The sequence below is a fragment of the Ranitomeya imitator genome, chromosome 4, assembly GCF_032444005.1.
Source record: "Ranitomeya imitator isolate aRanImi1 chromosome 4, aRanImi1.pri, whole genome shotgun sequence".
NCBI classification, from domain to species: domain Eukaryota; kingdom Metazoa; phylum Chordata; class Amphibia; order Anura; family Dendrobatidae; genus Ranitomeya; species Ranitomeya imitator.
This window is the reverse complement of record NC_091285.1, coordinates 555,105,735-555,249,913: the sequence shown is the minus strand read 5'-3', so window position 1 is coordinate 555,249,913 and position 144,179 is coordinate 555,105,735. Positions and strand designations below refer to the sequence as shown.

Here is a 144,179-nt window from a genome sequence, read left to right as displayed (position 1 = left end):
GCGGGAAAAAAGTTAAATGTTCATTTTTTTCCACATTCCAAAAATTCCTGTGGAGCTTTTGGGTATCTTCTATCATAAAGACCCATCAAAGTGACTTCAAATGTGAAGTATTTCATAAAAAAGGTGTTGTAAAAATGAGAAATTGCTGGTCAACATTTAACGCTTATAACTTCATAACAAAAAAAAAAATTTTGGTTCCAAATTTGTGCTGATGTAAAGTAGACATGTGGGAAATGTTATTTATTAAGTATTTTGTGTGATATATCTCTGTGATTTAAGGGCATGAAAATTCAAAGCTGGAAAATTGCAATATTTTCAAATTTTTTGCCAAATTATCTGTTTTTTTCACAAATAAACGCAAGTCATTTCAAAGAAATTTTACCACTACCATGAAGTATAATATGTTAGAAAAAAACCTTCTCAGAATCACCAGTATCCATTGAAGCATTCCAGAGTTATCTACTATATAATTGTCTAAGGGTCACTTCCGTCTGTCTGTCTGTCCTTCTGTCACGGTTATTCATTCGCTGATTGGTCTCGGCAGCTGCCTGTCATAGCTGCCGCGACCAATCAGCGACGGCCACAGTCCGGAAAAAAATGGCCGTGGTGTAACGCACTCGGTTAACGCTGCTATTAACCCTGGGTGACCATGCAGCATGAATAGTAAAAAGATCTAATGTTAAAAATAATTAAAAAATAAAAAATAGTTACATACTCATCCTCCGGTGGTCCCCCCCACCCCCCGGATCAGGAACCGGCCTTTTCCGCTCCATACGACGCCCCGGTGACTGCTGCATGCATTGCGGTCTCGCGAGATGATGACGTACGGTCACGCGACACCGCTACGTCATCATCGTGCGAGAATGCAAAGCAATCTTCAGACCGGACCGCGCGCCAAGCATCGGGAACCGGCTGCTTCGATCCGGAGGCTCCCGGAGGTGAGTATGTGACTATTTTTATTTTAGTTCTTTTTTTTTAACAGGGATATGGTGCATACTACGTGACTGGCCAATACACTACGTGACTGTGCTGTATACTACGTGACTGGGCAGTATGCTACGTGGTTCTGTGCTGTATACTACGTGGCTCTGTGCTGTATACTACGTGACTGGGCAGTATGCTACATGACCGTGCTGTATACTACGTGACAGGGCAGTATACTACGTGGCTCTGTGCTGTATACTACGTGGCTCTGTTCTGTATACTACGTGGCTCTGTGCTGTATACTACGTGACTGGCCAATATACTACATGACTGCTGTATACTACGTGACTGGGGCAGTATACTACGTGGCTCTGTGCTGTATACTACGTGGCTCTGTGCTGTATACTACGTGGCTCTGTGCTGTATACTACGTGGCTTTGTGCTGTATACTACGTGGCTCTGTGCTGTATACTACGTGGCTCTGTGCTGTATACTACGTGGCTCTGTGCTGTATACTACGTGACTGGGCAGTATACTACGTGGCTCTGTGCTGTATACTACGTGGCTCTGTGCTGTATACTACATGGCTCTGTGCGTAGCTGGGCAATATACTATGTGACTGGGCAATATACTACGTGAACTACGTGGCTAGGCAATATACTATGTGACTGGGCAATATACTATGTGACTGGGCAATATACTATGTGACTGGGCAATATACTACGTGGCTGGGCAATATACTACGTGGCTGGGCAATATACTAACTGGCTGGGCAATATACTACCTGGCTGGGCAATATACTACATGGCTGGGCAATATACTACGTGGCTGGGCAATATACTACGTGGACATACATATTCTAGAATACCCGATGCGTTCGAATCGGGCCACCATTTAGTTACCTCATAAAGGGACAGTAGTCAAAATTGTAAAAATTGTCCTGGTCATTAACGTGCAAACCACCCTCGGGGGTAAAGGGGTTAAAGACCAGTAAAAGTTGAGGGCCTTGTGGAGTCTTTGCATTGGAATGACCAAGCTACAAGTAACACCAATACAAATCACTATAGGGTCTATGTACAGACTCTGCTAAAACAACCAATTTACTACTCATAAATTAAATCAGTTCACAAAATTAATCATAAAAGGTAGACATTTTAGACACTAAATCAATTCATGTATATGGAGTTTTATAACTGACTCAACCAAAAATGTCACATAAATAATGTAATATGTAATGAGAATTTAGGAGTGAGAAGGTAGAATATTAGATCACATGCTAAATGATTCTGCATCTCCTATGGTAGCATTAAACAACTTTTTTCCAAAATGCTCAAACAAAATCACCATTATGTGGCAAATAAAAGCCTTTTGGCTTCCCATAGAGGATTATGTCCAAGAGTGAACAGAAGAGGCATCAGTCACATGATGGAGGATTTTATCCGAATAAACATGCTAATAGGAGGCTCTCTCTAAATAGAAAGTTTTCTGTATTCATTCATCAACAATTTGTAGAGGAATCTCAGCTTTCTAAAGGAGGAACATTGACTGTCTTTTCTTAAAAAGAGAAGATGAATAGTCAACCCTGACCATGGCTGGTCACATATGCTTCACTACCCAGCCATTGATATTGAAATGATGAGAACACAGGGCAACTAAAGAAAAGCATAAAAGACTGGAAGAAGAGGGGCATGGGCACATACATACAAACTAGTATGTACAGATTTCTACTAGAAATCTATGAAGTTGGACATAAAGTTTCTCTTGCTTCGTTGTGTTATATGATGAATATGCAAAAAAGTGATCCTAGAACGAGACATTTGCTGCTTTAGAGTCATCCCATCTAGAAAGAAATTATGTCTGTACTTATGGGGATTGCCTTTCTCTATCTCTCTATATATATAATTCTAAAGCTTTATTTTTTACAAACAGAGAGGACAGAGGTCAACTCACCATCAGTAAACAGCTACGTAGTAAAATTTGTTAAGGCGGAAATTATACTTGTGTGTTCAAAAATTTCAACCAAAAAAATTGCTCTCGAAAAAGCAAATAGTGCTTCCTTCCCTTCCGAGCCCTTTCATGTGCCAAACAGTAGTTTTTGACTACCTATGGAGGTGTGGTTACATTGAGGAGAAATTGGGCAACAAAATTTGATGTCCATTTTTTCCTATTACCGCTCACAGATTTAGGTTAAAAGATTTAGTGTTAAAGTGTGACGCTGAGTCACTCCTCACAGGCCTGCAGTGAAACAGGGAAGTCAGGAGGTCTGAGGTAAAATACAAGAAGGTCTCGAAGTACAGAGAGGTAAGTCAAAGGCATGGTCAGTAAGTAGTCAGGGGTCAAATGCCAGGATAGTGCGTTAAAACCAGGGAGTACAATAAATGGATAGTCAGAGGCCTAGTGTGGTCAGATACCTGAAGTCAGAAAATGTTAAAAGCGAAAGGGATAATAAACAAGAATTGTAACAACAGATCCAAGGTCATAAACAAGATCAGAAGTAAGACACAGAGCAAGCACACACACCTAACTAAACAAAAGCTACAACTGAGAATCTGCTGGTAACAGAGAGCCAGCTAAATACCTAGCAAATCATTTGAGGACCGGAGGCACATGGGGAAACCCCGCAGAGTAGACCAGATTGAGCAGCAGGGCTGTCAGTCAAAATGCTGACAGCCCAGCACTCCTCAGGGTCAAATTGGACTCACAAAATTAACAGTCCAGCACATTCCAGATTCCATAGGGTGGATGAGCTGTCAGACACAGCCTCCCTATGCCACAGTCCGTTATTACACCATGACATAAAGCATAATTTTAGTGGAAAAAATGTAAAAAAAATTTCCACATTCCAGGATTATAAAATTTTATGAAGCATCAGTGGCTTAAAAATGTTCTGTGTACACAAAAGATTCCTTTAAGGGATGTAGTTTCAAAAACAGGTTTACTTTATGGGGGTCTCTTCTGTTTTGGCATGTCAGGGACTCTCCTAATGTTACATCGCATATGCAATCTGTTCCAGGCAAAATTGCACTCCAAAAGACAAATAGCACTACTTCCCTTCTGAGCCATACTGCGTTCCCAAGCAATAGATTCCAAACACATCTGGAATATTGGTGTAACTCAAGAGAAATTGCACAATATAAAACTGGGTCCACTATTTCCTGGCACCCTTTTGAAAATTGAAAATTTGGGGCTAATGGAATGTTTTTGTGAAAAAAAAACAACAAATTTTAAGTTTTGCATCTCAATATTATAAGCTGTTAATGAAGCACTTGTGGGTCCAAAATGGTCACTACAGCCCTAGATTAATTATTTTAGGGGTGAAAATTTCAAAATGCATTTGTGGATGGTTTCTGCTGTTTTGGCACCATTGGGACTCTACAAATGCAGAAAAAATACATACCATGAGATACGGCCTTCCCAAAGCCCTGTCTGATGACAAATGCACACTTAGCAGGATGCAGCAGGCCTCCACTGATAAAGGCTAGGGGTGGCACAGGTGCAAACTACTTGATAAAAACAGCCACCTGTCATGATCTGGTAATTCAGTACCACAATGGACATAGGAGTCAGAGCACATACAGTGACCTGACAATAACCCAAAAACATAGAACGAGCTCTGAGACGTGGAAACTCTGCTGACCGCAATCCCTAATCCTCTCCAACACAACTAGAGGCAGCCGTGGATTGCGCCTAACGCTCCCTATGCAACTCGGCACAGCCTGAGAAACTAGCTAGCCTGAAGATAGAAAATAAGCCTACCTTGCCTCAGAGAAATACCCCAAAGGGAAAGGCAGCCCCCACATATAATGACTGTGAGTTAAGATGAAAAGACAAACGTAGAGATGAAATAGATTTAGCAAAGTGAGGCCCGACTTTCTGAACAGAGCGAGGATAGGAAAGGTAACTTTGCGGTCAACACAAAACCCTACAAACAACCACGCAAAGGGGGCAAAAAGACCCTCCGTACCGAACTAACGGCACGGAGGTACACCCTCTGCGTCCCAGAGCTTCCAGCAAGCACGAGAAAACAAATAAGCAAGCTGGACAGAAAAAAACAGCAAACAAAAAGCAAAAGTGGAACTTAGCTATGCAGAGCAGCAGGCCACAGGAACGATCCAGGAGGAAACAGGTCCAATACTAGAACATTGACTGGAAGCCAGGATCAAAGCACTAGGTGGAGTTAAATAGAGCAGCACCTAACGACTTCACCACATCACCTGAGGAAGGAAACTCAGAAGCCGCAGTACCACTTTCCTCCACCAACGGAAGCTCACAGAGAGAATCAGCCGAAGTACCACTTGTGACCACAGGAGGGAGCTCTGCCAGAGAATTCACAACAGCCACCCCCACACCAACCAAACATTGCAGGGGTTGGCTGCCTAATAGAAAAAATGCACATTGATATAACTCACATAAGACGCCAGTCACACTGATAAGTGTGGTGCACAGTGTCTGTATGCAACCTATTAATGATGCCCCTTGTATTAACAGGCGGGCTTGCCCAGCACTATAAAATGCAGCACACAGTGACACACGCCCCAGAAAAACCTAACCAACATATGGAGGCCTGGCCACATCCTGCAAAAAAAGGATATGATATTGTTCAAAAAAATGTATGCATATGATAAACACATACACTATATGAGGTATTGGTTTAATATTTTGGCCAAAATAAAGTAAGCCCGCAACCCAACGTCAAGGGTCCTCATAATATTGCGGGTCCTACCACTAATATCAAAAAACAGCTCAGATAGAAAAAACTCCGAAAAAATACATACCATGAGAGACGGCCTTCCCAAAACCCTGTAAATGCAACATGATGTCCCCAATTCATTCCAGCCAAAATTATGCACCAAAAGTTAAATAGACCACCTTCCCTTCCGAGCCCTACCGTGTGGCCAAACATTAGTTTCTGACTACATATGGGGTATCAGCATACACAGGAAAATTGTTCAACAAATTTTGTAGTACCAATTTTTCAGTTCTCAAAAAGTTTTGAGCTAAAGCAACATTTTGTGCGATTGTTATAAACTTTTCTGCAGCATCTGCAAGTGCAAAATGACCAGTAGACCCCTAGATGATTAGTAGTTTCCAAACTAGGGTCACTTGGGGGGATTTCTGCTGGGTTTGCACCTCAGAGGCTCTGCAAATGTGACATGGTGATCACAATCTAATGAAGCCAAAATTGCTCTCCAATTGTCGAATAGCATTCATTCAATTGTAAGGTAGATTTTATCCTGTAACAACCTTGTTAAAATGAAACATTTGGGGGTAAAATTTTTGTGAACAAAATGTAAGCTAATTGTTAATATTTCTATTCCACTTTGAATTAATATCTAGAAAGCACCTGAAGGGTTAAAATAATTTCAAATCATACATTTTAAGTTTGTTAAGTATGTAGTTTTTAAAATAGAATCTAGTTTGGGGGATTTTTTTTAATCATATAGGCCTCTCAAAGTAATTTCAAAAGTGAAGTGGTTACTAACAATTTTTTTTATAAACTTTGTAGTAAAATATAAAATTGCTGCTAAATGTTTAACCCTTTTAATATCTGAAAAAGAGAAAGAAAGATATTTAAAAAAATAATCCTGACATAAAATAGACATATAAAGAAAGTTATTAACTATTTAGTAAGGTATAGTTTAGGGACATGAAAATTCAAAGTTCAGAAAATACGGAACTGTTCTATATTTTCATCAAAAGTCATGTATGTGTAAATCTAGATCTACAGTATAGACCAACAGTTTGGACACACCTTCTCATTTAAAGATTTTTCTGTATTTTTAGGACTATGAAAATTGTACATTTACACTGAGGCATAAAAACTATGAATTAACACATGTGGAATTATATGCTTAACAAAAAAGTGTGAAACAACTGAAATTATGTCTTATATTCTAGGTTCTTCAAAGTAGCAACCTTTTGCTTTGATGACTGCTTTGCACACTCTTGGCATTCTCTTGATGAGCTTCAAGAGGTAGTCATATGGAATAGTCTTCCAACAATCTTGAAGGAATTCCCAGAGATGTTTAGCACTTGTTGGCCCTTTTGCCTTCACTCTGCAGTCCAGCTTACCGCAAACCATTTCGATTGGGTTCAGGTCTGGTGACTGTGGAGGCCAGGTCATCTGGCGTAGCACCCCATCACTCTCCTTCTTGGTCAAATAGCCCTTACACAGCCTGGAGGTGTGTTTGGGGTCATTGTCCTGTTGAAAAATAAATGATGGTCCAACTAAATGCAAACCGGAAGGAATAGCATGCCGCTGCAAGATGCTGTGGTAACCATGCTGGTTCAGTATGCCTTCAATTTTGAATAAATCCCCAACAGTGTCACCAGCAAAGCACCCCCACACCATCACACCTCCTCCTCAATGCTTTATGGTGGGAACCAGGCATGTAGAGTCCATCCGTTCACCTTTTCTGCATCGCTCAAAGACACGGTGGTTGGAACCAAAATCTCAAATTTGGACTCATCAGACCAAAGCACAGATTTCCTCTGGTCTAATGTCTATTGTTTGTGTTCTTTAGCCCAAACAAGTCTCTTCTGCTTGTTGCCTGTCCTTAGCAGTGGTTTCCTAGCACCTATTTTACCATGAAAGCCTGCTGCACAAAGTCTCCTCTTAACAGTTGTTGTAGAGATGTGTCTGCTGCTAGAACTCTGTGTGGCATTGACCTGGTCTCTAATCTGAGCTGCTCTTAACCTGGTGACTCGGTTAAACTTATCCTCAGAAGCAGAGGTGACTCTTGGTCTTCCTTTCCTGGGGCGGTCCTGATGTGAGCTAGTTTCTTTGTGGCGCTTGAAGGTTTTTGCCACTGCACTTGGGGACACTTTCAAAGCTTTCCCAATTTTTCGGACTCACTGACCTTCATTTCTTAAAGTAATGATGGCCACTCGTTTTTCTTTACTTAGCTGCTTATTTCTTGCCATAATACGAATTCTAACAGTCTATCAGCTGTGTATCCACCAGACTTCTGCACAACACAACTGATGGTCCCAACACCATTTATAAGGCAAGAAATCCCACTTATTAAACCTGACACGGCACACTTGTGAATTGAAAACCATTCCCGGTGACTACCTCTTGAAGCTCCACATGTGTTAATTCATAGTTTTGATGCCTTCAGTGGGAATGTACAATTTTCATGGTCAAGAAAAATTTTAAATACAAAAAAATCTGTAAATGAGGTGTGTCCAAACTTTTGGTCTGTACTGTATATCTTTGGTTAGTTACCAAGGTGTTTGGAACAACCTCCCTGAAGAGATCATTTAAAAACTTTGGGCAAGTGTACCTAGAAGAATTGATGGTTTCCTAGAGTTCTGATGGCAAAAGGTTGTCCCAACATAATCATATGATTTAGATTTCTCTTTTGGTCATGTATGAACTCCAAAACACTGAAACTGTAACAACAAGAAGGAAAAGCAATGTAATTATGAAAATCACAGGATTGGTAGACATGCAAAAAATGAAAAATTGGAAACAATTTTCAAAACATCTCAACTTATCTTGTTATTGAGTATGAGACTGATGTTGAGAAATACATGCACTTGCACAACTTGGCTGCTATCAATGTGATTATTATACCCAAATTTATAGACCAATTAATGTATAAGGCGTACCTCCAAAATAACATATACCCAAACGAAAATGGAAGTAACATACCAAAAATGAAATATAAAAGAATTTTTATTCATCAATTTTAAAAGACAAATATACGAACAATACATACAAGAAGGGGATGAAAACACGGCAAAGTGGACCCAAGGCAGTCCATAAAATATGACATTATATATACATATAAATATAGTGGTAATAGACTGGTGTCTTAGTATACATATGCAACAGCAGGCTCTGGATTACATAAAAAAAAATGACCGAAATTGTAGCTGTAACCAGTAGAAAAGAATTTGTCTTTCTCCATGAATCTCAACAAATAATATATATACAGAGAAATCTCATGATAATATATGAGAAACAAGGGAGTGTAAAAAATTCGGGCATAGGCTCCATGTCAGAACACCTATGTGAATGGGTTGACTCATTATTGCAACCTTTGGTGAAAAAAATGCCAGGATATGTGAAAGACTCCAGAGAAATTTTAATAACATTTAAAAATCGTAAATGGGAGGTTAATCACACCTGGCTCAGTTGTGATGTAATCTCGTTATACACAAGCATACCCCATAATGTAGCCATGAAAGCGCTAGAGTTCCATTTAAAAGATTATGGTCAATACTCTCAAAACCTGATAGATTTTCTATTGAGAGTAACGTATTTTCTTATGGAACATAATATTTTTTCATTTGATGGTGAAATATATATTCAGAAGTCGGGAGTCCCAATGGGGGCAAAATACTCACCATCTCTGGCAAATCTGACAATGGCTTATTGGGAACAAGAATTTATTTATGCTGCTGAGAACCCCTTTGTTGACCACATCTCCTGGTATGGCAGATACATAGATGACACCCTCATTATTTGGGGGGGTGATGTGTCTGCCATACCGGGATTTGTGGAATACATTAATTCTAATAATTTTGGTATAAAATTCACTTATGTTCAGGACAACAAATCCATTTCTTTTTTAGATCTGGAGCTAAGTGGTACTGTTGGCGAAGAAATCACTAGTCGAACTCATATAAAACCAATTAGCGGCAATACAATTGTACATGCTAATAGCAGTCACCCATCTCACACTATAAAATCCATACCAGTGGGGGAGTTCACTAGGCTGAAACGAAATTGCAGCAAAAAAGAGGATCAATCAAAAGAGTTCCAGGAACTAAAAACCAAGCTAAAAGCTAGAAACTATCCAAATTGGACACTGAATAGGGCCATTAATATAGTGGAGAAAAAACAAAGGGAGGACCTTCTAGTCCCTTCTAAAATCAAAAAAGGTACTAATGACAATAAAAATAAAAACAGAAAATATGCAAATAATTTACATTTATGTTTACAATTTTCCCCACAGTTTAATTTAATCAGAAATATTATCAATAACAGATTACCTATTCTATATGAAGATGAAGGGCTATCACATTTATTAAAGGATGGTGTAAATATAGTTGCTAGAAGGGCACAAACCATTGGTGATATAATTGCCCCTAATTCACTTCAATCTAAAACTAAATCTAAGTCCACTACTTGGTTAGACTGCAAGGGTTTCTTTAAATGCGGTACCGCAGCGTGCAGCACTTGTATTCATGCGCAGCTGGGAAATAAATTCTGGAACTCTGATAAATCTAAAAGCTATAATATAAATAGCTTTATAAATTGTCATACAAAAAATGTAGTCTATGAAATAGAGTGCACTACATGTCAGAAATCCTATGTGGGCTGCACATCGCGCAAATTAAAAACTCGCATTACAGAGCACCTGAAAGATGTCAATATGTGTAATATGACTAATAGAAATATATCAATGGCTGCAAAACATTTTCGTACGATGCATAATGGTGATACTTCATCCTTTAAAGTGCATGGCATAGAAAAAATCTATCCGCCTAATCGAGGAGGAGACATAAAAAGACGTCTACTCACAAGAGAGGCGTTCTGGATTTTTAATCTCAACACTCGATTTCCACCAGGGTTGAACAAAAGAAACGAATTATTATACTACTATTGCTAATTGTTTAGTGTTATTGTTTTAAATTGTATATCACATATGTGTTTGTAGGACCTTGTAGGACCTTTCACTAGAGATCATGTGATGTGGAGAGGGCGGAACCTTCTGTCTAGGAACACTATATGTGTAACTTTCATTTGCAATGTAACACAGGCATGAGTAAGACCGATTTAGGTCGAAACGCGTAGCCTTTTTTTTTACAAACACCTGTTTGGTCCACCACATGTAAGGATTATCTATTTTAACCATTTGGATTATTAAAGATTTCAAGTTTTTATCGGAGCTGGAGTATCTATTTTCTGTTGGATTAGTGTAAAAAATGCCTACTAAAGGCTACTAATGTATGAGGTGATATATTAGTACCTATAAAGATTACCAGATGGTATTATAAAACTAGAGTAACAGACCAATATATGAAAGTCAGAGAGTGGTACGCGAACCTACCAAAGACTGTGGGTATATAAGGCCATATGTTGGTATATATGAATGGTAGCTAAGTAGTATAAGGCTGTGAGGCAATACCATCAAGTAAAGTGTCAGTGCATAATGCTAATATGGTGAATGCCCAAATGTGCCTATACAAAGGCCATATAGAAAGGTCACTAATAGAGTATTGGCACTGTGCTCATACCTGCTAATGGACGAATCTGCCGTGGGACAGGAAAACCCCGACGCGCGTTTCGCAGCGTAGCTTCTTCCAGGGGGTCGTTGTAGTACAAGGGACGAAATGCGGGTTTATAAGTGCGGCGGTTGTCATGGCGCTGGCGTCCATCCGGTACAGAACAGGAAGCGGTGGGGCCGGCGTCCCACGTCATCAAGTCCCTCCCTGCTCTGACGCGTCAGAGAGGTGGGAATCAAGATGACGCTCCGGGACACGTTGTCACAGCAACCCGAAGTGACCAATGGACGCAAGCGCACTACGTGGCACCTAGAAAGCACCGGCACAGGGATACATGTAAGTATGGGAGGCTGAGGAGTGGGAGGAGCTGAAGTAAAGAAAAGGAGTGCGAAGGGCCAGGAGCTAGGTACCGTGGATGATAAAGATAGAACAAAGATATCCGGTCTAAGATGACTCATGGGTCTGTGGGGATGGGATAAACATGTGGACTAAACAGAATTTTCTGGCTACATGGGCACCAGGTGATAACATGCTAATGTGCATGCATGGAGAGTATGCACAAACAAAAAGACTGTGAGAGTAGAAATGTAGCATGTATATGTTTCTCATATATTATCATGAGATTTCTCTGTATATATATTATTTGTTGAGATTCATGGAGAAAGACAAATTCTTTTCTACTGGTTACAGCTACAATTTCGGTCATTTTTTTTTATGTAATCCAGAGCCTGCTGTTGCATGTATACTAAGACACCAGTCTATTACCACTATATTTATATGTATATATAATGTCATATTTTATGGACTGCCTTGGGTCCACTTTGCCGTGTTTTCATCCCCTTCTTGTATGTATTGTTCGTATATTTGTCTTTTAAAATTGATGAATAAAAATTCTTTTATATTTCATTTTTGGTATGTTACAATGTGATTATTAATAGTTGTCTGAAAAACGTTCTGCCATGCTGAATGCACTTGGGCATATAAATCATCTAGATTCACTGCTGACAGCTCCCTTTCCAATTGCTGACCAATGAAGTCCCAGAAATGCTGGATGAGAGACAAGTTTGGTGATGCTGTGAACCACAGTAACACAACTAGGCTAGTTTCAGATTTGCGGTTGAGTCCGCAGCGTCGAGTCCGCAGCGTCTTGTCTGCAACCACAAACGCATGCAAAAACGCATGCCAACGCATGTTTTTATCTGCATCAGGTTACGCATTACGGCAAAAAAAACGCTGCGTTTGCATGCGTTTTTTGCCTGTGTTTGCATTTTTTATGCTCATGTGTTTGATATTTCCAGGAGGGTGTGTCTCAATGGGCGTGTAAATCAGTTCCTAGACATGCACAGTCTGAAGTAAGCAAGCGCAGCGAACGCATGCTTACGCAAATACATGCGTACGCATGCGTTCCCATAGGCAGTAATGCGTTTTTTTAACACACTCATCCGCATGTGCATACCTGCACATATTTGACGGAAATTTGTCGCCTCAAAAATTGCAACATGGTGTGTTAGCCGCCCCCCGCATATTACGAAAATAAGCATGCGTAAGCAAACGCAGGCGAATGCATGCATACGCATGAACCTGCGTCCACAATGTAAAGAATAGGAAATCAAGACGCATGCTGATGTATGTGTCACAAACACTGCGGACCCAACCGCAAATGTGAAACTGGCCTTAGGCCATGCAGGCTGCTCACAGTTGCATTACAGAGGTGTCCTGGTCTTGTTATCTTGAACATTGAAAGGGGAGCTGGAAGCAGTGAATCCTGATGTTTTGAGTAGGGTTGAGCGAAACGGGTCGTTCATTTTCAAAAGTCGCCGACTTTTGGCAAAGTCGGGTTTCATGAAACCCGATCCGACCCCTGTGCGGGGTCGGCCATGCGGTACGCGACTTTCGCGCCAAAGTCGCGTTTCAATGACGCGAAAAGCGCCATTTCTCAGCCAATGAAGGTAAACGCAGAGTGTGGGCAGCGTGATGACATAGGTCCTGGTCCCCACCATCTTAGAGAAGGGCATTGCAGTGATTGGCTTGCTGTCTGCGGCGTCACAGGGGCTATAAAGGGGCGTTCCCGCCGACCGCCATGTTACTGCTGCTGATCTGAGCTTAGGGAGAGGTTGCTGCCGCTTCGTCAGAAGCAGGGATAGCGTTAGGCAGGGTCCATTAACCACCAAACCGCTTGTGCTGTAGCGATTTCCACTGCCCAACACCACCTTCGGTGTGCAGGGACAGTGGAAGCTACATTTTTTTTTTTTTCCCCTCAGCGCTGTAGCTCATTGGGCTGCCCTAGAAGGCTCCCTGATAGCTGCATTGCTGTGTGTACGCCGCTGTGCAAACCAACTGCTTTTTTCAAAGCACAAATCCTCTTGTTCTTCCTTTCTGCACAGCTATCTTTTTGGTTTGTACACACTTTTTATTTAATTTGTGCATCAGTCCACTCCTTATTGCTGCCTGCCATACCTGGCTGAGATTACTGCAGGGAGATAGTAATTGAAGGACACTCCCTGTTTTTTTTTGTTTTTTTTGTGGAAGATTAAGATTGACATTTCTGCTAGAGTGCCATCCCTGTCTGTGTCATCTCTCACTCAGTGGGCCATAGAAAGCCTATTTATTTTTTTGCTTGATTTTGGTTCTAAAATCTACCTGAAAAAATCAATACATCAATCAGTGGGAGAAAAATATTGGCCTCAGGGCTTGTGTGCCACTCCTGACTCCTGTGTGCATCATCACTCACTCAGTGGGCCATAGAAAACCCATTTTTTTTTTTTTTTTTGCTTTATTTCGGTTCTAAATTCTACCTGAAAATTCAATAAATCAATCAGTGGGAGATTAATATTGGCCTTTGGGCTTGTGTGCCAGTCCTAAGCGTGCCATCTCTCTCACAAATAGTGGGCCATAGAAAGCCTATTTATTTATTTTTTTTTGGTTTTATAAATTCTCCCTTAAAAAAAAAAGGGAGATTAATATTGGCCTTTGGGCTTGTGTGCCAGTCCTAAGCGTGCCATCTCTCTCTGTCTCTCAGATAGTGGGCCATAGAAAGCCTATTTATTATTTTTTTTATTGGGTTTATAAATTTTCCCTGGAACAAAAAAAAAAAAGTGGGAGATAAATATTGGCCACTGGGCTTGTGTGCCACTCCTGACTCCTGTGTGCGTCATCTCTCACTCAGTGGGCCATAGAAAGGCTTTTTTTTGTTTTATTTGTTTTCTAAATTCTCCCTGAAAAAATCATTTTATTTTATTTGGTTTCTAAATTCTTCCTGGAAAAATCATTTTATTCTATTTTTTTTTTTCCTAAAGTCTCCCTGAAAAAAAAAAAAAAAAAAAATCAGTGGGAGATTAATATTGCCCTTTCTGCTTGTGTGCCAGTCTTGACTCCTGGGTGTGCCATCTCTCTCTCTCTCTCCAATTGTGGGCCATAGAAAGCCTATTATTTTTTTAGCTTGATTTGGGTTCCAAAATCTACCTGAAAAAATCACTACATCAATCAGTGGGAGATAAATATTGGCCTCTGGGCTTGTGTGCCACTCCTGACTCCTGTGTGCGTCATCTCTCACTCAGTGGGCCATAGAAAGCCTTTTTTTGATTTATTTGTTTTCTAAATTCTCCCTGAAAAAATCATTTTATTTTATTTGGTTTCTAAATTCTTCCTGAAAAAATCATTTTATTCATTTTTTTTTTTTTCCTAAAGTCTCCCTGAAAAAACAAAACAAAAAAACAAATCAGTGGGAGATGCCCTTTCTGCTTGTGTGCCAGTCTTGACTCCTGGGTGTGCCATCTCTCTCTCTCTCTCCAATTGTGGGCCATAGAAAGCCTATTATTTTTTTAGCTTGATTTGGGTTCCAAAATCTACCTGAAAAAATCACTACATCAATCAGTGGGAGATAAATATTGGCCTCTGGGCTTGTGTGCCACTCCTGACTCCTGTGTGCGTCATCTCTCACTCAGTGGGCCATAGAAAGCCTTTTTTTTGTTTTATTTGTTTTCTAAATTCTCCCTGAAAAAATCATTTTATTTTATTTGGTTTCTAAATTCTTCCTGAAAAAATCATTTTATTCTATTTTTTTTTTTCCTAAAGTCTCCCTGAAAAAAAAAAAAAAAAAAAAAATCAGTGGGAGATTAATATTGCCCTTTCTGCTTGTGTGCCAGTCTTGACTCCTGGGTGTGCCATCTCTCTCTCTCTCTCCAATTGTGGGCCATAGAAAGCCTATTATTTTTTGTAGCTTGATTTGGGTTCCAAAATCTACCTGAAAAAATCACTACATCAATCAGTGGGAGATAAATATTGGCCTCTGGGCTTGTGTGCCACTCCTGACTCCTGTGTGCGTCATCTCTCACTCAGTGGGCCATAGAAAGCCTTTTTTTGTTTTATTTGTTTTCTAAATTCTCCCTGAAAAAATCATTTTATTTTCTTTGGTTTCTAAATTCTTCCTGAAAAAATCATTTTATTCTATTTTTTTTTTCCTAAAGTCTCCCTGAAAAAAAAAAAAAAAAAAAAATCAGTGGGAGATTAATATTGCCCTTTCTGCTTGCGTGCCAGTCTTGACTCCTGGGTGTGCCATCTCTCTCTCTCTCTCTCCAATTGTGGGCCATAGAAAGCCTATTATTTTTTGTAGCTTGATTTGGGTTCCAAAATCTACCTGAAAAAATCACTACATCAATCAGTGGGAGATAAATATTGGCCTCTGGGCTTGTGTGCCACTCCTGACTCCTGTGTGCGTCATCTCTCACTCAGTGGGCCATAGAAAGCCTTTTTTTGTTTTATTCGTTTTCTAAATTCTCCCTGAAAAAATCATTTTATTTTCTTTGGTTTCTAAATTCTTCCTGAAAAAATCATTTTATTCTATTTTTTTTTCCTAAAGTCTCCCTGAAAAAAAAAAAAAAAAAAAAAATCAGTGGGAGATTAATATTGCCCTTTCTGCTTGTGTGCCAGTCTTGACTCCTGGGTGTGCCATCTCTCTCTCTCTCTCTCTCCAATTGTGGGCCATAGAAAGCCTATTATTTTTTGTAGCTTGATTTGGGTTCCAAAATCTACCTGAAAAAATCACTACATCAATCAGTGGGAGATAAATATTGGCCTCTGGGCTTGTGTGCCACTCCTGACTCCTGTGTGCGTCATCTCTCACTCAGTGGGCCATAGAAAGCCTTTTTTTGTTTTATTTGTTTTCTAAATTCTCCCTGAAAAAATCATTTTATTTTCTTTGGTTTCTAAATTCTTCCTGAAAAAATCATTTTATTCTATTTTTTTTTTTTCCTAAAGTCTCCCTGAAAAAAAAAAAAAAAATCAAATCAGTGGGAGATTAATATTTACATTTGTGCTTCAGTGACAGTCCTGCGTGTGTGGCATCTCTCTCATTTGTTGCCACCAACAACAGAGTGTGTAACATTGTGCCTGATTTTCGTTGTGGTCTCACTCACCTGTAAAGGGGTAGCTAAATCATACTGAAGTTATAGCTCACCGTGTAATTTGTGTGACAGCAACAAATACCGTTAGTTTGTTTACGTTTTTAAAACAATGAGGAAGTATGGTGGAAGAGGTCGTGGCCGGGGGCGTTCATTGTCAGCTGGTAATGAGGGTAGTGGTAGTGGTGGAGCATCAGCTGGTCGTGGGAAAAAAAATATTGCACCTAAGTCTGGAGCTGTGGAGCCAGGTTCGTCGTCTGGCTACACAAGGCCTCGAACGCTCCCTTTTCTGGGAGTAGGAAAACCGCTTTTAAAGCCGGAGCAGCAAGAGCAAGTTTTGGCTTATCTTGCTGACTCAGCCTCTAGCTCTTTTGCCTCCTCTCGTGAAACTGGTAAATGTCAAAGCAGCGCGTCGTTAGTGGATGTTCACGCTCAGGGACAAGTCGCTTTCTTGTCCTCTTCAGCAAAAACAACAACAGAGAAGAATGCAGCAGGCGACACAACGGGTTACTCCATGGAGCTCTTTACACATACCGTCCCTGGCTTAGAAAGTGAAGCAGTTAACAGTCCATGCCCATTACAAGTTGAATCTGACATGGAGTGCACTGATGCACAGCCACAGCCAGACTACTATGCTGGTCCTTTGACTCAGACCACAACATTGCCCTCGCAGGGTGCTGATCAAGAATCAGACCCTGATGAGACTATGTTGCCCCATCACGAACGCTATACCACCGACCGACACGGTGACACAGACGAAGTTGCACACGAGCTACAAGAAGAGGTAATAGATGACCCAGTTCTTGACCCCGATTGGCAGCCATTGGGGGAACAGGGTGCAGGCGGCAGCAGTTCTGAAGCGGAGGAGGAGGGGCCGCAGCAGGCATCAACATCGCAACAGGTTCCATCTGCCGGGCCCGTATTTTGCCCAAAACGCGTGGCAAAGCCAAAACCTGTTGGAGGACAGCGTGGCCATCCGGTTAAAGCTCAGTCTGCAATGCCTGAAAAGGTATCCGATGCTAGAAAGAGTGCAGTCTGGCATTTTTTTAAACAACATCCAATTGATCAGCGCAAAGTCATCTGTCAAAAATGTTCAACTACCTTAAGCAGAGGACAGAATCTGAAAAGTCTCAATACAAGTTGCATGCATAGACATTTAACCACCATGCATTTGCAAGCCTGGACTAACTACCAAACGTCCCTTAAGGTTGTAGCACCCTCGGCCAATGAAGCTAGTCAGCAACGCAACATCCCTTCCGGCAGTGTAGGGCCACCATTTTCCGCACCACCTGCAGTATCTGTGCAGGTTTCTTTGCCAGGCCAAAGCCGTCAGGGTCAGGGAATCACCAGTTTCGTAGTAGGAAACACTGCATCTAGGGCACCGGTGGCAACAATACCATCTCCCACCGTCTCTCAGTCTGCCATGTCCACCGGCACCCCCGCTAGTTCCACGATCTCCAGCTCTCCAGTCCAGCTCACCCTACATGAGACTATGGTTAGAAAAAGGAAGTACTTAGCCTCGCATCCGCGTACACAGGGTTTGAACGCACACATAGCTAAACTAATCTCGTCAGAGATGATGCCCTACCGGTTAGTTGAAAGTGAAGCTTTCAAAGCCCTGATGGACTACGCTGTACCACGCTACGAGCTACCCAGTCGACACTTTTTTTCCAGAAAAGCCATCCCAGCCCTCCACCAGCATGTTAAAGAGCGCATCGTCCATGCACTCAGGAAATCTGTGAGCACAAAGGTGCATCTGACAACAGATGCATGGACCAGTAGGCATGGCCAGGGACGTTACGTGTCCATCACGGCACACTGGGTAAATGTGGTGGATTCAGGGTCCACAGGGGACAGCAAGTTTGGGACAGTTCTGCCTAGCCCACGGTCTAGGAAACAATTGGCTGTAGCCGTTCGCACCCCCTCCTCCTCCTCTTCATCCTCCTGCAGAAGCGAGAGCTCGTCCACAGACCGCAGTCGCACAACCACTCCATCCGCAGCTGCCACTGTTGCACACCAGGTCTCCCATTATGGGGCAGCTACTGGCAAACGTCAGCAGGCTGTATTGGCTATGAAGTGTTTGGGCGACAACAGACACACCGCGGAAGTTCTGTCCGAGTTCTTGCAGAAAGAAACGCAGTCGTGGCTGGGCACTGTAGATCTTGAGGCAGGCAAGGTAGTGAGTGATAACGGAAGGAATTTCATGGCTGCCATCTCCCTTTCCCAACTGAAACACATTCCTTGCCTGGCTCACACCTTAAACCTGGTGGTGCAGTGCTTCCTGAAAAGTTATCCGGGGTTATCCGACCTGCTCCTCAAAGTGCGTGGACTTTGCTCACATATCCGCCGTTCGCCCGTACACTCCAGCCGTATGCAGACCTATCAGCGTTCTTTGAACCTTCCCCAGCATCGCCTAATCATAGACGTTGCAACAAGGTGGAACTCAACACTGCACATGCTTCAGAGACTGTGTGAACAGAGGCGGGCTGTTATGTTTTTGTGGGAGGATACACATACACGGGCAGGCAGTAGGATGGCAGACATGGAGTTGTCAGGTGTGCAGTGGTCGAAGATTCAAGACATGTGTCAAGTCCTTCAGTGTTTTGAGGAATGCACACGGCTGGTTAGTGCAGACAACGCCATAATAAGCATGAGCATCCCCCTAATGCGTCTGCTGATGCAAAGTTTGACGCACATAAAGGATCAGGCGTCTGCAGCTGAGGAAGAGGAAAGCCTTGATGACAGTCAGCCATTGTCTGGCCAGGGCAGTGTACAGGACGAGGTAGCGGGCGAAGAGGAGGAGGAGGACGAGGAGGATGATGGGGATGATTATATTTTTAATGAGAAAGCTTTTCGGGGCCACTGGAAATTGGTGGCGCAGCAAGGCCGGGTTCTGGTTTTTTGAGGGACACAAGTGACGTGGATTTGCCTGAAACTGCCCCTCAACCAAGCACAACCGCAGATTTGAGAACTGGAACTTTGGCCCACATGGCGGATTATGCCTTACGTATCCTCAAAAGGGACACACGCATAACTAAAATGATGAATTATGACGATTACTGGTTGGCCTGCCTCCTTGATCCACGCTATAAAGGCAAATTGCAAAATATAATGCCACATGAGAACTTGGAACTAATATTAGCAACCAAACAATCAACTCTTGTTGACCGTTTGCTTCTGGCATTCCCTGCACACAGTGCCCGTGATCGTTCTCACACGAGCTGCAGGGGCCAGCAGACCAGAGGAGTTAGAGGGGCAGAAATCAGAAGTGGCGTTGGCCAGAGGGGTTTTCTGACCAGGTTGTGGAGTGATTTTGCTATGACCGCAGACAGGACAGGTACTGCAGCATCAATTCAAAGTGACAGGAGACAACATTTGTCCAGTATGGTTACAAACTATTTTTCATCCCTTATCGATGTTCTCCCTCAACCGTCATTCCCATTTGATTACTGGGCATCAAAATTAGACACCTGGCCAGAATTGGCAGAATATGCATTGCAGGAGCTTGCTTGCCCGGCAGCTAGTGTCCTATCAGAAAGAGTATTCAGTGCTGCAGGTTCAATACTAACAGAAAAAAGGACTCGTCTGGCTACCCAAAATGTAGATGATCTAACCTTCATTAAAATGAACCACAACTGGATTTCGAAATCTTTTGCCCCACCTTGCCCGGCTGACACCTAGCTTTCCTATGAAAAGGTCTTGCCTGTGTGGACTATTCTGAATGCCTTTTCCAATCTCGTAATTTTCTGCACCTGATTGTCCAGCATACGACATGTTTACACCTCACTAAATGGCCAAACTCCCCACACGGGGCCGTGGTATCGACACTTGGCGACAGCACCCGTGAGAGTGCAGTTTGTCTGAAGAGGTGGGTGAGCCCGCTTTTGGTCGACGGCACTGCCACTGGGTCCCTCCTAGTACAATAAAGTGTCTCTGGCGGTGGTGGTACGCACCCAACGTCAGACACACCGTTGTAATATGAGGGGCCCTGGGCCTGTACCGCCGGCCACAAGACAGTTTCCCCCCACCCCACCTCAAACAGTGCTCTACCACTTGCAAAATTATCTCACAGCTCCACCAATGTTTAGTCTATGCGCTGACATCCTTCAATGCCTGCCACTGACAATACCATTGTATTGACATTTTTGTTATGTTAGGCCTTCGATGCCTGTCTGTGGTCACTCCTTCCACTAGGCCTCCACTGACCAAACCACTGCTGCCCGTGTACCCCTGGAACCAATTTAAAATTGCCTACAGCCATGTGTTATTATTTTAGGCCTTCGATGCCTGTCTGCGGTCCATTCTTTCAACTACTACTACACTGACCAGGGCACTGCTGCCCGTGTACCCCTGGAACCAATTTAAAATTGCCTAGAGCCATGTGTTATTATTTTAGGCCTTCGATGCCTGTCTGTGGTCACTCCTTCCACTAGGCCTCCACTGACCACACCACTGCTGCCCGTGTACCCCTGGAACCAATTTAAAATTGCCTACAGCCATGTGTTATTATTTTAGGCCTTCGATGCCTGTCTGCGGTCACTCCTTCCACTAGGCCTCCACTGACCACACCACTGCTGCCCGTGTACCCCTGGAACCAATTTAAAATTGCCTACAGCCATGTGTTATTATTTTAGGCCTTCGATGCCTGTCTGTGGTCACTCCTTCCACTAGGCCTCCACTGACCACACCACTGCTGCCCGTGTACCCCTGGAACCAATTTAAAATTGCCTACAGCCATGTGTTATTATTTTAGGCCTTCGATGCCTGTCTGTGGTCACTCCTTCCACTAGGCCTCCACTGACCACACCACTGCTGCCCGTGTACCCCTGGAACCAATTTAAAATTGCCTACAGCCATGTGTTATTATTTTAGGCCTTCGATGCCTGTCTGCGGTCACTCCTTCCACTAGGCCTCCACTGACCACACCACTGCTGCCCGTGTACCCCTGGAACCAATTTAAAATTGCCTACAGCCATGTGTTATTATTTTAGGCCTTCGATGCCTGTCTGCGGTCACTCCTTCCACTAGGCCTCCACTGACCACACCACTGCTGCCCGTGTACCCCTGGAACCAATTTAAAATTGCCTACAGCCATGTGTTATTATTTTAGGCCTTCGATGCCTGTCTGCGGTCCATTCTTTCAACTACTACTACACTGACCAGAGCACTGCTGCCCGTGTACCCCTGGAACCAATTTAAAATTGCCTACAGCCAGCACAATTTTTTTATTTTAGGCCTTCGATGCCTGTCTGCGGTCCATTCTTTCAACTACTACTACACTGACCAGGGCACTGCTGCCCGTGTACCCCTGGAACCAATTTAAAATTGCCTACAGCCATGTGTTATTATTTTAGGCCTTCGATGCCTGTCTGTGGTCACTCCTTCCACTAGGCCTCCACTGACCACACCACTGCTGCCCGTGTACCCCTGGAACCAATTTAAAATTGCCTACAGCCATGTGTTATTATTTTAGGCCTTCAATGCCTGTCTGCGGTCACTCCTTCCACTAGGCCTCCACTGACCACACCACTGCTGCCCGTGTACCCCTGGAACCAATTTAAAATTGCCTACAGCCATGTGTTATTATTTTAGGCCTTCGATGCCTGTCTGCGGTCACTCCTTCCACTAGGCCTCCACTGACCACACCACTGCTGCCCGTGTACCCCTGGAACCAATTTAAAATTGCCTACAGCCATGTGTTATTATTTTAGGCCTTCGATGCCTGTCTGCGGTCCATTCTTTCAACTACTACTACACTGACCAGGGCACTGCTGCCCGTGTACCCCTGGAACCAATTTAAAATTGCCTACAGCCATGTGTTATTATTTTAGGCCTTCGATGCCTGTCTGTGGTCACTCCTTTCACTAGGCCTCCACTGACCACACCACTGCTGCCCGTGTACCCCTGTAACCAATTTAAAATTGCCTACAGCCATGTGTTATTATTTTAGGCCTTCGATGCCTGTCTGCGGTCACTCCTTCCACTAGGCCTCCACTGACCACACCACTGCTGCCCGTGTACCCCTGGAACCAACATCAGAAAATATAAAAATAAGTATTTTGCTTATAAAAAAGAAAATACTGGAGAGATATCAAATGCAGACATTTTAACATTAAAAACAAACACATACAACAAAAATCTGGTACAGTACTAAAAATGGCCACCAGCTACAATAACTTTCTCCTGCAAGTAGTTAACTGAAAGGTTTTTTCAATTTTAAACACAGATATGGCATCCACCGAGTGTTGTCCTGTCGCGTCTTCTTTATATTATTGCCAAGAAGATGCAAAACAATGAAAATAATAAAATCATTATTTACCAAAAAAATAGAGTAAGTCAAAACCACATTGCAAATAAACATTCATTACAAATAAAGAAGCAGGGCGCGTCCGAGGGTGAGTATATACCTAATAAGAATATAATCACCCTCGGACGTGCCCTGCTTCTTTCCGACAGCCTTCCTTCCTAAGAATCAGCCCTTCCGTGGTGTAGAGAGAGGGTTTGTTACACTCCAAGGTGTTCCCCAGGTTGCCTTTCCTGAGCTTCGATCTTCCGGCTCTCATTTCGTAGTTGTTGGAAACTACACTGCATTAGGCCTACAAATTGGGTATGGGGTGTAGAGAGATGGTGTGTTCCACTCCAAGGTGTTCCCCAGGTTTCCTCACCAATGCTTCGATCTTCATGCTCTCGTTTAGTAGTTGTTGGAAACTACACTGCATTAGGCCTACAAATTGGGTATGGGGTGTAGAGAGATGGTGTGTTCCACTCCAAGGTGTTCTCCAGGTTGCCTTTCCTGAACTTCTATCTTCAGGCTCTCATTAAATTGTGGTTAAACGGAACAACTGCATTTGGCGTACCAGTTGGTTTGGGGCCTACTATCGGTGTCTGCCACTCCTTGCTGTTCTCCTGGTTTCCTGTCCTGAAATTCCGTTTTCAGGCGCTCGTTAAGTAGTTGTTAATGTTAGACTGCATTTGGCCTACTAGTTGGGTTGGGGCCTACTATCGGTGTCTGCCACTCCTTGCTGTTCTCCTCCACTGAACAAAGCTGTGCCGCCTGTTTACTACGGTTGCCAATTTTGAACTGCATTTCGACTACTTACTGATTTGGGCCTACTCTCTGTGTCAGCCTCTCATTCCAGTTGTCCTCCACTGCAATGCCCCCTGGTTATTCCTGTGTTACCAATTTTGAACTGCATTTAGCCAACTTTATTCTTTGGGCCTATATCTATGTTTCCTCCTCATCCTGCCCATTGCCCAGCCAGTGATAGATGAGTCTGCTGGTACATTGACCCATAACGCAACATTCCCCGTGCACGCTACACAACAACATTGTGATCCTGCTGAAAGTCAGGTTGCTCTTCCCGCATACCATACCACCTTACACGGGGACAAAGAGGAAGGTGCAGATGAAAGTGCAGGTTCCTTCATCAGGTGGGGGGAGGAATACTAGTTGGCGACGTCACTGGCACAGGGCCTCTCATAGTACGCAAAAGTGTTGCTGCCGGTGGGAGGCGCCCCCGCCGTGCAAACACACCGCTGTACTTTGAGGGGCCCTGTGCCAGTGCCAATGCCAACGAGTGGGCCCCCACTGCTTGCTCAGGTTCACAGCACTTGCAAAGTTGAAATACTTACCTCTCCCTGCTCCACTGCCGTGACGTGGTCCAGATTTCCTGGGCCCACTAATTACTTGAACCAGCCCTACCCACCACAACTTTAGCCAAATGACCCCCAATTTCAAATGCCTTCCAATTATTATAAGGTAAATTACGCTTGACAAGCTTCATTAAGAAGAATGGATGGTTTTGACATTAAAATGGGCACTCTAGGTGTTTTCCTGGCCCCCACTCACTGCCGACTATGCTCCCCCATTGACTTGCATTGGGTTTCGTGTTTCGGTCGATCCCGACTTTACGTCATAATCGGCCGATTTCACTCGACCCGACTTTTGAGATAGTCGGGTTTCGCGAAACCCGGCTCGACTCTAAAAAGGTCAAGGTCGCTCAACTCTAGTTTTGAGTGCTTATGTGCATTCAGCGTGGAAGAAGACTCCTCAAACAACCATTAATAACCTCATTAATAGCAGCCAAAGCATGTAAGTACGAGTATTTATTTGTGTGGCGCTTATACTTGATACTGATTAAATCGAGATCAAGTTTTTCATTTTATCTGCATTTGCATATCATGAACATGTCTATCTATCTTGTAATTTCCATAATTCTTTAACTATTCCTTCTTGATGTTGCACTATCAGTTTTGAGAAGTCTATGCATGAATGTATATATATATATATATATATATATATATAAACTCACAGAAAAAAACATGGGTCCCATATAATACTTAATTACGGTCAGATCTGACTAAATGTACATGCCCATATGTTGAAAAGGACTAGTAGGTGTATACTCCCAAAATACATATAAACACAGAGAGAAATGGAGTTCCATACACAGATATGATAAAAAGTAAACTTCATTGAAACAAATGAAAAACATACAATGATATAAATGAAGAAAGGACACAGAAACCTAGTCGGAGAACAAGTAAAGCCTCGGCACAATAATAAATATGCATGTATATTCACACCCAGGTATAAAGTATATGCTACTCAGTGATCATCATATGGCACTCAGTAAATAAAACAGCGTATGTGTCAAAAAAATTACTGAATGTATGCATATAAACACACACCCAGTGAGTAAAAACAGCGCTTTGATAGAAAAACACTGAGTGCCTACATATAGATGTGTGCCCTAATGATTGTCACTACCCTCTTTGTGAACAAGCCTACGCGAAACGCGCGTCAGGGGGGTTGACTCGGTACCTCGGCACCTTACGTTTTTCCACCATGGGTAAGAAAACTTCTTTATATTAAGTTTGACTGCTCAGTTTTTCTATGTGCTGGTCACTATGACAATCATTAGGGCACACGTCTATATGTAGGCACTCAGTGTTTTTCTCACTGGGTGTGTGTTTATATGCATACATTCAGTAATTGATGGGTCTGCAGGACCCGGCAGGTCAGCTCCTCTACCTCCGCGTCCAGGAAGTCTGGGCACATTGCAGGCAGCTGGTATAGTTCATGCGAGTCCCGGCTGGGCGAGTCCTCCTGCTCCACCCCACGCGCCGATGCTCGCTCACCTGCCTCTGCCATGGAGTTGCCCGGGTCTGCTGTTCTGTCCTTGCAGTTTCCCGTGCTCTCCCTGTTCCACGCCCGTCTTTGTGGGCGGTTCCTCTTTCTTGGTGGGCGGTTCCTTCTTTTCCCGCCATTCTGGGCCAGGAGGCGGATCCCCCTGACCGACGGGCCTGCTGCTTTTGCATCTTACTTTTTACATTGTGCAGGCACAGCTTTTGCACTTTTCAGGTACAGTCCAAAATAGGCGCACGGAACCCGATGCAGTGGGTCGGTTCATCCTGTTCGTGATGCCAAGTTGGAGTGCCCCATGGGGCCAAGGGGGGTACTTGGTACTGGGTCCGACACAGCAGTTCTTAAAGGGGAAGGTCACGACCGCAGTAACCCGGGTTCGTGGCCCCAGGCATCCAATTAAAGGGGATGAAGTGTAGTGGAAAATAAAGTCTATGGACAGAAGGGGAAAAGTTTGTCACGCCACCTGTGGTGTTCGGCAATGATGTGGTAGCTGACACTGCAGTTCAGATCCTATGGGGCAGATGGTGGTGCAGCAGAGTTGGTACAGCTCTCCACGGGTAAAGCTAACCCCAGGGCAGATGTAGTTTAGAGGTATAAGATGGTAGCGGTGGCTATGGCAGGAAGGTGTGATTGGAATATTGCAAAGGACACAGCAAGGTGCAGTTTCCAGGCTTTTACTTACAGTTCTTTATGGCACCCAGCCAGGTGTGCTGTGTCCTCTGGATCTGTGGTCCAGCAACCTCCCAGGTAGTTTGGGATGCACCCTTCCAGGATTCCTTTTATATGCCTTCCTCTAGCCGTCTCTCTATGCTGGCTTTCTTCTTCTCCTGCTCAGCACCTTACGCACAGTGTCCCAAGCTAGCAGCCACAAACCTGGTCAGGCGATGTCCCCTGTGTCCCCTGGATTCTAGGCAGTTGCCTTTTTGGCAAAGTATGGGTGGATGTGGCTGTGAATCTTGCAGACGTCATAGCCTCCGGTTTCTTAGCTTGAATTGCAGTTTCTCACTAAGTTGGCGCTGGTCCCCTTACTGCGACTTGGTCCCTCCACGTCTGGATGCGGGCCCCATGGGTGGCTTCTGCACTTACCGTGCCCCTAGGACCCCTTCTGTCACTCTGGGAGCTTCTTTCTGTCTCTATTTCGCTCTTCTTCCATTCTGTCTATCAGGAGCTGCAGACCCTCATGTCTGCTCAGCTCCACTTCCTCCCTCCTTCTCGGCAAACTCTCTCTAGCTCCCTCTGACTGGGAGCTCCTTCTCAGCACATCTCACTGCATCTCTCTCCTCTCACAATCTGACTAACTTTCCCTCCTAATTTGCTCCTCCCCTACTCTACCTACCCCACCCACTCCCAACACCCATTTTTATCCAGTCTCGGATGAAGCCTTCCTCCCTAAGGGTACACCCAGGTGCCCCGACTAAACTGGTGTGTGTTGGATGTGAGTGTTAGAGTCCTGGGTAGTGTTCCCTCCTTACCACATTTCTGGATGAGGTGCAGTATCACTGGGGACAGGACCCCAGGGGCACCACACTAACACAGTACAAAGATACATATTTGAAATTCTAATAAGTTATTTGATAAATTATTTTGAAAATTGGTAAACCTAAATAACTTTAGCAGTAAAACTCAGAAAATTCACAAGTCCATCAATTTGCTAAACATCATATTAGAGAGCTGTTTCTAAGAAAATAAATATATGAACATAATAAATACTGGAGATATATTATTATAACTTACAGTATAATAATTTTCCTAATAAATTAATAGGAAATAAAAAAAAATAACTGTGAAGCTGTTCATCTCTACTTGGGCCCATAATTATAAGGAAAAAACTTACTTTACCAACATTTGATTAGTAGCTGTGATTGGTGTCAAGCAAGATTTTTTCAAGATGATGATTATGTCACCTGGAGAAGCCATCATCTTGTGTAAAGGACATCATCACTCCCTGAAGAAGCCTGTGTGAAACTTGCGTTGGATTGTGGGACGGTGAGAACACACCTCCAGCATGAACTTTAGTCAGTATCTCCCCCTTTCTATGTGCTCAGGTATTATACCTTTTCCTGTCCCTACTTACTTATTTTGTCATATACAGTGCCTACAAGTAGTATTCAACCTCCTGCAGATTTAGCAGGTTTAATAAGATGCAAATAAGTTAGAGCCTTCAAACTTCAAACAAGAGCAGGATTTATTAACAGATGCATAAATCTTACAAACCAAAAAGTTTTGTTGCTCAGTTAAATTTTTATAAATTTTAAACATAAAAGTGTGGGTCAATTATTATTCAGCCCCTAGGTTTAATATTTTGTGGAATAACCTTTGTTTGCAATTACAGCTAATAATCATCTTTTATAAGACCTGATCAGGCCGGCACAGGTCTCTGGAGTTATCTTGGCCCACTCCTCCATGCAGATCTTCTCCAAGTTATCTAGGTTCTTTGGGTGTCTCATGTGGACTTTAATCTTGAGCTCCTTCCACAAGTTTTCAATTGGGTTAAGGTCAGGAGACTGACTAGGCCACTGCAACACCTTGATTTTTTGCCTCTTGAACCAGGCCTTGGTTTTCTTGGCTGTGTGCTTTGGGTCGTTGTCTTGTTGGAAGATGAAATGACGACCCATCTTAAGATCCTTGATGGAGGAGCGGAGGTTCTTGGCCAAAATCTCCAGGTAGGCCGTGCTATCCATCTTCCCATGGATGCGGACCAGATGGCCAGGCCCCTTGGCTGAGAAACAGCCCCACAGCATGATGCTGCCACCACCATGCTTGACTGAAGGGATGGTATTCTTGGGGTCGTATGCAGTGCCATCCAGTCTCCAAACGTCACGTGTGAGGTTGGCACCAAAGATCTCGATCTTGGTCTCATCAGACCAGAGAACATTGAACCAGTCAGTCTCAGAGTCCTCCAAGTGATCATGAGCAAACTGTAGACGAGCCTTGACATGACGCTTTGAAAGTAAAGGTACCTTACGGGCTCGTCTGGAACGGAGACCATTGCGGTGGAGTACGTTACTTATGGTATTGACTGAAACCAATGTCCCCACTGCCATGAGATCTTCCCGGAGCTCCTTTCTTGTTGTCCTTGGGTAAGCCTTGACACTTTGGACAAGCCTGGCCTCGGCACGGGAAGAAACTTTCAAAGGCTGTCCAGGCCGTGGAAGGCTAACAGTAGTTCCATAAGCCTTCCACTTCTGGATGATGCTCCCAACAGTGGAGACAGGTAGGCCCAACTCCTTGGAAAGGGTTTTGTACCCCTTGCCAGCCTTGTGACCCTCCACGATCTTGTCTCTGATGGCCTTGGAATGCTCCTTTGTCTTTCCCATGTTGACCATGTATGAGTGCTGTTCACAAGTTTGAGGAGGGTCTTAAATAGTCAGAAAAGGCTGGAAAAAGAGATAATTAATCCAAACATGTGAAGCTCATTGTTCTTTGTGCCTGAACTACTTCTTAATACTTTAGGGGAACCAAACAGAATTCTGGTGGGTTGAGGGGTTGAATAATAAATGACCCTCTGAAAAGACTTTTCACAATTTAAAAAAAAAAATAAACAAAGAAATAACATTCTTTTTTGCTGCAGGGCATTTCACACTTCCAGGCTGATCTACAGTCCAAATGTCACAATGCCAAGTTAATTCCAAATGTGTAAACCTGCTAAATCTGCAGGGGGTTGAATACTACTTGTAGGCACTGTACTTCTCATGACTATTATTGTATTAGTCGTTTTTTGCGCACTTGCATTTTATATACTTATATCTCTTTTGACTCAGCACTTTACACATACCATTTCATGCTGCTGATGCTTCTTCGCCTCTCCTATTTATTTGCCATTTTTAATCTTGTCTTGCATGCTTGTAATGTTGTATCTTCAATAATAAAATAATATTTATTTATTTTACCATGCTATCTTTACTTTTTATTATCCCAAGTAACTTTTCTTTTTTGCTTTTTTGGTTCTATTGTAAGGAGGTTGCTGTCCCTGCTCCTTACCTGGAACCACTTAGTCAGACAGCTGGGTTGTCGGGGGGAAGATTTTCTGCTCTAGACACTAGGGACCATGTGACGCCTGGGGCAGAGAGGAAGAGACGGAGGTGTGGTCAGAAAAGTGCGGGAGAGCAGAGCGCGCCAGAGAGAGGGGACAGCTGCACAGAGAGAGGGCAGGCTGCAGCATCACGCTCCCCATGACAGAGTGCTCCCCGTGAGGGCACTAAGGCTGGAGTGAGAGTGGGGACTTGGAAGCCTCCATACTCTGAGAAGACTCTTCCCCTGACAGTGATTCTAGTGCAGCCCTGGTCCCGCAGCCCTGGTGACTGCAGTGACAAGCAAAGATCCCTGAGTGTGATAAGTAACTGCCCAGTGTGTGTGTGACATTACTACAGAGAAGCTGCCAGGCTTACAGAGACTCCTGCGGCAGTGACTGACGAGACTGTGCTACTTCCCGGTTTCAGTTTCACTTTGAGAAGAACAGGCTGCAGAGACTTAACCCCAGAGTTTCCAGGAAACAGAGAAGAGACTTATATTCCCTGGTCTCCGCAGTATCAGTACAGAGACTGTGATTCTTAGTGAGAGACCTAACAGTGTGGAGCCCCTGATTCCTGGCTGTGCTGTAAAAGCTAAAGACTGCATCTTGTGAGTACATGAAAGCGGACTCTGCTGGTGACTGTACCCACGCTGGAATTAGGACCCTCCAGTCAGGACCTCCCTGGACTGATAAGTCACAAGAACACTCGTTAACCCTTTTATTCTCGCTTAACTGTTTATTGTTTGATTTACCTCTATTAACCCCCTGTTTACTCCCTGCGAGGAGAATCTTACTCCTGTTAATAAATTCCCCTCAACAGTTGGTCTGTCTGTTCCGTGGTGACATACTCAGTACCTCCTTATTATTACACTTGGCGTAGTCGGCAGGATGTCACATGGTAGCGCGGAAGGGGCAGACCAAGCAGTTGGGGGAGGCCCCAGGTCTAGCATTTCCCTGGGAGCCATGTTAGTTAACTTGCCAAAATTCTCGGGGAGTGATGTCATGTTGTGGAGTTGGACGGAATGCATCCGAGGGATGATGCGGATGCATCCTATGACACCGGCTCTGCAGGCGGAAATAGCAGTGATGGCACTAGAGGGGGATGCATGGGACTCTGTTATGCTCAGACCCCCCCAGGCGAGAGATACCCTGGACAACGTATTACGTGTACTTGAGGAGACACATGGGGACCCCACTGACGTAGGGGAGCTGCGCATGTGACTGTTCCACCGGGTACAAAGAGAGGGGGAGACCGTGACGCAATATATGAATGCGCTGCAGGAGCTTCATACTGCCATTATACGGAAGGACGGCGTAGGTGTGGGGTCAATTGACGTTGTGCTGCAGGACCAACTGGTGACAGGCTTGCGAGATGTGTTGGTGAAACAGGCCCTGCGAGAGCGCATGCGCGTAAAGCTAGATATGACTTTCTCTGAGGTTGGAAGTGAGGCACGCACGTGCGAGCAAGAGCAAGGGGTGGTAGTGCCAGTGGGACAGGTATGGAGCAGGGAGGTAACAGCCCCTAAATGGGTAGAAGACTTCAAGAAGGAGGTTAAGCGAGTCCTTGAGGAAGTAGCTGAATATAAGAAGACCCCTGCTGCAGAGTACAGCCCTCCGGTGCGAGAACGAGAGACCGGCCCCCACAGTGAGACTAGTGCTGCTCGGCGAAGAAGACTGCCTAGATGCTACAACTGCGGAGCACCCAGTCAAAATGAAGAGGAGGCGATGTGGACCCAAGATTCCCAGCTGAAGATAAGAAGAATCTGGGAGGAGATTGAGAGTCTGGGGAAAGCCCTTACTGCCGTTTTGGAGACCAGCGGCATACCCCGAGGTAACATGCGGAAGCCGCCAGAAAGAAATTGAGGAGAGGTGCGCAGCATGAAGAATGCTTCAGTGGTGGCCCCAGAGTGTAACTCCGCATCCTGGGGTAAAGAGCAACCGCAGATTATTATTATTATTATTATTATTTATTATTATAGCGCCATTTATTCCATGGCGCTTTACATGTGAGGAGGGGTATACATAATAAAACAAGTACAATAATCTTGAAAAATACAAGTCGCAACTGGTACAGGAGGAGAGAGGACCCTGCCCGCGAGGGCTCACAATCTACAAGGGATGGGTGAGGATACAGTAGGTGAGGGTAGAGCTGGCCGTGCAGCGGTTTGGTCAATCGGTGGTTACTGCAGGTTGTAGGCTTGTCGGAAGAGGTGGGTCTTCAGGTTCTTTTTGAAGGTTTCGATGGTAGGCGAGAGTCTGATATGTTGTGGTAGAGCATTCCAGAGTAGGGGGGATGCACGAGAGAAATCTTGTATGCGATTGTGGGAAGAGGAGATAATAGGGGAGTAGAGAAGGAGATCTTGTGAGGATCGGAGGTTGCGTGCAGGAAAGTACCGGGAGACGAGGTCACAGATGTATGGAGGAGACAGGTTGTGGATGGCTTTATATGTCATGGTTAGGCTTTTGTACTGGAGTCTCTGGGTGATGGGGAGCCAGTGCAGGGATTGACAGAGGGGAGAGGCCGGGGAATAGCGGGGGGACAGGTGGATTAGTCGGGCAGCAGAGTTTAGAATAGATTGGAGGGGTGCAAGAGTGTTAGAGGGGAGGCCACAGAGCAGGAGGTTACAGTAGTCAAGGCGAGAGATGATGAGGGCATGGACTAGGGTTTTTGCAGATGCTTGGTTTAGGAATGTGCGGATCCGTGAAATATTTTTGAGTTGGAGGCGGCAGGAAGTGGAAAGGGTTTGGATATGTGGTTTAAAGGAGAGATCAGTGTCAAGGATTACCCCAAGACAGCGGGCTTGTGGGACTGGGGAGAGTGGGCAGCCGTTTACTGTAATGGATAGGTTCGTTGGGGAGATCGCGTGAGATGGGGGAAAGATGATGAATTCTGTTTTGTCCATGTTAAGTTTTAGAAATCTAGTGGAGAAGAAGGATGAAATAGCAGACAGACATTGAGGGATTCTGGTTAGTAGGGAGGTGATATCTGGTCCAGAGATGTAGATCTGTGTGTCGTCAGCATAGAGATGATACTGAAAGCCGTGAGATTCTATGAGCTGTCCCAGGCCAAAGGTGTAGATGGAGAAGAGCAGGGGTCCTAGAACTGAACCTTGCGGGACTCCGACAGATAGGGGGCGAGGTGAGGAGGTGGTGTGTGAGTGGGAGACGCTGAATGTACGGTCAGTTAGGTATGATGAGATCCAGGATAGGGCCAATTCTGTGATGCCAAGGGATGAGAGGGTCTGCAGCACAGGGAATGGTCCACTGTGTCAAAGGCAGAGGACAGGTCCAGGAGGAGGAGGACAGAGTAGTGTCGCTTGCTCTTGGCGGTTAATAGGTCATTGGTGACCTTAGTTAGGGCAGTTTCAGTGGAGTGGTGTGACCGGAAGCCTGATTGAAAGCGGTCGAAGAAGGAGCAGGAAGATAGATGGGAGGACAGTTCAATATGGACATGTTGTTCCAGTAGTTTTGAGGCAAAGGGGAGAAGTGATATAGGGCGATAGCTAGATACAGAGGATGGGTCAAGAGAGGGCTTTTTGAGGATAGGTGTGATTGTGGCATGTTTAAAGCTTGAGGGGAAAATGCCAGTTGTTAGTGATAGGTTAAAGAGATGGGTTAGGGTTGGGATGAAGACTGTGGTGAGGTTTGGGATGAAGTGGGATGGGAGTGGGTCAAGTGCACAGGTGGTGAGATGCGATCTTGAGAGTAGAGTGGAGAGTCCGTCTTCTGTAATGGTGGAGAAGTTGGTTTTGGAGGTGGAGGGCTGGGTAGTTGGGAGGAAGGGTTCTGGGGGTTGTTTACTAAAATTGTCTCTGATGTTCTCAATTTTCTGCTTGAAAAATGAGGCGAAGTCTTCAGCTGAGATGAGTGGGGAGGGAGGAGGTGCTGGGGGACGGAGGAGAGAGTTGAAGGTGTTGAATAACTGTTTGGGGTTGTGAGACAGGGAGGATATGAAAGATGAGAAGTAGGTTTGTTTTGCTGTGGCGAGCATGGTTTTGAAAGCAGTGAGGGACTGTTTGAATGCGATGAAGTGCTCGATGGAGTGGGATCTTTTCCATCTGCGCTCAGCAGCTCTGGAAGCTCGCCTCAGTTCTTTTGTCATGCTGGTGTGCCAGGGTTGTCTGTTGATTTTGCGAGCTTTGGTATGTGTGAGAGGGGCAAGAGATTCCAAAGCTGCAGCTATTGTGGTGTTATATAGAGTGGCAGCATCATCCGCATTGTGTAGGGAGCTTATGTCTGTGAGAGGGAGGAGGGATTCAGAGAGTGAGTGAAGATCAAGGTGTTTAAGATTTCTGCGAGGGTGTGAGAGTTTGTGGGGTGGGGGTTGTAGACAAGGAGTGGAAAGGGAAGAGAATGTAAGTAGGTTGTGGTCAGAAAGAGGAAGAGGTGAGTTTGAGAGGTTAGATAGGGAGCAGAGGCGGGTGAGAATGAGGTCCAGTGTGTGACCATCTTTGTGGGTGGCTGTAGAAGACCATTGAGTGAGGCCAAAGGAGGAAGTGAGAGATAGAAGTTTAGTGGCAGCTGAGAGGGAAGTGTCAATGGGGATGTTGAAGTCGCCCATGATGATAGTGGGGATGTCGGCGGCGAGGAAGTGGAGTAGCCAGGTGGTGAAGTGGTCGAAGAAGGTGGTGGCTGGCCCTGGGGGACGGTAGATGACAGCCAGTTGGAGGTTGGAGGGGGAGTAGATGCGCACAGAGTGCACCTCAAAGGAAGGGAGGATAACAGAGGGTGGCAGTGGGATTGGGGTGAAGGAGCAGTTATCTGACAGGAGAAAACCAACTCCTCCACCATGCTTGCTGCTGGGGCGGGGTGTGTGAGAAAGGTGGAAGCCACCGTAAGAGAGTGCTGCAGGGGAGGCTGTGTCAGAAGGGGTGAGCCAGGTTTCAGTGATGCCGAGGAAGGAGAGTTTGTTATTGATAAAGAGGTCATGGATAAATGGAAGTTTATTGCAGACAGAGCGTGCGTTCCATAGTGCTCCAGATAGGGAAATTGGGGGAGTGGGGGCAGGATGAATGGGTATGAGGTTACTGTGGTTGCGAGGACGTGTGGAGGATCGTGGCAGGGGATTAGAAATGAGTGTGGGGATGTGATGAGGAGGGCCAGGATTTGGGGATATGTCGCCAGCAATGAGGAGCAGCAGACAGAGCGTTAGAAGGTGTGAGCTGGATAGGTCATGATGTGGCCGTGTGTGCCTGGCGAGAAAGGATTGTATGTGGAGGAATAGTTCTGTGGAGGAGGTGAGATGACTGGGGAGGATGGAGGGAGAAATGACTAGTTCTTTACTGGGTGGATGGACTACAGGAGATAGGAAGAAATAGAGTAGTATGGGGGTGAATGTGAAAAGAAACCGAAACATTATAGTGGTTTTCTATTCCTTTACCTTCCAGTCAATTCCAGTCCAATTCTAGTCTAATTCATAGCAATTAAAAAACTGCAATTTAAAAATGCAATTTCTAAGATGGTCAGACACGTCTGGTCAGACTCATGGCTATGAATTTATGGGCACCTAAGGGCTCACAGCTGAGAGGGAGGATGTGGGCGTGTGTGTCTAGAGCACATGTTCACAGTTAAGCCAGGTCATAAAGAGGGGGTGGGGTAGATGGCCACTCAGGTATGCAAGCAAGAAGCAAGGGAAGTGAAATATGAATGGATAGAAAACAATGGGTAAGCAAAGCATACCAGGTGGGAATTATATGCAGTTCACATAAACACACATTGCAGGAAAGGCAGAGTAGATGGACAGCAGCATACCAGGTGGGAATTATATGCAGTTCACATAAACACACATTGCAGGAAAGGCAGAGTAGATGGACAGCAGCATACCAGGTGGGAATTATATGCAGTTCACATAAACACACATTGCAGGAAAGGCAGAGTAGATGGACAGCAGCATACCAGGTGGGAATTATATGCAGTTCACATAAACACACATTGCAGGAAAGGCAGAGTAGATGGACAGCAGCATACCTGTGGGTAGACAAAACAGCTTGATTAGAGGATACAGGTGGTGATGAGGATGATGAAAGTACAGCAGTGATGAATGCTCAAATGCCCCATGGAATTCTAGTCTAATTCATAGCAATTAAAAAACTGCAATTTAAAAATGCAATTTCTAAGATGGTCAGACACGTCTGGTCAGACTCATGGCTATGAATTTATGATGCAGATGAGAGATGTCCCCCGCCGAGGTCGACGATCCAGACTGAAGCGCCCTCCAGACAGATGTAGACGTGAGTGCTGGTCGTGCAGAAAGGTGGGACACATGTCCAGAAATTTTCCTACCCAAGAAGAGCGGTGGCAGAGATCCGCTCACCTCTCTGAGGGTCCTGCTAACTGGAGGGAATGTTGGCCCTGGAGAGAATGGTACGGCCGGAAGAGAAGAGTTCCACCTAAGGCAAGGCAGTACCACAATGTCGGACGCCAAGGGGAGGTGGAGAAGGTGTTGAGCATCTTCGGTGGAATGACTGTGCTTTCCCAATTTGTGAAGGCAAGCCTGGTGGATCTCCAGCCTGGGTCTGAAGGTTCTGCTTGTGAAACTCAGCCCGGAAGAAAGGAAGGGACGTTCACTCGAGAAGACCACCGAAGTGCTTTACTACCTGGCCCAGCACGAGTTCCTGAAGAAGGAGAGAAAGTGCCAAGTGTTCCTGCGACACTCGTTTTCAAGGTCCTAGCCGATGAAAAGGAGGAACCACTGATGTCGTCCCCTGAGGTGAAGAATGTGCTGGCTGTCAGCTCACCAGTTCCTGATCGGACAGGGGAAATGGAACAGCTGTGTGAGACAGGGCATGTGGCTGAGAAGCCCTGGGAAGTGATGCCCGCAGAGCCCGGCGCAGATGACAAAGACTCCAGCCTGCATGGTCTTAATTCATCTGACTCAAGTTTCGATGGGAATGCTCATGACAAAGAGAGGGGGAGCTATGGAGAAGAATTGCTTGTACTAAGCCCCCAGACTGAGGAACCTGAGCAAGAAGCCCCTACGCAAACACCTGCTACTGGCATGGCTAAGAAGAAGAAGAAAAAGAAGAAGAGGTCAGCAGTTGTTGATGAAGCAGAGAAAGCATATCTCAACCTGACTGATGAGCAGCTCCTAAACCATTTAGTTTGGGAGTATGTACAAGAAGAAAGGTAGAAGGAGATGCGAGAATCGCAGGTATCTGACTCCCCTCAAAAGAACAAAGAGAAGCACCAAGAGTCCTCGCCCGTGGAATGGCGAGCTTTAAGAGAGGGGGAATGTAAGGAGGTTGCTGTCCCTGCTCCTTACGTGGAACCACTTAGTCAGACAGCTGGGTTGTCGGGGGGAAGATTTTCTGCTCTGGACACTAGGGACCATGTGACGCCTGGGGCAGGGAGGAAGAGACGCAGGTGTGGTCAGAAAAGTGCGGGAGAGCAGAGCGCGCCAGAGAGAGGGGACGGCTGCACAGAGAGAGGGCAGGCTGCAGCATCGCGCTCCCCATGACAGAGTGCTCCCCGTGTACAGAGACTGTGATTCTTAGTGAGAGACCTAACAGTGCGGAGCCCCTGATTCCTGGCTGTGCTGTAAAAGCTAAAGACTGCATCTTGTGAGTACATGAAAGCGGACTCTGCTGGTGACTGTACCCACGCTGGAATTAGGACCCTCCAGTCAGGACCTCCCTGGACTGATAAGTCACAAGAACACTCGCTAACCCTTTTGTTCTCGCTTAACTGTTTATTGTTTGATTTACCTCTATTAACCCCCTGTTTACTCCCTGCGAGGAGAATCTTACTGTTAATAAATTCCCCTCAACAGTTGGTCTGTCTGTTCCGTGGTGACATACTCAGTACCTGCTTATTATTACACTATAATTATTTGTCTATTTGGGTTGTGCTGAATTGAATTTATTACATACTTTATTTTGGGACATATTCCTTCTATTATAGGTTTAATGTGTAAAGGACAGTAGTGAAAGAAAGGGCCTAATCCAGAATTAGGCAAGCAGAACCTGAACAGGACAATTTTGTCACCTGCAAGAGACTGGATGGTCCTGTGAGTTATTACCTGCAGGTCTCAGACCACTTATTACGGGAGACACTACGCTTTATCATGCACATTGGTGTAATGAGCCAAGCAGTGGACTAAACAGAAGAGGAATATGACAAAGATGAATAAAGGCGTTTACTTGTACTACACACTGGATATTTAATGCCGTTAGTTTACTAATCTTCCAACAAGGGCATTTCAAGAACTATGCTATTAAGTCTGCAGAAAAGCAAGAATAAATACAGATCTGTATTATTTAAAAAAAAAAATGTTTTGAAGGGTTCATCCAACTATTTATTCTCACCCCAGTTCTACAATTGTTCAAAGTATTCACTTTTAAAGTGCCGAACCTCTCAAAATTTGGCCCGCTTGGGAAAGGGGGGTCACATTGTACTGGGGTTGCTGTCATATCTTCCAAAGTGATCGCGACTTGTCACTATTCAGCTTGACAGGTTGAAATGCCAGCAATGATGTCCCCTTCATTAGACGGCTGATTTACAGAATCTCCCTTACATTGAGCATGTATGGTATTATTCTCACTGGGTAGTAGAGGAGTATACAGACAACAGGCTCTGTTGCATCATAGAAAGTTAAGTTTTCGCATCATGTTGAAACTCATAAATACCTCTGATCCAGAAATAGCACTGGTTAACCTCAGCACATGGATAGAATGCCGATAAAGGAAAAATATGGCACTATCTTTCATTAGTGTTGGCAATGTAATGGTAGCCCCTTTAATTCCTTTCTATTTTACAATCTAAATCCACCAGCTCTTTTACTCCATTTAAAATCTATATCCACATTTCTAAGCTTTAAAGAAGCACGCCCATTCAAGTTTTATCCCTTTAATACATTGCAATCATTATATTATATGATATATTCTCTTTGTAGAGAGGAAGTCTCTTGTCCCTGCATTTATCGTTCCCCTCTTCAACTCCTGACCCAGCTGCTCCTCCCCTCTGCCAGGGACATTTGCAGTGACGTATGGCTCATAATAGGAAAATTTACCTCCTCCTGTTTCTACATAGATCTTAAAAGGATTCAGCTAGTCAATTTTTAATCACATTATGTCATCTAAATAATAGAAAAGAGAATAAATAACTAAGTAAAAAGGCAAAAGGAGCAATTGTAAACACGGTGTTATATAATATGATGGCTGCAATATGTTAACAATTTTGATGAGAGAGTGCTTCTTTAATTTCATTTTGCTTCAATATAAACTTGCATCAGACGAAATTGAATTTGTGTCTAGTTTTAGGAAATTCACTGGACCTGCTGAATTATGAAATTGTCGATTCAATTCACGTGAATGAAATGCCCATTGCTCTTTTACACAATACAAAAAATTGCATCAAGCACAGAATGCTCACCTGACCTTGGTGCTACTAGGCAAGTTGCCCAATAATGCCTTGCAGCTATCACAAAAAAACAGCCATCACATAGTATAAAACAGCCTATCATAGCTTGTATAAAAGCTGAGGCAGGAAATGCTGCACTGCAAGTATATTGGGGTGAATCGGTTTAGTGAGAAGATGTCACAGTTCACAGCTTACAATAGAAATAGGGAGTAAAAGCCAAAAAAGTGAGTATATGGTAAAGATGGTGTGTGACAAAACAGCAGTGAAGACCAGTCACCATGTTTTTGTTGCCACATGATGTAGTCCTATGACTAAGGCTTCTTTTACACTTACCGTGTTTTTTGCAGCCCGTTATTGAGGGCATTTTTTGCGGGCCGTATTGCCGCAATTTTCATGGTCTGCCGCAATAACGGACCTCAAAAAACTTGCTGATCGCCTTTTTTCTGGTTTCCAATATTATGGCAAAAGTATTGGAAAAAAAAAGGCGTTCTGCAAAACCGGAAGTCACGGTGCACCGCAAAAACAAGCTCCCATTATTTTTGGCGGCCCCATTGATTTTCAATGGGGGCTGTGTCCGTAAGCCGTGAAAAATATCGAGCAGGCTTGATATTTTTTCATAGTGGTAAATACGGCCCTCACGGCCATATGGCGTACGGCACTCCGACAAATTTTTGCAGCCCATTTTTGCGGCCCCATAGAAATCTATTGGGGTCGCAAAAATGAGCCGCAAAACACGGCAAGTGTAAAAGAAGCCAAAGGGTGCTTGGATGCCAGAAACGCATTAGGTTTTTATATCTTTGGACTCCATGTTGTTAATGAATCTTCAATAAGGCATGAATTAATTTTTATATATCGGTGGATGTGCCGCTTATTTTTCTTTCTCCGAATATATGGTTTTAGTATATTAGGGATATTGGTCATAGTTAAACCCCTGACTCCAGTGCTGAAAGACTACAATTCAATGTAACTCCCACATAGAGAATACCACAGTCCTAGTGAAAATGTCATTCAGACTTAGCTATAAGTTGTGTCATAAATAAATAATGTAATTAATGCATGCTCATCTCGTCAGCGAGTTCTGCATATATTATGTCTGCTTTCTTACTAATGGATGATCTGGCTGCAGAGGCACAGCACGCACCCTCTGTTTGGGTATTTGTTTCATTTGGTGTTAAATAGCCTGGTAAAAAGAGCAGATGCTTATTTAATGCAGCGTTTGGATTCGGAATGCACAAGTTGTACATTTTAGCTGTGGGCAAACAACAATACGCACTTTGTTAAAGCAAGCGCTTATTCACAGCTAATTCACAATCTGTTCTAACAGCCTGGGTCTGGGAATGTATGTTTTTGGGATCATGCAGGCAGGGCATGCAGTGGGAATAATAATTCCTGTGTCTGGTACACGATATGAAAATCCTCCAATGAGTTTTCCAGTTTGGGTCAATTTTTCGGGATAACTTACGTCGTCATCAATAACCAACCATTTATTACAATTGTCTAAAAAACCAGGATTTAAAAATCAAAACAATAACGAAAATAATATGTCTATATTTATATAGTGCCAAGATATTCCACACGGTTCAAACCAAGTACAGGTACTTGTGCACCCTTGGCGTGGCCAAACTGTTAAGTCCACCTTCCCTCCTACTTGTTTTACACCTGTCCTTATCCTCCCTCTTCTTTGATTGACAGCTCTACCTTTATAGAGCCAGAGAAATTCGGCGATAGATGGAAAACAAGTAGGTAGGAAGGTCAAATTAAAAGTTTGACACCGAGCATCTGTACTTGGTTTAAATGAAGTACGACACTTCCTGTAGCCACTCGCTTCCGGTCATCAGGGCAGTGTAGGGGCAGAAACAGTCACTGCTCTCTACATAGTCAGCGTGCTTTTATCACACCACGACAGATTAAGTTGCACAGGCTGAGTGATAACAGTGCATTCACAGTATTGTGAGCGGTGATTGTTGCAGCCCCTAACTGGATGTGACTGAAAGTGAGTGGCTGCAGGGAGAATAAAACTTCATTTTCTCCCTGTAATGCTGCTCAAGTAAATCTGACAAACAAGATTTAAATACTATTTACCAGCAGATGAAACCTTTATGTGAAGGTAACGAGCATTTATGGTGGTGACTGCCATATAGTGCCATATATTTAAGACGTTGTGGTTAGTGATGAGCGAGTATACTCGTTGCTCGGGTTTTCCCGAGCACGCTCGGGTGATCTCTGAGTATTTTAGAGTTCGGAGATTTAGTTTTCATAGCCGCAGCTGAATGATTTACAGATACTAGCCAGCCTGAGTACATGTGGGGGTTGCCTGGTTACTAGGGAATCCCCACATGTAATCAAGCTGTCTAGTAGCTGTAAATCATTCAGCTGAGGCGATGAAAACGAAATCTCCAAGCAGTCCTAAATACTCGGAGATCACCCGAGTGTGCTCGGGAAAACCCGAGAAACTAGTACACTCGCTCATCACTAGTTGTGATCATTTGGGCACAGTATTTGTCATTACAATCTGTAATCAAAAATAATTTTAAATTCTAATGGCTTGTTCACACTTCAGTGATTTTTCACAAACACAAAAAAAACAGGTAAATTTTCATCATCATGAGAAGATCATTTTGCCTCAATTTCTTCTTTAAAAGTATAAAAAAAGGTGCAATGCTTTTACTGAATCTCCGGTTCCAGGTGTTAATAGTGAAGCGGATCTTTCATAGATACAGTTTATAGAAATAATTGCTGTTTATTAGCTGCTCGTTAGGTATAGGTTTAATTGCATCCACAGCCGGCGCAACTGTCTGTTCTTCTGCACTCTACAAATGCACGCTGTCCATCATCCTCCGTTGTCAGCACGCCTCGTTATGTTACCACATTCCTTAATAAGGTGTTACTAATTACTAATGACATAATCAGTACTCCATACGGTTTCAGAAATGATGTAATAAAACAATGGTGGCCTTATTATTTACTTGGTTTCATTAAATCCACAGACTTGTAAGAGACATTGGCATCACTTTACACATTTTTACGAGAACTCATGACTTTGTAGCCTTTGGGTTAGTTGTTAATATCATTACAGAAAAAAAATCTGGATATTTATATAACAGAAAAGAGCTGCACTAGCGCAGGAGACAAGAAGCCACTGATTTCTTAAAGGGGTTTTCACTATAAGAAAAGTGAAAACGAATGCTTTTGTATATGTAAAATAACAAACTGAGCAGGTACTCACCCTCCCTGGGTCCAGCACTGCGACTCACCTGTCAGTGTGTTGACTGTTATACACCTGGCCCAGGTATCCTGGGCTCCGCTCCTTTCTCCTGGGTCAGCTGCCCTCTGTTGTGCTCCACGTTGGAGTTTGCAGATTGCCCAACATAGATCTATGACATCTCCTCTTTAGAGCTATTTAAAGAGAATCTGTCAGCAGGTTTTTGCTATGTAATCTAAAGACAGCATAAGGTAAGGGCTGAGACACTGATTTCAGGGATGTGTTACTTGTTAGGCTGTGATCTGTAGTTTCAATACAATGAATTGTCACCAGGAGATTATCACTGCCTGGACTGCTTGACCGACAATGCCGCCTCCTTAATTAGCAGCTTACTGTCATTGTTATACTATGGGGAAGATCAGGATCTGTGATTTTTTTTCTCATACCAATTCGGCATCAGAAAACGATTGCAGCACGCTGCGGGTGCATCCGGTGATCGTATCACATGCATCCATAAAAGTCTGTGGGTGCGTGTTAAATATCAGACTGCATATGGATGTCATCCGAGTGCAGTCTGTTTAACACAGACAATGGAGAAGATGGACAAATTAAGTTCTCCATCTTCTCCACACCTGTGATATGATTCTTTCATGTGAGATAAATGTGGCACCCCTAGGGTTATTTGCCACAAAAATAGTTACTGACACTAAATACAGGTACTAAGATAGCAAAACTGCACTACCACCTCCGGCCAGAAGGGGGAGCTCCAGAGACTCCCCTTGATCCATTCTGGTCTGAGAGAAAAACTGGCAGTTGGGCTAAGGAGCTGAAAGTGAGAGGTCATACAGTTGAATTTCTAACAGCCCTATGACGGTTTCCAGGCCCAAATCACCGGCCTGAGGAGAAAAGGGACAGAGAAAAAGGACATTGTGAGAACTGGGTAGCATTAATCACTACCCAGAACAGGCGCAAAGACGGATACCGGATCCGCGGCTGTATTCATTATATATAATACAGCAACCGGAAAAAGGTGAGGTGATATCAGCTTCACTAGGGCCGGACGCAGCAACAGACACAGAGTTCAGCGGTACTCCCGGAGGGGGTAAGCCGATAAAAGGACTCGGGTTGCCCGTCGAACCAGGGCCCGGAGGGGACAGATTGGGCCGGCAGCCAGTTCACATACAGCAGCAGGGCCACACAGATATTGCGTACAATAAGAGGCGAAGACCCCGGCAGGGTCAAAGTAACTCAGAGTTCCCATACAGACTCCGGTGACAGGACTGGATTGTAAATCCCTTTATGTTGAAGTAAACTGGTTAAACGTTTCAGTGCCTCAGACTTTCATTTGGACAATAGTCATCTATCCAGGATCAGGATCATTACCGCTGGGAGAACCTGCTGCTGATCAAGTAAGTGCCTGTTCCCTCATGATACCCCTTACACTGTGCATTGCCTGAGGCCACAGCACCGGGTCAAGCCACCCGTGACATCCCCCTCAATAGACAGACCCCATTGGTCCGGTGCTGGGTACCCCGGTCTCCTGGGCATCACAATTGGCGTCACGAACAGGATCGAGCCAGCCCGTATACCGGGTATTGTGTGCCGTGATTGGAGCCCAAAACTGTGAAAACTTGGATGAAAAATCTTGAAAATTGACTTTATTAAAGAAAATTCCGTTCCCCATTGAAAACTATTGAAAGTGACTTTTCCCCATTGGTTATAATGGAGTAAAGATGGCCGCCATCCCCTGAGGTAATCACCTCGTAACCGTTAGGCACGAGACTGTTAATTGGGCTACGCCATTACTTGAGCCCCAGTCTGACTGAAAAACTTCAGAATCCGCCATTACGGAGCGCGCGGCGGGCGGGAGAAGCAGGGAGCGTGTCATTGTGGGCGGCATTAAGCTGAGCGCTCTGACGTCAGAGCAAGGGGAAAGGGGCAATCCTGCTGCACAGCGGAACGAATCTACACTATCCCGACGGAAGCGGAGGACCGGAAGGGTCCGGATTAACTAAGGGGGCACAGTATGTCGCAGCACGGAGACGTCGCAGCACCCGGCGACGCTAATGCAGCTGAAAGACAGAGTGTCGATAGAGAGTCCAGCAGCGCAGCGGTGCAAGGAGTGGCGCCCATCATGCCGGTGCTGATGCCATATACCCCGGGTGGCCCGTGGCTTCCAATGTATGAAGGTGAGCCTAATACCCTTGACAATTTCAGAGAAAAGATGCTGGCCCATTTTGACATGTTCCCCGTGGGTGAAGTTCAGCGTGTTAGTCTCCTGATGATGCAGTTAAGTGGCCATGCTAAGCGTGAAGTCACAGCATGGGTAGCTGATCTAAAAGGCACTGTTGAACGCATATTTGCTGGATTAAAAGCTACATTTGAAACCACTGCCGGCAGCAAAGCTAAAGTACGATTCTTTAATTGCAAACAAAAGGCTAATGAGGGCGTGAGAGACTTTGCCTTAAACCTGCAGGAAGCCCTTAAATCACTTACACTGGCTGAACCCATTTTTAACACCGGAGCGGATAAACTGCAAAGAGATCAATTTATTGAGGGACTCTACACCCCTTCTCACCGGGGGCATGTGAGTATGCTTGTTTTTAAGAACCCTGAATTGACATTTTCCCAATTAAAGGAGAGCGCTATACGTCTCCAGCTGGCAGAGGCACCTCGGGATCAGGATCCTGCGCAACCCATGGCAGAGGCACCTCAACAACAGGAAGTGCAAGTGAAATCAGCTATGTTCGGGGCCATTGCTAAGCCCCTGGGGCCGAGTACTAATGAGGCTCTTCAACAAAAGCTTGACTCTTTAACTGATGTTGTTGCTTCAATGGCTAAAACCATGCAGGAGATGAGAGGACCCAAGATGGAGTTGCCAAACCGTAGAGAGGATGTTCCATGGATGAGACCCCGGAAATACCCGACATGGAGAGGACGACCCCGCGACCGCTATCAACCGGATGGACAGCCCATTTGCCGCCGTTGCCAGCAGCCAGGCCACTTTGCACGAGATTGTGATTTAAATGGGAATCCCCTGGGAATGCGGGCCGCTTCACAGGAATGAACTTTCAAGGCCCAACACCCTGGCACGACAGGTACATCAGAGGACGACCCATTATCCCTATCGTGCTGGACGGAATTCCCCTCAACGCTTTGCCGGACACAGGTTCCCAGATTTCATCTATACCGTATATCCTTTATAAGAGGTACTGGGCTGATGCAGATATTGATAAAGGGCCCTCTGATGTTGAACTAGATATATGGGCCAGTAATGGTAAGTTGGTACCGAAACTAGGATTCAGGGAGATGACCATAAAGATTGGCAAAGTAGAATTGAAGAAACAGGGTATAATTGTTGTTGATGTTGACCGGCGGAACTGTGAACCAACTGTATTGATAGGAATGAATGTGTTAGAGAACTGCTTTGCCGAAGTTATTTCTGTCTTACAGCAAATTGCTGAAACTGCCCAATCCTACCAGCAGAGAGTTCTCCGGAGGGAAATAAAAGTATTGATGTTAAGGCAACAGGTAGAAGTTGCAGGTGGAGAAATCGGCAGTGTGAGGGTAAGTGATCCAACGTCTATTGTAATCCCACCAAAAACAGAAATGCTGGTATGGTGTAGAGCAGCCATTGGTACTAAGGGACGAGATTATCAAGCCTTAATAGAACCAGTGTACACCGACAGCAGGCCCACTATACTCACAGCACGAGGGGTAGTCGAGGTACACCGCGGACGAGTTCCGGTACGACTTTTGAACTGTGGAGAGGAAGAGGTCACTTTGCCAAGGTATGCTACAGTGGCAAAGCTATATACTGTTGACAACAATGCCATCACAACCATTGAGCCCTTAGAACCAACCTGTCAGGTGGAAGTCAACGGCTCAGATGGAGAATTGGAGGATTGGTGCCAACAGCTACACGTGGGCATAAATTCAACACCTACCCATCAAAAACAAGGGGTGTATAGGCTAGTGACGGAATATGAACAAGTCTTCAGTAAACACCCATTGGACTTCGGACGGATAGAAGGGGTAGAACACACAATCCCCACCGGTGACCATCCCCCAATAAAAGAAAGATATAGACCCATACCGCCCGCTCACTATCAATGTGCAAAAGATATGCTGAGGGAGATGAAACAGGCCGGGGTAATAAGAGACAGCTGTAGCCCCTGGCGGCCCCTCTAGTGATTGTCAAAAAAAAGGACGGAACCATGAGAATGTGCGTAGCCTACCGGCGGATTAATAACATCACCCATAAAGACGCCTACCCCTTGCCTAGGATAGAAGAGTCCTTGACTGCTTTGAAATCTGCTAATTATTTTTCCACCTTAGACTTAACAAGTGGGTATTGGCAAGTCCCTGTGGCTGAGAGAGATAAGGAAAAGACGGCATTCACTACACCAATGGGTCTATGTGAATTTAATCGCATGCCATTCGGACTCTGCAACGCATCCGGTACCTTCCAGCGGCTGATGGAATGCTGCCTCGGACACAAGAACTTCGAGACCGTCCTCCTGTACCTAGATGATGTGATTGTCTACTCAAAGACTTACGAACAACACTTAAAAGACCTGGCAGAAGTGTTCGAAGCCTTATCCAGGTATGGCATGAAAATCAAGCCATCCAAATGTCACCTTCTCAAGCCAAAGGTACAGTACCTGGGACACATCGTGAGTTCGGAGGGAGTAGCACCGGATCCCGAGAAAATAAGCGCCATAAGGGATTGGCCAAGACCTACCAACGCAAAAGAAGTGAGGCAATTCCTGGGATTGGTGGGTTACTATCGCAGATTTATAAAAGGATTTACCAAGTTGGCAGCACCCTTGCAAGACGCCTTGGTAGGGCAGACGAAGAAACCTTCAAACCGAAACCCTCCTTTTCAGTGGAACGACGAAAGGGAAGACTCCTTTGAGCAACTAAAGAAGGCACTAACCGGAGAAGAGGTTCTGGCATACCCAGATTACCATCAACCTTTCATCCTCTACACCAATGCCAGTAATGTGGGACTAGGAGCGGTGCTGTCACAAAAGCAAGAAGGTCGGGAGAAAGTCATCGCCTTTGCAAGTAGAAAGCTCCGGCCAACTGAAAGAAATTCAGAAAATTACAGCTCCTTCAAATTGGAACTACTGGCAGTAGTTTGGGCTGTGACTGAACGTTTCAAACACTATCTGGCCGCTGCAGAATTTATTGTCTATACTGACAACAATCCGTTGACCCATCTGGACACAGCCAAATTAGGTGCGTTAGAACAGCGATGGATAGCCCGGTTATCTAATTACAACTTCATAATCAAGTATCGAGCAGGTCGCAAGAATGGAAATGCCGATGCCCTATCCCGGATGCCACACTTGAGAGATGTAGAAGAAGAAACGGGGGAGCTTGAAGAAATTGAACTACCAGCCTTCCATCATCCCAAGGCAAAACATCATCAGTCAAGTACCTATCAGAAACAACAAGAGGTGAATTTTAATCCGTTAGCACACCATAGATGGGCTGACACCCAAGACAGCAATCCGGCTGTGAAGTTGGTGAAGGAACTGCTGACTGAGCAAAGTGCATATCCCGATGAGGTTGCCCCAGAAGAGACGCATCAACTCTGGAAAGAGAGAGGCAAAATGTTCCTGTATCAAGGGAAGCTCTGTAGAAGGTACACCAATCCGAAAACACATGAATTGGTTTGGCAAATTATCGTGCCTAAACAAGATGTCAAGATGGTCCTCGAAGCTTACCATAATGGTGCAGGTCACTTCGGTTGGAAAAAGTTAGAAGTACTTCTAAGAGAAAGATTTTATTGGGTCGGGATGAGAAAATCAATCGAACAGTGGTGCAGAAACTGTGGCCCGTGCAACCTCAGAAGAAACGATCAAAAGAACCAAAGAGCACCACTGCAGCCCATAATTACCAAACAACCACTTGAACTTGTAGCCATAGACCACGTGAAGTTGACACCAAGCCGGTCCGGCTATGTCTATGCCTTGACCATCGTGGACCATTATTCACGCTTCTTGGTAGTAGTACCCGTAAAAGATCTGACAGCAAAAACAGCGGCCAAAGCGTTCCAAACGTACTTTTGTAGACCCCATGGATATCCGGAACAGGTTCTCACCGACCAAGGTACAGCCTTTGAATCAGAGATCTTCAGAGAATTCTGTAATATGTATGGTTGCAAAAAGATCCGGACGACGGCCTATCATCCACAAACAAACGGCTTATGCGAGAAGATGAACCATATTGTAATAGACCTACTAAAGACTTTACCTGAGACAGAAAGGAATCAATGGCCAGAGAAATTGCCTGACTTGGTGGATCTGTATAATCATGTCCCGGCGAGCTCCACCAACTGCACCCCAGCTTACCTTATGCGTGCAAGACCCGGCCAATTACCAATCGATCTAGAAATGGGAATTCTGAAACCAGATGCAGAAGTTCAAGACTCCAATTGGGATATCATACGGCAAAAGTAGTATCGCCAAGTGCAAGAGAGTGTGGAAAAAAGCCTTCAGCAAACTAGAGAAAGACAAGAGCGAACTTTCAACCAGAATGCTCTAGCGACCCCATTAAGACCGGGTGACCAAGTGCTCAAGAGAAATCGTCAAACCAATAAACTAGACAATCAGTGGGAAGCCGTACCCTACACAGTTTTACCAACAAGAATGGATAATCCTAAAATGTGTCTCATTAGCAAAAACGGAGGCTTAACATCTGTATTAGTGTCAAGAGACAATCTTAAATTATGTCCGGAAGCACTGAAAGAGCCAGAAGTTGTCCAGCCAGAACCAGAAGTTATTCAACCCATACTGGTTCAACCAGTAAAGGAAAAAGAAGAGGAAATGTATCACACCTGTATAGGAGACTTTCCCAAAACCCTACTAACATACCATGGTGCAGTAGTGGTTCCCATGGTGGCCTTTTACCCAACACCGAACCCAATACCAGAAGTCCCAAGACAGGAAGAGGCTGACTCCGTACTACGGGAGGTTCCAGGCCAGGAAGAACAGATTCCTGATCAGAGTAATCCCATTCACGGAGGACTTGCCAACTCTATAGTCGTGGAATTATCTTTAGCAGAGCGGGCAGATACTACATCCGCAGTAGACAGTAGTACACCACATGAAGAGACACCGCTATTACGTAGATCACAGCGTAGTACCCAGGGTCAATTACCGGCCAGGTATGCGGATTACCAACTATAAAACTATAGTCATTGTTATCATTCTGCAACGTTTAAGCCCAGTACCTACAGAGACTTGTCTGTATGAACTTCTTGCATATTCTTGAACTTTTTATCAGCCCGGAGGCACTAAATCAAAGCTCCGGAAAGACTGCTTTTTGAACTTTGCTTTTTGCTCTTTTTGAACTTTTAGACGTTATATTGATAACTCCGTTGGAAAAATGGAACTGAATTCCTGGACACCAGGTGCAGTGCCTTTCCTAGTACCTTCAAGGGTAGAACTGTATTAATGGACGCTATTTGAAGTGATTTTTTACAGAACTCTATTTTTGTTTCCTTGAGTGGTTTTTGTAACTTTTCATTTTTAAGACTCTGTACATATTAATTATTATTTCAAAATGTTATCGTCCCACAGTCCCGGAGTACTGTTCTTAACTAAGGGGGAATGTGGCACCCCTAGGGGTATTTGCCACAAAAATAGTTACTGACACTAAATACAGGTACTAAAATAGCAAGACTGCACTACCACCTCCGGCCAGAAGGGGGAGCTCCAGAGACTCCCCTTGATCCATTCTGGTCTGAGAGAAGAACTGGCAGTTGGGCTAAGGAGCTGAAAGTGAGAGGTCATACAGCTGAATTTCTAACAGCCCTATGACGGTTTCCAGGCCCAAATCACCGGCCTGAGGAGAAAAGGGACAGAGAAAAAGGACATTGTGAGAACCGGGTAGCATTAATCACTACCCAGAACAGGCGCAAAGACGGATACCGGATCCGCGGCTGTATTCATTATATATAATACAGCAACCGGAAAATGTGAGGTGATATCAGCTTCACTAGGGCCGGACGCAGCAACAGACACAGAGTTCAGCGGTACTCCCAGAGGGGGTAAGCCGATAAAAGGAAAAATTGGATTGCGTAAAGAAATAGCACACCAAGAATTGGCACCAAAAGGAATGTTTTTTTTTTCATGCTTTAAAATTTGTACCCTCAAATCCCCCAAATTTACTACACTGCAGAGTGAAGTATAGCAATGTTTTGGGTATTGTACCCTTCATTAGGCTTGAATAGCATATGTGAGAAATTTCCTTCTTTTACGAAAAAAAAATGTAAAAGATCTACAGTATATGAAGAAATAGAATCACTGGGCTGTCTAGGGATCCAGAGAGAATGTGGAAATTACTGTTGCCCATAGGAGAAGAGACCCAGTGGTACAGTAAGGCCCCTTTCACACATCAGTTTTTTGCCAATAATCGTAATTGTCGAATTTTGAAAAAAATCGCATCCTGCGACTGATGCCGCCGGATCCGTTTTTTTTCTCATAGACTTGTATTAGCAACGGATTGCGACGGATGGCCTCACATTTCATCCGTCGTTCGCTGGATCCATTGAAAATTGTTTGCCCAGCAACTGGAGACAAAGGACAAAGTGTCCGTCGAAAAAATGGACAGCATCGTCCGTCATTTGCTATTATGGAAGCCTATGGCGCTGGATCCGTCAAATGATGGAATCCGGCGACAGATTCTGTTTTTTTAACTGAGCATGCTCCGATCCAATTAGCCAGATCTGCTAGTCGGATCTGTCCAAAAACCGGATCCGTCGCATTAGTTTTTCACAATCTTTGACGGATCCGTTAATCTGTCGAGCCAACGGATTGTGACTGACGGCAAAAAACTGATGTGTGAAAAGGGCCTAATTCATGAAGCGGCACCGCTTAATTATGTCCACTGTACTCAAGTAAGCCCCTTCATTAAGAAAGGTGTGTGCAACACCAGTCTTAATGAATCGTACCAATGTCTTATAGGATGGCTTCACACAAGCATGTAAAAATAGTTCAGAGTTTCATCCAGAAAACGCAGATGATTTTTTTCTCACTTGTCATCCATATACAATCCGTTTTTTTATAGTAGCAGTTATTAATCATTTACAGGACCATTTACAGTTTCCAGAATAGCGTGACCCCGGCCTTAAAGGCACTGAATGTTGTCCGTTTTTTTTTACAAACAGCACTCGGACTGAAAATATGGTCGAGTGAACTAGCCCTTAACAAGATACTATACAGGTCCAATAAAAGATGGGAAAATTTTAATTAAAATCAAGTATATTCAGAATAACAAATATGGGTCATTGTATGTAACCCTTGCGGCACTCTTATTCTAGACATGAAATTGCAGAATTAAGAAATGTTACTATATTGCATTTATATGTGTGATTTATTAGTTTTGTTACTGCATTTCTGTCACCATTGTAAGGGATGGATGTTGAAGCCAAAAAAACGATACCTATCATGTTATCCTGACCTTGTTCTTGACATACTGGCCTTGTCCTTGACAGTGTGTAATTTCTTTTTGGTGCTTTGGTGCAATCCATAACAAGCAAATGTCATGAACCAAATGGCAATGAACAATGTTGTGCACCTGCTGAGATGCAACAACAAACATCTGTTCAATTACATTCAACACAATGATAAATATCTGACTTAACTTGTAAATCCAATGCTAGTTTTTTTTTTACTTTTAATTCCGGCTGTCTGCATTCATAGCACTTTATAATATTATAATTTGTTGCTAAAAGGTTTGTGCTCAATTTTAATTTATTACGTTAAAATAATAAATGTAAAAAGCATCAGAGAAATAGGTGATAATTTACAAACTTGGTGTAAGCCCTTTAAGCTAGAATCACACGTGCAGATTTTACAGTATTTTCAGCCAAACACAATAGTGGATACAAAAGAGAGTAAAGGTACCTTCACACTAGGACGCTGCAGCGATCCAGACAACGATCCGGATCGCTGCAGCGTCGCTGTTTGGTCGCTGGAGAGCTGTCACACAGACAGCTCTCCAGCGACCAACGATGCCGGTAACCAGGGTAAACATCGGGTTACTAAGCACAGGGCCGCGCTTAGTAACCCGATGTTTACCCTGGTTACCATCCTAAAAGAAAAAAAAAACAAACACTACATACTTACCTTCCGCTGTCTGTCCCCGGCGCTGTGCTTCTCTGTACTGGCTGTGAGCACAGCGGCCGGAAAGCAGAGCGGTGACGTCACCGCTCTGCTTTCTGGCCGCTGTGCTCACAGTGAGTGCAGGAAAGCACAGCGCCGGAGGACAGACAGCGGAAGGTAAGTATGTAGTGTTTGTTTTTTTTACTTTTAGGATGGTAACCAGGGTAAACATCGGGTTACTAAGCGCGGCCCTGCGCTTAGTAACCCGATGTTTACCCTGGTTACCAGCGAAGACATCGCTGAATCGGTGTCACACACGCCGATTCAGCGATGTCAGTGGGAGAGCCAGCGACCAAATAAAGTTCTGGCCTTCTAGCCCCGACCAAAGACATCACAGCAGGATTCTGATCGCTGCTGCGTGTCAAACTGAACGATATCGCTAGCCAGGACGCTGCAACGTCACGGATCACTAGCGATATCGTTTAGTGTGAAGGTACCTTAAGCGTGTGTCGCTGTGGATGGAGACAAGATATTAATCTTTGCATTTTTTGAATCTCTGATCATTGTGCTTTTAAATCTTATATGTATGGTCGCCATGAATATCTCTAGTCTGGGGGAATTAAAGATTATATACAATGTTGTCATGGAAATAAATATTTTCACATATGTTAATGGTTAATTGTATGCAGTGATATGATATGCAGTCTGATCCAAGTGTCAGATTTTTTTCCTGTGGGAGTCTCTCCATGTAACATGGATGTGAGTTTTTTGTATATCCAGCATGCTGCACTTGCTTTCATATATCAGCACAGCTTCTATTCTGCATTTATTTCCTCTTCGTGTGTTTTCCTCCTTTTACCTGTAGTCTGTTTTCTCTGTCTGTCCTGAAACAATGGATACTTTCCTTCCTCTCCAATCTTGAAATCTGTGTACTTACATTACTGACTCCAATGGATAATGCACACGGTTTGGAAAGTATGATATTTACATTGAGGAAAAAAGTATTTAGTCAGCCACTAGTTGTGCAAGTTCTCCCACTTAAAAGATGAGAGAGGCCTGTAATTGACATCATAGGTAGACCACAGCTATGACTCAAAATGAGAAAACAAATCCAGAAAATCACCTTGTCTGATTTGGCTAGATTTATTTTGCAAATTATGGTGGAAAATAAGTATTTGGTCACCTAAAAACATGCAAGATTTCTGGCTCTCACAGACCTGTAACTTCTTATTTAAGAGGCTCCTCTGTCCTCCACTCATCACCTGTAGTAATGGCACCTGTTTGAACCAGTATAAAAGACCCCTGTCCAAAACCTCAAACAGTCAGACTCCAAACTCCACTATGGTGGAGACCAAAGAGCTGTCGAAGGACACCAGAAACAAAATTGTAGCCCTGCACCAGGCTGGGAAGACTGAATCTGCAATAGGCAAGCAGCTTGATGTGATGAAATCAACTGTGGGAGCAATAATAAGAAAATGGAAGACATGCAAGACCATTGACAAGCTCACTCGATCTGGGGCTTCATGCAAGATCTGTGGGGTCAAAATGATCACAAGAAGGGTGAGGAAAAATCCCAGAACCAGGGCCGTATCTGCCACTAGGCACTTGAGGGCACGTGCCTAGGGCGGGGACAATGCAGGGGGGCGGCACCTGAGCAAGTTTAAAAAAAATATATATATATATTTTTTTTAAAGTCCGGGGGTCCCCACGCCCACCCACCTCAGTCCCAGCTGCTGCGGGGGGAGGGGGTCTCAAGCGCAAGGCCGCCATCAGGGCATTGCTGCCCTGACTACTGTATGGGGCAGAAATGGGTGCTGTACCTTTAACTAGCAGCAGCCCAAGTGCATCATGGTTCTCCTGACGCCGGTCATGTGACAGGCTGCGCGCTCTTCTTACTGTAAGAGCACTGGAGCAGACTGCAGAGAAGCAGGTAATGTTTGTGGGAGAAGATACTGAAGTCGGCGGTGAGCAGGGAGAGGAGGAGGCGGGTAGTGTGTGAGGACTCAGAGGAGAGGAAGCTGCAGAGAGGAGGTGAGAGAGGAGACGGGAGTCTGCTGATGTGAGTGAGTGAGGAGAGGGGAGGCTGCTAAGGGGAGGGGATGGGAGGCTGGAAAGGAGATGAGAGGCAGGAGAGGAGAGGCTGGAAAGGAGAGGAGAGGCTGGAAAGGAGAGGAGATGAGAGGCTGGTAAGGAGAGGAGAGGCTGGAAAGGAGAGGAGATGAGAGGCTGGTAAGGAGAGGAGAGGAAGCTGCAGAGAGGAGTGAGGTGAGAGAGGAGACGGGAGTCTGCTGATGTGAGTGAGTGAGGAGAGGGGAGGCTGCTAAGGGGAGGGGATGAGAGGCTGGTAAGGAGAGGAGAGGCAGGAGAGGAGAGGCTGGAAAGGAGCTGAGAGGCAGGAGAGGAGAGGCTGGAAAGGAGAGGCTGGTAAGGAGAGGAGAGGCTGGAAAGGAGATGAGAGGCAGGAGAGGAGAGGCTGGTAAGGAGAGGAGAGGCTGGAAAGGAGATGAGAGGCAGGAGAGGAGAGGCTGGTAAGGAGATGAGAGGCTGGAAAGGAGATGAGAGGCAGGAGAGGAGAGGCTGGAAAGGAGATGAGAGGCTGGAAAGGAGCTGAGAGGCAGGAGAGGAGAGGCTGGAAAGGAGAGGCTGGTAAGGAGATGAGAGGCTGGTAAGGAGAGGAGAGGCTGGAAAGGAGAGGCTGGTAAGGAGATGAGAGGCTCGTAAGGAGAGGAGAGGCTGGAAAGGAGATGAGAGGCAGGAGAGGAGAGGCTGGAAAGGAGAGGAGAGGTTGGAAAGGAGATGAGAGGCAGGAGAGGAGAGGCTGGAAAGGAGATGAGAGGCAGGAGAGGAGAGGCTGGAAAGGAGAGGAGAGGCTGGAAAGGAGAGGAGAGGCTGGAAAGGAGAGGAGATGAGAGGCTGGAGAGGAGGCTGGAGAGGAGAGGCTGGAGAGGAGAGGAGAGGCTGGAAAGGAGAGGAGAGGCTGGAAAGGAGAGGAGAGGCTGGTAAGGAGAGGAGAGGAGAGGCTGGAAAGGAGAGGAGAGGCTGGTAAGGAGAGGAGATGAGAGGCTGGAAAGGAGAGGAGAGGCTGGTAAGGAGAGGAGATGAGAGGCTGGAAAGGAGAGGAGATGAGAGGCTGGAAAGGAGAGGAGAGGCTGGAAAGGAGAGGAGATGAGAGGCTGGTAAGGAGAGGAGATGAGAGGCTGGAAAGGAGAGGAGATGAGAGGCTGGAAAGGAGATGAGAGGCTGGAAAGGAGATGAGAGGCTGGAGAGGAGATGAGAGGCTGGAGAGGAGATGAGAGGCTGGAAAGGAGAGGAGATGAGAGGCTGGAAAGGAGAGGAGATGAGAGGCTGGAGAGGAGATGAGAGGCTGGAAAGGAGATGAGAGGCTGGAAAGGAGATGAGAGGCTGGAGAGGAGATGAGAGGCTGGAGAGGAGATGAGAGGCTGGAAAGGAGAGATGAGAGGCTGGAAAGGAGAGGAGATGAGAGGCTGGAGAGATAAGAGGCTGGAAAGGAGATGAGAGGCTGGAGAGGAGATGAGAGGCTGGAAAGGAGATGAGAGGCTGGAAAGGAGAAGAGATGAGAGGCTGGAAAGGAGATGAGAGGCTGGAAAGGAGATGAGAGGCTGGAAAGGAGAGGAGATGAGAGGCTGGAAAGGAGAGGAGAGGCTGGAAAGGAGAGAAGAGGCTGGAAAGGAGAGGAGAGGCTGGAAAGGAGATGAGAGGCTGGAAAGGAGAGGAGATGAGAGGCTGGAAAGGAGAGGAGATGAGAGGCTGTAGCGGAGATGAGAGGCTGTAGAGGAGAGATGAGAGGCTGGAAAGGAGAGGAGATGAGAGGCTGGAGAGGAGATGAGAGGCTGGAAAGGAGATGAGAGGCTGGAAAGGAGAGGCTGGAAAGGAGAGGAGATGAGAGGCTGGAAAGGAGATGAGAGGCTGGAAAGGAGAGGAGAGGCTGGAAAGGAGAGGAGAGGCTGGAAAGGAGAGGAGAGGCTGGAAAGGAGAGGAGAGGCTGGAAAGGAGATGAAAGGCTGGAAAGGAGATGAGAGGCTGGAAAGGAGAGGAGATTAGAGGCTGGAAAGGAGAGGAGATTAGAGGCTGGAAAGGAGAGGAGATGAGAGGCTGGAAAGGAGAGGAGAGGCTGGAAAGGAGAGGCTGGAAAGGAGAGATGAGAGGCTGGTCTCATGCTGTATATGGGGTTGCTGTGTGGGGCTCATGCTGTATTTAAGGGGCTGTGGGGGGTTTAAAGATATATAGGGGGTGTCAGCATACTTAATTCTGCTCAATATTAAGTGATACAATTAATATTAATTAATATTGAGTAGAATTATTTTCATGCTATTGGTTCGACCTCCACAACAGTCATGGTCTTTCATCTGGCCCCTCGGGAAAATAAATTGCCCACCCCTGATCTAGAGACATGGAGTGAGAAGCCCAGACGATAGCAACAGATTAGTCCATTCTCTCACTAAATTACCCATCCAGCTTTTCAAACTATTCTCTCTGAAACGTCCCAGCATTGCAGAGATAAACTTCCCTGTTTGCAGTCTGAGTGATGCTGCCCGTGGTTTTGTTAATATGAATCGACTGACAGGTTCCCCTTAAAAACCTGTCAGCCAAACCTTGCAACCGTGGCAGAATCAACTGACCATGTAATGTGTAAGAGATCCACCAGATTCTCACATGACAACTAATGGAATGGTTTGCTAAGGCTCCTTTCACATCAGCGATTTTCTCCGTTCGCAGCAGATACTGCAGTTTTTCCGCCTCTGCCGTGTAACATATCACTTACAGGCCGGCAACTCTGCGTTCGGCCTCATTCATTCCCTATGGGACTTGCGGACATGTGCAGCACTTGAGGTGAGACAAAAAAAACACTGCTAGCAGCATTTTTTTTCTTGTTGCTGCAAGTACCGCATTTGCCGGATCGCAGCAAAACCGCAAGTGCCGCAAGTCCCATAGGGAATGAATGAGGCCGAACACAGTGTTGCCATAAGTGATCCATTACGGATGCGGAAAAACTGCCAGATCTGCCACAAATGTAAAAAATCGCTGATGTGAAAGTAGCCTAAGTCACTGCCGATAGTGTCTGCATTAGTCATACTCACCAATGGGGGAGGCAGCACGAAAAGTGCCTAGGGCAGCAGAAACTCTAAATACGGCCCTGCCCAGAACCATGAGATTTTGAGTGCAAACCTCCTTCTATCAGCAAGGGCATTGAAGATGAAATGTACAGTAGATGGGTCTTTCAGCATGGGAATGATCTCAAACACCGCCAGGGCAGTGAAGGAGTGGCTTCGTAAGAAGCATATGAAGGTCATGGAGATCTCAACCCCATAGAAAATCTTTGGAGGGAGTTGAAAGTCCGTATTGCCCAGCAACAGGCCCAAAACATCACTGCTCTAGAGGAGAGCTGCATGGAGGAATGGGCCAACATACCACCACCAACAGTGTGTGCCAACTTGTTAAGACTTACAGAAAGCGTTTGACCTCTGTCACTGCCAATAAAGGATATATAAGAAAATATTGAGAGGAACTGTGAGATTGCTAGAGGATCTCCAAAGGTGAACCTGCTGGACCGTGACAGCGAACCTTCCCAGAGCGAGTAGACCCAGAGACCCACCCCCTATACAGGGAGCGTTTGGGGCAGGCCCAAGGGAGACTACTGCCGCAGTAGCTGGTACCTGAAGAATAAGACAGGAAAGGGGTGACTAGACTGGAGTACAGGGAAACGGACAGAGCATGGATATAGGTAAAAAGGGCAGGAACAAAAGGAGAACGGGACACGAGGACGGGAAAGGAATGTTGACGGACGGCTGGAGAGATAAAGACTAGGCAGCATGGAGGACCCGGAGACACAGGGAGAGCGGAACTGTAAAAAAAACAAAGGAGAGAGATCTAGTTAGGGAAACCAGACAAGGAGGCACACGAAGGGTAGTAAGTAGTAGTACACAAATGATCAACAGGCACTGCTGGGAGAAAGATGCAGGCAGATAAGGAAGGCGGTTACATACCTTCCGGTTCAGAGTCCTCCAGGAGCACAGAGCGGAGAAGCAAGAGCGGCCAGGATCAGCAAGGAACTAGGGTTAGGGCTAGGGTTAGGGTTGGGGCTAGGGTTAGGGTTAAGGCTACAGTTAGGGTTAAGGCTACAGTTAGGGTTGGGGCTAAAGTAAGGGTTAGGGTTTGGATTACATTTGCGGTTGGGAATAGGGTTGGGATTAGGGTTAGGGGTGTGTCTGGGTTAGAGGTGTGGTTAGGGTTACCGTTGGAATTAGGGTTAGGGGTGTGTTTGGATTAGGGTTTCAGTTATAATTGGGGGGTTTCCACTGTTTAGACACATCAGGGGCTCTCCAAACGCGACATGGCGTCCGATCTCAATTCCAGCCAATTCTGCGTTGAAAAAGTAAAACAGTGCTCATTCCCTTCCGAGCTCTCCCGTGTGCCGAAACAGGAGTTTACCCCAACATATGGGGTATCAACGTACTCAGGACAAATTGGACAACAACGATTGGGGTACAATTTCTCCTGTTACCCTTGGGAAAATACAAAACTGGGGGCTAAAAAATAATTTTTGTGGGAAAAAAAAAGATTTTTTATTTTCACGGCTCTGCGTTATAAACTGTAGTGAAATACTTGGGGGCTCAAAGTTCTCACAACACATCTAGATAAGTTCCTTGGGGGGTCTAGTTTCCAATATGGGGTCACTTGTGGGGGGTTTCTACTGTTTAGGTACATTAGGGGCTCTGCAAACACAATGTGACGCCTGCAGACCATTCCATCTAAGTCTGTATTCCAAATGGCGCTCCTTCCCTTCCGAGTCCTCCCATGCGCCCAAACGCTGGTTCCCCCCCACATATAGGGTATCAGCGCACTCAGGACATATTGCACAACAACTTTTTGGGGTCCAATTTCTCCTGTTACCCTCAGGAAAATACAAAACAGGGGGCTAAAAAATAATTTTTGTGGGAAAAATCTTTGTTTTATTTTTACGGTTCTGCATTATAAACTTCTGTAAAGCACTTGGTGGGTCAAAGTGCTCACCACACATCTAGATAAGTTCCTTAGGGGGTCTACTTTTCAAAATGGTGTCACTTGTGGGGGTTTCAATGTTTAGGCACATCAGTGGCTCTCCAAACACAACATGGCGTCCCATCTCAATTCTTGTCAATTTTGCATTGAAAGGTCAAACGGCGCTCCTTCCCTTCTGAGCTCTCCCATGCGCCCAAACAGTGGTTTACCCCCACATATGGGGTATCAGAGTACTCAGGACAAATTGTGCAACAACATTTGTGGTCCAATTTCTTCTCTTACCATTGGGAAAATAAAAAATTGGGGGCGAAAAGATAATTTTTGTGAAAAAAAATGATTTTTTATTTTTACGGTTCTGCATTATAAACTTCTGTGAAGCACTTGGTGAGTCAAAGTGCTCACCACACCTCTAGATAAGTTCCTTAGGGGGTCTACTTTCCAAAATGGTGTCACTTGTGGGGGGTTTCAATGTTTAGGCACATCAGTGGCTCTCCAAACGCAACATGGCGTCCCATCTCAATTCCAGTCAATTTTGCATTGAAAAGTCAAATGGCGCTCCTTCCCTTCCGAGCTCTGCCATGCGCCCAAACTGTGGTTAGCCCCCACATTTGGGGTATCGGCGTACTCAGGACAAATTGTACAACATGGTTTGGGGTCCATTTTCTCCTGTAACCCTTGGTAAAATAAAACAAATTGGAGCTGAAGTAAATTTTTTGTGAAAAAAAGTTAAATGTTCATTTTTATTTAAACATTCCAAAAATTCCTGTGAAACACCTGAAGGGTTAATAAACTTCTTGAATGTGGTTTTGAGAACCTTGAGTGGTGCAGATTTTAGAATGGTGTCACACTTGGGTATTTTCTATCATATAGACCCTTCAAAATGACTTCAAATGAGATGTGGTCCCTAAAATAAAATGGTGTTGTAAAAATGAGAAATTGCTGGTCAACTTTTAACCCTTATAACTCCCTAACAAAAAAAATTTTGGTTCCAAAATTGTGCTGATGTAAAGTAGACATGTGGGAAATGTTACTTATTAAGTATTTTGTGTGACATATCTCTGTGATTTAATTGCATAAAAATTCAAAGTTGGAAAATTGCAAAATTTTCAAAATTTTCGCCAAATTTCTGTTTTTTTCACAAATAAACGCAGGTAATATCAAAGAAATTTTACCACTATCATGAAGTCCAATATGTCACGAGAAAACAATGTCAGAATCACCGGGATCCGTTGAAGCGTTCCAGAGTTATAACCTCATAAAGGGACAGTGGTCAGAATTGTAAAAATTGGCCTGGTCCATAACGTGCAAACCACCCTTGGGGGTAAAGGGGTTAAAACAACGCGTTACGGTCTATGGGAACGCACTGATACGCAAGGACATGGGTACGCAAGCATTCGATACGCATGTGTACTTCACATTAATCATGTCCAGGAAATGATGCCACCACCTGCAAAATCACTGATGTATAAAAGTGGGTCAGGAGACAGGTAGTCTATAACTCTCAAGACTCTGGATGCAAGACAAGACTCTGGACAAGACTGTGGATGTTTTCTGTTCCTTCTAGACTGTGTTTTTCCTGTCATGGACTGCTTGCCTGGCTCACTCCTTACTGTCCTTTATTACCTGTTGTGAATTGCTCCTGTGGCCCTGTGTAAGTATGAGTGTGTGTACTGTTGCTCTGCCGAGTCTCACACTGTGCCCAGTTTCACATCCTTCATCAAATTTTTGTCTTATGTTTTCCTTTTTTTTCCCTTGTAGATTGTGCGGTTTTCCTGTCCCCTATTCCTTGCCTGGATATCTCATTCCTGTTGTTGATAGCTCCTGTGGCCCTGTGTAAGTATGAGTGTGTGCACTTTTACTATGTTTCTCTGCCCAGTCTCACACTCTGCCCAGTGTCACACCCTTCGTCACTTTGAGTCTTAGGTCTTCCTTTTTTTCCCTTGTAGACTGTGCGGTGCTGCTGTCCCCGTTTTGTGCTGCTTTTCCAGTGCAGTGCTGCCTGCTGTGCTGTTGGACTGCTGTCTGTAATGTAAGTATTGGCCTTCAATTTTTTTTTTTGCACTTTTAACAAGTTCAATTTTTCTTACCTGTTCTTTTCCGTAGTGTTTCAATTGACTGCGGCCTGCTTTTCAAACATGTCCTCCAGGATGGACATGACACTGATTACGTAGTCACAGTTGATATACTTATTGGTATGTATTGACTGGCAATACTACACATGTGGTAAATAATGTATTTTCTTTACTGGAACCTTCCAGTGCGGAACAGCATGAGCAGTCAAGTGGAAATGAATCTTCCCAGGGTCGTCGGGTTCAAATTCCTGAGGAGGAAAGATGGGGTGTAAGTATTCTTTTCATTATCAGACTTATAATTGTTTTTTTTTCAGTTTTGTATATTTAAAACTGTAGTATTTAATTTCTTTTTTATTATTTGATTTGATCTATAGGTTCGACAATCTATGGAAGGTCAACCTGTCATTGACCTCCTCATTACACTGGTGCAAGAGCATGTAGCATTGTGGGACCCCAGTAATTGTAATCATTCCAACTCAATATGGTTTCGACAACTCTGGGAAGAAGTGGCCAGATCGCTGTTGGATGATTGGGACCATGCAAGGCCAAAAGTCCGAACGGATTTTCGTAAGTATTGCAATGTGGTCTCTGATTTGCTGTAAATGTTGTGTTTTTTTTTTCAATTATTTTTTTTCTTCCCCTTTCACAGTGAAGAGAGTAAAAGTTCATTGGCATTCGATGACGGATCGCTTCAATAAGGATATCAGATATCACGTGCTGCTACAGAGGCCAAAACTAAAAAACTCAGGACTCCAACTATTGACTTGGCGCTGCACCGTAAGACCAGGAACAAGAAATCTCAGCCAAAAATGCCACTACCACCTCCACCCTCACTTCCCAATGTGTCTCTTTTCCCTAATATGTCACTATTTTCCCTTGGTTGCCAGCCTTCCAATTTGTCTATCCCTTCTCACAGTTCAACTCCTAATGTGTCGTCTACTCCCAATGTGTCCAGTCCCATCCAGGAGCCAATCCTTCAATTTATTACCCCTTCCACTGTAACCATTTCATCATCAAATGTTACCCAATCATCACAGCTCAACACCCTCAAGGTCCACAATATATTACCATCATACAGACCCCCAAAATAAAACCAATTGTTTGTTTGTTGTTAAATAAAATTTTTATTTTGTTTGTACAATCCATGTTTTTCTTTGTCTCTTTATAAGAAAACACAAGTGTGTATTGTGTTGTTGAGTCAGGGTGTTTAACTGGAGGTGGTTTATTAGTAGTAAAGTCATCAAACATATAACATTAAAGTCATCACACATATAACATTAAATTCAGCAAACATATAACATTAAAGTTATCAAACATATATCATTAAAGTCATCAAACATGTAACATTAAAGTCATCAAACATATAACATTTACTTAAAGTGTATTAAACCATATCGTCTTGCCATGCAAGACATCCAATATCAGAAACAAAGTAATCGGCAAACTTATCCCTCATCTGGGCAACTTCCACTGCAGTCCTCAGAGAGTGATCACGGTAATCCTGCAAAGTGGTATCAACAGGTTCGTCAAGTTCTAATTGTTGTCGCTCTTTTGCCAGGATGTAAATGTGCATAACATCACACACTTTGACCACATCGTCAATTGTCTCAGTTTTTAGATTGATTGGTGTTCCTAAAATTCGCCATTTAGATGCCAGCAAACCAAAGGCACACTCCACAGTTCTTTGTGCCCTTGTTAGGCGGTAGTTGAAAATCCTTTGGTTTGATTCAAGTTCCGACTCCAGTACGGATTTTAGGAGGTTGGCACACATTTGAAACGCCTCATACCCAACCGCCACAAACGGCATTGTTGGTCCTTTAATGTTCGGAAGAGGTTGTGGCGGTGGAAAATTAAAAAATTAAAATCATTACCATACAAATGTTGGCCCATGTCAGAGTTTTTGAAAGTCTGAAAGTAATTTCCTCATCCAAATGAGCCAATGTCAACGGCGACAAATCGACATTCTGCATCTGCAATCGCCATGAGCACAATCGAAAAAGTATTTTTTGTAATTGAAGTACTCAGATCCACTTCCAGCAGGTTTCAGAACCCGAATGTGTTTGCCATCCACAGCCCCCACACAGTTAGAAAAATTACAAATTTAATTGAATTTTGCTGCATTTTTCAGTCAGAGTTCAGTTGTGGTTTGGGGGAGGAATTCTTCAGGCAGAACGTCACATAAAGCATGGCAGGTGTCTCCAACAATCCCAGAAAGGGTGAACACTCCAATCCATAATTGGAAATATAGAGATCTTAAGGTCTCTCAGGTAGCCAGGAATTTGACAATAATACAAATGACGTGTTTATATTTTAAAATTACGTACCTCAGAGTGACCAACAGACGTTCCTCAGCAGGAATTTCTTTACGTAGTTGCGTGTTCTGCCTGGTGATGGATCCTCGCACACGTTGCAGCAATTCATTAAAGCTCTGTTCCGACATCCTCATGTAGTCACAAAACTTCTCGGGGTTTTCAAGTAGCTCAGTGTACAACGAGTGGTAGGCTCCACGGCTCTCTCTGACTTAAACGATGGGGTGTTGCCAGTAGCGACGATGACGTCTTCTCCATCTTGCTCTTCTCTGTTCTTCTTCACAAGCCACAGCAAAAGCAAATTTCAGTTCCAAATCCAGATTACGATAGAAGCTCTCCATGCCAAGATCCATCTTGCAGCTGGATACAGCAGCAAAAGATGAAGATTTCATCTGTGTAGGGTCTATATATACAGATTCCCAATGAGACACGCCCATTGTGTGTGGTTTTTGTCAAGGGAAAATTCAAATGCATGAGCTGAAAAAACACAAACGCATGCAAAAACGTATAGAAACACATGCACAAGCAGCGTTTTTTGGCGTCATGAACCATGCATGGACTGCACAGAGAGAGCACAGTACAGCCAGTGTGCAGTACAAAGTTGCCCTTTTTTCCACTCTGTCTACATGAAAAAAAATCGTAGCATGCACTACTTTGGTTCGTTTTACAAACCGGAATAATACACATAATGAACCGCAAGTATTATTATTATTTATTATAGCGCCATTTATTCCATGGCGCTTTACATGTGAGGAGCGGTATACATAAAAACAGGTACAATAATCTTGAACAATACAAGTCACAACTGGTACAGGAGGAGAGACGACCATGCCCGCGAGGGCTCTCAATCTACAAGGGATGAGTGAAGATACAGTAGGTGAGGATAGAGCTAGCCGTGCAGTGGTTTGGTCGATCGGTGGTTACTGCAGGTTGTAGACTTGACGGAAGAGGTGGGCCTTCAGGTTCTTTTTGAAGGTTTCGATGGTAGGTGAGAGTCTGATATGTTGTGGTAGAGAATTCCAGAGCAGAGGTACTGCACAATTCTGCAATGTGGACTAGCACATGGAGCCAGTCAGGTTCGCAATTTATGGTTGTGACTGACCCACTATGACTGTCTGAACTTGGCCTTAGGCCGGATTCAGATAACAGTACTAAAATTGTGGATGTAACAAGCCAGGCTTTTGTGTGCAGCTCCGCATGTGAACGAGTCCAGGAGCTGCCTGCTATTTACATGCCATAAATCGGACCAGAATAGTGCATGCTGCAATTTTTTTCTATGTAGACAGTTAGTTTGTGAGGAAAATCTGCCAAGCGCCCTGGGAATCTGGCTAGAACGGATGTGCGTCCTGTACGTGTGCAGTTTATGGCGTACATGGAACAATATTCTCTCATCTGAACAAGCCCATTACTTTGGGTACAAGTCACGCTATGTGACTGCAGACTTGTGAATCTTCACAGCGCGTGTGGTGCATGCTGTGTGGGTTTGTATACTTCCAGCCACATTCTGACTAGACTTGTCCAGCCTCAGGCAATACACTTGCACATGACTGCATGTATGTAATTCGCATAGTCTCTATTGAATGGCATGATCCTAAAGTAAATATCCAGCGACTATGAGCAGCGCAGCAGGGTTTAAAAAAGTAAAAACTATAAACTGTCCTAAGCCTTCTCTACTGATAATCCAGTACCAATGTACTAAGCTGTACTAAAAATATTATTCTCAGCTTTGCTCCCACTCTACGCATGAAGCTGAGCACTGCTGCATCACTCCAGCTCTGCTGCATTACAGGCTCACTCCTGCTGCATTACAGACTCACTCCTGCTGCATTACAGACTCACTCCTGCTGCATTACAGACTCACTCCTGCTGCTTCTGAGGCACAAAGCTCTGCTGCTTCTCTCCAGCTCTGCTGCATTACAGACTCACTCCTGCTGCTTCCCTCCAGCTCTGCTGCATTACAGACTCACTCCTGCTGCTTCCCTCCAGCTCTGCTACACTAGACAGGCTCACTCCTGCTGCTTCTGAGCACTAAGCTCTGCTGCTTCTCTCCAGCTCTGCTGCACTTTCCACACTCCCTCCTGCTGCTTCCCTCCAGCTCTGCTGCACTGGGAAGACTCACTCCTGCTGCTTCTGAGGCACGAGGCTCTGCTGCATCTCTCCAGCTCTGCTGCACTAGACAGACTCCCTCCTGCTGCTTCCCTCCAGCTCTGCTACACTAGACAGGCTCCCTCCTGCTGCTTCTGAGGCACTAGGCTCTGCTGCTTCCCTCCAGCTCTGCTGCATTACAGACTCACTCCTGCTGCTTCTGAGGCACTAGGCTCTGCTGCTTCTCTCCAGCTCTGCTGCACTTTCCAGACTCCCTCCTGCTGCTTCCCTCCAGCTCTGCTGCATTACAGACTCACTCCTGCTGCTTCTGAGCACTAAGCTCTGCTGCTTCTCTCCAGCTCTGCTGCATTAGACAGACTCACTCCTGCTGCTTCTGAGGCACTAGGCTCTGCTGCTTCTCTCCAGCTCTGCTGCACTTTCCAGACTCCCTCCTGCTGCTTCTCTCCAGCTCTGCTGCATTACAGACTCACTCCTGCTGCTTCTGAGCACTAAGCTCTGCTGCTTCTCTCCAGCTCTGCTGCATTAGACAGACTCACTCCTGCTGCTTCTGAGGCACTAGGCTCTGCTGCTTCTCTCCAGCTCTGCTGCACTTTCCAGACTCCCTCCTGCTGCTTCCCTCCAGCTCTGCTGCATTACAGACTCACTCCTGCTGCTTCTGAGCACTAAGCTCTGCTGCTTCTCTCCAGCTCTGCTGCATTAGACAGACTCACTCCTGCTGCTTCTGAGCACTAAGCTCTGCTGCTTCTCTCCAGCTCTGCTGCACTGGGCAGACTCACTTTACGCACAGTGTCGTGCTGCCGTTACACGGTGCACTCGGCTCCATGTGACACCGTGCTCCAGCAGGTACACCTAGTGCGCTGCCTGTCTCGGGCTGTGCAGCTGCCGCCGTCCGTCCAGTGGGCGATGTGTCAGCCAGTGCCCAGCTCCAGACGCCTCTGCCAGGAGGAGGAGCCGGGGGAGTGCCCGCAGCGCCGCTCGCTCAGTGTGGGGCAGACGCGTCTGTGTCGGGCTGTGTGCTGCTGCGGCATGTGGGTGAGACGCGCGGTGCCCCCCATATGAGCGCTGGACATATCCTATGGGAGGGAGACCCCCGGCTTGGGCAGGCTCATGAAGCCGACAAGGTGAGCGACACTCCGGACCTCTCCTGCTCCTCTCTGTCACACACCGGCAACTTCTCCGCCATGTGTGCCCGTGCCAGTGTGGGCATAGCAGGAAAGGGACAGTGTTGGCATGCAATTAACCCTTCAGATGCGTGATTTCCTTAAAGCTGCTGATGAATGTACCCACTTTTCCCTGTGATAAGCAATTCTATATAGTCTTAGGTCCAGGGCACCAAAGGGAGAGTTAGCAGACGCGGGATCGCATGCTATGGCTTGATCTGATTAATGGCTCTGCCTGCGGGTCATTGGGGTAATTTGTGGCAATAGTGATCTATAGCTTAACTGTAGTATGAGTATAGTCCTACTGATTAGTCCGTGGTGCTGGGCTGCCCAGATCTGCCCACCTGTCATGGGGATTCTGGGGAGATCTCAGAGTGGCATCACTACCAATATATCGGATTCCTCCCTAGCCCAGCACTGGTTATTACCTGGGATGTCTGGCTGGTACATGTGCACATTGCTGCATTAACAGGGCTGTAGCCGGAGAATATGGGAAATCCTGGGCTGATTGCGGGTGATAACACAGTGTGCCCACCGGGCAATGTGGCACTGTTATTTATGTTATGTACGGATGTCTGTGCCACAGCATTGTCATATCAGGGGACACATTTAGAGACTGTGAGTGACCTATAGACAAGTACAGATAGCTGCCCCACCTGTAACATAGCACACTCATTACATACATATGTCAGGTGTATCTCCATTATTTCATGCATACTGCTCGCTGAATAATTGCAATTATGTTTTTCTCATCCCTACTTCTTAATTATCCATGTCACACCTATCTATCCATCAATCTCACATCTATTTCATATCTATCTCATATCTATCTCATATCTATATACCTAATAAATTATATATATATATATATATATATATATATATCTCATTTCCATCTATCTGTGCCCTTGTCTTATTGCTTTTATTACACTTCTATACATTATCTGATCTGTACATTGCAGTCTGTATTTCATCTATGTGCTTTATAGACCTGGCTGTTGTGTCTCCCCATTCTCTATTTATCTCCCATTTTCTATTTCTGACCAGACATCAGACTGATCACAGTTTTGCGTCTGACGCCATCGGACACGTAAAGAAATTTTACTACAATCAGAACATTCTTTTTCCTTAGGACACTGAATACATTATAGCAAATAAAAGGTGGAATTTTAGCTCCTACATTGTTTTTTCTTCCGCACAAATATCACTATGTCCATTGCCAGTGTCACCATTTTTCTGCATCAACCTCTCTGTTATCCCCTATGTAGGCAGAATATACCTCTAATCACTATTTCTGGGCATGAGTTGTAACATTACCATGGCTGTGCCCACTGTACTGAAGTTCTAATGAACCCCTCGCCTAGGATTTTTGATGGGCACAATGACATGCAGATACCTTTTAGTGACTTTGTGGGTGATCACATATACATGTGTGTGTATCTCTATAGATTAGGGGAGGCTATCGGAGTGACATATTGGTCTCGCAGGATGATGGGAGTTATCTGATGCAATGCATATTAGTCCAAATGATTTTGACCCTTGCAAACTGGCGGAATATTACAATGATTGATTTGTGATATTAAGCAATTTTATCGTTAATCTGTCAGACTAATGGTGATCGCAGCTTTGTATCGCTATAAAGGAGCATTAAATAGATGAATAGCCGCCAGCTCCATTCATCTTCATATTTAATACTCATCATGTCTAATTTAATTACAGCTTAATGATGGCACCTTGGGAACAATTTATTCCGTTTCCGTCCATAGTACCTATTATTTTACACCCAAAAAACCTCCGGAGTCAGAGAACATCTTAGATTATAAAATGGGAAAAATCTTTGCAGTCACTTTTTATTTTCTCTAGGAAACGTACAGCGGCAGGTGGTGTCATTTAATTAATTAGATTATGCGTGCTTAATTAATACGCTGCTTGGAAATATACCAGCTTCACAACATCAACATTATAGTAGACGTATGTACAATGCATGTATAACCCTGAAAATCATAACTCAAGATAGTCAAGAGCAAGATTAGGGCGAAGAGCGCCACCTGCTGGGAACAATCAGTTTGACACTACATGTAGATGGTAGACAGGATTGGTAACAGCTGGGATCTGTTCATCATACAGATATCTAGCATGAAAAAACAAATTTAGAGTCTGTTCTCCCAGCAACCCAAATATCAGCCTAAGGAAGGAACATGTCTGCAGAAAAGGCAGCGATAAGATTATTAAAGTGCGCCCAGCACCAAGTCTAATAAACCTGTCGTCAGTTTCAGAGCTTCTTAGCCAAAGCTCTTTTGGACATAGCTAATCAATACACAAGGTGCCATTGACAGCCTGCAGCAATGTCAGTGCTTCCTCCATATGACTGGTGAGGGAGTATTTCCATGAATATTGATTAACCCATAAAGTGACAGCCTACATGGTGTCCAGGTGTCAGATGCACTTTAAAGATTAACGTTCTAGTAAAATGGATCGCTTAATGTGTATGCATCTTCGCCTAGTTGCAAGAAGAGGGGACAAGCCAATCACTTGTCAGTGGCGGAAGGTCATAAAAAGCCCCGAAGAATCTAATTGCTATTGTGCATGGCAGTTTACATTCAGTATTTAGTGCCACTGATAATAGGAATCACAGGGAACTTGGTCTCAGCTGCTTTTTTTTAATACAAAAAGATTTGGATACAGTAAAAATTAGGAAATACCAGTAAATCCTTGGACGTTCCACTTAAGACTCGAGCACAGTTCACACCAGGCAGGTTTCTGACCAATCAGTCAGATCTTCGAGATGGCGAAACTGAATTGTGCTGACCGTTCACACAGACAGGATTTTTGTGTTGGATCAATTGTCCTATTTCCTGTAATGGAGTTGTCTTTCAGATGCTAGTTACGTGCTTCAATCAATGCGATTGTGCATAAAAAATGCCGTCACTGTTTTCAGACAGATTAGAAACGGATTGTTTGGCCTTGTACATGGGGGTGAGGGTAAGGCCAGACGAGGCATTCACTTTGTGGCCACGATTCCACGCAGTTGAGACATTTTTTGGTTTTAAAATTGCCTATCTAACAATTATTTGATTTTGAAGGGGAAATCGCTGTTTCACCCAAAAAACTGCGGTCACAATATTCTTCGCTGCCATGCAGCCGCATCATGGCCACGACGTGAACACCGCATCTGGCATTATCCTGATCATGGCCAGCGATTATTATACGCATCTGTTATGCAGGTTACATAATTCACATTGATCAGCCGCACATTGACCGAGGTAAAAAGATAATGTGCCTCCGACATGTAAAGTAACAGGAGGGGGGTGGGAGAACCATTGCATAAACAATCATTGGTCGACTCTTCATCCAGATAATTGTGACATGTAATTAAAAGTTTGACATTTTGGAGAATATTGGTACCATAAGGCAAAATGTGCAATTATTCTCCTCTGTAAAAAGACTCAAACCTTGAAGTCCCGCTGTGTCAGTCACACCATCTCCACCTTGTAAGTTCTGTAAACTGGGGCACAGGTGTGAGAAAGACATTTCATGATTAAAGGTGTTTTCTGCTTACCGTAAATAGTTCTTTCTTGTGGCGTGGTATGTGCTGACATAAAGGGGAGCAACAGTGAAGACACCTTGATTTTGACCAAACGCCCCCTTACACATTAAACTAATGTCGGCCAAACCCCTTGATAACGATAGATTTGGCCGAAGGTCTAATGTGTATGGAGATACCAGCTGATTTATGAATGTGAATCGTGTTTGTCCAATTTCAGACTTCCGATCGCTTTGTTCTGGAAATAAGCCTCTGGCCATTCTTATAGAAAACACAGGAGCTCTCGGCTAAATGAGTGTTCCGGTGTATGGGAGAGATGGCTGTCAAACGATCCGCCGAATCATTATGCAGCCTTTAGCTATCTAATGTGTATAGCCAGCTTTACATGGCTTGTATCCTGAGGACCCACACTATGAAATATCTGCAAGCCAAATATACACCTTGGCATGTTCATAGTCCTCTTCCCGCCAGTGTAGTTGCACTAATAGCTATTACATTTTTGCCTTATAGCACCACTTTTGGTCTGTTATTTCAGCACTGGAGTGGTCTCTCGGATGTACGTTCCCTGCCCCTAGTAATTTACTCACCAGATGTGACACTGTCTTCTGTTCTCGGCACCGCTCCGTTCAGTCTCCAGTAATTTGTGACCTGCTGGATTTGTCCAGTATTTGCTGGATGTGCCGAAAGTCACCTCTCAATGGAAGTCTATGAGAGCCAGAAAGAAGCCAGAACGAGGTCTGGACTTTGACTTGGCCATTCTAACACCTGGATACATTTATTTGTGAACCATTCCATTGTAGATTTTGCTTTATGTTTGGGATCATTGTCTTGTTCGAAGACAAATCTCAGTCCCAGTCTCAGGTTTTTTGCAGACTCCAACAGGTTTTCTTCAAGAATGGTCCTGTATTTGGCTTCATCCATCTTCCCATCAATTTTAACCATCTTCCCTGTCCCTGCTGAAGAAAAGGAGGCCCAAACGATGATTCTGCCACCACGTTTGACAGTGGGGATGGTGTGTTCAGGGTGATGAGCTGTGTTGCCTTTACGCCAACCATATAGTTTGGCATTGTTGCCAAAAAGTTCAATTTTGGTTTCATCTGACCAGAGCACCTTCTTCCACATGTTTGATTTGTCTCCCAGGTGGCTTGTTGCAAACTTTAAACAACACTTTTTATGGATATTCTTTGAGAAATGGCTTTCTTCTTGCCACTCTTCCATAAAGGCCAGATTTGTGCAGTGTACGACTGATTGTTGTTCTATGGACAGACTGTCCCACCTCAGTTGGAAATCTCTGCAGTTCATCCAGATTGATCATGGGCCTCTTGGCTGTATCTTTGATCAGTCTTCTTGTTTGAGATGAAAGTTTAGAGGGACGGCCAGGTCTTGGTAGATTTGCAGTGGTATAATACTCCTTCCATTTCAATATGATCACTTTCACAGTGCTCCTGGGGATGTTTAAAGTTTTGGAAATCATTTTGTATCCAAATCCTGCTTTACATAACATAACATAATAACATAGTAACATAGTTAGTAAGGCCGAAAAAAGACATTTGTCCATCCAGTTCAGCCTATATTCCATCATAATAAATCCCCAGATCTACGTCCGTCTACAGAACCTAATAATTGTATGATACAATATTGTTCTGCTCCAGGAAGACATCCAGGCCTCTCTTGAGGCCTGGATGTCTTCCTGGACCAGAACAATATTGTATCCAAATCCTGCTTTAATCTGCTCCACAACAGTATCACGGACCTGCCTGTTGTGTTCCTTGGTCTTCATGATGTTCTCTGAGCTTCAAACAGAACCCTGAGACTATCACAGAGCAGGTGCATTTATACGGAGACTTGATTACACACAGGTGGATTATATTTATCATCATTAGGCATTTAGGACAACATTGGATCATTCAGAGATCCACAATGAACTTCCGGAGTAAGTTTTCTGCACTAAAAGTAAAGGGGCAGAATAATATTGTACGCCCCACTTTTCAGTTTTTGAATTTCCACAAAAATTTAAAATAACCAAGAAATTTCGTTCACAATTGTGTTCCACTTGTTGTTGATTCTTTACCAAAAATTTACCTTTGGTATCTTTATGTTTGAAACATGATATGTTGGAAAAGGTTGAAAAGTTCCAGGGAGCCGAATACTTTCGCAAGGCCAGATTTTTAGATAAATAAAGTTCGGAGAGCTATATTAGGCAAATGAAAAAAAAAAATCAAAAACAGGAAGCCAAATAATGATCTTCTTCCATCATCACTTCTTCATCTCATAAATCTTTTTAAGATTTTTTCGAAATCCAGATTTACAGCTCTTCTTATAGGCTGCACTTTTATATTCCAAGAGTAGTGGTCCTTTTAAGGCTATGTGCACAAGTTCAGGAATTCTTGCAGAAAATTCCTGAGAAAAACCTGAAATTTTCTGCAAGAAATCTGCATGCATTTTTTGCGCGTTTTTGGTGCGTTTTTACCTCGTTTTTGATGCGTTTTTTTCCCAATGCATATTATAGTGGGAAATCCGCAAAAAAAAATGCAAAATTAATGAACATGCTGCTTTTTTTACCGCAATGTGTTTTTTTCGCGGAAAAAAACGCATCATGTGCACAAAAATTGCGGAATTCATTCTAAATGACGGGATGCATATTGTATGCTGTTTTTTTGCGGTTTTATAGCGTTTTTATTGTGAAAAAAAACGTGAAAATCAGCAACGTGTGCACACAGCCTAAGGGGTTAAATGTGGTGCTAACAAGCCATATGAGTTTATATTAAACATGTTGCGATCTCAGGCTGTGCAACAATGGCTCCATCTAGCGTATCGCCCACCCTCGCTGTGAGCCAGGAGCAGCCGCTGCTGTCGTACCTCCATCCCCTGCATTTTGATAGTGTCTGAGATATGTTTCATGCTCATATAAGGGTGTGATCTCCACAGTTCTGGCAGCGCTGACCACTGCGTCGTGCCAAAGCCTGTAGTGTGAACCAAGGTACAGAAGATTTATACAATGCTCTGTATCATGGAAAAATCAACGCTGTCCAGTGATTTGAAGAAGAAGAAGAATGTCTGATAGTCGAAAAAACCCGAGAAACTATCACAGCGGTTTCCACTCCAAGGTTTTAAACTTTTCTTCCCAAACTTTTGAACTATTTGGTTATGTGGTGTATTGGGTGAGCTGGATATAGGGAGGTCCATGGGGATAAAGAAAGGGGCAACTACATTCTGAGGACTGTGCAATATGATGGCACTGTACAATTAGTAGGTATAACAGCAATATCTGGAGTATGTCAGAGTTTCTAGATGTTACCACCTACATATGTTGTCTGTAATATGAAACATAGAACCTGAGAGGTTATAATGGACCTGAATCACTATAAGGGCCTGTGCGCAGGTTTCAGGTTTGTCGCGTCTTTTTTTTCTGCGCAGTTTTTTTCTGACTGAATTGGAAAACTGCAGCTTGTCACTTCTTTCAGCATTTTTGCTGTTTTTTTCACCCATAGAAAGCAATGAGTAAGTGCAAAAACGCAGTTTTACCTGTGGATTTTCCACGGATTTAACCTGCGTTTTTACACCTGCGGATTCCTTTTAAGGAATAGGTGTAAAACGCTGCGGAATCCGCACAAAGAATTGACATGCTGCGGAAAATAAACCGCAGCGTTTCTGCGTGGAATTTTCCACAGCCTAGGCACTGCGGATTTGGTTTCCATAGGTTTACATGGTACTGTACCACGCATGTAAAACTGCTGCGGATCCGCAGCGTCAAATCCGCTGCGGATCCGCAGCCAAATGCGCAATGTGTGCACATAGCCTAAGGGTTTCCTAATGCCAGCAACGTGAATGAGAATCCTGAAGTGTCATGCACATGTTGCTTATTTTTGACTTGCAGATTTAAATCTGTAGCATTTCAATTCTTCCAGGCTTTTTGCTGCAGACTTCACTAATACTAATGAGTAAGGAAAAAATGCTTATGCTCGAGTCTTGGTCGGCGGGTGAGGGGGAGCGACGACGGTCACATACTCACCTGCTCCTGGCGCTCCTGACACGGTCCCTGCATGTCCCATGGTCTCCAGTGCCGGAAGCTTCTTCCCCTGTTTAGCGGTCACGTGGTACCGCTGATTAAAGTAATGAATATGGCCTCCACTCCCATAGGGGAGCCGCATATTCATTCCTGTAATGAGCGGTACCAGTGACAGCTGACAGAGGAAGAAGCTGCCGCGCCCGGAGACCATCTGTCTGGGAGAAGCTGCCAGGGACCGCGCCGGGAGTAGGTGAGTATTTCATATTCACCTTTCCTCGTTCCACCGCCACCTCGTTTTCCGCGTCCTATGTTGTGACTGTTCAAGTCAGAGGGAGCGATAACGTATTAGTGTGCGCACCACCCTCTGCCTGAACTTTCAGTGCGGAAAGACGGAACGCTGAGAAGCAGCGGGCAGCGACGTGAGGTGAGTATGTCATTTTTTTTTATTGCAGCAGCAGCATTACATGTGGCACATTGTTATATGGAGCATCTATGGGGCCACAATGAACTGTATGGAGCATTACATGTGGCACATTGCAATATGGAGCATCTTATGGGGCCATAATGAACTGCATGAAGCATTACATGTGGCACATTGTTTTATGGAGCATCTTATGGGGCCATAATCAGCATTTGTGCAGCATTATATGGGCCAAATATCCGTATGGAGCATCTTATGGGGCCATAATCAGCATTTGTGCAGGATTATATGGGGCATATTTTAATATGGAGCATCTTATGGGGCCCATCATAAATTTTATGGAGCATTATATGGGGCGTATTTTTTATGGAGCATCTTATGGGGCCCATCATGAACTGTATGGAGCATTACATGGGGCTCCTGATTCAATATGGATATTCAAAAACACTTAACCTACTGATGTCTCAATTAATTTTACTTTTATTGGTATCTATTTTTATTTTTGACATTTAACGGTAGCTGCTGCATTTCCCACCCTAGGCTTATACTCGAGTCAATAAGTTTTCCCAGTTTTTTTGTTGCAAAATTGGGGGGTCTGCATATACTCGGGTCGGCTTATACTCGAGTATATACGGTATTATGTTCTGCACAGTTGAAAGTCCACCTTATCTTTAGTATCACTGATTTGTAACTAGATCACACACACTCTCGGGTCCATAAAACTATATGACCCTGTTTCTGAACTGCTCAGCAAAGAGTAGAACAAACCTGTATAGGAAACTGAAGTGCCAAGTGTCAAAATGTGACACACTCTACCTGCTCTGCATTTATGGGGCAATTACCTCCACTGTAGACTGCAATTATTTTATACATACCTTTTATTTAGTAGGTCTGAGAGACTTGGCACATTAATTGTATTTTTAGCTGCGGTTTCAAAGATCAAACTAGCAGCTCAAAAGACAATCGCTCATTTGTAAAAACTAAGGCCATGTTCCCACGTGTGAAAAAGCTGCTTTTTTCCTACTGTGGTTTTGCAGGTGTCAGAAAGCAAACATGCAGTAGCATGTTGCTCTGATTATTGAGTTTTTGCTGCCTTTTTTTGCATTTTTGGATGTTTTTGATACAATTTAGATTTAGCATTTTTATATACTTTTTTAGTGCAGAACTGCGGGAATTCCGTACATAAAATGCAATTGTATTTTGTGATTGCGTTTTTCAGGCTTCCCATAGAAATCTATAGGGAGAAAGATGCGCCAAAAATGCAAAGTTGAATAGTAACGTTAAGTGAACAATGGTTATGAGTTTTTGATGAATCACATTCTTTTGCTTGAACTGCTGAATGCAGAAGATTTTCTAAAAAAAATGCAGCAAAAATAAAGGCAGCGTGGGAACTTGGGCCAAGAAGATAGACAACCTAAACATTGTATTATACTGGCTGGTCTATTGGAAAGAGCATTATTGGAGCTAGAACTTCCTTTCTGCCAGCTCCCAGCATGCAATTGTCCAATGGCTTGCCTTCTCCCAGACAGAAAGTTTGTCTTTCAGATATGCCTGTATGAAGTTTGACAGACAAGAGAATCAGGATCAAAGAAACAAAGCTTTGCATTCCCTTTTTTTTAATTCTCTGCATCTTTGCTGCTATAGATGGATCATACTTGACAACAGGCAGTGGAGAGCAACTAAGAAACACTACCTATTTATCGGGAGTTGGTCCAGATTCTGTCAGAATTGCAGTCTGCACTGGTGGAAACTGATGGCAAACAAATATGATGGAACTTTTCAGTTGAAATGATATCACTATTGCATATGGAGGGTGGTAGAACCAAGTAATGAGGGTTATTTGCCTTTTTTTCATCTAGAGCTGTAGTTAATAATAATAATAATAATAATTGTATTTATATAGCACCAACATATTCCGTAACACTTTACAATTAAGTGTGGACGTGTAGTTACAATAAAGACATTGCTGAGTAACACATAGTTCAACGGTTACAGGAGGAGTGAGGGTCCTGCTCACAAGCTATAAGGAAATAGGGGGACATAATTGGTATAAAGTGCTTTTGCCATGTAATTGTCAATCTGCAGTCACCACAAGACTTGGAAAAAATATAGATTTTTTTAAATATAAGGATAAAATAAGATAATGACTATTTGAATAGCAGAAGTGTATTTTTTACATGACACATAATAAAGCTAATACAATGAAACCTTTGTGATGGAAGCCTCTTGACCAAGAAGTGTTCTTGTTTTGTTTGCTCGATTGACACACGAAAGCATCCAGTTTCTTGTCCATTTCTCCAGAAGCAGCTCCAACTAATCAGACAATCATACCCCTCTGTGGAAATAGAACACGGCTTAGAGATTTAATAGTATGGGCACAAATCATGGGTGGTTAATGGCCACAGCCGTTAGTGAGAAACACCCCTTTAAATCCATTTCATTACATGCGGTCCTTGTAGAATTAACAAAATTACACATGGAAAGGCTTCTGACCATCTCTCAATAAGGTTATCCGGCCACTCATTAAGTCATAGTCATAAAGTCAAGCTCCTTGATATAAAGCACCCACTTCATATATTTCTTGTTAAATACAATTTATAGTTCACCTTTATTAAACACATTTCTTATATCCTTGTGATCACAAAATCTTGGAATGCCCCCAGAAGACAGACTCGTGTATAGTATTGCATTGCATAAAAGAAAGCAGTAACATAAACCACAGAAATGATATTTATTAGTGTGTGGGAGCTCTAATCTACACGCTTAAGTCTTACAATTCGTAATTTGTAAATCGGGCAGCTAAATGGAGGCTTGTAAAACCAGGCAATCAAAAGTCATTTGTAAGACTTTCTTTGCAGCTCCTGCCTTTTACTCTAGAAATGGAGATAATTTTTTTTTCCTCCTGCTAATACACCTAGAATTCAATGCGTTTTTACAAGCCTCATAAACCTCACCTAGGTTTTATGGGTAGATAGATCCTGTCAAACTTCCAGGTGGCTCATCTCACTTATTTTCTGCTTTATGTTTTTACAAGAGGTTGAGCGTAAGGACTAAAGGGTATGCGCATACACACTCATTTGTCTTGTTAGAGATTTGTTTAATTTTACACAGAACAGGACTTGCCTACACCTTCCTCCAACGCGGTGTCTACAGTGGGGGAAGTGATAAAGTCCTGAAGAATACCAGACAAGGATACTGTACAGAACACTTTAAGTTTTGTTTCATATGTGTGAGATTTTAGGAATGTTAAAATAATTTTGGATGAAGACAACAGTGCCCTAGGAAAGGCCTAAAAGTCTCATCCCTAGAGATTTTTGAGGAACCTCTAGAACGTAGTAATCATAAAGAAATAATTTTTTCTTGACTTTATCAGTACTTAAAGGGGTTCACTACTCCGACAACCCCTCCTCAATCCCTATGTTTCCCCCTTGTAAAATAATGACACTTATACTCACCTCCGGTGCCAGCGACGTTCAAGCAATTCCAGTTGCCAATCCGTGCTTGCTTCACTCTCCCCACCTAAGAATTCATCACATACACCCAGAGAAAGTGAGAGAGCAGCCCTGACTCTTCTTGATGTATGTGATTTGTTGCGTGGAGTGCAACCAGTGCTTATTGGCTGCAGGAATCCCCAAGAGAGCCAGTTCCGACACTGCTGGAAATGCGCCAGCACTGGACCATAGAAACATTTGAATATGAAATAGAAATTATATTGGAATTGGAATATTTCAAATGTTTCTATGGTTAAGCGTCAAGTAGGCGGTCCTATTGACTGACCGCTCCAAACCGTGGAATGAGACTGACTTCTAAGTCCAGAATGAGCAGGAGCTTAAGATATATATATATACATATATACACAGTCATGGCCAAATGTATTGACACCCCTGCAATTCTGTTAGATAATACTCATTTTCTTCCTGAAAATAATTGCAAACACAAATTCTTTGGTATTATTATCTTCCTTTAATTTGTCTTAAATGAAAAAACACAAAAAGAATTGTCCTAAAGCCTAATTGGATATTGTTCCACACCAAACATAAAAAAGGGGGTGGACAAAAGTATTGGCACTGTTCGAAAAATCATGTGATGCTTCTCTAATTTGTGTAATTATCATCACAATCTCAAGACTACAAGTCCATCTCCAAAGACCTGAATGTTCCTGTGTCTACCTTGCGCAGTGTCATGAAGAAGTTTAAAGCCCATGGCACTGTGGCTAACCTCCCTAGATGTGGACGGAAAATAAAAATTGACAAGAGATTTCAACGCAAGATTGTTTGGATGTTGGATAAAGAACCTCGACTAACATCCAAACAAGTTCAAGCCGCTCTGCAGTCCGGGGATACAACAGTGTCAACCCGTACTATCCGTCGGCGTCTGAATGAAAAGGGACTGTATGGTAGGAGACCCAGAAAGACCCCACTTCTTACCCCGAGACATAAAAAAGCCAGGCTGGAGTTTGCCAAAACTTACCTGAAAAAGCCTAAAACATTTTGGAAGAATGTTCTCTGGTCAGATGAGACAAAAGTAGAGCTTTTTGGGCAAAGACATCAACATAGAGTTTACAGGAGAAAAAAAGAGGCATTCAAAGAAAAGAACACGGTCCCTACAGTCAAACATGGTGGAGGTTCCCTGATATTTTGGGGTTGCTTTGCTGCCTCTGGCACTGGACTGCTTGACAGTGTGCATGGCATTATGAAGTCTGAAGACTACCAACAAATTTTGCAGCATAATGTAGGGCCCAGTGTGAGAAAGCTGGGTCTCCCTCAGAGGTCATGGGTCTTCCAGCAGGACAATGACCCAAAACACACTTCAAAAAGCTCTAGAAAATGGTTTGAGAGAAAGCACTGGAGACTTCTAAGGTGGCCAGCAATGAGTCCAGACCTGAATCCCATAGAACACCTGTGGAGAGATCTAAAAATGGCAGTTTGGAGGAGGCACCCTTCAAATATCAGGGACCTGGAGCAGTTTGCCAAAGAAGAATGGTCTAAAATTCGAGCAGAGCATTATAAGAAACTCATTGATGGTTACCGGAAGTGGTTGGTCGCAGTTATTTTGGCTAAAGTTTGTACAACCAAGTATTAGGCTGAGGGTGACAATACTTTTGTCTGGCCCATTTTTGGAGTTTTATGTGAAATGATCAATGTTTTGCTTTTTGCTTCATTCTCTTTTGTGTTTTTCATTTAAGACAAATTTAATGAAGATAATAATACCAAAGAATGTGTTTGCAATCATTTTCAGGAAGAAAATGAGTATTATCTGACAGAATTGCTGGGGTGTCAATACTTTTGGCCATGACTGTATATATATATATATATATATATATACATATATATACATACATATATATATATATATATATGTATATATATATATATATATATATATATATATATATACTAGCTGAAGAGCCCGGCGTTGCCTGGGCATAGTAAATATCTGTGGTTAGTTAGAGCACCTCAATTCTCTTATTTTCCCATCACGCCTCTCATTTTCCCAATCACATCTTTCATTTTCCCCCTCACATCTCTCATTTTCTCCCTCACACCTCTCATTTTCTCCCTCACTCCTCTCATTCCCGCCTAACACTTGTCATTTTGACCTCACATCTGTCATTTTCCGATCACTACACTATTTTCCCTCACTCCTCTCATTTTGCACTCACACCTTTTCATTTTCACCTCACACCTCTCATTTTCACCTCAGTATATACATGTTTGTCATCTCCCTTATATATAGTATACACCTGTATGTCATCTCCTGTATATAGTATATACCTATATGTCATCTCCCCTGTATATAGTATATACCTGCTGTGTGTCATCTCCCCTGTATATAGTATATACCTGTATGTCATCTTCTCCTATATATAGTATATACCTGTATGTCATCTCCTCCTATATATAGTATATACCTGTATGTCATCTCCTCCTATATATAGTATATAACTGTATGTCATCTCCTATATATAGTATATACCTGTATGTCATCTCCTCCTGTATATAGTATATACCTGTGTGTCATCTCCCCTGTATATAGTATATATCTGTGTGTCATCTCCTCCTGTATATAGTATATACCTGTATGTCATCTATATATAGCATATGCCTGTATGTCATCTCCTCCTGTATATAGTATATACCTGTAGGTAATCTCCTCCTCCATATAGTATATACCTGTGTGTCATCTCCTCCTGTATATAGTATATACCTGTATGTCATCTCCTCCTGTATATAGTATGTACCTGTATGTCATCTCCTCCTCCATATAGTATATACCTGTGTGTCATCTCTCCTGTATATAGTATATATCTGTGTGTCATCTTCCCTGTATATAGTATATACCTGTGTGATCTCCTGTATTAGACCTCGTTAACACGTTATTTGCTCAGTATTTTTACCTCAGTATTTGTAAGATAAATTGGCAGCCTGATAAATCCCCAGCCAACAGGAAGCCCTCCCCCTGGCAGTATATATTAGCTCCCACATACACATAATAGACAGGTCATGTGACTGACAGCTGCTGTATTTCCTATATGGTACATTTGTTGCTCCTGTAGTTTGTCTGCTTATTAATCAGATTTTTATTTTTGAAGGCTAATACCAGACTTGTGTGTGTTTTAGGGCGAGTTTCGTTTGTCAAGTTGTGTGTGTTGAGTTGTGTGTGGCGACATGCATGTAGCGACTTTTGTGAGATGAGTTTTGTGTGGCAACATGCGTGTAGCAACTTTTTGTGTGTCGAGTTGCATGTGACAGGTTAGTGTAGCAAGTTGTGTGCAGCAAGTTTTGCGCATGGCGAGTTTTGCGCATGGTGAGTTTTATGTCTGGTGCCTTTTGAGTATGTGCAAGTTTTGTGTGAGGCAACTTTTGCATGTGTTGCAAATTTTGTGCATGTGGCAATTTTTCCGCGTGTGCAAGTTTTGCGTGTGGCGAGTTTTCCATGAGGTGAGTTTTGCACTTGTGGCGAGTTTTGCGTGAGCCTAGTTTTTGCATGTGGCGAGTTTTGCGCGTGGTGAGTTTTGAGCGGCGACTTTTGTGTTTCGACTTTTATGTGGCGAGGTTGGTGTATGTGTGGTGAAATGTGTGCTGAGGGTGGTATATGTGTTCAAGCACGTGGTAGTGTGTGGCGCATTTTATGTGTGTGTTCATATCCCCGTGTGTGGTGAGTATCTCATGTCGGGGCCCCACCTTAGCAACTGATCAGTATATACTCTTTGGCGCCATCGCTCTCATTCTTTAAGTCCCCCTTGTTCACATCTGGCAGCTGTCAATTTGCCTCCAACACTTTTCCTTTCACTTTTCCCCATTATGTAGATAGGGGAAAAATAGTTTGGTGAATTGGAAAGCGCGGAGTTAAAATTTCACCTCACAACATAGCCTATGACGCTCTCAGGGTCCAGACATGTGACTGTGCAAAATTTTGTGGCTGTAGCTGCGACGCCTCCAACACTTTTCATTTCACTTTTTCCCCATTATGTAGATAGGGGCAAAATTGTTTGGTGAATTGGAAAGCGCGGGGTTAAAATTTCACCTCACAACGTAGCCTATGACGCTCTCAGGGTCCAGACGTGTGTGACTGTGCAAAATTTTGTTTCTGTAGCTGCGACGCCTCCAACACTTTTCCTTTCACTTTTTTCCCCATTATGTAGATAGGGGCAAAATTGTTTGGTGAATTGGAAAGCGCGGGGTTAAAATTTCACCTCATAACGTAGCCTATGACGCTCTCGGGGTCCAGACGTGTGACTGTGCAAAATTTTGTTGCTGTAACTGCGACGCTTCCAACACTTTTCCTTTCACTTTTTTCCCCATTATGTAGATAGGGGCAAAATTGTTTGGTGAATTGGAACGCGCGTGAATTGGAACATACATACACACACACATACACGCATTCAGCTTTATATATATCTATATACGATGACCTCAGGTTAGCATCCTCAATAATCAGAACCTCCCACTCCCGTCTCCAAGACTTTACACGTGCTGCGCCGATTCTTTCGAATGCACTACCTAGGTTAATACGATTAATCCCCAATCCCCACAGTTTTAAGCGTACCCTAAATACTCACTTGTTCAGACTGGCCTACCGCCTCAATGCATTAACCTAACGATCCCTATGTGGCCTATTTATATATATATAAAAAAAAAAAAAAAACAGGTTCCTCGCATCATGTTCTCATTCACTTTATGCAGTTAATAGCCCTCTGTGTCTGTACTGCTACATACTTAGGCAGTAACTGGTTCATGCAGCTTTACATGAACACCCGAGCCTTACACTATGGCCGGTCCGAATAACTAAAGCAATTGTTACCATCCACCTCTCGTGTCTCCCCTTTTCCTCATAGTCTGTAAGCTTGCGAGCAGGGCCCTCATTCCTCCTGGTATCTGTTTTGAACTGTATTTCTGTTATGCTGTAATGTCTATTGTCTGTACAAGTCCCCTCTATAATTTGTAAAGCGCTGCGGAATATGTTGGCGCTATATTAATAAAGATTATTATTATATTATTATTATATACGTATATATATATATATATATGTATGTGTGTGTATATATATATATATATATACTAGATTGTGGCCCGATTCTAACGCATCGGGTATTCTAGAATATGCATGTCCCCGTAGTATATGGACAATGATGATTCCAGAATTCGCGGCAGACTGTGCCCGTCGCTGATTGGTCGAGGCAACCTTTATGACATCATCGTCGCCATGGCAACCATTATGACATCTATGTCGATACTGTGCCCGTCGCTGAATCAGAAACGTGAGATGTCTACGTCCTTTATGACATCATCGTCGCTGTGCCCGTTGCTGATTGGTCGAGGCCTGGCGGCCTCGACCAATCAGACGCGGGATTTCTACGTCCTTTATGACATCATCGTCGCTGTGCCCGTTGCTGATTGGTCGAGGCCTGGCGGCCTCGACCAATCAGAGAGCCGGGATTTCCAGGACAGACAGACAGACAGACAGACAGAAAGACAGACAGACAGACAGACGGAAAAACCCTTAGACAATTATATATATAGACATTCAAGCAAAAAACAGGCAGCATTCCATTGTATCTTGATCAACTGTGCAGAGTTTAATCAGACCCACATGTCTTTACTACGACGTTTCGGCTCTAAATGAGCCTTTCTCAAGCCTTGAGAAAGGCTCATTTAGAGCCGAAACGTCGTAGTAAAGACATGTGGGTCTGATTAAACTCTGCACAGTTGATCAAGATACAATGGAGTGCTGCCTGTTTTTTGCTTGAATTTATGGACTGTTGATAGCCGGTGGACGGGCTTCCTGGAGGCTTTGCACCCAGAGATAAGTGAAAATGTTGTGCTGTTCCTTTTTTCTACTATTATATATATATACAGTTATATGAAAAATTTTGACAGGTGCATAAGTATGGGCACCCCACCAGAAAAGTGACATTAATATTTAGTAGATCCTCCTTTTGCAAAAATAACAGCCTCTAGTCGCTTCCTGTAGCTTTTAATGAGTTCCTGGATCCTGGATGAAGGTATTTTTGACCTTTCCTCTTTACAAAACAATTCCAGTTCAGTTAAGTTTGATGGACGCCGAGCATGGATAGCCCTCTTCAAATGATCCCACAGATGTTCAATGATATTCAGGTCTGGGGACTGGGATGGCCATTTCAGAACAGTGTAATTGTTCCTCTGCATGAATGCCTGAGTAGATTTGGAGCGGTGTTTTGGATCATTGTCTTGCTGAAAGATCCATCCCCTGCGTAACTTCAACTTTGTCACTGATTCATGAACATTATTGTCAAGAATCTGCTGATACTGAGAGGAATCCATGCGTACCTCAACTTTAACAAGATTACCGGTGCCGGCATTGGCCACACAGCCCCAAAGCATGATGGAACCTCCACCAAATTTTACTGTGGGCAGCAAGTGTTTTTCTTGGAATGCTGTGTTTTTTGGCCGCCATGCATAACGCCTTTTTGTATGACCAACAACTCAATCTTGGTTTCATCAGTCCACAGGACCTTCTTCCAAAAAGAAATTGGCTTCTCCAAATGTGCTTTTGCATACCTCAGCCGACTCTGTGGCGTGCTTGCAGAAACGGCTTCTTTCGCATCACTCTCCCATACAGCTTCTACTTGTGCAAAGTGTGTTGTATAGTTGACCGATGCACAGTGACACCATCTGCAGCAAGTTGATGCTGCAGCTCTCTGGAGGTGGTCTGAGGATTGTCCTTGACTGATCTCACCATTCTTCTTCTCTGCCTTTCTGATGTTTTTCTTGGCCTGCCACTTCTGGCCTTAACAAGAACTGTACCTGTGTTCTTCCATTTCCTTACTATGTTCCTCACAGTGGAAATTGACAGGTTAAATCTCTGAGACAGCATTTTGTATCCTTCCCCTCAACAACAATGTTGAATAATCTTTGTTTTCAGATCATTAGACAGTTGTTTTGAGGAGCCCATGATGCCACTCTTCAGAGGAGATTCAAACAGGAGAACAACTTGCAAGTGGCCACTTTAAGTAGCTTTTCTCATGATTGCATACACCTGGCTATGAAGTTCAAAGCTCAATGAGGTTAGAAAACCAAAAAAAGTGCTTTAGTAAGTCAGTAAAAAGTAGGTAGGAGTATTTAAAACAAGAAAATGATAAGGGTTGCCCATTCTTATGCACCGGTCAAATTTTGTTTGAATGCAGATTGCACATTTTCTGTTAGTACAATAAACCTTATTTCAAGGCAGAAACATTACTGTGTCCAACAGTTATTAGATATATGAAACTGAAATAGCTGTTGCAAAAAAAAAACAATTTTTATAAAACATTAAGCTCAAGATTAATAGGGGTGCCGAAACTTTTTCATATAACTGTGTATATATATATATATATATATATATATATATATATATATATATATATACACAGTGGGGCAAAAAAGTATTTAGTCAGTCAGCAATAGTGCAAGTTCCACCACTTAAAAAGATGAGAGGCGTCTGTAATTTACATCATAGGTAGACCTCAACTATGGGAGACAAACTGAGAAAAAAAAATCCAGAAAATCACATTGTCTGTTTTTTTTATCATTTTTTTTGCATTTTATGGTGGAAAATAAGTATTTGGTCAGAAACAAACAATCAAGATTTCTGTCTCTCACAGACCTGTAACTTCTTCTTTAAGAGTCTCCTCTTTCCTCCACTCATTACCTGTAGTAATGGCACCTGTTTAAACTTGTTATCAGTATAAAAAGACACCTGTGCACACCCTCAAACAGTCTGACTCCAAACTCCACTATGGTGAAGACCAAAGAGCTGTCAAAGGACACCAGAAACAAAATTGTAGCCCTGCACCAGGCTGGGAAGACTGAATCTGCAATAGCCAACCAGCTTGGAGTGAAGAAATCAACAGTGGGAGCAATAATTAGAAAATGGAAGACATACAAGACCACTGATAATCTCCCTCGATCTGGGGCTCCACGCAAAATCCCACCCCGTGGGGTCAGAATGATCACAAGAACGGTGAGCAAAAATCCCAGAACCACGCGGGGGGACCTAGTGAATGAACTGCAGAGAGCTGGGACCAATGTAACAAGGCCTACCATAAGTAACACACTATGCCACCATGGACTCAGATCCTGCAGTGCCAGACGTGTCCCACTGCTTAAGCCAGTACATGTCTGGGCCCGTCTGAAGTTTGCTAGAGAGCATTTGGATGATCCAGAGGAGTTTTGGGAGAATGTCCTATGGTCTGATGAAACCAAACTGGAACTGTTTGGTAGAAACACAACTTGTCGTGTTTGGAGGAAAAAGAATACTGAGTTGCATCCATCAAACACCATACCTACTGTAAAGCATGGTGGTGGAAACAACATGCTTTGGGGCTGTTTCTCTGCAAAGGGGCCAGGACGACTGATCCGGGTACATGAAAGAATGAATGGGGCCATGTATCGTGAGATTTTGAGTGCAAACCTCCTTCCATCAGCAAGGGCATTGAAGATGAAACGTGGCTGGGTCTTTCAACATGACAATGATCCAAAGCACACCGCCAGGGCAACGAAGGAGTGGCTTCGTAAGAAGCATTTCAAGGTCCTGGAGTGGCCTAGCCAGTCTCCAGATCTCAACCCTATAGAAAACCTTTGGAGGGAGTTGAAACTCCGTGTTGCCAAGCGAAAAGCCAAAAACATCACTGCTCTAGAGGAGATCTGCATGGAGGAATGGGCCAACATACCAACAACAGTGTGTGGCAACCTTGTGAAGACTTACAGAAAACGATTGACCTCTGTCATTGCCAACAAAGGATATATTACAAAGTATTGAGATGAAATTTTGTTTCTGACCAAATATTTATTTTCCACCATAATATGCAAATAAAATGTTAAAAAAACAGACAACATGATTTTCTGGATTTTTTTTTCTCAGTTTGTCTCCCATAGTTGAGGTCTACCTATGATGTAAACTACAGACGCCTCTCATCTTTTTAAGTGGTGGAACTTGCACTATTGCTGACTGACTAAATACTTTTTTGCCCCACTGTATATATATACACACACTGCTCAAAAAAACACTAAAATCCCACATCCTAGATGTCACTGAATGAAATAATCCAATTGTAAATCTTTATTCATTACATAGTGGAATGTGTTGAGAACAATAAAACCTAAAAATTATAAACGTAGATCACAATTAATATCCCATGGAGTTCTGGAGATGGAATGATGCTCAAAATCAAAGTGGAAAATGAAGTTACAGGCTTATCCAACTTCAGTGGAAATGCCTCAAGACAAGGAAATGATGCTCAGTAGTGTGTGTGGCCTCCACGTGCCTGTATTACCTCCCTACAATGCCTGGGCATGCTCCTGATGAGGCGGTGGATGGTCTACTGAGGGCTCTCCTCCCAGACCTGGACTAAAGCATCCGCCAACTCCTGGACAGTCTGTGGTGCAACGTGGCGTTGGTGGATGGTGCAAGACATGATGTCCCAGATGTGTTCAATTGGATTCAGGTCTGAGGGACAGGCGGGCCAGTCCATAGCTTCATTGCCTTCATCTTGCAGGAACTGCTGACATGCTCCAGCCACATGAGGTCTGGCATTGTCCTGAATTGGGAGGAACCCAGGGCCAACCACACCAGCATATGGTCTCACAAGGGGTCTGAGGATCTCATCTCGGTACCTAATGTCAGTCAGGCTACCTCTGGCGAGCACATGGAGGGCTGTGCGGCCCTCCAAAGAAATGCCACCCCACACCATTACTGACCCACTGCCAAACCTGTCATGTTGAAGTATGTTGCAGGCAGCAGATCGCTCTTCGGGCATCTCCAGACTCTGTCACATCTGTCACATGTGCTCAGTGTGAACCTGCTTTCATCTGTGAAGAGCACAGGGTGCCAGTGGCACATTTGCCAATCCTGGTGTTCTGTGGCAAATGCCAAGCGTCCTGCACGGTGTTGGGCTGTGAGCACAACCCCCTCTGTGGACGTCGGGCATTCAGACCATCCTCATGGAGTCGGATGCTAACCGCTTGTGCAGACACATGCACATTTGTGGCCTGCTGGAGGTCATTTTGCAGGGCTCTGGCAGTGCTCCTCCTGTTCCTCCTAGCACAAAGGCTGAGGTAGCAGTCCTGCTGCTGGGTTGCTGCCCTCCTACGGCCCCCTCCACGTCTCCTGGTGTACTGGCCTGTCTCCTGGTAGCGCCTTCAGCCTCTGGACACTACGCTGACAGACACAGCAAACCTTGCCACAGCTCGCATTGATGTGCCATCCTGGATGAGCTGCACTACCTGAGCCACTTGTGTGGGTTGTAGAGTCCGTATCATGCTTCCATGAGTGTGAAAGCACAACCAACATTCAAAAGTGACCAAAACATCAGCCAGAAAGCATTGGTAATGAGATGTGGTCTGTTGTCCCCACCTGCAGAACCACTCCTTTATTGAGTGTGTCTTGATAATTGCCAATAATTTCCATCTTTTGTCTATTCCATTAGCACAACAGCATGTGAAATTGATTGTCAAATAGTGTTGCTTCCTAAGTGGACAGTTTGATTTCAGAGAAGTTTGATTTACTCGAGTTATATTCACTCTGTGGGGTCCATACTGTGCTGGCGTGTCGCGCTTACGCAGTCTATAAAGGCTTCGGACAGAGTGACGCTCCCAGCATTATATTATAGATATACAGTGCCTTGCGTAAGTATTCGGCCCCCTGGATCTTTTCAACCTTTTCCCATAAATCATGCTTCAAACACAAAGATACCAAATATACATTTTTGGTGAAGAATCAACAACAAGTGGAACACAATTGTGAAGTTGAACGATATTTATTGGTTATTTAAAATTTTTGTGGAAATTCAAAAACTGAAAAGTGGGGCGTGCAATATTATTCGGCCCCTTTACTTTCAGTGCAGCAAACTCACTCCAGAAGTTCATTGTGGATCTCTGAATGATCCAATGTTGTCCTAAATGCCCAATGATGATAAATATAATCCACCTATGTGTAATCAAGTCTCCGTATAAATGCAATTGCTCTGTGATAGTCTCAGGGTTCTGTTTGAAGCACAGAGAGCATCATGAAAACCAAGGAACACAACAGGCAGGTCCATGATACTGTTGTGGGTGGAGAAGTTTAAAGATGGATTTGGATACAAAATGATTTCCAAAACTTTAAACATCCCAAGTAGCACTGTGCAAGGGATCATATTGAAATGGAAGGAGTATCATACCACTGCAAATCTACCAAGACCCGGCTGTCCCTCTAAACTTTCATCTCAAACAAGGAGAAGACTGATTAGAGATGCAGCCAAGAGGCCCATGATCACTCTGGATGAACTGCATAGATCTACAGCTGAGGTGGGACAGTCTGTCCAAAGGACAACAATCAGTCGTACACTGCACAAATCTGGCCTTTATGGAAGAGTGGCAAGAGGAAAGCCATTTCTCAAAGATATCCATAAAAAGTGTTGTTTAAAGTTTTCAACAAGCCACCTGGGAGACACACCAAACATGTGGAAGAAGATGCTCTGGTCAGATGAAACCAAAATCTAACTTTTTGGCAACAATGCCAAATGATATGTTTGGCGTAAAGGCAACACAGCTCATCACCCTGAACACACCATCCCCACTGTCAAACATGGTGGTGGCAGCATCATGGTTTGGACCTGCTTTTCTTTAGCAGGGACAGGGAAGATGGTTAAAATTGATGGGAAGATGGATGGAGCCAAATACAGGACCATTCTTGAAGAAAACCTGTTGGAGTCTGCAAAAGACCTGAGACTGGGACGGAGATTTGTTATCCAACAAGACAATGATCCCAAACATAAAGCAAAATCTACAATGGAATGGTTCACAAATGAAAGTATCCAGGTGTTTGAATGGCCAAGTCAAAGTCCAGACCTCAATCCAATCGAGAATCTGTGGAAAGAGCTGCAAACTGCTGTTCACAAACGATCTCCATCAAACCTCACTGAGCTCGAGCTGTTTGCCAACGAAGAATGGGCAAGAATTTCAGTCTCTCGATGTACAAAACTGATAGAGACATACCCCAAGCGACTTGTAGCTGTAATCACAGGAAAAGGTGGCGCAACAAAGTATTAAGTTAAAGGGGTTGAATAATATTGCACACCCCACTTTTCAGCTTTTGAATTTCCACAAAAATTTAAAATAACCAATAAATCTCGTTCAACTTCACAATTGTGTTCCACTTGTTGTTGATTCTTTACCAAAAATTTACATTTGGTATCTTTATGTTGGAAGCATGATATGTGGGAAAAGGTTGAAAAGTTACAGGGGGCCGAATACTTTTGCAAGGCACTATATATATACATATATATATATATATATATATATATATATATATATATATACTGTGTATATATATATATATATATATATATATATATATAATCTATATATTTCTCTCTCTCTGTATATACATACATACACAGTACAGACCAAAAGTTTGGACACACCTCATTTAAAGATTTTTCTGTATTTTCATGACTATGAAAATTGTACATTCACACTGAAGGCTTCAGAACTATGAATTAACATATGGAATTATATACTTAACAAAAAAGTGTGAAACAACTGAAATGGTGTCTTATATTCTAGGTTCTTTAAAGTAGCCACCTTTTGCTTTGATACTGAATCTATATACTCAATATATATACTCAGCTCCTCCTCCTTTGTAGCATGATACCTGGATCAGACTGCAGCATGTTCAGTGTGACAGTCCTCCTTTTAAGATTAGAGTATCAGTTTAAGTTTTGGCTTAAAATGTTAGAGGATCACAATAGTTAGACCCTGTTTTGATTAGGAAGTCCAAGAGGAGTGAAAGCATTGGTGGGCACTAAGAGGTCATTTTATGGTCTTTCAGGCATCAGACCTCAGATGCGACTCATACTTTGACTCTTTCTAACTCAGCCCCTGTGGCTCTACATGTGGCCTAATCTAATATCAGTGCTCTTGTAAATAGCGTCATATGCTACCTTCTACCAGCTGTATATGTGCTCCTCACAAGTAAGATGATACTTCCAACACACCAACAGGCAAGTAAAAGGTGTAGTTTCCTGATGCCTGGCATTACCCGTAGCCCTCACCGAACAGTCAAATATTGTAGAAGGATTTGATCCTAGAACACATTCCGCTTGCAGCCAAGTGAAAGCTCTTGTATCTGATTAATCATTCACATACTTGTTAATGGAAGAGGATGACATGGTGCTTATCTTTCCTCACCATGGACTTGCTTTTATCAGCTGTCTGTATAACATATTTATAAATGTTTATGCTAAAAGCCTGGCAAAAATTATTCATCTTACCTTGATTTGACACTTCTCCTTAACCCTTACACTTCCAAGGGGCCATCTGAGAAGACAGTAGGGCTTAGAAACCTATTGATTATCAAGAAATGTTAGAAGGGAAGTGACTTGAAGAAATGCAGTCATCTTGCGGGTGGCCTTATGGGGGTGTTGCCTGTGCACTCAGGTTTCAATCATCTAAAAGTCAATTAGAAGACATTTATGAATTTGGAAACATTGTAATTAGAGATAAAATGATCTCACCAGATCCCTGGAAATGTTTCTGCTTAACACAGATCATACCATCTGACTTTTCAAATATTTTGGTGATCTCTACAAATGGAACCTTTTTCTGTTTGATTATTGGCCATATGATAGAACCCTAACGAGAGTGTTTTGCCAGCTAGAATTTCTGAAAGTATTACCGTCTAGACTCTTGGAATACGCTTCATTTAAAGGGAATTTGTCACCTCAAATTGGCAGGCTATGTAAATGCCCTGTGTCCGGTCCGATGGGCAGTGTTTCGTCTTCTTTTCTCCACCCCATCCTTCCCCGCTGTCCACAATATTTTCGTGAATTTAAGTAGGTGTCCTCCATAGTTCGTAGGTCCGCAATGCAATCTTGCCTCGTACACGCGCAGTATGCTTTGCCCAACTGCGGGCAAAGCCGAAAAGCATTACTGTGCATGCGCCGCTGCACTATGTCCCGGAACACAGCGAAATACTTCCAGGACATAGCGCTGCGGATGGCAGCCTTCTTCCTCTGTTAAGCCCCGCCCACTGCTGCACCTCTTCATTCGGCTCCACCTACATCTGCATGCGTCCTGCGTACCCTATCTTTAACATTGGGTATACAGGCCATGCGGATGTATGAGGATGCCTCCGCATGCGTCGTTTTGATGCTGCACCAGCCTCAACAAAATGCAACATGTTGCATTCGACGCAGTTCAGTGCAGCGTCAAAACGACGCACGCGGAGGCATCCTCATACATCCGCATGGCCTGCATACCCAATGTTAAAGATAGGGTACGCAGGACGCATGCAGACGTAGGCGGAGCTGAAGCAAGAGGTGCGGCACTGGGTAGAGCTTAACGGAAGAAGAAGAAGGCTGCCATCCGCAGCCCTGCCGAATGCTAGTGTGAAACTAGCCTAAGACTGAAGGTCCCATTCTTGAAGGAAGCAGCAGTGAGCATGTGCGACCACTGTCTTTTCTGTAATGGTCACACATGCTCACTACCACTCTTTACAGGGGACTTTGTGCCTTTTCTTCCTGAGCTTGGTGGGGATCTCATAGTCAGAATTCTAGCGATAATGTCTTTATCATCTATCCTCCTATGGATGGATGATAAATGTTGTTTATAGGAATATCCCTTTAGTAATGGTTCTGAGCTTAACCATATGTGAACGTGAACCTGCCCATGACCTGACCAAAGCTATAGATATAAATTTTAACACCTGCACAGATCAGTAAATATATACTCACTTTTTTAAAACTGCATGTAAACCATTATGTATATTACTAAGTTTATGTAATTCCTTTGTTGTGGATGTATGTCACCATACATTTTCCCAGTGGGGTGCCTTGAAAAAGGAGCTGTGTTATGCAGACAATCCCTGTCCATATGGACACCACACAGGGTGGTCCTCTACATAGGATCCCCTTAATGAACATCTGTCAGATCCTCATACTGTCCAAGACCACTAATATAGCTGTATACTATTATCTGCCACATCCTGTATTCTATTAAATTGTATTATGCGGCACAAAAATGTTTTTTTTTCCAATGTGCTGCATGACATATATCAATGAGGCTGGAGTAATTTGGCAGGGCGTTGCAGCCTCCAGACTAGTCCTGCCTCACATCTTCTAATCACGCCTTACCTTAACGTTATGCACATCCTTGATACAATGTCCATCTCGGTAGCACTGCTGGAAATCTCGTGCAGTTGTTCAACATGCTGGAAGGCCTACCAAGACAAAGGCCAAAATGTGTATATCTTTTCCTGTATCTGGTCGTATACCTCTGCATACCATTTATTTTACCATTTAGTAATGTGTAGAAGTATATGTTAAGGGCAATGCAGTATAGTAATTACACTTATTATTTACCAATAAAGATGAGCAGATCTGACAACATTCAAATTCGCCAAATGACGTAGATTGTACCTACAAATTAGATTCTCCAAAATTTATTCTATGAAAATTTAATATCTCTTATTACGCCCTGGAGTTTTGAAATAATAAACATAAGATGTATAAAAAATTTAAAAAAAAGGGAATACCTTACCGCTCATTTCTGGTGTTGACTGTCCCTCTTATAGTTCTCAGTGCCATAGAGAGTCGTCAAAAGGTTAAAAAACAAACAAAAAGAAATCCAATACCTTACCGTTCACTTTTCTGATCACCTCTGCCGCTCCCTCTGCATGCAGGGATGTGTCCGGCAGAGTCGCTGCTAGAAGTCTCGGCCCAACGTAAAGATGCCTGGGATGTTCAGCACGGTGACGGTGAGAAGAGGTGCCATGAACTGTGCAGGTCAGGCTACTTTCACACTAGCGTCGTACGACGCACGTCGCAATGAGTCGTTTTGCAGAAAAAACGCATCCTGCAAAGTTGTCTGCAGGATGCATTTTTTTCTCCATCTGCTTGTATTAGCGACGCATTGCGTCGTGTTGTGGCGGACCGTCGGCACCAAAAAATGTTGCATGTAAGGCTACTTTCACACTAGCGTCGTACGACGCACGACGCAATGCGTCGTGGCGACGTACCATCGCATGCTGTGAAAGCGCAGCACAACGGGGGCAGCGGATGCAGTTTTACAACGCATCCGCTGCCCCATTGTGAGCTCCGGGAAGGAGGGGGCGGAGTTCCGGCCGCGCATGCACGGTCGGAAATGGTGGACACAACGGACCAAAAAAAGTTACATGCAACGTTTTTTGGTGCCGACGGTCCGCCACAACATGACGCAACCGTCGCACGACGGTTGCGACGTGTGGAAATGCGTCGCATTGCGTCGCTAATACAAGCCTATGGAGAAAAAACGCATCCTGCAGACAACTTTGCAGGATGCGTTTTTTCTGCAAAACGACGCATTGCGACGTGCGTCGTACGACGTTAGTGTGAAAGTAGCCTAACGTTTTTTGGTGTGTTGTGTCCGCCATTTCCGACTGCGCATGCGCGTCCGGAACTCTGCTCCCTCCTCCCCGGAGCTCACAATGGGGCCACGGATGCGTTGTAAAACTGCATCCGCTGCCCCCGTTGTGCTGCGCTTTCACAGCATGCGTCGGTAGGTCGCCACGACGCATTGCATCGTGCGTCGTACAACGCTAGTGTGAAAGTAGCCGAAGAGTGTGAAAAGCGTGTATGATTTTTTTAGGGGATACTCAGAGCCCAGTATGCGTGTTGCAAGGTTGTGGCACACATAGTGACGCAACAACGTCACAGAGACTTTAGAACATGCATGTGCAGAGACTTCAAATGCCAAACACTCTGTGTAACGAATTATGTGGATTGATTGCGAATTAATACGCCATACAGATATTGGCTACTCCTGAAAACAATCTGACATATTCCTTTTCTGAGCCCAACTTGTTACAAGTGTTACATGCTATGAGCTCAGGTTTGCAAATAGTTAAAATAGGAAAGCTATAGCTTGAAGTCATTTGTCTGTCCAGACCACAAGCTGAAACATCTCACTTCTAAAACTTGCACAGCATGTTCTTTATATTTGACAGGTTCTAAGAGGCAAATATGTCTTTGTGTACGTGCGGGATATGACGTTCTGAGGATGGGATATTTGTGTCTACTTCCCTGATACATTATATCATTAGGGTATTGCAGGATGTTGGTAGAGACACCTGGGTAGTCAGCAATAATGTGAGCAAAAAATTACAATCTACAGATTTATGTTCACTAGTGGAAATATAAGTGTGAGCATGAGTAGCACCTCATAGTGTGTGTCACTGGTCGTATAGCTTAGTGCATAGTTAATATACAGCCAGTGAAATAAATATTGAACACGTCACTAATTTTCGACAAAATCACACCTGAACAATGCATGCTGCTAGTTTCTCCATACAGGAGGAGATTTGAAGCTGTTATCAACAACAACAGGATTTTGTATGAAGTATTAAATTGCAATAAGCGTTCAATACTTTTTTCCTGTGTCATTTCTCATTATTACACACAACTTAATTTATGGACATCTCTGGTTTGATTTATTTGGCTGTGTGGATTGGATAGGTTCTTACCGACATCTGGTGAGAATTTCATGTTAATAGCACATTTAGAAAAATGTTTACCTTTTATACTTGAGTATGAGCCGAGTTTTTCAGCACATTTTTTGTGCTGAAAAAGCACCGCTCGGTTTATACTCGAGTGAGGCTCTCAGAAGATGAAGCCGCAGCGGCGGAGAAGCGGGTCACGGGAGGCAGGAGCCAGCTGCTGCGGCTAAAGCCTGTGCCCGCTGCTAATGAGAAATGAATATTCACTGCGCTCATCTATGGGTGAGAAGTGCAGTAAATATTCATTCACTTAAGTAGATGCACACGTGATCGCCCGGCTGCTTGCAGGAAGCCGGTGGCTGTGACTACTGTGCCCGATATTGAAGAGAAATAAATATTCACCACGAGCGCAGTGAATGTTCATTTCTCTTTAGCAGCGAGCACACGAGATCGCCCCGCCGCTGCTGGCATCGGAACAAGACGTTGCGAGGGAGTGCAGGGACGGTAAGTAGGAAGGGGCCATGCATACCAGGATGGAGATGAGGGGGCCATGCATACCAGGATGGGGATGAAGGAGCCATGCATACCAGGATGGGGATGAGAGGGGCCATGCATACCAGGATGGGGATGAGGGAGCCATGCATACCAGGATGGGGATGAGAGGGACCATGCATACCAGGATGGGGATGAGGGAGCCATGCATACCAGGATGGGGATGAGAGGGGCCATGCATACAAGGATGGGGATGAGAGGGGCCATGCATACAAGGATGGAGATGAGGGGGCCATGCATACCAGGATGGGGATGAGGGGACAATGCATACCGGGATGGGGATGAGAGGGGCCATGCATACCGGGATGGGGATGAGGGAGCCATGCATACCAGGATGGGGATGAGAGGGGCCATGCATACAAGGATGGAGATGAGGGGGCCATGCATACCAGGATGGGGATGAGAGGGGCCATGCATACAAGGATGGAGATGAGGGGGCCATGCATACCAGGATGGGGATGAGGGGACAATGCATACCAGGATGGGGATAAGGGGACCATGCATACCAGCATGGGGATGAGGGGACAATGCATACCAAGATGGGGATAAGGGAGCCATGCATACCAGGATGGGGATGAGAGGGGCCATGCATACCAGGATGGGGATGAGAAGCCTATGCATACCAAGATGGGGATGAGAGGGCCATGCATACCGGGATGGGGATGGGGGAGCCATGCATACCAGGATGGGGATGAGAGGGGCCATGCATACCAGGATGGGGATCAGGGGACAATGCATACCAGGATGGGGATGAGGGGACAATGCATACCAGGATGGGGATGAGAGGGGCCATGCATACCAGGATGGAGATGAGGGAGCCATACATACGAGGATGGGGATGAGGAGCTCATGCATACCAGGATGGGGATGAGGAGCCCATGCATACCAGGATGGGGATGAGGGGACAATGTACCAGGATGGGGATGAGGGGGCCAAGCATTCCAGGATAGGGATGAGGGGACAATGCATACCAGGATGGGGATGAGGGAGCCATGCATACCAGGATGGGGATGAGAGGGGCCATGCATACCAGGATGGGGATATGGAGCCCATGCATACCAGGATGGGGATGAGGGGACAATGCATACCAGGATGGGGATGAGGGGACAATGCATACCAGGATGGGGATGAGGGAGCCATGCATACCAGGATGGGGATGAGAGAGCCATGCATAAAAGGATGGAGATGAGGAGGCCATGCATACCAGGATGGGGATGAGGAGCCCATGCATACCATGATGGGGATGAGAGGACAATGCATACCAGGATGGGGATGAGGGAGCCATGCATACCAGGATGGGGATGAGAGGGGCCATGCATACCAGGATGGAGATGAGGGAGCCATACATACGAGGATGGGGATGAGGAGCCCATGCATATCAAGATGGCGATGAGGAGCCCATGCATACCAGGATGGGGATGAGGGGACAGTGTACCAGGATGGGGATGAGGAGCCCATGCATACCAGGATGGGGATGAGGAGCCCATGCATACCAGGATGGGGATGAGGGGACAATGCATACCAGGATAGGGATGAGGGAGCCATGCATACCAGGATGGGGATGATGTGACAATGCATACCAGGATGGGGATGAGGGAGCCATGCATACCAGGATGAAGATGAGGGGGCCATGCATACCAGGATAGGGATGAGGGGACAATGCATACCAGGATGAGGGAGCCATGCATACCAGGATGGGGATGAGGGGGCCATGCATACAAGAACTGGGATGAGGGTGGCCGTGCATACAATGATTGAGATGAGGGTGGCAATGCATACAATGTAGGGGATTAGGATGCCGTGCATACCACGGGCGTTTGTTTCTTGAACGTCTTTTTCATTGTTTTTGTCCATCTGTGGTTTTTGGAGCTATTCCTTTTAATTGTAAAGTATAGATCATCTTCAGAGCAGGAAACGCCTAAAGAATGCTCAGCTCACTTGTTTTAACCGCTTGGTATCTTTGGAAATGTGAAGCAGTTAAAAGATGCTCAAACAAATGAATATACAGTCATAGCCAAAAGTGTTGGCACCTTTGAAATTGTTCCAGAAAATTAAGTATTTCTCCCAGAAAATTATTGCAATTACACATTTTGTTATACACAGCTTTATTTCGCAACAACACAAAAAAAGAGCAAAAGAGGCAAATTGGACATCATTTCACAGAAAACCCCCAAAATGGCCCTGACAAAATTGTTGGCACCCTCAACTTAATAATTGATTGCACGCCCTTTGGAATAAATAATTGCAATCAATTGCTTTCTATAACCATCAACAAGCCTCTTATACCTCTCAACTGGTATTTTGGACCACTCTTCTTTTGCAAACAGCTCCTGGTCTTTCATATCTGAAGGGCACCTTCTCCCAACAGCAATTTTAAGATCTCTCCACAGGTGTTCAATGTGATTTAAATCTGGATTCATTGCTGGCCACTTCAGAATTCTCCAGCGCTTTGTTTCCATCCATTTCTGGGTTCTTCTTGAAGTATGTTTGGGCTTATTATACTGCTTGAAGACCATTATGGAAACAGGAACACATGGGCTACTTGCACAGTGAACAAGTCTGTATGATCATGTTCACACACCACCAAGAAACCTGAAGACACAAAAGAGAATAGTAAAACCAAAAACACTCAGTTTGAAAAAATGTTGCAGTAATCCGCAAGTGCTAGTAAAAGATGTAAAAAACAGGGTATTTGGTTGATACGTTTTTTGCAAAAAATGTATACTAAGCTGCTCTACCAATCTTCACGGTATACCCTTATCAGAGCAGTCCTAACTAATGTATGCAATCCCTATCTGATGTATTTAAAAACCTGATCATCTGTATATAACCTGTGTGAACAGGGTTCAGAGAGGAAAAATCCATGTGTGCATACAGGGTAGAACAGCTTTTGTGCAGATAGCCCAAGAGGAGTGGTGGAACTCCCCAGTCTTGTAGACACAAGAGAACAATTATGGAAACAGGAACACATGGGCTACTTGCACAGTGAACAAGTCTGTATGATCATGTTCACACACCACCAAGAAACCTGAAGACACAAAAGAGAATAGTAAAACCAAAAACACTCAGTTTGAAAAAATGTTGCAGTAATCCGCAAGTGCTAGTAAAAGATGTAAAAAACAGGGTATTTGGTTGATACGTTTTTTGCAAAAAATGTATACTAAGCTGCTCTACCAATCTTCACGGTATACCCTTATCAGAGCAGTCCTAACTAATGTATGCAATCCCTATCTGATGTATTTAAAAACCTGATCATCTGTATATAACCTGTGTGAACAGGGTTCAGAGAGGAAAAATCCATGTGTGCATACAGGGTAGAACAGCTTTTGTGCAGATAGCCCAAGAGGAGTGGTGGAACTCCCCAGTCTTGTAGACACAAGAGAACAATTATGGAAACAGGAACACATGGGCTACTTGCACAGTGAACAAGTCTGTATGATCATGTTCACACACCACCAAGAAACCTGAAGACACAAAAGAGAATAGTAAAACCAAAAACACTCAGTTTGAAAAAATGTTGCAGTAATCCGCAAGTGCTAGTAAAAGATGTAAAAAACAGGGTATTTGGTTGATACGTTTTTTGCAACAAATGTATACTAAGCTGCTCTACCAATCTTCACGGTATACCCTTATCAGAGCAGTCCTAACTAATGTATGCAATCCCTATCTGATGTATTTAAAAACCTGATCATCTGTATATAACCTGTGTGAACAGGGTTCAGAGAGGAAAAATCCATGTGTGCATACAGGGTAGAACAGCTTTTGTGCAGATAGCCCAAGAGGAGTGGTGGAACTCTCCAGTCTTGTAGACACAAGAGAACAATTATGGAAACAGGAACACATGGGCTACTTGCACAGTGAACAAGTCTGTATGATCATGTTCACACACCACCAAGAAACCTGAAGACACAAAAGAGAATAGTAAAACCAAAAACACTCAGTTTGAAAAAATGTTGCAGTAATCCGCAAGTGCTAGTAAAAGATGTAAAAAACAGGGTATTTGGTTGATACGTTTTTTGCAAAAAATGTATACTAAGCTGCTCTACCAATCTTCACGGTATACCCTTATCAGAGCAGTCCTAACTAATGTATGCAATCCCTATCTGATGTATTTAAAAACCTGATCATCTGTATATAACCTGTGTGAACAGGGTTCAGAGAGGAAAAATCCATGTGTGCATACAGGGTAGAACAGCTTTTGTGCAGATAGCCCAAGAGGAGTGGTGGAACTCCCCAGTCTTGTAGACACAAGAGAACAATTATGGAAACAGGAACACATGGGCTACTTGCACAGTGAACAAGTCTGTATGATCATGTTCACACACCACCAAGAAACCTGAAGACACAAAAGAGAATAGTAAAACCAAAAACACTCAGTTTGAAAAAATGTTGCAGTAGTAAAAGATGTAAAAAACAGGGTATTTGGTTGATACGTTTTTTGCAAAAAATGTATACTAAGCTGCTCTACCAATCTTCACGGTATACCCTTATCAGAGCAGTCCTAACTAATGTATGCAATCCCTATCTGATGTATTTAAAAACCTGATCATCTGTATATAACCTGTGTGAACAGGGTTCAGAGAGGAAAAATCCATGTGTGCATACAGGGTAGAACAGCTTTTGTGCAGATAGCCCAAGAGGAGTGGTGGAACTCCCCAGTCTTGTAGACACAAGAGAACAATTATGGAAACAGGAACACATGGGCTACTTGCACAGTGAACAAGTCTGTATGATCATGTTCACACACCACCAAGAAACCTGAAGACACAAAAGAGAATAGTAAAACCAAAAACACTCAGTTTGAAAAAATGTTGCAGTAATCCGCAAGTGCTAGTAAAAGATGTAAAAAACAGGGTATTTGGTTGATACGTTTTTTGCAAAAAATGTATACTAAGCTGCTCTACCAATCTTCACGGTATACCCTTATCAGAGCAGTCCTAACTAATGTATGCAATCCCTATCTGATGTATTTAAAAACCTGATCATCTGTATATAACCTGTGTGAACAGGGTTCAGAGAGGAAAAATCCATGTGTGCATACAGGGTAGAACAGCTTTTGTGCAGATAGCCCAAGAGGAGTGGTGGAACTCCCCAGTCTTGTAGACACAAGAGAACAATTATGGAAACAGGAACACATGGGCTACTTGCACAGTGAACAAGTCTGTATGATCATGTTCACACACCACCAAGAAACCTGAAGACACAAAAGAGAATAGTAAAACCAAAAACACTCAGTTTGAAAAAATGTTGCAGTAATCCGCAAGTGCTAGTAAAAGATGTAAAAAACAGGGTATTTGGTTGATACGTTTTTTGCAAAAAATGTATACTAAGCTGCTCTACCAATCTTCACGGTATACCCTTATCAGAGCAGTCCTAACTAATGTATGCAATCCCTATCTGATGTATTTAAAAACCTGATCATCTGTATATAACCTGTGTGAACAGGGTTCAGAGAGGAAAAATCCATGTGTGCATACAGGGTAGAACAGCTTTTGTGCAGATAGCCCAAGAGGAGTGGTGGAACTCCCCAGTCTTGTAGACACAAGAGAACAATTATGGAAACAGGAACACATGGGCTACTTGCACAGTGAACAAGTCTGTATGATCATGTTCACACACCACCAAGAAACCTGAAGACACAAAAGAGAATAGTAAAACCAAAAACACTCAGTTTGAAAAAATGTTGCAGTAATCCGCAAGTGCTAGTAAAAGATGTAAAAAACAGGGTATTTGGTTGATACGTTTTTTGCAAAAAATGTATACTAAGCTGCTCTACCAATCTTCACGGTATACCCTTATCAGAGCAGTCCTAACTAATGTATGCAATCCCTATCTGATGTATTTAAAAACCTGATCATCTGTATATAACCTGTGTGAACAGGGTTCAGAGAGGAAAAATCCATGTGTGCATACAGGGTAGAACAGCTTTTGTGCAGATAGCCCAAGAGGAGTGGTGGAACTCCCCAGTCTTGTAGACACAAGAGAACAATTATGGAAACAGGAACACATGGGCTACTTGCACAGTGAACAAGTCTGTATGATCATGTTCACACACCACCAAGAAACCTGAAGACACAAAAGAGAATAGTAAAACCAAAAACACTCAGTTTGAAAAAATGTTGCAGTAATCCGCAAGTGCTAGTAAAAGATGTAAAAAACAGGGTATTTGGTTGATACGTTTTTTGCAACAAATGTATACTAAGCTGCTCTACCAATCTTCACGGTATACCCTTATCAGAGCAGTCCTAACTAATGTATGCAATCCCTATCTGATGTATTTAAAAACCTGATCATCTGTATATAACCTGTGTGAACAGGGCTCAGAGAGGAAAAATCCATGTGTGCATACAGGGTAGAACAGCTTTTGTGCAGATAGCCCAAGAGGAGTGGTGGAACTCCCCAGTCTTGTAGACACAAGAGAACAATTATGGAAACAGGAACACATGGGCTACTTGCACAGTGAACAAGTCTGTATCATCATGTTCACACACCACCAAGAAACCTGAAGACACAAAAGAGAATAGTAAAACCAAAAACACTCAGTTTGAAAAAATGTTGCAGTAATCCGCAAGTGCTAGTAAAAGATGTAAAAAACAGGGTATTTGGTTGATACGTTTTTTGCAAAAAATGTATACTAAGCTGCTCTACCAATCTTCACGGTATACCCTTATCAGAGCAGTCCTAACTAATGTATGCAATCCCTATCTGATGTATTTAAAAACCTGATCATCTGTATATAACCTGTGTGAACAGGGTTCAGAGAGGAAAAATCCATGTGTGCATACAGGGTAGAACAGCTTTTGTGCAGATAGCCCAAGAGGAGTGGTGGAACTCCCCAGTCTTGTAGACACAAGAGAACAATTATGGAAACAGGAACACATGGGCTACTTGCACAGTGAACAAGTCTGTATGATCATGTTCACACACCACCAAGAAACCTGAAGACACAAAAGAGAATAGTAAAACCAAAAACACTCAGTTTGAAAAAATGTTGCAGTAATCCGCAAGTGCTAGTAAAAGATGTAAAAAACAGGGTATTTGGTTGATACGTTTTTTGCAAAAAATGTATACTAAGCTGCTCTACCAATCTTCACGGTATACCCTTATCAGAGCATGTGATTTAAATCTGGATTCATTGCTGGCCACTTCAGAATTCTCCAGCGCTTTGTTTCCATCCATTTCTGGGTTCTTCTTGAAGTATGTTTGGGCTTATTATACTGCTTGAAGACCATGACTCAGGACGCAAACCCAGCTTTCTTACACTGGACACTACATTACGACCCAAAATCCTTTGGTAGTCTTCAGATTTCATGATGACTTGCACACAGTCAAGGTACCCAGTGCCAGAGGCAGTAAAACAACCCCAAAACATATTTGAACCTCCATCATATTTGACTGTAGATATTATGTCCTTTCCTTTTAGGCTTCATTCCGTTTTCGGTAAACTCTAGAATGATGTGCTTTACCAAAAAAACTATCTTGGTCCCATCTGTCCACAAGACGCTTTCCCAGAAGGATTTTGGCTTACTTAGGTAAATTTTGGAAAACTGCAGTCTAGCTTTTTTATGTCTCTGTCAGCAGTGGGGTCCTCCTGGGTCTCCTGCCATAGCGTTTCCTTTCATTTCATTCAAATGCTGACAGATGATTCTCGCTGACACTGATGCACCGTGAGCCTGCAGGACAGCATGAATTTCTTTGAAACTTGATTGGGGTTGTTTATCGGTCATCAGAACTATCCTGTATTGCAACATTTCATAACTTTTTCTCTCATCCAGGGAGATTCACAACAATGTCTTTGTTCGTAAACTTTTTGATTATGTTGAACAACATGGACAAAGGAACATCAAGATCTCTGGAGATGGACTTGTAACCTTGAGTTTGTTGAGATTGTTCAACAATTTTGGGCCTCCAATCCTCAGACAGTTCTCTTTTCCTCTTTCTGTTCTCCATGCTTAATGTGGCACGCACAGACACATAATGCAAAGATTGAGACAACTTCTCTCCTTTTTATCTGGTATTAAGGGAGATTTTCATATTTCCCAGACCTGTTAGTTGCCACAGGTGACTTTGAATGAGCATCACATACTTGAAACAAAGTTCTTTACCCACATTTTTGGAAAGATGCCAACAATTTTGTCCAACCCATTTTTGGGGTTTAGTGTAAAATTATGTGCAATTTGCCTTTCTTTCCTCTGCTTTTGTGTTGTTCTAATACACACAAAGGAAATAAACATGTCTATAACAAAACCTGTAATTGCAATAATTTTCTGGGACAAATATTTGATTTTCTAGAACAATTTCAAGGGTGTCACTTTTGGCAATGACTGTATGTACAGCAAGTCATTATTGCATAGAAATGCAAATGTTAATTGTTTTGAGCATTTTTTGAGTGCTTTTTCAGGCGGGTTTTGAAGCACATCCACCCGAAAAAGATGTTGACCTAAATTAATCAAGATCTGCCATTTGGGCTTTCTGGAGTCAGACTCTCCTGATCCATGGGCTATGCCATATATCTTACTCCTGTTAGGGACTGGAATGAGATTTCTGGCCTATGAAACACTACAGCTCTTTATAAATTAGATGAGCTGTTGTACCAGGCACCCCCATCCTGCCCCAGCTCCGCCAAAATGGGAGGAGCTGCGAAAAAACTGAAGTGAATACCCCAAAAGTGGCAACATTTTGGAGCAACTCCAAGGTGCAAGAACATTTTGCGACTTTTCAATGATTTCACGTGTTTTTTTTTTGGCATAAAAATGTTGATGAATTGGCATCCTAGTCTGCACATACCCTTAGTGTTTCAGCCTCAGCCCTTGGGCCTATACCGTATTTGTCACCATTGATGTACACACCGTAGATACATTTTTCTTACATGGTTAGATACCAGTTTGGTAATCAGCAAATAATTTGTTGAATGCAGAGTAAATTCTATACATAATCAGAACAAATACTCATTAATACGGTCTAGTGGTGCAACATTTTCGACGGATGTGAAAAATCACACTGAATTTCGTTAACCTTCCAATCTTTAACTGTGAAGATCGGTTTCACACCGTTACTGTGCGTGCTGAGCTATCAGCTCAGAAGGAGGTCTGTGACTGCAGATGTCATCATAGGTATCGTGCAGGGGGTATAAGGACAGTTGTGTTACCCTTGTAAGAGTATGTTTCCTTGTTCCGTATGTGCAGTGCTTTGGACGCAGCTCTGCCCACATGCGGAATCACTGCATCCTATACACAGACTGTGTAATATATCTAGTGGAGACTCAGTCTCCGCAAGATTAATAGACATGCTGCGGTCTATAAAGACGCGCCGCATGTGCGTATACGCAGGTCTGCTACCTGCGTCTTACATAAAATCCCCTCCACTATGCTGTAACATCTGGCTGCTGTGGATTGGACGCTGCGGCTGTATGCAGTGTTCAATCAGGAGCGTTTCCTGACTGTGGAAACATACCCTAAGAGTAGTTGAATTATGCAGGGGGGGGTGTAATATACTCTCTGCTGTAATTTGGTCCCTGATAGCAGATCTATGGTACAATTATGGTATATACACAGACTGTGCGTACATAGATCCATGTGGATACATACATGATACAAGTGATACATAAATGACATAATATCACTAAATATCAAATATCTACCGCCAGGAAGAAACATTCTGCATCAGGGTTATCATCTGGAATCACTTCCATGGTCATATCTTTATTGTATTTCTGGTGAAAGTAATTTTTCAGTCTTATCCCTCGCTCCGGAGTGGGAGATCTCCAGGATATTAATGGAGAAACCAGACATATGACATCAGTTGGCAGCAATAACTGCAAATGGAAAAAGGGGGACGATTATGTCATGAAATAATGTGAGGTAAAACAAACACATCGAGGAGGAAACATGGTGTTATTCATTGAGAAATCCAGACTTAGCAAAGCTGAGTTTGTCTTTATAAGTAGTGTACTGCGTACTCTAGTAAAATCATGAGTCCTTTCCCATATTCATCCCAGCACTAAAGCTGTGGTTTTCAAAAGATACGTGTTTTTGTGTAAGCCAAACTGGTGCATAAAAGATCGACTTTTCATCTCTTCTACGAACTTTGGAACGTCTTTAAAAAAAGAAAAAGAAAAGGTGGTGGTTTTAGGGGGAAGAATGAACTGGAAAGAAGTGGATTTACTATAATTTATGCCAGAAACTTGAACAATGTATAATGGAAAACTTCACCAGCTCATATCTCTCCTTAGCTACCCAATCAGTGCTAAATTTGACACATTTTAGTCAAGCTCAGTTTTTAATAAAGAAAAAAAAACTACTTCAAATACTTTAATGGAAAACACACAAAATAAAAGTGAATAAACACAATACCATGTGCACAATAAGGATATTTGCACATGGCGTCTTTTTCAGGTGTATTCCGCCTGGAATCCACTTGGAAAAAGTGCAGTAAAAGTGTTCCATAAAATGAATATATATCACAGCAATGTCAAAACAGCTGCTGTGCACATGTTCAGTCTTATGTCACTTCTTTTAACCATTTAAATGTTCAGAAATGCCTGAAGCGGTTAAATAAGTGACATGTTCATTTTCCAAGAGGCTTCCGTGAGGAAGCTGCCCACTCTTTATTCTTGAAAGTGCAGAATAAGAGATGCCAAGTGCCGCAAAACATCTCTAAGGGTATGTTTCCACGATCGGGAAACCTTCAGTAGTCGATGCGGATTGGACGCTGCGGATGCAGTGTCCAATCCGCAACGTCCAGATGTTACAGCATAGTGGAGGGGATTTTATGAATCTATCTACTGGCTAATACGGTACAAAGATATATATCTTTCCTGTACCTCAGTATATGTAAGGCTACTTTCACACTAGCGTCGGTACGGGCCCGTCGCAGTGCGTCGGGCCGACGTACCGACGCATGCTGTGAAGTAAAAGCACAACGGGGGCACAACGGTACAAAGATATATATCTTTCCTGTACCTCAGTATATGTAAGGCTACTTTCACACTAGCATCGGTACGGGCCCGTCGCAGTGCGTCGGGCTGACGTACCGACGCATGCTGTGAAGTAAAAGCACAACGGGGGCAGCGGATGCAGTTTTACAACGCATCCGCTGCCCCATTGTAAGGTCCGGGGAGGAGGGGGCGGAGTTCCGGCCGTGCATGCGCGGTCGGAAAAAGCGGACCCGACGGACAAAAAAACGTTGCAAGCAACGTTTTTTTGTCCCGACGGACTGCAAAAACACGTTGCATCTGTCGCACGACGGATGCAACGTGTGGCAACCCGTCGCAATGCGTCGCTAATGAAAGTCTATGGAGAAAAAAACGCATCCTGCAGGCAACTTTGCAGGATGCGTTTTTTCACCAAAACGACGCATTGTGACGTGCGTCGAACGACGCTAGTGTGAAAGTAGCCTAAGCCAAAACCAGGAGTGGGTGATAAATACAGAAGTGATGACGTGCTTCTGCTGTACTTTTCCTCAGATTGTTCTGGCTTACAAATACTGAGGTAAAAAAACTGAATGTGTGAACGTGGCCCTGTTCCAGGAAAGTGGATGGGATTTATAGAAATATCAGGCTATGTGCACACGTTGCGGATTCATGTGTGGATTTTTCCGCACTGTTTTTGCAAAATCCACAGGTAAAATGCACTGCGGATTACCTGAGGATTTTCTGCAATTTTTGTGAGGATTCCACCTGCGGTTTTGCAACTACGGATTCTTATTGAGGAGCAGGTGTAAACCGCTGCGGAATCCGCACAAAGAATTGACATGCTGTGGAAGATACAACTCAGCGTTTCCGCAGCATATGCACTGCGGATTTCATTTTCCATACGTTTACATGGTACTGTACAACGCACTGCGTTTTACCTGCGGATTACCCGCGGATTTCGTATGTCTTTTGTGCTGATTTCACCTGCGGTTTTACACCTGCGGATTCCTATTGAGGAGCAGGTGTAAAACGCTGTGGAATTCGCACAAAGAATTGACATGCTGCGGAAAATACAACTTAGCGTTTCCGCTCGGTATTTTCTGCACCATGGGCACAGCGGATTTGGTTTTCCATAGGTTTACATGGTACTGTAAACCTGATGGAAAACTGCGGCCAATCCGCTGCGGATCCGCAGGCAAATCTGTAACGTGTGCGCATACCCTTACACTGGAAACTGGAAATAGTCCTGTTTAGGCCATGTTCACACACTCAGTATTTGGGCAGTATATTAGGAGTGGGTGAAAAATGCAGAAGAGGTGACGTGTTTCTGTTAGGCTGGTGTATAACACTTGCAACTGCAATGCGTGAAACTCTCACGAGTCTCTCGCCTCAATACCCGGCACTGTCGCCGGCGGTTCAGACCGGAGCGTTCAGCTGCATAGAAATACATGCGGCCGCACACTCCGTTCTCGAGCGCCGGCGGCAGTGCTGGGTGTTGAGGCGAGTTTCTCGCATTGCAGTTGGAAGTGTGACACCGGCCTTCTACTTTTCCTCTGATTGTTTCACTTCTGATTTTGGTTTACAAATACTGAGGTAAAATACTGAGTGGCCTAAATGATTAATACCTGCTGTGAAAAATGTATTGTATATGGCTACGTGAGAAAAAAAAATCGTCCCACTTTTCTGGATGAAATTCTGTTTGTTTTTTTATAGTCGTGTGAACCGACAATAACAGTGCAGTCCTATGTAAAATCCCCACATGTCCTGTCCCTTGTATAGGAGGAATGTGGGCCAAATGCAGCAAACCAATTCAGGGCTAATTGTTCCATCAGTTTGGCACACAAGTGTGACATGTGGTGAGGAGGGGCGTCCATAGGTTCTGCGCCTGTTTATTTTCCCTACTATGCAGGGAAGTGTTTTCCCAGTTGCTGGATGTGTGAGGAGGAATCTGTGCTGGGGACTCCTCCTTGTAGGCCTGTGTAACTGGAGAAGAGCAGTGGGTGGGTCAGTGTGTAGGCTGGGAGAGAAGGCCATTGGAAGGTAAGAGCTGTGAGTGATGGCTGCAGTGTTGTGGACGCTAAGGAGGGAGGGTGTAATGCCTCATTGCAGAGCTGCTGCTGCCTCACAAGTTGATCTTTGCTGGAGTGTGATCTATTCTCTCTCTTTTCTTTTTTTGACTGTTCGTGCAGGGCGAGGGTGGTGGTTAAAGCCCGAGCTGGATGGATGGGTATGGGGAGAGGGGCAGGACCCACAGCCCTGGGACTCTTCAGAATCCTCACCGTCTTCTTGTGCACACTCCACACAGGTAAGGAAATCCCTGGAAAGTCTCTGAGAAGGATCTCCTCACCCTGAGAGGGGCCCCTGAATAGGAACCACATGTGCCAGCATTGTGCCTTCCTATTATTAATTTGCTAAGTTTTTAATATGTTTGCATTAGAAAAAGTTGCTAGAAACAAAGTATTAGAAAAGTTTTGCATTGCTGCAGTTTATTATGTATATATAATGTTTGTGTCCAGTAAGTGGTAACTATATAGTGGTATATTAATCGCTTTATTGATATTTTACCACCACAGATCACTAACTTAATTTCCTTTATGTCCCCGGTGAGAACGCTGCTGGGATCAGGGACATAATACTTATTTGTGGTGTCTCCCTGTTTATTATTTTTTTGAGGTAGGGCCACAGGACCTATAGATTGAGACTGGGGTAGGCATCTGTTTCCAATGAATCCCAGTGTTTTCCTGGCTTGATCCTTGCTTGCAAATTCCTGCCAACCTTGTTTTTGTTGGGGGAGGAGGGCAGACTCTACACTGGGGGTTTTGTTCCTTGCAAAGGCTCGAGTTTCTGCAGACTTAAGGTTTTTATTCACCTGGAAATGTAGCCCTGATTAAATCATTATTTAGAAGTATCAATTATATATTGTCTCCTTATTGCATCCAGAATGTGCAAATGTTTCTAGTTACCTGGCCGATAATCGCTCTGTTCTTCTGTATTAAAGTTGTGTTCTGGCCCTTTAAGAAAAGTGTCTTTTCTCGTTCAGACTGTGACACTTTTTATTGGTATGGGAAATAATTATACGCTATAAATGAACAATTATTTTAAGTTTATAATGAAATCGGTATACGTGAGTGGCCACAGATTAGTGTAATTTATTTTATAGCGTTAGGTACGTCTTATAATTCATGGACACGTTTTATTCTTTTACGGCTATGTAAAGTCCTACTTATCTGATTTTGAGAAAGCTGGGTGACAGCTAGTTGTATCTTTTGTAGTCTGTACCTATGTACAGTTCTGTGTACCAGGACAGAAAAGTTTTAATCCAGGACTGCAGAAAAGTTTTACTAGAAAACTACTAAAAAGCCCCTTAATATCTAGTGTGCCGGGTTTTTTTCCTGTGGAAGATGAATATTTGCAGTCTTGAGTCTTTGACCCTGACGGGCCGAGTAGCTGAAGATGATACATAATTGATTGAAGTGCTTTGGCGCACACCTCAGGCCTGGAGTTATTAGCTTTAGGTGACGGTCTTGCATTTCTGAAGATTTGTCCTCTTGTTTGATGAATCCCCTTTGTCCCGCAGTGAGGTTCCCATTGATTGAATATTTGGGGGGCTAAGGGTTAACTACCCCCTCCTCCTGGAATAGCAGTGTGTCTTGTATCCACAGATGAAGCACAGATGTGAAAATATTTTCTTTGCAGGCCATGTGTCTCCATTCTGCTTTTTTTTTTGGTATTTGTTACTTTGTATTATTTTGTTAAACACATGTCACTGTTTCTTTCCCATCTTTTATGTATAGATTGCAAGCTCTTGGGACCAGCCTGTGTAGTGCTCATAAGTGTGGATAGTGTGAAATGTTGATGTTATCCATAAATCCTGCTCTGTCAGATCCTTATCTGCTCCTCCTGAGGAGAAAAAGAAGTTGAAAGAAAAGGCTTGATTTTTTTTTTTTTTTTTTTTTTTGTGTGAGTGGTTGTAAGGTGGCAGTAAAATGTTGCCAACACCTGATTCTTTGTGTCCTGTATTTTACACATTGAAATTTCCATTAGGGCTTGCATATTCCATTACTGGGTTAATCCTCTGGGGTTGTCACTCCCCTGTAGGTGTAAATGAAAGGTATATTGTGACCTTCCAGCACTCTGCTATCTGTTGTTAAATCGCTGTTAGGCCAAGTTTCAGAATTGGAGATTAGGGCGTTAAGTAAATTTACATAGCAAGGACAGATCAATCAGGTCTGGGTTATCTGTCAGTATTACTAGTTCAGGTATTGCTAGAGGTCACTCACAATACATGCAGCCAGCCTGTGCCGCATACACTCCCTATGGGCATGTCCACATGTGGCAGCTTATTAGCAGGAAAAGCCAGAGGGATGGCAGGAAAATGCACAAGTTTTTTTTTTTATGCATCATTTTATTCACCCTCATTTGTTAGAAGGGTGAAGAAATGCTGCAGAGTTTAAAAAAAAAATCTAGGGTGAAAAACAATGGTGTGCATGAGATTTTTGAAGTTTGCTAGTACTGTAAAACACTGTCACAAAAAAACCTGCAAAAAATGTCACGTGAACATAAGTTCATAACCTATTGATGTCATGTCACATTTTGCTGCATTTTTTTTTTTCTTGAAGACACAAAAGAGCATAGTAGAACCAAAAACACTCAGTTTCAAAAATCACAGTAATCCGCAAGTGCTAGAAAAAGATGTAAAAACAGGGTATTTGGTTGATACCTTTTTTGCAAAAAATGTATGCTAAGCTTTTTTTTTTTACACTTTTTTGAAGTCCTACAGACTTGTTCACTGTGCAAGTAGCCCATGTGTTCCCGTTTCCATTTTTTTTTCCTTCCATATTTGTCGTGTTTGCCCCAATTTTTTAATGTCACAGATGACCACAGAGTGTTTTTACTTACGGTACATCTGTCCTTTAGAAAGTTAGGTGACCTCTTACGGTCCATATTCTGTGGAACCGAAGAAAGTTAAGGATACCCTCAAGGTGCTTGTATTTTGGTGGTCACCAAGCTGCTCCATAAATCTCTCTAGTTCTGGTCTCAACCCTATGACTTTTTGCAAAACTAGATCTCCAAGCATGAATGTTTTTCAGGAGCAGCCGACAATCACAAGTTTGGAAACTACTACTCTGTGAAGATGGCCTCACATCTGTAGTGAGGGTCCTGTTTACATTTGTCTTAAGAATCTGGAAAAACCGAATGGACATTATGGAGGGGACTCAGAACCAACTCTAGTCAATGGAGTCTATCATGCACTATTGTTCTCATTCATGTGACGGATCCGTCTTGGCATTGGCACAGTTTTTCAGGGCCAGTGACGGAACAGTAAAATAAGTGAACTTAGCCTAACCAAGGAACATCTGAAAAAAACATGGTGCCTGAGGAAGAGCCCCAAGTAGTCTCGAAAACTTGCAATTTGTTACCATCTAGTTAGCCGTTAAAAAGGTATCAACCACTGAGGACTCAATTCCAAATATTATTTTGTAAGGAAGGGAAGCCATGCACCAATATGATACCATCCAGGCTGATGGTTACCAAGAGTTTAGTTTGGAGAGGGGGGGGGTATATTACGGTCAGACCCTTCTTTCAACAAACTGCTGCATTTAGCACGATAGTTAATTGGTGGCGGCTTCACGAGTTCCAGCACCTGTGTACACGCCGCGCTGAACCAAACTAGCGCTGAACCAAACTAGATTGGCTTCCTGTGCTAACATACAGGCTGTGTATACACCTGGTCAAATAATTGGTCCTATTAACAGGCAATTATTTCAGTGAATTGTAACTGCTCTGTTGCCCCCAGCCGTACAGATGGTGCGGATCATTACACCCCTGCAGTTGCTGGGGAGGGTGACCTCATACGGTGTATATGTTAGAGATCATAATAATAAGCCTCAGAGATCAGACTATACATGGTCGCTTGTACGTGTGCATATAGTAAGAACAGGGTTCTGTTTGGCTATGTTCACACATTGCGTTTTTTATGCAAATTTTAAACTGTGTTTTACAGTACCAGCAAAAGCTGTGATTTCAGAAATCTCATGCACACATTTTTTTTATTTTGTTGCTTGTTTTTTTTTTACTGACTGATGTGTTTTTGCAAAGTACAGCATGTCACTTCTTTCTGCATTTTTTTTTTTCACCCATAGAAAGTAATGAGTAAGTGCAAAAAGTGCCTGCTGAAAAAAACCCCAACAAAACGCAGCAATTGAACATAACCTATAAGGCTATGGGTAGACTTCATCGCTTCTGTTTAGATTATGATGTCCCATGAGGATGACCTCTTATATAATATTATTATTATTTATTATTATTATTTTTAATTGTCGCAGCATACTGAAGTCCCTTTACCCCCCCTCCGCATCCCTTCAGGCTGTTATTCCTCCCATCAGAAGCTCTTTGTCTCACCTTTTGCAGGGGACACTGTTGGACATCATTGTTTTGAGCTGAAGCAAATTTCTGCAAAGAATGCCAACCTCCTCATCCACAGAAAGTGTTGGTCAGGTTTCCAAGTTTGAGGTTTTTATGCAATTTTTAAATCTAAGGCCGGGATCACACACAGCGAAATATGGCCGAGTCTCGCAGGTTAAAACCAAGTTCTGGCACCGGCACTCCGGAGCGGACCGTGCGGCTCCATGTATTGCTATGCGGCCGCACGCTCCACTCTGGAGTGCCGGTGCCAGAGCTTGGTTTTAACCTGCGAGACTCGGCCGTATCCCGCTGTAGTGTGACTCCAGCCTAAGGCTACTTTCCCACGATGCGCTTTTGATTTTGATGCTACTTATTTTTAATATACTAATATTATATGTTTTATAAGTGAATTTGGTTTATAGAAATCTCATTCCGACTTCCCACTCTGCTTTTTTTCTTTTATTTTCAACTCAACATAAAATGACCCTGCGGTGCGGGTTTGAAACCCGCAGCTTGTCAATTCTCTTGTGGGATACACTGAGTGTTATGTGCAGAATTTCCCTATAGAGTTGCATTGGCTGTGGAAATTCCACAGATAAAAAACTTGGATGCGTTTTTAGTGCATTTCCACAGCAGAAACGCATCAAACATGCATGTGGAGCGCTCCCAGACGCAAGGCCGCGGGTTACTCGGTACCGGTCCTCTGCTGGCTCAGTTCTGGGGATGTCACGGTGGCTGGACCCGGTCCGTGACCCTGCTAAGGGGCGTCCAATGAAAGGTGATACGAGTCTGTCAAGGTTTTGTGACGCCACCTGTGGTATTCGGTCAGGGTGACCGACGCTGCTTAGGGTCCACTGGGGTGATGTGATGGCAGCTAGATGGTATACCTTCCCACAGGAGAAGTATATCCCCAGGGCTTCCCAGTAGTGTAGGTGACGATGGTGTGAGGTGCAGTCAATAACGAGGACACAGGGTTGCAGTCTCTTTACCTCTTTACTGGTGACTTCAGGATCCTCAATCCAGAGCACTGTTAACAGGGCTGTCTGAGACCGGCCGGACCGAAGACACATCCAGAGTTCCCTTTGCAGGTGGAAATCGTTGCCTACCACTAGCGCCTGTGTGTTGTAGTGCTTCCCTGCGAGCATTTGGGATAGTCCTCACAACTTCTATTCTCGTTCGTTCCAGTTCTTTCTATTCTCCGTCCCCCAGGTTTGTTATGGCTAGGATGCACCCGTTTGACGGGTACGCTCGGAGCTCTTCCAGGACCCTAGAGACGCCCCTCTCCACGTGTTGCCCCCTATGTCTGCTTAGGTGATGTAAGGTAGACAGCCAACCTATAATTAACTGTCCTGCGGTATTTGAAGTAAGGCATAAAGTCAGTTACTTCCTCGGTGTTCCGGCTACGTGCCTCAGTAGGATGTTGCCGTTCTCCGGGCACGACTCCTACTGGCTCTCCTTAGTGCTTGATTTCGTTTCTCACTGTCCACAATATCCTTCGCTTTGTGTCCTTTCTAAGGTAGTGCAGACGCGGTTCCATTTCGTTCTGTTCTTGTCGCTAGGTACCTGCCAGGTTCCCACGTCTGACAGGGACCCCCTTGAATCTTCCCCCGCAACACCCCCTGCCACGGGATGTTGCCTGGACAAAACCCAGTCAGCTTCTCTCTAACTTCCTATCCAACCCCTAGTTTTACCAGTGTGAGGAGTGGCCTAATAAATAGAACCTTTTGCTCCCCCTAGTAGCCGGAGTGTGAAGTGTAATGTGTGCTGGTGATACCTGGTCAGATGAACTCCTTTAGTGCCATCAGACGTACCATCACTCCCCTTAGTGGCAGAGCGACACTACTGCAACGACCAGGTCTCTGGGGCGCTGCACATGTAATCCGCACCCATTAAAGTTTTTCCCAAAGTCAAATACCAGGAAGTATTATTTTATGCATAACACGGCAAACAGAGACAAAAACCCCAGCACTAAACAACGCATGTTAAAAAAACACACCCAAACGCAATAAAAAAAAGCAAATTAAGTAGTGCAGAAAGTCCGCAACATTAAAAAAACATACCAAAAGCTCATCGTGGGAACGTAGCTTTAAGGTGCTTTCACACTGCATTCTGTCATCCGTTTGTTGGCCCCATTGGGGCTTACATCTGAACCCTACCACAAAACAGAATTCTGGCTAATGCGCCAACGGGGTCATAGACTATAAGGCTATGTTTCCACGGGGCGTAATGTTTGCGCTTTGGACGCAGCGGATACCCCACTCCGCCCCCTGTTGTACGCTCGGTGATTCTGGATGTGTTCATTGAACACATGCGGAATCACTGCATCGTATTCATAGACTGTTATTTATCTTGTGGAGACTGAGCGTCTCTGCAAGATAAATATACATGCTGTGGTCTGGAAAGACGCGCCACATGTCCGGTTACGCAGAACCACTGGATGTGGCCCTGCACGCATAGTGGAGACGGGATTTCATAAAATCCCCCTCCACTATGCTGTAACATTTGGATGTCCAATCCGATTTGGATTGTCCAGTCCGCAGCAAATCCTGAACTAGTCCTTAACGTGGAAATTCACCCGTGTCAACAGAGCGAATGTGCTGTCGTGCATCTTTTTCGGACATATACGCCTAATGGAGGCAGACGCTCAGATGCAGTCTCCTCCTACAGTAGGCGTACACACCTGAAAATGATGCACGACAGAGCCCACCTTCGCTCTGTCCGCACTATTGTACTCTATGGCCACGATGGGGCTAACAAACGGGTGCCAGAACGCAGTGTGAAAGCACCCTTACAGCGGATTTGCAAAAACTAGAAATCTCAGTCTTTTATTTGCAGGTATCTTCAGTTTGTGATTCATTCCTGGCTTTGGGTTCAGAAACCGCATTCTAAAAGAACTTGGGCTTGATCACACACACACACATCTTTTTTTAATGCGGCTCTTTACAGTAGCAGCAAAATAAACAATTCCTAAAATCTCACATAGTGCGTTTTATTTGTTTTGTGTTTTTTGTTTTTTATTTTGTAGACAGTATATCTGTGAAAGAAAAAATATTAAAGTAACCTATCAAACTTGCCGATTTCAAATTAATGGGTCTGTGAAAAATTACCAGAATCTGGGTGTATTCCGAATGCTGTCTGTGTATTACTGTTTAATGGGTAAGAGAAGCTTGGTAATGTTGTCTGCATACAAGTAAGAAATAGCGCTCTGAAACGGGTACATGGACCAAAATGGACGAAAAATAGTATTTATTTCCCTGATTGGGAGGTGGGGATTTTTTTTTTTTTTTCTCTCTCTATGCATTTAGCCTATAAATTTGGCCCCATATACAGCCTATATGTGCAGTATATACCGACCACTCCTGATAGTGGTGGTGGTGTCTACTGTCTTAATGTCCAGATGTTTTTTTTCATATCCAATTAATTGCATCCACACACGTGTATAGAAATTGTCCGACCAGTATGTCTTGTGCTGGATGGAGTTTACCAATACACGTGGTGGAGGTTGTGGGCCTAGCTGAGTGTGAAGCCCTATTATCTTTTGGCTTTTAGGAACATGGTGACAGCTTTGGGAAGCAGGTTTCTTTATCTGTAGATAAGTGTGTCAGGCAGGATTTGTACAAGCATTATTCAAGGCCTGCATGATGATTTACTAGGTGAGAATAACAAGCTGTTAAAAGGCCGCTTTCTCTCCTACAACTCTTCAGATTCCATGTTTGCTGTAGTTTGAGCCCTTTAATAGGATGCCATCTCATGGGATAAAGTTGGCAATGAATGTAACTGGTGTAGTTTGTTTGACATACCTCCGTTCTTTGCAGTCCAGCTCTCTGCGATGATGATAATGCTTAGTTGGTGTTTTGATTTTTCCTTTGCAGAGATTCTGGGACAGGATACCGGTAAGATGATATTGCTCACAATAGAGCTGTTAGGCTCGCAGAAGCTCGGGCTCCGGTTACTTGGATTGAGCGCTGTTTTACAAGAGATTATTTTATTTTTTTAAAGCTATTGTCGCACAAGATATTTTACAGCGATGTCAGCCTGATCCATTCCATGTGGCCACTTTTCAGCATCTCATCTTATTTTCTGCAGTTATTTTGTGATCACAGAAATAAAACATTTTATATCCATTATAAAAGTACATCTCCAATAAGGCCTCATGCAGACATCCGTTTTTCACGTGTGCAATGATTTTCATGGATAGAACACGTACCCATTATAGTCTATGGGGCAGGTCACGGGTCTTAAGTGTTGTGTTTTTTTTTTTTTTGTTTTTTTTTTTGTGGACAAAGTGAGCCACTAAAAAATCACGACAACATCAGTGTTCTTCTTGTGTGTTGTCCATGATTAATATTACAGTGGGTAGGAGAAGCTTTCTTTCTTTTTAATTAATTTTTTTTTTATATCAGTGACACTGCTGAAACTCAGATCCAAAACTCACTGGAACAACTACCGGTATTTGTATTTTTCCATACAAGAAAAATCACAAAGGTCTGAATGAGGCCTTAAACTAAGAAATCTTTAAAGGAGCACCTAGTTATTTCCTGCCAACCCCTTTTAATGGCAATTACTTGTATGTGTCGGGAGTGCAGGAATCTACTCGCTAGTCGTCGTCTTCTACAGTTGTCAGTGGCGCTCCAGACTGCTCTGTCTTCACGTGACCGACTTGTGACCTGTAAAATCACATATTGTCGGCTGTATGGAGCAGGAGTATCTCTTTAAATTGTTGTAATGCCACTCTGAGATTCAGAACAAGGCTGGTAAAGCTCTGGTCCGAGTCTCATAGACTAGCGTTGAGAAAGTACACATCGCTCCACACACAGCAGAGACTGTGTGACCCGACAGGTTATAAATGCTGCCATGTAAAGCCCGAGCGGACTGAAAATGGCAGCAGAAAGCTACAGGCGTGTGTAAGGATTGCAGTAATATGTTCCTCATTTGTGCACAAAACAAAAATCACGAGCAGTCCATTAAATACAAGTCCCATGGTTCTGATACTCCCCTTTTCGTGGACTGTCAGCTCAAAATGGCTGTTGAAACAAAGTACAGGCATTTGGTGCATCATGGCATGGCCAAACATTTAAGTGCACCATCCCACCTACTTGTTTTCCCTCTATCTCCACCACCTCTTCTCTGGGTTCATAAAGATGAAGATAGATGGAAAGCAATCGAGAAGGAGCACTTAAATGTTTGGCCCGCCATGATGCACCGAGCGCCTATACTTGGTTTCAACAGTCATTTTGTGCTGACAGTCCCTTTCACCAAAAGCTTTACCTTCTGACTCCATTCACATGCATGCTCAGGTAGGCCAAGTGTGCATGTGTTCTCAGTAGATAGAGGGGAATAAGCTACTGCCTGTTACTCGATGGCATCTTATCTACCATGACACCAAAGAGTTGGGCATGTTGGGATTCTGAGTGCCTGGTATTTTTTTCTTCTCGAATTATACTGAGCGAATGTTAGCTGAAAATCTTATATACAGATGGTTGGTCCTGACAAAATTGCATGTTTAGCCAAATTTTGTGTGGCTCCCTTTTTTAGTGGTGATGTAAACCTACAGGAGAAAGAGATACTAGAGATTGGCGAGAGATGTAGATCGGAGTATGGCAAATGATTTGGTGTAATGTACAGGTCTACTATATGTGATACTTCGGATTTATATTGGGCACTGCGGTACAAACACGTGAATAAAATAATAAGACTGCGTGGTCGAGGTGATTGCGGGTGTTTATATTTTTGGGATTTTTCTTTTCACTCGTTGGCTCCGAAGTTTATATGTAACTGACATAAATCAGATGAACATAGTCATAGCTCTACTTATATGAGTTTTATATAGTTTTTATGAGGAGCAAACTATTTTCCTTGGCAGTTTACTCTTTTTGAAAGTAGATGTGATCATCCAGATGTTTAATGCCCAGCTACATGAATAGAGGCATAGAACAAATCCTGCTATTTACCATATGTATTAATTGGGCTTCAACCTACAGGTCTCAGAAGATTTCCTGTTGTGAAGGCTTTGCATAAAAGAGGCTCTTTCTCTTTAAGAGTGCACAGCTTTTTTTTCCCTCCTGCCTCTGCCCATCCCCCGCCTGTGTAACTGAAACCTGATCTAATCCCTTTGCACATGGGGTAATTTATTGGCCTGTTGGGCTTTTCTTGATGGCAAATTGCATTGTCTTTCTTCTTCAGTTGGAGCTTTAGTGAAGCTGCCACATTCCACAGGCTCTATTCTCAGCTGATCTTTCACACCCCTCTGAGTACAGGCAAATACGTTTTATTGGGCGGCTTTGTTATGCAAACAAGACAATAATAATCAGGCCATTATTCTGCAAGATTGCTTGACTAGCAGTTCAAAGGAGGTCACTGGAAGGACCCCGAGCTCACAAACAAGTTCTCCCAACTCTTGCCTGTCTACAAGTTCTTGACTTCATTATACTGTGCAGTAATATAGTCCTCCCTACAGTAAGAAATCTCATAATATTTCACACTAGCACAAAAATAGCTATATGCCCATAGAGGCATTCCTGGTCTTCGCTCCCTTTCTGGGCAACCAATAAACAATTGTGTTCAGAAGTGATTTTCAGGACATAGAAATGCAAATCCTTTTATTGAGATGGTGATTATTGAGGCTATTGATCAGCTTAGCACCTTACTTGTGGGGGAGGAAAAGCTTTGGTAACTAAATTTCAACTAGTTGTGAATTTGGTTTTGGCTGAAACTCCATTGGACATTTACAATCAGTGTCAGACTGGGGTGCCCAGGGCCCATCAGATACATTGACTCTGGTGACCCACTGTGCAACGCCATCCAAATATTACCTTACCCTCATCCTCAAATGTAACAGTGCTTCTATATAATAATATTATTATTATTATTATTATTAAACTTGGCAGTTAGTTACATAAATGAAGAGATGCTGTCTGGATTTAGCGAATCAAGTGTAAGGTGCCAACTGCTGCTCATATAGAGAGATGGGGGGCCACAGCTTTCTATAGGGACCCCCGAGAGATTCCCTCATTCTCTAGTGAACCAGTCCGAACCTGATTGCAATGCAATACAAGTGGATTGCATGAGATAAGTACAATGTGATTTTGTGACATCACATTGCAGAAAAAAAAAATAAATAAAAAATTGTATAAAAAATTAAGTAGAGGGGGGGAACTTAAAATTACATTAAATCACAACTCTGTGTATCTTTGACACCCCCTTATAGATTGAAATCGCATCCATTTTCTAATATTCACAAATATATATATATATATATATATATATATATATATATATATATATATATATATATATATATATATATATATTTTTTTTTTTTTGGGGGGGGGGGGGGGGTTTCTTTATACACAAGTCCTCAATCAGTGTCCCATGCAAACGAACATATTGGGTTAGATTTACACTAAGCAAATTGTTTGCGTTGGACATCCAATCCCAAAAAGGGGCTCTGATTGCGAGTAGCGGCATATTGGTTCGTGCATAGAGAACAGTTTCCAGTACTACTGAGCACAGGCACCATTACATAGGCCACCTGTCCCATGACACTTTCCATCATTGTTCTACATGTGTGATGTGAACAATCCAATTAAAGCAGCTGATTTCTTACCGGACTCGGCAGATGAGTGATTGCCTGGACTTCTAAGATATTACAACCTTCCACTTTTAGAGCCAGCAATTCTCATGTAAACTAACAGATATCTAATTTTATTATCTCTGCGCAGCCTCCAATTGATCAGGTCGTTAAATTATTAAAACATGCATGCATCTTTTATAATGGCCTAGAAATATACTGGTCTGTGTCAGCGCTGGCAGCCAGTCGGCATGGAGTGAAGTAATACTCATGAACAATTTTCCACACTACTGTACCATTACTAGTAAACATTTATATAGCGCCATTTATTCCATGGCGTTTTACATGTGAATAGGGGGCAAATATAGACAAGTACATTAAACATGAGCAAAAAAACAAGGCACACAGGTACATAAGGAGGGAGGACCCTGCCCGTGACGGCTCAGTCTGCAGGGGATGGGTGAAGGTAGACTATGAAAGGTTTTTTTTTTTTTTTTTTTTTGTAAGGGAACTAACGGAATTAGGCTTTACTATTTTAGAGCATGACTGAAAGTTGTTTCTGTTGAAAATTGTGTATATGAACCTTCTACCTTTTTTTTTTTTTTTTTTTAATTATTTTAATCAATAAGGAAATGCACAGTAGACGAGGAAAAAAAAGCAAAGAAAATCCCAAATGCAACTTAAAAAAAAAAATAATGCAGTGTGTTAAAGTTTCTTCCCATGTTTCCTCCTACATTATGTTAAAAAAAAATAAACTAGGATCTCAATAAATTGAGGATTAATGGGCTGAATCATATATTGGATGCAAGAGTCAACAGAAGGAAAAAACAGAATATTCTGAACACAAGCTATTCGTTCTTTCCCTGATCATGTATATTTAGTAGACTTTCTGAGATCTTTGCAGCCGGGGACATTAAAGAAGGTCACAAGTGAAGAATGATGCTATTGTCAATTAGTTTACTGAAAAGAACCCCATTTCTGAGGCCACTAGACATGGTTGCACTTTCTTTTTGCCCCTTTTCTTGGAGAAGAATCTTTTTAGTGTTGTTCATTTCGATCAGCTAATTTTTCAATCTTCTGGTTGGTCTGTTGAAAGATCTGGCAGCTGAAGGCCAAGATATGTTGGCACGTTGTCGTTATTTTTTTTTTCCCCCTCTGTGTCAAAACCAAGTAAATAAAGTTCTATGGGTGCGGATGCCAACAATACCAACATCCCCTGCCAGGCATGAGTCACACAGAAAGGTTTTGTGATCTCTCCAGGTTTTAAACAACTGTGCCATTGAGCGAATGTCTCGTACTGAAATCTGCATCTCGTATGAGGCGGCTCACTGGGTTTCGGAGTTCGTTCTAAGGTATACACAGCCTAATTTTAGGGAACGCAAGTTCTATTGCACTCCTTCAACTTTTTATGGCGTCTGATGAAGGCACAACACAGACGATAAAACTGGTGAAGGTTTATAATAATGTTGATCCCTAGGTACAAATCCATGACTTAATGGTAAAAAAAAATAATCAGTCAAAGTATTTCTGTAATTCTTAGCATAAATTGTGCAAATATTCTCATAAAATATGTATTGAAGAATATCAAAGGCGGTTGCTAATGTTCTATAAGCCCATGTGAACATGGTGAGAATATATCCTCCATGTAGACCTTGTTTTTGACTCCATCATTGAGAGAACCTGTCATCAGATGTGAAGAGTGGCCAGTTTTTTCTTTATTTTACTTCGTATGCTCCAGATTATTCTGTTTTGTTTTTTTTTTTTTACCAAGGTGGGGGTATTCACTGGGTAATACAGAGCAGCAGAAATACACCTCCCTTTTGTTAAAAACCATAAAGATTGGCACTAAATAAAAAGGTTTATATATCTGGTACCTTATGGCTAATACTCGGGGGTTGGGGAGCAGTAGGGATAAAACAGTCTACTTTTGACCTGGTGATGAGTCCTCTTTAATGGGAGTCTTCAGGCAAAAACAAATGTATAGAAATCTGCTTTAGATAGTAAGTTCTACAACTTGTTGGTGAACTATTTATTTTATTAGCTAAGCCAACCCCCTTCCCAGTCTCTGGGTTATAGAAGGGGTCTGTTATGGCTTTTTACATGTCCATGTATCTGGTACCTTGGCACATCCAGTCGCTTCATTTCTGAAGTCAACAGTTTATTAAATGTGTCCCAACTTATAATAAATTGATCAGTATCTGTCCTACAGAGATGACCTGTTGTCTGTTTTCATTCTATTTTTCTCTTTTTATCCATTTTACTTTTGTTAGTTATGGCTGATGTTTAAGATTTAGCTTTGTTGAGGAAGTGACTGAGTTATTATTGATGGCCAGAATAGGAATTAAGAAGACACTGGATAGTTATATATGGCTGACGCCGCCTTTACAGCTACATGAGTTCAGCCCTGAGTTATTGCTTCGTTTCTATACACTGTATTGACTGTATGACTTTTGTGTTTGCTCCTTGGGTGAGGTGGAGAGATGCCAGGGACTTGTATGGCTGTGAAGAGAGGCAAGTGCTTATCCAGGACTGGACACAAGTGCCTGCTAGGAGTTGTAGGTCATTATCTCTTCTTTATTGTACCGTATCATGTGAGCTCCCTCCGTCAGTCATCAGGCTTGATCTGCTGAATATTCTATCAGTTCACAGTGTGTTAGTTGGGTTTATTTTTTGGCAAGAACATAGCCATTCATTCACTAGCTGCAAGACAGATAGACACGTCACTGCTGCGTTCAGACGTATGCTATTACTGCCTGCATCCAGTATGTGCTCTTGAATACTGGGGATGTTTGGGAAGGGAGGTGGGAGGAAATGAGACTCTAACAGCCTCACCTGGGAACACAGCTGTCCTGCATCGCCTCAGGGTTGTATTTCACAGCTCAGCCCAAGCACAAGTTAATACACTGTACACATAGCATTTTCCACAAAACTTTCTTATTGATTTCCACCCCCCTATACTTAGCAGGGAATTGAATTGGCTACAGATCAATAAGAGTTTGCGTCTTGAGACCGCTACCGATCATGCGCTATACCCTCAAGAAGCGCGCACTCGGCTCTGCCGGGGCCGGAGGGGGCGCACTCGCCTCTGCCGGGGCCGGAGGGGGCGCACTCGTCTCTGCCGGGGCCGGAGGGGGCGCACTCGCCTCTGCCGGGGCCGGAGGGGGCGCACTCGCCTCTGCCGGGGCCGGAGGGGGCGCACTCGCCTCTGCCGGGGCCGGAGGGGGCGCACTCGCCTCTGCCGGGGCCGGAGCGTGCACACAGCCTACATTTCTATTGAATACGTAATCCAAGGTGTGAGTTCCTGTCAGCAGAGGTACCCACTTCTGGAGTGGTATGGGGGCGTCTAGTACATGATTAATGGGGGTCTTAGGACCCGAGACCCCATCCATCTAAAGTCAGTTCAATTGCCTGCTAAATATGAAAGATCCACAAAAAAACTTTAGTTACCAATTAGTATTCTCTGTTGATTTAGAAATTCTATTTCCAGCCAATGTAGCAATTAACCAATTAGCTTTTGTTGATGAAGTGAAAAATTCTAGCTATCGCATTAATACAGCACTAGAAGAGCAATTCGTTTTGTTCCATAGATTATGGCATTCCCTTGAACACCTACAACTTTTAGCATTTTACTTTTAGTTACTTGTTTATGCTCTCGCTTATTTTGCTATGATAGCACCAGTTCTCTCCTCTTCATCGATTTATGGTTGTTCTAAAACAGGCTCTTTCTATTCTCTACAGTAATGTGGTCTTTCCCATTATGTGTATGTATGTATATAATTCGCATACACCAAATAAGATTGATATTGGTCTGATTGGACCAAAAAATTAGAATGTGAGAGCTTCATCTATATGCGCAATTTAAGATTAGTGCACACAAATAAGTTGATGGGCGCTTGTCTACGGTCCCATTCACACATGATGACAAAACTGCATAGAGACAGAACAAGCGTTAATACAGCGCTGTCTGCATCACATCCCTTGTTATAGGATTGTATAGGGCAATGTGTTGCCATATTGGCTGTCAAACCAGTGCTGATCACCAACATGTTTAAACTGTCCTATGATTGACAGTGAGTGTTTGGATGAATGCTCATTTGCTGATTATCGGTCTGTGAAAATGGGCCTTTAGTAAAGCAACAATTTTATCAAGGTCGTAAAACTGTAGTGACAAGTATTAATGATTTTACACAAGTCACACTAAAGTGCGGTTCTCACAGTGTGATTTTTGAATGCACCATCTTTATGAAGAAATGTGACTGTCCGTAATCCAGTCAGGAATGGAACAGTTCTTTTCTTTTATACTTTTCATCTGGTTGGGCTCTCAAGTTTTAGGTATTTTAAAAAAAAAAAAAAAAAACAGACCTGCACAAAATTGATTTTTCAGCTTCATCTCTTGCTCTTGAGACGTCTCGCAGGCTTTTCATTGAGTAATATATTGCAGAACTCCAGAGAGCCCCAGCTCCGCTCCCCCATCCCCCTCCTTTTCACAAGTATGTATCTCATAAACATCTGTATCTCATAAACATCAAATAAATTGTGGTTGCTGTGTGGGTGTGGGGACTGGTGTCAGGATTAGTGAAGCACTTCCAGCTTGGACTGTGTTTTACCGCCTGCTATGTGATAGCCGCTCACTTTCATGCTCCACTTGTACTTTGTTTCAGTCCAGTGTAAACCACATTTTTTTGTTTTTCTGTAGCCAGCACATTAAGCTGTTCAATATTACTACAGGACTGCAAATATGGTGCATTTACTTAGAAGTTACTAGGAAAAAAAACCTACTGAAGAACACTTGTAAATATTAACATTGAGTGGCCGTTCATAAACAGTGGAGGTAGATTGTTCCCAATAGTCAGGAGATTGTCCAAACAGCTAGGAGCTAGTGACGTCAAGGAAATATGAGGCACCTTGCACCTCGTATGTGAATTATGGTGCGTCTGTCACGTTCCTGAGCAGTGTCAGTGGTGACACTTTTGTCTGTCGTGTAAATGTGTTTTATAGATGTCAAAGTGCGGTGGTTAGTCCTGGCTTTCGAGAGCCTAAGTTTTTATAAATGGTTAATCGTTTTAAAAATACTCTAGATAAAATGTAGTAAACGCTATAATTGCAATATGAATTCACTTCTTTTTTATTCTTTATTTTCCAGCTTTCAGCTCATCCTGTCGAATTCTGAAGTGCAACTCTGAATTTTGGTCAACCACCTCAAACTCCCACCACGCAGGAGCTGAAGACTCTGTGGAATTTTGCACGGCACTGCGAACCTATGCTCATTGCACCCGTCGTACGGCTCGCTTCTGTCGAGGAGATTTGGCTTACCATTCAGCTGTCCATGGCATTGATGACCTCATGAGTCAACACAACTGCTCCAAAGATGGCCCCACTTCCCAGCCACGTGTGCGTACCCCACCACCATGGGACAGCCAGGAAAGGTCCGACAGCCCAGAGATTTGTCATTATGAGAAGAATTTTCATCGGCACTCTGCAACCCCTAATTACACCCATTGTGGTCTGTTTGGGGATCCCCATCTTAGGACGTTTACTGACACTTTCCAAACCTGCAAAATACAAGGGGCATGGCCTCTCATAGACAATAATTACTTGAATGTACAAGTTACCAACACTCCAGTACATCCAGGATCAACTGCAACGGCTACCAGCAAGGTAAATGGAGGGTTTATATTGATATGATCACTAGATTAGCCTTTAAGGATTAACTGTAAAGGCATGAGCATTTTTTTTTTTATTTAGTTCCAAAGACGTTGTTGCCACTGAGAATTTTGGCAAGCCCCGTATTCTGCCAGCAATAAAGACCGCCATAGTCTTTAGACTAAAGTTGGCCAACAGTCTGTGTATGAGTGCCTCCCTGTTTCCTCTCGCAACAGATGATGTCTAATGAGCAGAGGGCCAGGCCTGTTTAAATTCATTTGCCAATTATTTTGATCTCTGAGAGATAAGCCACTGTTAGGGTACCGTCACACTATACCATTTCGATTGCTACGACAGTACGATTCGTGACGTTCCAGCGATATCGTTACGATATTGCTGTGTCTGACACGCAGCAGCGATCAGAGATCCTGCTGAGAATCGTACGTCGTAGCAGATCGTTTAGAACTTTCTTTCATCGCTGGATCTCCCGCTGTCATCGCTAGATCGGTGTGTGTGTGTGTGACACCGATCTAGCGATGCGATCCAGCGATGCGTTCGCTTGTAACCAGGGTAAACATCGGGTTACTAAGCGCAGGGCCGCGCTTAGTAACCCGATGTTTACCCTGGTTACAATCGTAAAACTAAAAAAAAACAAACAGCACATACTTACATTTTGGTGTCCGTCAGGTCCCTTGCCGTCTGCTTCCCGCACTGTGACTGCCGGCCGTAAAGTGAAAGCAGAGCACAGCGGCTGTGCTTTCACTTTCACTTTACGGACGGCAGTCAGTGAGTGCGGGAAGCAGACGGCAAGGGACCTGACGGACACCAGAATGTAAGTATGTGCTGTTTGTTTTTTTTTAGTTTTACGCTTGTAACCAGGGTAAACATTGGGTTACTAAGCGCGGTCCTGCGCTTAGTTACCCGATGTTTACCCTGGTTACCCAGGGACCTCGGCATCGTTGGTCGCTGGAGAGCTATCTGTGTGACAGCTCCCCAGCGACCACACTACGATTTACCTACGATCACGGCCAGGTCATATCGCTGGTCGTGATCGTAGGTAAATCGTATAGTGTGACGTTACCCTTAGACAGCGGCTCTCATAGAAAACAAAGGAGCATTTTGCTGATCCCAGAATTCCTGTGTATGTGGAGAGTCAGGACAAATGGCTGTGCATCAACCCATTGTTGGGCTGACAGTTATCCAATGTATATGGAAGCCTTTAATTTTCCTAGTACAGTGTCTCCTTTTATGTTACATAGTCCTAGTTATATATTTATTGACTGTCTTTATAATCGTCAGAGGAAAATATTTGTTTTAATTGTGGTTGTTACTGTCTATATATGATCTATTTACATGGAGGATGGGGCAGTTATTATAATAGCGGGCAACAAGAACACGAACACACAACCAAAGCTAGTATTATTGATTGCAACCTCTGTAAGTCAAAATAGTGGGGTAGAAACTAATGTATGGGTGCAAACAAAAGTCCAGTAATCAATCAGTGGGCCCACTAAATATTATGACCCTGCAACAACCCTCAAATAGGGCATGCGTGAGGGCCTGCAGCGTGAGGGCCTGCAGTGACATAACAAGGGGAGAGATGCATTTTTTTTTTGTCAACTTTCATTTAATACTGATGGCAAATTTGCAATTGGTAGCTGCAATTTGAAGTGGTTACCTGCTCCGGACAATTCCATTTTAATTCTACTCCATACATATTAAAGTTTTCCAGTTTAAAAGGACATGTCTGCAGTCAACTTGCACACTGTCACGATTCAGCAATCTGAAGTCACACTGTGCTCCCTGTCATGATTCCCCTGTGTTCCCCTTGTGGATGGTCCCGAATGTTTGCACCCTTGCGGGTCACATTCTGACTAGACTTGATGTCATCGGTTGAAAGTCTAGTCAGCATGTGACTGCCCACCTGCACTGGGAATACAGGGTAATCTTAACATTGCCAAATGCGCACAATCTGGAATCACAGAGTGCAGACTTTTCTTCTTAGTAAGGACAACAACTATAAGTTAGTTATGCCTATCTAACATCTAATGTGTATGAAGACCTTCGATTTCTCCTGTGATGCATTACGTCGGGGAACTGAAGTATGGGGCCATTTGATTTTAAATGCTCCCTTTTCCTCAATGATTACTTTTTAACACAGGGTGTTCTGCTGTCAGGATTACAAGTGTTCAATTGTCCAGACGTGCACATGCAAAATAAAGCATTACACATTGAAAGATCTTCCATAATTCATATGCTATGTATAACAGTTCCTGTAGAATAAGTGTTTCTAAAGCAGGCAGCTCCTTCTAATATTCAGATCCACGTTTTACAGTTTGGAATGGGGAACAGTTTGGAACAATTTTGCAAAAAAAAAAAAAATCTCAAAAAATCAGTAATGAGAAAATGGTAAAATAAGGATGAACACTTTATTTTGAGCAGACATTTTACAATTCCATAAAGATAGCTGTCACTTTTTGTACATTTCTCATATAATTTTGAATCTTGTACTCATTATTCAGGAACTTGTGAAACTCGTTAGATGTTTCTAAGATAGACATCTGTCCCAATAGGTGGAAGCCTGTAGATGCTTGTAGGAAAATGCAGATTGTAATAAATCATTCAGCCTTCATATCTGTCAAGGCAAGATTTTGAATATTCATATCCTAAACTGCTTTAAACCATATTCTTTTCCCAATGATTACTGGTTGGCTGTGTAAAACCCTATAGATGGAAGAATCCTCCAGACATTTTATACTTCAATTACATTTTCATTATCATTCCATACATATCTAAGACGTTGATCTGCTTAAATTGAAGAAGCGCAATATTTCTCCTACATTTTATATTTCTATTCTATTTTGTCTCTTCAGATTACAATAATCTTTAAGAATTTCCAGGAGTGTGTGGACCAGAAGGTTTACCAGGCTGAAATGGATGAGCTTCCAGCTGCTTTTGTAGATGGCTCTAAGAATGGTGGTGACAAGAGTGGAGCAAACAGCTTGAAAATCATAGAAAAAGTGTCTGGGCAACACATAGAAATACAAGCCAAATATATCGGTACCACAATAGTGGTGCGGCAAGTTGGCCGCTACCTGACCTTTGCAGTGCGCATGCCCGAGGAGGTGGTGAATGCAGTGGAGGACAAAGAAAATCAAGGACTGTACCTTTGCCTCCAGGGTTGTCCTCAGAACCAGCAAATTGACTTTCGAACCTTCCATTCTCAAACCCCAGATACTGGCTCTAAGAAACATGGGACTGGATCAAGTGGCTCCTCATTCACCCCTCAAATGGCAGGAGCCAAATGCAAAGAAAAGCTGCCCGTTGAGGACCTCTACTTTCAGTCCTGTGTCTTTGACCTCCTTACGACAGGGGATGTGAATTTCACTCTAGCTGCTTATTATGCCTTTGAGGATGTGAAGTTATTACACTCCAACAAGGACAAACTACATTTGTATGAAAGGACCACAGATTTGTCATCTGGAAGTGCAGCTTCTCCATCCAGCCTGGGGATGGCCATGCTCCTTGTGGCTTTTGTGTGTGTTTCAGTGTGGCTGTAATGTTGTGTTTACTGTGTAAATGAGTTGTAGTGAGGTGGTTGAAGAGGTGCAGGCTCAATTACCCAAGATGCATTTGTTTCTGTGAAAGCACAATGTGTGACACTGCTATATTGACCTCCTGTGTTTGATCAAGTACAACCGTCACAGATCCCGGGCTTTTGGAATCGCCATTTCTTCTATGGGTTTGTTCTAGCCAAGCTATGCCAAAGCCTACAAAGAATGCAAAGGTCACCGAAGAAATGTGTCTCTCAGCAAAGGAGGTATCTCGCATTGCTGTAAGACAGGTGTTCAACCCTTTGGGATATGAGCTGAATTAAGACATATTTAACCTTTTCTTGGGCATCTCTTTGATGCCAGATAATTATGGCGCACAAGTGTTGGCTGTCTATCAAATCTGCCTAGTGGAGCTAATGTGAACCATACCTCATCTATAGAAGTCACAGAGAGAAGACTTTCCTCTAGCTAACCTGGTACTGCAGATATCATGGTGGCTGTGAAGTGTAGTGTTTTGTGAACGTGGCTTTTGTGATTCATCATAGGCTGTAAGTGCATGATCAATTTAATGATGCTCGCTGGTATCAGAGACTGTCCATGACCATTGTGTATGTGGACATGAAGCAATAAGCTTTCCCATATTCACAACGCCTTCATAGTTGTGCTGCGTACAACCAAACTAGGCTTGAAACATGCAGGTACCAAGCAGAATTTTGTGTGGCTAATGCAAAATGAAAAGTCAAGACCTTGAAAACTGGGATCTTAACAGATGTGTTAATACGGTGCATTTTACTATGTCAGATCTCGCTGTTAAGGGAGCACTTTTATGAGTGTGTTGGTCAAGGTACATGTTGCTTCCCTTTTAGCTACAGATGCATCCAGATAAGAGTTGGTAGAAATGACATGGGAGGTAATTCAGAGAGCCTCTGGAATAGGATTCAGAATGCTCATGTTGCTGTGGTGCCACTTCTCGTGGCAGGTTTTATTGGGCTATAAATGCTAGGGGATGTGTAGAAGAGCTTGGTCTTTAGACCGGTGATCATAGTACAGGCTGTTTACTGGTATGACACTGATTACTGGAGCAGATGTATAGTGTACATATAAACCTTTAGGCGTCCGATGTAAAGCAAAATAATGCAACTTGTGTTGGACATAATTTATCTCGTCTGTAAAATGTGGAACTTTTGTAGTTTTGTTGTGTTTTTTTAAATTGTCACTGTAAATAGGATATCTGTAATGTGTTCCAGTGTACTAGATGTGGTAACTACTTTTCATGTCATTAAATAGACTTCTAACTGACCCTAATGTGCCACGGACATCTGAGGCACACATGGGTACATTTTTTAGCTTTGTTTAAATACTTGCACATACTTTTTTTCCCAGCAGAGGTGGCCTTTTTTGGTCCCACCAGTTTTCAGTAATTCTATTCACATAGAAACCAGCACTGGAGATGTTCTTTAGTTGCCCCTCATGTGTGTCTCATAAATTGTTAGTAAGGCTTGTTTCACATGTCTGTCTTTGGGTTGGAATTCCCGGCCCAACCGCAATTTGTTCTTTCCTTAGCTGTCTCGTAGACATGTGACGTTCATCGAATGTGCGTGATTATCTTTGGCATATCCTTGTTCTCCGAAACTGTCACCATTTCTTTAATGAATAGTTACAAATTTGCAAAGGAATCCATAAAATGGTTGCCCCTCCAAAATTACCAATGTTTCCACATCTTTTTTCCTCCATAAATACTAAGTGCAAAATGAGTTAATGGCACCAACTCCCTTTTCTATCGGAATCGATAGTTTGTTTTGTTTTTGTTTTAAGCAACCTTTTTAACTGAATATGAAACCCATCTGGGCCCTCCAATTCAAGTAGTGAACATATAGATATTTATTCACAAATCCACTGTGAAATAGCCATTCAGATGGCCTTCATTGTACAGTGTCTTTATGAACTTGTAACTATGGGCTAGTCCTGGATTGTATGCTTTGCAGGTAACTGTTGGCGCTTAGGAAGGCAACAACTTAGCTTGCATTGATATATCAGCATTGTGAGGATTTATAATGGACTTAAAGGAATGTGCCATCAGAAAATGATATATTGTTAACTTAGTTTTCAAATAAAAATGTGGGATATGTAAAAAAAAAAAAAAAAGAATTATATAAAACAAAATCCAGTCTGTATCAAAAATAAAAAAAAACTACAATTTTATCGCTGGCCTTTTGGGCTTTTTTAGACTTTGACTTCCTTTTGTTTCAGGAAACAACAAATGTACATTTCAACTATGGTCAGGCCTCCAACTCTATCTTTTATACTAAAACCTCTCATGAGCATGTGCAAATGTAATTGTGAAAGGAGCGGGCAGCAGGGTCAACTGTGACATAACACAGATACCATCAATGACAGAAGGTTATCAGCTGTGTATAGAGGTTACGTGTCCTCATAATTCTGCCTCTGCTGATGAGGAACTTTGCTGAAATCTTTCTGAAAGGACTGGAAGTAAGAGTCTAAAAAAGCCTAGTGGCCAGTATAAAAATTGCATTTTTTTAAGATTAAAGATCAATTATGTAGAAAAAAATACTGTAATACAAACTTGATTTCAATATTTGGTCATTTTCTGATAACTTCCCTTTAGAGCATAGGATTGTTAGACATTGGCTGTCCAGATCTTGTAAAGCTAAAACTTGCATTTCTTTCAGTGCAGTTGGTTATGCCATAGCAATACACCTATATTAGACATTTTTGGTTCCCGAAACTTTTTTCCATGTTTCTTTATGAACTCCAGGAATCCCAATGGTTGACTTGCTCCATCATCCTTATTCATACATTGGGTTCAGTCAATGACAACGTCTACCACAATTCTTGTTCATTTGTCCTACCGAGTGCTAGTAGTTAATGTGATGCGACCTGTATCCCAGCAAGCATGTTGCAAGGTGTGTGTGAATGTATGTAGTTTGCTGAATATTACTTACCCATAGGGTTTCCATTGACTTGCCTGCTTTGCAGTTCACACCACTGTCATTATAGGGTTAATAATAGACTGGTAAATCAATGTTCCGAAAAAAGTTACGCACTTTATTCTGATTTGGCTTATCAAGTTTACAGTCTAAAATTTGCCAAGATCGACCTGACAGATGTAGAAATCGCACAATGGCAAAAGGGAAAACGTGATGAAAACATTGTTCTTAGATATTCTCATTGACTCATGTAGATACTGTAAATTATTTATTGAAAATGCAAGTAAAGGTTTTTAACATTACGCCTGGTTTTTCTCTTTCTTTCTTTGAAAATTAAACTTTTTTGTGACCTCTTAAAAGCTTAATCTTCAGCGCTGTCTGATCACAAATAGGATCTATGACATGTGCCATACAGTCGTGTGCTGGCCACCAGCTTTTAGTCACCACTTGGCATCTGTACTTTGTACTGTCTCTGGACTTCCATCTGCTATCATAGTGGAGTTTCCTGCAGTCCATGAAATTGGTAGGCTTTTGTCACGTTCCAGTTATATTCTGTATCCTCTCCACCGCCAAACTGCACTGAGAACTTTAGAACTGTTTAATGTTCAATGTAGATCATATTAAAAAGAGTGATTGGTCCCAAATAATATGGCACATGTAAGAATCACTCTTTATAAAAGGAACCTGGCCGGAGATGCATGGTGTCTAAAGAAGAGGCAGTGCAAATCGCACAATGTCTACCTTATTGCAAGGGAAAACATACATATTTTCAAATGCCGGCTGGACACTGTGTCTCGGATGCCTAGTCCGTCACCACTTCTACCCACACAATTCCTTTAAACTCTCAGGTCTCTTCCTACGCACACACAATAAAAGGACTTGTACAGAAGTGCACAAATTACAAAGTATTTTTTTAATTCAAAATGGAATCTGTTTGCAAGTTTTGGATAAGTTATCAAGAAAAAATGCTCCAGTTGGTAAATTCTCTAATTATAGAGATCTGTCATGCTGTGCTGTCCTGTCTACAAAATAGATGAGGGAAGGTGCACTTCTGTGTTTGCCAATGTTTGGTTTGAACAGTCATTCTTTGCTGGCACATACCTTTTTATAAACTACCATACGCATGGCATAGCTGTCAGCTGAACATGTATAACTGCTCGGCACACATCTATCTGTTCCAACTACCCCATATACATGAGCCTTTATCTTGATTGTTCATGTGTTTACAGTGCAGAGTGAGCAGATAAAGCCAATCGCCTGATCCAATCGGCAGCAGCTTATGTAACTGACATGAAAGGGTCGGCCTTGGAAATTCCAATTACCCAATCCTCTCCCTTTACATTATTTACTTTATTGTCGGGGCAGTGTAAGGCTGGCCTCACACTCAGCGTATAAAAATACGGTCCGTTATTTACGTCCGTAATACGCAGAAAATTCCCCAAAATAATGGTCCGTATGTCATCCGTAGGCAGGGTGTGTCAGCGTATTTTGCGCATGGCATCCTCCGTATGTAATTCGTAAGGCATCCGTACTGCGCGATTTTATCGCAGGCTTGCAAAACCGACATACGGACATACAATGGATCCATGTGCTCAAAAAATCGTAAAAAACGGTAATTCAATTGCCGGCTCTTCATATCTCCTTAAACCCGACATACAGTAAACCATCTCGTATCCCTTTTTTTTTTTTTTTTTTTTTTTTGCATATTCCACACTACTAATGTTAGTAGTGTGTATGTGCAAAATTTGGGCACTCTAGCTATTTAAAGGGTTAAATCGCAGAAAAAATTGATGTGGGCTCCCGCGCAATTTTCTCCGCCAGAACGGTAAAGCCAGTGACTGAGGGCAGATATTAATAGCCTGGAGAGGGTCCATGGTTATTGCCCCCCCCCTGGCTAAAAACATCTGCCCCCAGCCACCCCAGAAAAGGCACATCTGGAAGATGCGCCTCTTCTGGCACTTTGCCACTCTTCCCATTCCCGTGTAGTGGTGGGATATGGGGTTATGAAGGGTTAATGTCACCTTGCTATTGTAAGGTGACATTAAGCCAGATTAATAATGGAGAGGCGTCAATTATGACACCTATCCATTATTAATCCAATAGTATGAAATGGTTAAAAAACACACATTATTACAAAGTATTTTAATGAAATACACAGGTTTTGGTAATATTTTATTATACTGGTAATCCACCTGAAGACCCTCGTTCTGTAAAAAAGGTAAAATAAAAAACAACAATATCCCATACCTTCCATCGTTCTGTTACGTCCAACGATGTAAAACCCCGGGGAATGAATGGAATGTAGGTCAATGACCTGTAGTTACCTTCAGTCGCGGTGATGCGCCCTCTGCTGGATGTCCTCTCGAGCCTGGGAACTTTTCAGAATATTTTCCCACGCTCGAGTTCATATGAGGACATCCAGCAGAGGGCGCATCACCGCGACTGAAGGTATCTACAGGTCATTGACCTACATTCCATTCATTCCCCGGGGTTTTTACAGGCAGGAGCACAGCTGCATTAGCAGAGCTTCTGCTTGTAAAATTAGTTAACCCCTTCAGATGGATTTACATCGTTGGACGTAACAGAACGACGGAAGGTATGGGATATTGTTGTTTTTTATTTTACCTTTTTTACAGAACGAGGGTCTTCAGGTGGATTACCAGTATAATAAAATATTACCAAAACCTGTGTATTTCATTAAAATACTTTGTAATAATGTGTGTGTGTGTGTGTTTTTTAACCATTTCATACTATTGGATTAATAATGGATAGGTGTCATAATTGACGCCTCTTCATTAATAATCTGGCTTAATGTCACCTTACAATAGCAAGGTGACATTAACCCTTCATTACCCCATATCCCACCGCTACACGGGAATGGGAAGAGAGTGGCCAAGTGCCAGAATAGGCGCATCTTCCAGATGTGCATTTTCTGGGGTGGCTGGGGGCAGATGTTTTTAGCCAGGGGGGCCAATAACCATGGACCCTCTCTAGGCTATTAATATCTGCCCTCAGTCACTGGCTTTACCATTCTGGCGGAGAAAATTGTGCGGGAGCCCATGCCAATTTTTTCCGCGATTTAACCCTTTAATAGCTAGAGCGCCCAAATTTTGCACATACACACTACTAACAGTAGTGTGGAATATGCAAAAAAAAGGGATACGAGATGGTTTACTGTATGTAAACCATGTCTCATATTATGTCGGGTTTGAGAAGGAGATAGGAAAAGCCGGCAATTGAATTACCGGCTTTTAAGCTATCTAGCGCTGTATGAAATCTCAATATATATACATATGTGTCTCACTGATTTTATTTATACATATATATATATATATATATATATATATATATATATATATATATATATATATATATATATATATATACCTATACTATGTGTAGACATTTATTTTAGCTATTCTAACCTGTCAGTGTGATTTTACTGTACACCGCACTGAATTGCCGGCTTTTCACTAGAACACCGCTGCGTATTTCTCTCAAGTCACACTGTGCAATCTGTATTTTTCTGGCCCCCATAGACTTTCATTGGCATATTTTTTGCGCAATACGGTGACAAACGCAGCATGCTGCGTTTTTCTACGGCCGTAGAACACAGTATAATACGGATCAGTAAAATACGGCTGATAGGAGCTGGGGCATAGAGAAGCATTGTACCGTATGCAATCCGTATTTTCAGCACCTCTCTTACGTCCGTAAAACACGCTAGTGTGAGGCCGGCCTAAGGGGTTCTTCATACATGTTTGATTTGGCCTTTTTTCGTATAGACTGTTAAGAACATACTTGAAGAAACAAGTCTTTACATTTACACTGCTCCATGGTTAAAGGGAACCGGTCACCCCCAAAATCGCAGGTGAGGTAAGCCCACCGACATCAGGGGCTTATCTACAGCATTCTGTAATGCTGTAGATAAGCCCCTGATGTATCCTAAAAGATGAGAAAAAGACGTTATATTATACTCACCCAGGGGCGGTCCCGCTGATGGTCCGGCGCCTCCCATCTTCATCAGCTTCTTGGCTTCATGCTGCGGCTTCGGCGCAGGCATACTTTGTCTGCAAAGTATTGCAGTGCGTAGGTGCTGGGCCTCTCTGACCTTTCCCGGCGCCTGCGCACTGCAGTACTTTGCTCTGCCCTCAACAGGGCAGACAAAGTACACCTGCGCCGCAGCCGCAGCGTGAAGACCAGAAGAGGACGTCATCTGATGAAGATGGGAGGCGCCGGACCCGGACCAACAGCAGGACAGCCCCAGAGTGAGTATAATCTAACGTCTTTTTCTCATCTTTTAGGATACATCGGGGGCTTATCTACAGCATTCCAGAATGCTGTAGATAAGCCCCTGATGCCGGTGGGCTTACCTCACCTGCAATTTTTAGGGTGACAGGTTCCGTTTAAGAAGGTAGCTAAGGAACTGCTCTATGGTTAATGGAATAGCAGCACTGATTATTGGCCAAGACTTTCCATCTCACCGATATTTACAATGTGATTTTCCTGAGTAGTTTTCCAGATTTTCCATGTATTCACTTGATGACATTGGATTACAATGCCAAGATATATACGGTAATCCTGTACAGGACATTGTTGACTGCAGTTATAAAAAGTCCTATAGTGTGTTTAAGGTTATAATTCTGCCAAGCAGCTACACAAGTATAGAATTGATCTTCTAAGGTTTTATGTTTTCTTTACAAAATATATAGATGTAATGGGAACCTTACCCCTACAGGAGCTTTTATGACATCTCATTCCAAGTCCATGGACCGAGTCATCCCCCACATTGCAGATATAACAGTTTCCACTCTTCTGGGAAGTCTTTGTACAAGGAAGTGCAGTGTGTTTGTAGATGTGTTTTTTTTTTGTTTGTTTGTTTTTTTCGTTCATTCAAGCACATTTGTGAGGTCAGGTACTGATATTGGATAAGAGGGCCTGGCTCGCAATCTCCATTCTAATTCATTCCAAATGTGTTTGGTAATATTGAGGTCTTGGCTCAGTAAGGGACAGTAAAGTTCTGTATCAACCTCACCTAACCAAGCCTGTTTGGACCTTGCGTTGTACACTGGAGCACAGTCGGTAAAAGGGTCTTTCCTTGTACACAGTTGTCCAAAATATCTTCATATATTCAAGCATTAAGAATTCCCTCCTCTGCATGCAAGGGGCCTATGCCCACCCCTGAAAACAACCTCACAGCGATATTCGTCCTCCTAACAAATTTTACAGTTGGCACAATGCAATAGAGAGGTAGCATTCCATATCAAACCCAGATTCATCCATCAGACAGCCATGTAGAGAAGTGTGATTCATCACTGCACAAAACATTCCATGTTTCCACTGCTCCAATGGCAGTGTTCTTTAAGGTACCGTCACACTCAGCGACACTGCAGCGATGTAGACAACGAGCCGACCTAAACTAGATCGCTGGAGCGTCGCTGTTTAGGTTGCTGTAGAGACGTCAAACACAGCAACTCCAGAAAGATGCAGGAGCGATCCAGTGACGTAACGGCGACTCACTTCTCGTTCTCGCTGGTTGTTGGCTCCATGTCAAACAGCCGGAGTGTACCGATCCGACACACATTTAGGGGCCCTATGCTCGTTGCTGGCGTCGTTGCTTTTGATGTCAAACATGACGATACACGCCGACCTGGCGACGAAATAAAGTTCTGGACTTCTAGCTCCGACCAGCGATGGCACAGCGGGATCCAGATCGCTGCTGCATGTCAAACACAGCGAGATCGCTATCCAGGACGCTGCAATGTCACGGATTGTTGTCGTTCTTTTTGCAATGTTACTGAGTGTGACGGTACCTTTACACCACACCATCCAATGCTTGACTTTCTCGGTCATCTAACGCTGCACGTAGAAGTTTGGCCATGGAAATTCAAAGAAACTCCCAAGGAACAGATTTGGAGCTCCGAAAATGTTCAGTCAGCAGTGCACTGGAGTGCAAGCTACTATGTAACTTTGCATAAAATGGAATTGTAGGTGGTTTCCAACTTTGTGACTGACTTGCAGTTGTTCCTTTCACCTTTCAATACTACCACTCAGCTGAATATTGAGGAGTGAAGAAATGTAACAAGCTAACTTCAAAAGCTAACATCTTCTTACAGGACCACACTCTAAGGCCGGCGTCACACACAGCGTATGAAAATACGGTACGTATATTACAGCCGTAATACGCTGAAAAGTCCCGAAAATAGTGGTCCGTAGCTCCTCCGTAGGCAGGGTGTTTCAGCGTTTTTTGCGCATGGCATCCTCCGTATGTAATCCGTATGGCATCCGTACTGCGTGTTTTTATCGCAGGCTTGCAAAACCGACATACGGCTATACAAGGGATCCATGTTTAAAAAAAAAACAAACCTATACACTGTATATATATATATATATATATATATATATAGATAGGAAAAAAATGAGTGCAGCACAACGCTCACCAATGGGTGCCAGGCCTCCTGGAAAAGACCATCCTCATGTCCATCCAAGTAATATACCAAACAAAAAACGGAAGGCAGCACTCCAATGGATAATGAAGGTGAAAAAAGCTGTGAAGTTTATTTCAGACCCACATCTCGCGACGTTTCGGCTCGCACTGAGCCTTTCTCAAGCAGTGGGTGGTAACAAGTTGTGTCCTTATATACATATACCGTACAATCATTTACATAGTAAATAGCCATATATATGTTTACATATATTGTGATAAGTTTTACATTATACTTAATAAACGCTCCATATGTTACTTTGGTGTATAAAAGTGCAATGTGCTAAGGTGCTTAAGACTCTTCTTCCACATTCCCATTGATATTTCTGCTTTTGCGGCATTCTCTCATATATATGTAAAGATTCTTACCCGCTAATATTAATAAAATATAGTGCTTACCCCGCTGGACAGATTGTATCACATGGAGGACTGTATCGCCGCTAAATTCGGCGTTCTCTAGAGTTTACTGCGCATGTCAGAGCCTCTCATATCCACGTGGTGTGGAGCCAGCCAGTGAGATTACAAGCGCTCCTTCCTTCTGCCTGCGCGTGCGCATAGGAGCTATGTCCGCCCCACGCCTCCATCTTAGTTGTGGCAATGCCACCCTCTGTGTTATACAACGGAGCTCTTTCACAATTGTTCCTCCGCACTTTAAAGTTATTTTTATGTATGTAGATACTCATTGGGTAATTCCTATTAATCACTTTCAGCTAGCAGGACGGCACCTTATTCAGGCTGTCTCCCGCTGCTGATGGGCTTCTACCTTGTCCCGTGACCTTCTCAGATCACACTGTCTCCGTAGTAAGACCCATATAAGTGTACTCTTATTATGCCCAGTATCTCTAATAGAAAGAAACTTCCTTCCAATATACACAGAGTTAAATGCTAATTTCATATTTATTGATTCAAATATAAACAATCTCAACTGGCCAGCAAAACCACATCAAATGAGCATGGGAAAAAAAAAAAAAAAATTTTTTAAAAGAATATATATGTAGAAATTAAAGTAAATTGATAACTGTGTCCTCCTCTGTGAACTTCCAATCCGTTTACAGCCGGGCAAGGACCCTTTTCACTGGGAGTGAAGATACATCTAAAAAATACAAACATAACACTTATTAAAATAGGAGCAGTAGAACAGTCTTCATTCTGCATGATCCATATTAACAACCGGAGTGTATATACAACTAATTCAACTGAGCATTTCCCTTTAAGGAAGGACCATTTAAAAATGGATCTTAAACTCTACATTTAAGCCTTTCGGCTTTAATGTGTCTAACTCATAGATCCAACGGAGTTCCAATTTTTTTAAAAGGCTCATTCTGTCTCCCCCTCTTCTTTGGGCTGGAACTCTATCTATTATTCTGAATTTTAAATCTTTTTCCGTATGATTAAAATCTAAAAAGTGTTTCGACACCGGAAGATCTTGTCTTCGCTTCCTAATTGAGTGACGATGATTGTTTATACGGGTTTTAAATTCGCATGTCGTTTCCCCCACATACCACAATTTGCAGGGACATTCCAATAAATATATGACATGGTCCGAGTTACACGTAAGGTATTCACGAATTGTATATTGTTTGTTCGTAACTGGATGTTTAAAGCTAGATCCCTTAAGCATATGTTTACAATTTATGCATGATAGGCATGGGAAACAGCCATGTTGTTTATTTCCTATAATTGTGGGTTGGACAATATTTTTAAAGGAACCAATATCTGACTTTACCATATGGTCTCCAAGATTTTTATTTCTGCGGTATGAAAAGAGTGGGGGTTCCCTAAATTCCTTGATATTTGGGAGGCATTTGCCCAACATACCCCAATGTTTCCTAATCACCTCCGAGATTAGTCCACTTTCTTCCGTGTATGTCATTACACACGGGATTCTACTCAGCATTTTTTTCTCTGTATTTTTCTCAATTAATGCCCTTCTATTTATAATGAGGGTCCTATGTTTCACTCTGTTAAGTAATTCCCTCGGGTAGCCTCTCTGTAGAAATTTGTTTGCCAAATTGTCTACTACAACCCCAATTTCATTTTCTTCTTTTACTATTCTACGTATCCTCAGCATTTGGCTGAGGGGTATGGACCTCACCATAGCGCGGGGATGTTGGCTATTGAACATTAAAAGATTATTTTTGTCCGTTTCTTTTACAAATAAAGTTGTATTAAGTTCCCCATTTTCCTGTTTTATCAAAACATCTAGGAACTGTATACTTGACCTTGAAGAGATTAATGTAAATTTAATGGTTCTATCTATTGTATTTAGGTACTCATGGAAATACTCAAGCTCTTTATCCGTTCCTGTCCATAGGAGGAAGATGTCGTCTATGTATCGCCACCACACCAGCACATGCCGGAAGTGGTGGGACACATAGACGAGATCCTCCTCCAGGACGCTCATTACAAGATTTGCATAGGCGGGGGCCATACTGGCCCCCATTGCTGTACCGCGTTGTTGTGAATAGAACGTATCCCCAAATAGAAAATAGCTCCGCCCCAAAATAATTTCCAATAATCTTAATATAAATTTCTTTCTTTCCATAGACACTTCTATTGTATCCAGTTTCTTTCCTACAGCTTTTAATCCAGTCTGGTGTTCAATTGACGTATAAAGTGAAACCACATCATAAGATGCCAAAATCACTTCCCCCTCTAGTTTTACGCCTTCCAATTTTTTAAAAAAATCTGTTGTGTCTTGGATATAAGATTTGCTTCTCTTGGCAATCGGATTAAGGATCTTGTCAAGGAATGAAATTATAAGAGGGCGCCCTCTGCTGGTTGTCCTCATATGAACTCGAGCCAGGGAGCTTTCTAGGAAAGTTCCCACGATCTAGGAACAGCCAGCAGAGGGCGCCTCACCGCAAATGCAGGTAAATATAGGTCAATGACCTACTTTACCTACATTCTCCGGGGTTTTGCAGACATGAGCAACGTTGCATTAGCAAAGCTCGTGGCTGCAAAATATTTTAACCCCTTCAGATGGATTTACATCGTTGGACGTGACAGATCCTCGGAAGGTATGTATATTGTTGGTTTATTATTATTTTTTTATTTACAGATCGAGGGTCTTCAGTGAGTGGATTGAGAGTAGCATAAATTAATACAACAACCTTTGTGATTTTTTCATTAAATGAATTTTTAATAATGTGTGTGTGTGTGTGTTTTTTTAACCCTTTACTAGTATTGGATTAATAATGGATAGGTGTCATAATTGACGCCTCACCATTATTAATTTGGCTTAATGTCACCTTACAATAGCAAGGTGGCATTAACCCTTCATTACCCCATATCCCACCGCTACACGGGAATGGGAAGAGAGTGACCAAGTGCCAGAATAGGCGCATCTTCCAGATGTGCCTTTTCTGGGGTGGCTGGGGGCAGGTGTTTTTAGCCGGGGGAGGCCAATAACCGTGGACCCTCTCCAGGCTATTAATATCTGCCCTCAGTCACTGGCTTTACTACTCTGGCGGAGAAAATTGTGCGGGAGCCCACGCCAATTTTTTCCGCCATTTAACCCTTTAATTTACTAGCTAGAACGGCCAAATTTTGCATAGACACACTACTAACATTAGTAGTGTGGAATATGCAAAAAAACAAAAGGTGATATGAGATGGTTTACTGTATGTAAACCATGTCTCATATCATGTCGGGTTTAGGAAGGAGAAAGCAAAAGCCGGTAATTGAATTACCGGCTTTCTGCTATATCGCGCTGGATGAAGTAATAATATATATACATATATGTGTCTCACTGACATATATATATATATATACCTATTCTATGTGTACACATTTATTCTACCTATTCTACTGTAAGCTGTCAGTGTGATTTTACTGTACACCGCACTGAATTGCCGGCTTTTCTCTCTAACAGCGCTGCGTATTCCTCGCAAGTCACACTGCTGGTCCGTGTGTAATCCGGATTTTTGGGGCTTCCATAGACTTTCATTGACGTTTTATTTGCGCAATACAGTGACAAACGCAGCATGCTGCGATTTTCTACGGCCGTAGAAAGCCGTATAATACTGATCAGTTTAATACGGCAGATAGGAGCAGGGGCATAGAGAATAATTGTGCCGTTTGTTAGGCGTGTTTTACGGA

At 43.3% G+C, this 144,179-nt stretch overlaps 1 protein-coding gene across 1 annotated transcript; it reads left to right on the top strand.

Annotated features, from left to right (window-relative positions):
* Positions 1-66,526: 66,526 nt before the first annotated feature.
* Positions 66,527-133,896, top strand: RGMA (repulsive guidance molecule BMP co-receptor a). Its single transcript, XM_069766268.1, has 4 exons — positions 66,527-67,027; positions 109,664-109,779; positions 126,593-127,107; positions 129,966-133,896. Exons 1-4 carry the CDS (start codon positions 67,014-67,016, stop codon positions 130,650-130,652), a joined length of 1,332 nt encoding a protein of 443 aa, XP_069622369.1. The 5' UTR covers positions 66,527-67,013; the 3' UTR covers positions 130,653-133,896.
* The last annotated feature ends 10,283 nt before the right edge of the window (positions 133,897-144,179 follow it).

What these genes read in the sequence shown, in the direction of transcription:
- RGMA (XM_069766268.1), top strand. An exon ending in CTTGTGCACACTCCACACAG is followed by an intron (nt 109,780 to 126,592) that starts GTAAGGAAATCC and finishes TTTATTTTCCAG; the next exon opens with CTTTCAGCTCATCCTGTCGA. An exon ending in CTGCAACGGCTACCAGCAAG is followed by an intron (nt 127,108 to 129,965) that starts GTAAATGGAGGG and finishes TTGTCTCTTCAG; the next exon opens with ATTACAATAATCTTTAAGAA.